The following is a 144,179-nucleotide window of genomic DNA, read 5'->3' as shown; positions in this document are numbered from 1 at the left end:
CACTTGATCATGGTGTATGATCCTTTTAATGTGCTGTTGGATTCTGTTTGCTAGTATTTTGTTGAGGAGTTTTGCATCTGTGTTCATCAGTGATATTGGCCTGTAGTTTTCTTTCTTTGTGACATCCTTGTCTGGTTTTGTTATCAAGGTGATGGTGGCCTCGTAGAATGAGTTTGGGAGTGCTCCACCCTCTGTTATATTTTGGAAGAGTTTGAGAAGGATAGGTGTTAGCTCTTCTCTAAATGCTTGATAGAATTCGCCTGGGAAGCCATCTGGTCCTGGGCTTTTGTTTGTTGGAAGATTTTTAATCACAGTTTCAATTTCAGTGCTTGTGATTGGTCTATTCATATTTTCTATTTCTTCCTGATTCAGCCTTGGCAGGTTGTGCATTTCTAAGAATTTGTCCATTTCTTCCAGGTTGTCCATTTTATTGGCATAGAGTTGCTTGTAGTAATCTCTCATGATCTTTTGTATTTCTGCAGTGTCAGTTGTTACTTCTCCTTTTTCATTTCTAATTCTATTGATTTGAATCTTCTCCCTTTTTTTTCTTGATGAGTCTGGCTAATGGTTTGTCAATTTTGTTTATCTTCTCAAAGAACCAGCTTTTAGTTTTATTGATCTTTGTTATCGTTTCCTTCATTTCTTTTTCATTTATTTCTGATCTGATCTTTATGATTTCTTTCCTTCTGCTAACTTTGGGGTTTTTTTGTTCTTCTTTCTCTAATTGCTTTAGGTGCAGGGTCAGGTTGTTTACTCGAGATGTTTCCTGTTTCTTAAGGTGGGCTTGTATTGCTATAAACTTCCCTCTTAGAACTGCTTTTGCTGCGTCCCTTAGGTTTTGGGTCGTCGTGTCTCCATTGTCATTTGTTTTTAGGTATTTTTTTATTTCCTCTTTGATTTCTTCAGTGATCACTTCGTTATTGAGTAGTGTATTGTTTAGCCTCCATGTGTTTGTATTTTTTACAGATCTTTTCCAGTAATAGATGTCTAGTCTCATAGCATTGTGCTCAGAAAAGATACTTGATACAATTTCAATTTTCTTAAATTTACCAAGGCTTGCTTTGTGACCCAAGATATGATTTATCCTGAAGACTGTTCCATGAGCACTTGAGAAAAATGTGTATTCTGTTGTTTTTGGATGGAATGTCCTATAAATATCAATTAAGTCCATCTTGTTTAATGTATCATTTAAAGCTTGTGTTTCCTTATTTATTTTCATTTTGGATGGTCTGTCCATTGTTGAAAGTGGGGTGTTAAAGTCGCCTACTATGAGTGTGTTACTGTCGATTTCCCATTTTATGGCTGTTAGTATTTGCCTTATGTATTGAGGTGCTCTTATGTTGGGTGCATAAATATTTACAATTTTTATATCTTCTTCTTGGATCAATCCCTTGATCATTATGTAGTGTCCTTCTTTGTCTCTTCTAATAGTCTTTATTTTAAAGTCTATTTTGTCTCATATAAGAATTGCTACTCCAGCTTTCTTTTGGTTTCCATTTGCATGGAATATCTTTTTCCATCCCCTTACTTTCAATCTGTATGTGTCTCTAGGTCTGAAGTGGGTCTCTTGTAGACAGCATATATATGGGTCTTGTTTTTGTATCCATTCAGCCAATCTGTGTCTTTTGGTGGGAGCATTTATACCATTTACATTTAAGGTAATTATTGATATGTATGTTCCTATTCCCATTTCCTTAATTGTTTTGGGTTTGTTATTGTAGGTATTTTCCTTCTGTTGTGTTTCTTGCCTAGAGAAGTTCCTTTAGCATTTGTTGTAAAGCTGGTTTGGTGGTGCTGAACTCTCTCAGCTTTTGCTTGTCTGTAAAGGTTTTAATTTCTCCATCAAATCTGAATGAGATCCTTGCTGGGTAGAGTAGTCTTGGTTGCAGGTTTTTCTCCTTCATCACTTTAATTATGTCCTGCCACTCCCTTCTGGCTTGTAGAGTTTCTGCTGAGAGATCAGCTGTTAACCTGATGGGGATTCCCTTGTGTGTTATTTGTTGTTTTTGCCTTGCTGCTTTTAATATGATTTCTTTGTGTTTAATTTTTGACAGTTTGATTAATATGTGTCTTGGCATATTTCTCCTTGGATTTATTCTGTATGGGAGTCTCTGTGCCTCCTGGACTTGATTAACTATTTCCTTTCCCGTATTAGGGAAGTTTTCAACTATAATCTCTTCAAATATTTTCTCAGTCCCTTTCTTTTTCTCTTCTTCTGGAACCCCTATAATTCGAATGTTGGTGCGTTTAATGTTTTCCCAGAGGTCTCTGAGACTGTCCTCTGTTCTTTTCATTCTTTTTTCTTTATTTTGCTCTGCATCAGTTATTTCCACTATTTTATCTTCCACCTCACTTATCCGTTCTTCTGCCTCAGTTATTCTGCTATTGATCCCACCTAGAGTATTTTTCATTTCATTTATTGTGTTTTTAATCGATGCTTGATTCATCTTTAGTTCTTCTAGGTCCTTGTTAACTGTTTCTTTCACTTTGTCTATTCTATTTCCAAGATTTTGGATCTTGGAAATAGACTCTTGGATCATCTTTACTATCATTATTCTGAATTCTTTTTCAGGTAGACTGCCTATTTCCTGTTCATTTGTTAGGTCTGCTGGGTTTTTATCTTGCTCCTTCTCCTGCTGTGTGTTTTTCTGTCTTCTCATTTTGCTTATTTTACTGTGTTTGGGGTCTCCTTTTTGCAGGCTGCAGGTTCGTAGTTCCTGTTGTTTTTGGTGTCTGTCCCCAGTGGCTAAGGTTGTTTCAGTGGGTTGTGTAGTCTTCCTGGTGGAGGGGACTAGTGCCTGTGTTCTGGTGGATGAGGCTGGATCTTGTCTGTCTGGTGGACAGGTCCACGTCTGGTGGTGTATTTTGGGGTGTCTGTGGACTTTTTATGGTTTTAGGCAGCCTCTCTGCTATTGGGTGGCGTTGTGTTCCTGTCTTGCTAGTTGTTTGGCATAGGGTGTCCAGCACTGTAGCTTGCTGGTTGTTGAGTGAAGCTGGGTGCTGGTGTTGATATGGAGATCTCTGGAAGATTTTCTCCATTTGATATTATGTGGAGCTGGGAGGTCCCTTGTGGACCAGTGTCCTGAAGTTGGCTCTCCCACCTCAGAGGCACAACACTGACTCCTGGCTCCTCAATTTGGGATATTCATTGTCTATTCATGTATTCCACAGATGCAGGGTACATCAAGTTGATTGTGGAGCTTTAATCCACTGCTTCTGAGGCTGCTGGGAGATATTTCTCTTTCTCTTCTTTGTTCTCACAGCTCCCGGGTCTCAGCTTTGGATTTGGCCCCACCTCTCCATGTAGGTCGCCGGAGGGCATCTGTTCTTCCCTCAGACAGGACAGGGTTAAAGGAGCAGCCGCTTCAGGGACTCTGGCTCACTTAGGCCGGGGGGCCGGGAGGCGCACGCAGTGCGGGTGGAGCCTGCAGTGGCAGAGGCTGGCGTGATGTTTCACCAGCCCGAGGCGTGCCATGCGTTCTCCCAGGGAAGTCCTCCCTGGATCCTGGGACCCCGGCAGTGACGGGCTGCACAGGCTCCCTGGAAGGGGGGCGTGGACAGTGATCTGCACTAGCATACAGGCCTCGCGGTGGTGGCAGCAGCCCCAGCATCCCACGCCTGTCTCTGGGGTCCACGCTTTCAGCCGTGGCTCGCGCCCGTCTCTGGAGTTCCTCCAAGCAGCGCTCAATCCCCTCTCCTCATGCACCAGGAAACAAAGAGGGAAGAAAAAGTCTCTTGCCTCTTCGGCAGGTCCAAACTTTTTCCCGGACTCCCTCCCGGCTAGCTGTGGTGCATTAGCCCCTTCAGGCTGTGTTCACGCCGCCAACCCCAGTCCTCTCCCTGCGCTCCGACTGAAGCACGAGCCTCAGCTCCCAGCGCCGCCTACCCCGGCGGGCGAGCAGACAAGCCTCTCGGGCTGGTGAGTGCCGGTTGGCACCGATCCTCTGTGTGGGAATCTCTCCGGTTTTCCCTACCCAGGTACGTGGGGAGTTTCTTGCCTTTTGGGAGGTCTGAGGTTTTCTGCCAGCCTACAGTAGGTGTTCTGTAGGAGTTGTCCCACATGTAGCTGTATTTCTGGTGTCCAGATAATTTCTAATAAGTTTTGAAAAGCAACCTCGACAGGACCGCTGCTGCTGCTCCGCCCGCCGCTCTCCTCAGCAGATGCAGTGCCATCTTGTCTGTATATATTTAATTTATATATAAAATACATTATGTATATTTCTGTATAATATTTACATTCATAAATATATTTATATATTTATATTTTATATTATTTGTATGTTTTTATATATTTATAAAAATAAAATATTATATAAATATATACATAAGAAAAATATATAATATATAATTATTATATATAATACATTATAAATAAAATAATATACACAATATAATTATATACTATATGATTATATAGTATATATAATGTAAAGGTACATACATATAATAAATATATTCATAAATATTTATAAACAATACTTAAATATTTATAATAATATTTATATATTTATAAATAATATATATTTATTTATGTATAAATTACATAATATATTATTATGTATAATAATGAATATATATAATATAAAATATATAATTATAATCTAATCTAATATTCTATTTCATATACATAATCATATATAATTATAATTCATTAATATATACAATTACATTCTATGATTTTTATATTATATATGATATATAATATATGTACTATAAATTATAGTATAAAAATCTATATAGTATACAGATTATATACAATAAATATAGAATATATAGAATATATAAAATAATATATATTTATATTGTATAATTATTATATAAATTAATTACATATTTTAATATATAATCTGTATAGTATATATAATATATAATTTATATATGATATAGGAATATAATTTATATTCATAAATATATTATTATATATTTAAATATATATTATAATGTAAATATATATTAATATATCATTAATAATTATATATTATATAATTAATATTAATTATATATCATATTACATTATATATCATACATATAAATTATAAAATCATATTATATATTCATATAAATTTCATATAATATATTAATTATATTAAAAATATAATTATTAATAATACAAGAATATAATATAATATTATAATATATTAGTTATATTAATTACATAATTACATATAATATACATAATTACATATAAAACATAATTACATATAATATAAATTTTACATATGATATATAATATATACTTAATATATTATATATTATATATATTATATGTTAATATATTATATATTAATTATATTTATATATGATATATTAATATATTATATATTCATACATAATATGTATTATTAATATATAATATATAATCAATTACATTAATTATAATATGATATACATTAATAACCTATATTATTATATATAATTTATATCATTATAATAATATAGAGTATTAATATCTAAATATAATGATATATTAATCTATATTATATGAATGTAATTTTAAAATTATATATTAAAATATTTACATAAATTATAATTATATAAATTAAAATATATATTATTTAATGATATATTAAAATTAGTATACTATTAATATATGTTAATAATATATAATGTAATATATAATAATATATAATTATATTATAACATATAACATAATATTATATAAATATAATAAATATACTCTTAAGTGTTTATAAATATATTTATATATTTATTATAATACTTTAAATTTTATAACATATCTCTTTATATCTATTATTTATAAATATATAATTTATAAATATATATTTATATTTATTTAATAAAATATAGATAAAAATATAAATAATTATGTATATAATTTTAAATATATATTTATAAATTATGCCTCAAATCTTTTTAAAAAATTTTTAATTTAATTTTATTTATTTTTTTATACAGCCGGTTCTTATTAGTCATCAATTTTATACACATCAGTGTATACATGTCAATCCCAGTTGCCTAATTCACACCACATGCACCCTCCCCCCGCTTTCCCCCCTTGGTGTCCATACGTTTGTTCTCTACATTTGTGTCTCAATTTCTGCCCTGCAAAGTGGTTCATCTGTACTATTTTTCTAGGTTCCACATATATGCATTAATATACGATATTTGTTTTTCTCTTTCTGACTTACTTCACTCTGTATGACAGTCTCTAGATCCATCCATGTCTCAACAAATGACTCAATTTCGTTCCTTTTTATGGCTGAGTAATATTCCATTGTATATAGGTACCACATCTTCTTTATCCATTCATCTGTCAATGGGCATTTAGGTTGCTTCCATGACCTAGCTATTGTAAATACTGCTGCAGTGAACATTGGGGTGTATGTGTCTTTTTGATTTATGGTTTTCTCTGGGTATATGCCCAGTAGTGGGATAGCTGGGTCATATGGTAATTCTATTTTTAGTTTTTTAAGGAACCTCCATACTGTTCTCCATAGTGGCTGTATCAATTTACATTCCCACCAACAGTGCAAGAGGGTTTCCTTTTTTCTGCACCCTCTCCAGCATTTGTTGTTTGTAGATTTTCTGATGATGCCCATTCTAACTGGTGTGAGGTGATACCACATCATAGTTTTGATTTGCATTTCTCTAATAATTAGTGATGTTAAGCAGCTTTTCATGTGCTTCTTGGCCATCTGTATGTCTTCTTTGGAGACATTTCTATTTAGGTCTTGTGCCCATTTTTTGATTGGGTTGTTTGTTTCTTTAATAATTAGCTGCATGAGCTGTTTTTATATTTTGGAGATTAATCCTTTGTCCATTGATTCATTTGCAAAATAATGTATTTTTATATATAAGTTATACATATGTATTTATATGTATAAATTATAAATAAGCACAAATAATTGTATATAAAATTTATAAATTATATTTAAATTTATTGTATATATTTATATATATATATTATTATAATATTTAAATATATATTATTGTAGAAATATATATTATATATACATATACATTCACATGCACAGAAACCATATCTTTTCTATCTATTCATCTATCAATGGGCACTGAGGTTGCTTTCATATCTTGGCTATTGTATATAGTGCTGCAATGGACGCCAGTCTGATTTAACTTCCAATTTATATTTTCATTATCTTGGGATAAAGACTCAGCAGTGGATAGTGGCATGATATGGCAGTTCTCTTTTTAATCTTTTGAGCATGTTCCATGCTATTTTCCATAGTGGCTACACCAAATTACCTTACCACCAATGGTGCATAAGTGTTCCCTTTTGCCACATTCTCACCAACACTTGTTACTTGTTATCTTTTTTATAATAGCCATTCTGACAGGTGTGAGAGGATATCTCATTGTGTTTTTGATTTGCATTTATCTGAAGAATATTGATGTTGAGCATCTTTTCATGTGCCTATTGGCCATCTGTATTCCTCCTTTGCAAAAATGTCTGTTAGATCCTTTGCCCATTTTTTAATCAGGTTATTTATTTTTCTGATGCCGAGTGGTAAGAGTTCTTTGTATATTTTGTATATCAACCCCTTACAGATATATTGTTTGTAAATATCTTCTCTCATTCAGTAGGTGGCCTTTTCGTTTTGTTGATAGTTTGCTTTGCTGTGAAAAACCTTTTTTGTTTGATGCATTTCCATTTGTTTATTTTAGTTTTTGCTTCCCTTGTCTGAGGAGACATATCCAAAAAAATAATACTAAGACTGATGTCAAAACTGTACTGCCTATGTTTTCTTCTAGAAGTTTCATAGTTTCAGGCCTTATATTCAAGTCTTATTTCATTCTGAATTTATTTTTGTGCATGGTGTGAGGGAGTAGTCCAGTTTGATTCTTTTGCATGTAGCTGTCCAGTTTTCCCAGCACCACTTATTGAAGAGACTTTTCCCCATTGCCTATTCTTGCCCACTTTGTCATATATAAATTGCCTGTAAAGTGTGGGTTCATTTCAGGGTTCTCAATTCTTTTCCATTGATCTATGTGCCTGTTTTTCTGCCAGTACCATATTGTTTTGATTTCTGTAACTTTGCAGTATAGTTTGAATTCATGGAGTGTTATCCTCCAGCTTTGTTCTTTCTCCAGATCGTTTTGGCTATTTTGATCCTTTGTGTTTCTATACAAAGTTTAGAATTACTTGTTTTAGTCCTGTGAAAAATGCTATGTCTATTTTGATAGGGATTGCATTGAATCTGTATCTCACCTTGGGTAGTATAGACGTTTTAACAATATTAAGTTTCCAATCGATGAACACAATATGTCTTTCCATCTGTTTGTGTCACCTTCAATTTTTTTCATCAATTTGCTTCATACCTTTCCAAGTACAGGTCTTTTACCTCCTTAGAGTTATTCCCAGGTGTTTATTCTTTTTGATATGATTGTGAATGGGATTGTGTTCTTAATTTCTTTCTGGTAGTTTGTTGCTAGTGTATAGAAATGCAGCATATTTCTGTATATAAATTGTGTAGCCTGAGAGATTACCAAATTTATTAAGGTCAAGTAGTTTTTTGGTAGCATCTTTAGGATTTTCTGTGTATAGTACCACATCATCTGAAAACAGTGACTGGTTTTCTTCTTCCTTTCCAATTTGGATTCCTTTTATTTCTTTTCCTTGTCTAATTGCTTTGGTTAGAACTTTCAATACTATGTTGAATGAAAGTGGCAAGAATGTGTGTCCTTGCCTTGTTCCTGAACTTAGAGGAAATACTTTCAGCTTTTCACTTTTGAGTATATTCACTGTAGGCTTGTCTTTTATAGCTCTTATTATGTTGTCATGTGCTTCCTCTATACCCACTTTGTGAGGAGTTTTTAATCATAAATGTATGCTGAATTTTGTCAAAAGCTTTTCCTGCATGTATCAACATGAGCATATGGCTCTTATTCTTTGATTTGTTAATGCAGTGTATCACATTAAATAATATGTGGACATTGAAACATTCTTGCATCCTTGGAGATAAATCTTACTCGATCAGAGTGTGTGATCCTTTCAATGTATTCTTGAATTCAGTTTGCTAATATTTTGTTGAGGATTTTTTTTTTTGCATCTATGTTCGTCAGTGATATTGACCTGTAATTTTCTTTTTTGTGATATCTTTGTCTGGTTTTTGTATCAGGGTGATGCTGGCTTTGTAAAATGAGTTTCGAAACATTCATCCCTCTGCAATTTTGTGGAGTAGTTTGGAAAAGGTAGGTATTGACTGTTTTCTGAATGTTTGCTAGAACTCAGTTGTGAATCTATCTGGTCATTGCCTTTAGTTTGTTGGGAGTTGTTTTATTAAGTGATTCAATTTTATCTACTGGTAATTGATCTGTTCACATTTTCTGTTTCTTCCTAGTTTAGTCTTGGGAGAGTGTACATTTCTAGGAATTTTTCCATATCCTCTATTTTGTCCATTTTATTGGAGTATAATTGTTCAGAGCAATCTCATGATCTCTTATGATCTTTTGTATCCGATGTGTTGGTTATAATATCTCCTTTTTTCAGTTATGATTTTATTCATTTGCCCCCCTTCTCTTTCTCTCTTGATGAGTCTGGCTAAAAGTTTATCAATTTTATTGATCTTTCAAAGAACCAGCTCTTAGTTTCATTGATCTTTTCTATTGTTTCTTTAGTACCTATTTCATATATTTCTTCTCCTTCTTATTCTAATTTATTTAGCTGTGAGGTTTGATTCTTTTTTGAGACTTCTCTTGCTTCCCGATGTAAGTTTGTATCAGTATAAAAATTCCCACTTAGAACTGCTTTTGTTGCTTCCCATAGATTCTGGGTAGTTATTTTTGTTTTCATTTGTCTCCAGGTATTTTTTAATTTCTTCTTTGCATTTTTCAGTAACCCACTGAGTGTTTAATGGCATATTGTTTAGCATCTATGGGCTTCGTTTTTTTGTGGTATTTGTTCTTTTTTTGTGTGTGGTTGATTTCTTTTTGTATTGTGGTGGGAAAAGATGCATGATATGATTACAATTTTCATAAATTTACTGAGACTTGTTTTGTGGCCTAGCATATGACTTATCCTGGACTTATCCTGGAGAATGTTCCATGTTTACTTGAAAAGAATGTGTATTCCTCTGTTTTTGGTGAAATATTTTGTATATATCTATTAAGTCCATTTGGTTTTTAAGGCCAGTGTTTCCTTATTGATTTTCTATCTGGATGATTTCTCCATTGATGTAAGTGAGGTGTTAAAGTCCCCTATTGCTATTGTGTTACTGCCAAGTTCTCCCTTTATATCTGTTAATATTTGTTTTGTGTATTTAGGTGCTCCTATGTTGGGTGCTTATATATTTACAATTGTTCTATATTTTTCTTGGATTTATCCCTTGATCTTTATGTTATGGTCTTCTTTGTTTCTTGTTACAGTCTGTATTTTAAAGGTTATTTTGTCTAAGTCTAACTTTCTTTTCATTTCCATTTGCATGAAATAACTTTTTTCATCCCCTCACTTTGTCTCTTGTGTGTCTTCAAGCCTGAAGTGAGTCTCCTGTAGGCAGCATATGCATGGGTCTTCTCTTTGTATCATTTCAGCCACTCTATGTCTTTTTTTTTTTTTTTTTTTTTTTTTTTTTTTTTTGCGGTAGACGGGCCTCTCACTGTTGTGGCCTCTCCCCTTGCGGAGCACAGGCTCCGGAGCACAGGCTCAGTGGCCATGGCTCACGGGCCCAGCCGCTCCGCGGCATGTGGGATCTTCCCAGACCGGGGCACGAACCCGTGTCCCCTGCATCGGCAGGCGGACTCTCAACCACTGCGCCACCAGGGAAGCCCCACTCTATGTCTTTTGATTGGAGCATTTTGTCCATTTACATTTAAAGTAATTATTAAGTAGATACTTATTGCCATTTTGTTAATTGTTTTTGGGTTGTTTTTTTTATTTCTTTTTCTTTCTTTCTTCTTCTTTTGCTCTCTTTACTTGTGATTTGATGACTGTTTTTAGTATTATGTTTGGATTCCTTTCTCATCTTTGTGTGTGTCCTATAATCTATTATAGATTTTTCATTTGTGGTTACCATGAGGTGTGTATGTATATATACCTCTTTAAGTTGTTGACCTCTTAACTCAAATGCATTTTAATAGTCCTGCATTTGTACTCCCCCCAACAGTCACTGTTTTTGACATCATATTTTATGTCTTTTGTTTTGTGTATCTCTCAACTACTTATTGTAGATATAGACAATCTTATTACTTTTGTCTTTTAACCTTCCTACTAGATTTATACATGTTTGATTTACTACCTTTAATGTATATTTGCCTTTACCAATGAGATTTTTCCTTTCATAATTTTCATATTTATAGTAGTGATTTTTATTTTTGGCTTAGAGAAGTCCCTTTAACATTTGTTGTAAAGCTGGTTTTGTGGTGCTGAACTCTTTTAGCTTTTGTTTGTCTGTAAAACTTTTGATCTCCCCATCAAATCTTTTTTTAAGGGCTTCAAATGCTTGGCTTTTAATTAATTAATTAATTAGTTTATTTATTTATTTTTGGCTGTGTTGGGTCTTCATTTCTGTGCGAGGGCTCTCTCCAGTTGCAGCAAGTGGGGACCACTCTTCATCGCGATGCGCGGGCCTCTCACTATCGCAGCCTCTCTTGTTGCGGAGCACAGGCTCCAGATGTGCAGGCTCAGTAGTTGTGGCTCACAGGCCCAGTTGCTCTGCAGCATGTGGGATCTTCCCAGACCAGTGCTTGAACCCATGTCACCTGCACTAGCAGGCAGACTCTCAACCACTGTGCCACCAGGGAAGCCCTCCCCATCAAATCTTAATGAAAGCCTTGCCATGTAGAATATTCTTGGCTGTACATTTTTCCCTTACAACATTTAAATGTATAATACAGTACATTAAATATATCATACAGTACAACTCTTCTGGTCTGCAGACTTCCTACTGAAAAGCCAGCTGATAGCCTTATGGGAGTTTCCTTTTAGGTAACTTGTTGTTTTTCCTTGGCTGCAGTTAAGATTCTCTCTGTATACTTAATTTTTTCCATTTTAATTACAGTGTATTTTTGTGTGCTCCTCTTTAGGTTTATCTTGTTTGGGACTCTCTGTGATTCCTGGACCTGGATTTCTGTTTTCTTTCCCAGTTCAGGAAAGTGTTCAGCTATTATTCATCTTCAACTATGTTCTCTGTCCCTTTCTCTCTGTTTTCTTTTTCTGGATCCCTATAATATGATTGTTAGTACACTTGATGTTGTCCCACAGGTCTCTTAAACTGTCCTCATTTCTTTTTATTCTTTTTTCTGTTCAGCTTGTGTGATTTCCACTATGTCTTCCAGCTCAGTGATCCATTCCTCTGTATCATCTAATGTACTTTGACTCCTTCTAGTATATTTTTTATTTCATTTATTTTATTCTTCAGCTCTGTTTGGTTCTTATTTATATTTTCTAACCCTTTGTTATAAACTTCTAACTTATCACTCTGTTCATCTAATCTTCTCCTGAGTTCTTTGAACATCTATGATTATTACCTTGAACACTTTATTGGGTAGATTGCTTATCTCCCCTTCACTTAGTTACTCTGGGGTTTTATTTTGTTCCTTCATTTGGAACCTACTTTTCTCTTTACTCAATTTGCCTAATTTGCTGTTTTTATTTCTATGCATTTAGTTGGTTAGTTGTGTTTCCTGACCTTGGAGAAGTGGCCTTTTTTAGGAGTATGAGACTTTCTATGTGTCCCAGCAACATATTCTCCTCTGGTCACCAGAGCTATATGTGTTAGAGGTGCCCTTCTGTAGGCTGCATGGGTCCTTCTGTTGTGGTGGGCTAACTACTTTTGGCCTTCTGGTAGGCGTTTCTTGCCTCCAGTCTGATTGATTGCCAGGCCCTGCTTTGTACTGAGGCTCCTGGCCACTGGTTGGCAAGGCTTGGTCATAAGGTGGCTTTCTGCAGAGCCCCAGAGTGTCCCAGGGCTAGCTTCGGCCCACTGGTGGCCAGAGACGTTCTGGGGTGGGTGACTGCAGGGCTGGGTGTCCTGGATCTAGTGTCAGCCTGCTTGTGAGTGAAACCAATTTCTGACCTGCTGGCTATAGGGTCTGCGGTATCGCAATGCTGGTTTTGGCTTGCTGGTGAGTGGGGCTGGATCCTCGGACACCTGCTGAATGGTCCAAGGTATTTCATAGCTGGTGTTGGCCTGCTGGTGGGTTGGGCCAAGGCTTGGATGGGTATTAGGGGTTAGAGTTGACCCACTGGTGGGCAGAGCCAGATCCTGAGGGAGCTGGCTGCAGGGCTCTGGGGGTCCAAGAGTGTCAGTATCAATGGTGCAAACTGTGGAGCCTGTGCCTAGTAGAGAAGGAGTAACCAGCTGTGAGAGGGCAGACAGGAGAAACAAGAAGAACTACAATCCTGCAGCCTGTGGAACAAAAACCACATTCACAGAAAGATAGTCAAGATGAAAAGGCAAAGGGCTATGTACCAGATGAAGGAACAAGATAAAACCCCCTAAAACCAACTAAATGGAGTAGAGATAAGCAACTTTCCAGAAAAAGAATTCAGAATAATGATAGTGAAGATGATCCAGTACCTCGGAAAAAGAATGGAGGCAAAGCTCAAGAAGATGCAAGAAACGTTTAACAAAGAACTAGAAGAATTAAACAACAAACAGAGGTGAACAATACAATAACTGAAATGAAAAATACACTAGAAAGAATCAATAGCAGAATAACTGAGGAAGAAGAACGGATAAGTCACCTGGAAGACACAATGGTGGAATTCACTGCTGTGGAATAGAATAAAGAAAAAAGAATGAAAAGAAATGAAGACAGCCTAAGAGACCTCTGGGACAACATTAAATGCAAGAACATTCACATTATAGGGATCCAAGAAGGAGAAGAGAGAGTGAAAGGACCCGAGAAAATATTTGCAGAGATTATAGTCAAAAACTTCCCTAACATGGGAAAGGAAATAGCCACCAAAGTCCAGGAAGCACAGAGAGTCCAATACAGGATAGATCCTAGGAGAAAAACAGTGAGACACATAGTAATCAAATGGGCAAAAATTACAGGCAAAGAAAAATTATTGAAAGCAGCAAGGGGAAAATGACAAATAACATACAGGGAACTCCCATAAGTTTAACAACTGATTTCTCAGCAGAAACTCTACAGCCAGAAGGGAGTGGCATGACATATTTAAAGTGATAAAAGGGAAGAACCTACACCCAAGATTACTCTACCCAGCAAGGAACGCATTCAAATTCAGTGGAGAAATCAAAAGCTTTACAGACAAGAAAAAGCTAATAGATTCAACACCACAAAAGCAGCTGTAAAACAAATGCTAAAGGAATTTCTCTAAGAGGGAAACACAAGAGAAGAAAAGAATCTACAAAACCAACCCAAAGCAATTAAGAAAGTGGTAATAGGAACTTACATATCAAGAATTAACTCAAACATGAATGGATTAAATGCTCCAACCAAAAGACACTGGCTCACTGAATGGATACAAAAGCAAGACGCATAAATATGCTGTCTACAAGAGACCCACTTCAGACCTAGGGACATGTACAGACTGAAAGTGAGGGGATGGAAAAAGATATTCCATGCAAAGGGAAATCAAAAGAAAGCTGGAGTAGCAATACTCATATGAGATAAAATAGACTTTAAAATAAACAATGTTACAAGAGACAAGGAAGGACACTACATAATGATCAAGGGATCAATCCAAGAAGAAGATATAACATATATAAATATATATATACACCCAACATGGGAGCAGTTCAATACATAAGGCTACTGCTAACAGCTATAAAAGAGGAAATTGACAGTAACACAATAATAGTGGGGGACTTTAGCACCTCCCTTACACCAATGGACAGATCATCCAAACAGAAAATTAATAAGGAAACAAAAACTTTAAATGACACAATAGACAAGATAGATTTAATTTATATTTATAGGACATTCCACCCAAAAACAGCAGATTACACTTTCTTCTCAAGTGCACATGGAACATTCTCCAGGATAGATCACATCTTGGGTCACAAATCAAAACCTCAGTAAATTTAAGAAAATTGAAATCATATCAAGCATTTTTCTGACCAAAACGCTATGAGACTAGAAATCAAATACAGGGGAAAAAAGTAAAAAACACAAACACATGGAGGCTAAACAATACGTTACTAAATAACCAAGAGATCACTGAAGAAATCAAAGAGGAAATCATAAAACACCTTGAGACAAATGACAATGAAAACACGATGATCCAAAACCTATGGGATGCAGATAAAATAGTTCTAAGAGCGAAGTATATAGCAATACAAGCCTACCTCAAGAAAGAAGAAAAATCTCAAAATACAATCTAACTTTACACCTAAAGGAAATAGAGAAAGAAGAACAAACAAAACCCAAAGTTAGCAGAAGGAAAGAAATCATAAAGATCAGAGCAGAAATCAATGAAATAGAAACAAAGAAAACCATAACAAAGATAAATCAATCTAAAAGTTTTTCTTGGAGAAGATAAACAAAATTGATAAATCATTAGATAGACTCATCAAGAAAAAGAGGGAGAGGACTCAAATCAATAAAATTAGAAATGAAAAAGGAGAAGTTACAACAGACACTGCAGAAATACAAAGCACCCTAAGAGACTACTACAAGCAACTCTATGCCAATAAAATGGACAACCTGGAAGAAATGGACAAATTCTTAGAAAGGTGTAACCTTCCAAGACTGAACCAGGAAGAAATAGAAAATATGTACAGAACAATCACAAGTAATGAAATTGAAACTGTGATTAAAAATCTTCCAACAAACAAAAGTCCAGGACCAGAAGGCTTCACAGGTGAGTTCTATCAAACATTTAGAGAAGAGCTAACATCCATCCGTCTCAAACTCTTCCAAAACACTGAAGAGGAAGGAACACTCCCAAACTCATTCTATGAGGCTAACATCATGCTGATACTAAAAATAGACAAAGATACTACAAAATAGGAAAATTACAGACCAATGTCACTGATGAATATAGATGCAAAAATCCTCAACAAAATACTAGCAAACAGAATTCAACAACACTTACAAGGATCATACACCATGATCAAGTGGGATTTATCCCAGGGGTGCAAGGATTCTTCAATATATGCAAATCAATCAATGTGATACACCATATTAACAACTTGAAGAAGAAAAACCATATGATCATCTCAATAGATGCAGAAAAATCTTTTGACAAAATTCAACACCAATTTATGATAAAAACTCTCCAGAAAGTGGGAATAGAAGGAAACTTCCTCAACATAATAAAAGCCATATATGACAAACCCACAGCAAACATCATTCTCAATGGTGAGAAACTGAAAACATTTCCTCAAAGATCAGGAAGAAAACAAGGATGTCCACTCTTACCACTATTATTCAACACAGTTTTGGAAGTCCTAGCCACGGCAATCAGAGAAGAAAAAGAAATAAAAGGAATACAAATTGGAAAAGAAGAAGTAAAACTGTCACTGTTTGCAGATGACATGATACTATACATACAGAATCCTAAAAATGCCACCAGAAAACTACTAGAGCTAATCAATGAATTTGGTAAAGTGTCAGGATACGAAATTAATACACACAAATCTCTTGCATTTCCATACACTAATGATGAAAAATCTGAAAGAGAAATTAAGGAAACACTCCCATTTACCATTGCAACAAAAAAGAATAAAATACCCAGGAATAACTCTACCTAGGGAGACAAAAGACCTGTATGCAGAAGACTGTAAGACACTGATGAAAGAAATTAAAGGTGATACAAACAGATGGAGAGATATACAATGTTCTTGGATTGGAAGAATCAATATTGTGAAAATGACTATACTACCCAAAGCAATCTAAAGATTCAATGAAATCCTTATCAAATTACCAGTGGCATTTTCTACAGAACTAGAACAAATATTCTTAAAATTTATATGGAGTCACAAAAGACCCAGAATACCCAAAGCAGGCTTGAGGGAAAAAAACGGAACTCAGGAATCAGACTCCCTGACTTCAGACTATACAAAGCTACAGTAATCAAGACAATATTGTAGTGGCACAAAAACAGAAATATAGATCAATGGAACAGGATAGAAAGTCCAGAGATAAACCCACACACCTATGGTCAAGTAATCTATGACAAAGGAGGCAAGGATATACCATGGAGAAAAGACAGTCTCTTCAATAAGTGGTGCTGGGAAAACTGGACAGCTACATGTAAAAGAATGAAATTAGAACATTGCCTAACACCATACAAAAAAATAAACTCAAAGTGGATTACAGACCTAAATATAAACCAGACACTATAAAACTCTTAAAGGAAAACATAGGGAGAACACACTTTGACATAAACCACTGCAAGATCTTTTTTGATCCACCTCCTAGAGTAATGGAAATGAAAACAAAAATAAACAAATGGGACCTAATGAAACTTAAAGAATTTTGCACAGCAAAGGAAACCATAAACAAGATGAAAAGACAGCCCTCAGAATGGGAGAAAATATTTGCAAATGAATCAATGGACAAAGGATTAATCTCCAAAATATATAAACTGCTCATGCAGCTCAATATCAAAAAAACAAACAACCCAATCCAAAAATGGGCAGGAGACCTAAATAAACATTTCTTCAAAAAAGACATCCAGATGGCCAAGGAGCACATGAAAAGCTGCTCAACAACACTAATTATTAGAGAAATGCAAATCAAAACTACAATGTGGTATCACCTCACACTGTTAGAATGGGCATCATCAGAAAATCTACAGACAACAAATACTGGAGAGGGTGTGGAAAAAAGGGAACCCTCTTGCACTGTTGGTGGGAATGTAAATTGATACAGTCACTTTGAAGAACAGTATGGAGGTTCCTTAAAAAGCTAAAAATAGAATTACCATATGACCCAGCAATCCCACTACTGGGCATATACCCAGAGAAAACCATAATTCAAAAAGACACGTGCACCCCAATATTCAATGCAGCACTATTTACAATAGGCACTTCTTGGAAGCAACCTAAATGCCCATCAACAAACGAATGGATAAAGAAGTAGTGGTACATATATACAATGGAATATTACTCAGCCATAAAAAGGAACAAAATTGGGTCATTTGTAGAAGTGGATAAATCTAGAGACTGTCATACAGAGTGAAGTAAGTCAGAAAAGTAAAAACAAATATCGTATATTAACGCATATATGTGTAACCTAGAAAAATGGTACAGATGAAACGGTTTGCTGGGCAGAAATTGAGACACAGATGTAGAGAACAAATGTATGGACACCAAGGGGGGAAAGCAGTGGGTGGGGGAGGTGGTAGTGGTGTGATGAATTGGGAGATTGAAATTGACATATATACACTAATATGTATAAAATGGATAACAAATAAGAACCTGCTGTATAAACAAATATTTTAAAAAAAGAGAAAGAAGTAACCAGTTGTGAAGGATGATTTTGGACATTGTTCCTGGTTATATAGCCTCCTAACCTCATTTTCTGGCCCCTCTGGATGTGTGCACATTACCTAATAACCTCTGGTAAATTTCTTTTTTGTTTGAACTAGCAGAGTAGGTTGCAGTTTTTTGCAGCTAAGAACCCCTATGTATAAACTTGATCAATGGCTAAGACAAAGGATGAAGATCTGTTGGAAACTGAGTTTCCACTCCCTGGAAGTGACACAAATGTCAGCAACAGAAAACGAATGAATATAGGTCATTTTCATTTTTCTGATATGTTCACTTTAAACATCTTCCTGAATTAAAGTAGCCTTATCTATTTCACATACCTGTGAGAGACTCACAGAAAAATCTCCAGAAGGGATCTAAGATTATAGGTTCTTCCATAATAAACATTTTTCTATCTCAAGATTTATTAATATGTTTTGACTATTTTCCTTAACCAAGGCATGCCAAGATCACTATCCTTTGCTAGGTGACTAGTTACTTGCATTGACAATAAATGCCTCTGCAATCCCTTGCTTAAAGCACCTTTATTTAGTATTGTTGCTTAGTTGCTATATTTGATATTCAGTTTTCCATAAGTAGGAAATCTTGTCCTTTTGTGTCCCAAATTAGCCAAAAGTTGTAGTTGGATTTCTCCTTGAGCCCATCATTTCTTCCTTAAGGAACTCACTTCATAGACCAGGAACACTGTTGTTTATTGGAACAAGTTCTGGTAGTCCCTGCAGAGATTAAATATAAGGTGGGGGGGGGGTGTCTAAGAAATGGCCAACTGCCCCATCACTGTATGAGCAATAATATCTTGGCAACTCTTTTGAATAATTAAAGACTCCCACCTTCAGATAGAAAAAGTGTAATATCTAAAAATTGTTGTGCATTGCATTTGGTACGGAATAATGGGCACATGAAAATCGTTTAGTTAGTCTCTCTTAGTGTTCTGAAATGTTTGTCTTATTACAATAAAAACAATTAAAGTACAGCCAACCTTAAAGAGTAGAAGTAGTCTCAAATTGGGCAGACTCTAAGATGCATACATATTACATTTTTCTTAAGTTGTAAATCAGGAGTTCATTCTACATTTGCATAGTCTATGTGATTCAGGGAAACCCTGAATTTTAAACCAGGGCTTTTCCTTTAGCATGTGTCAGTCAGAATCATCTGGGGAGATTGTTAAGGCACAGATTACCTGATCACACCCCCAGATTACTGGTTCAAAAAAATTACATTTCTAACAAGTTCAAAGGTGATATTGCGGGCTTCCCTGGTGGCGCAGTGGTTGAGAGTCCGCCTGCCGATGCAGGGGATACGGGTTCGTGCCCCGGTCTGGGAAGATCCCACATGCCGCGGAGCGGCTGGGCCCGTGAGCCATGGCCGCTGGGTCTGCGCGTCCGGAGCCTGTGCTCTGCAACGGGAGTGGCCACAACAGTGAGAGGCCCGCATACCGCAAAAAAAAAAAAAAAAAAAAAAAGGTGATATTGCTGCTGGTGAAGTGCACACTCTTTGAAAATCACTGGTCTAAGTTGATTCTATTCCCGTTTGCTCAGGAAACTGGTTTAGACCAATCAAAATCCGCAATCCCCTGGGGAAGACTATTAGTCTAACTAAGGACTCCTGATGTAGTTCCTGGGTCTGTTGAGGGGAAGGACTACTATACCATGACTGGAGAAGCTGACTGCACACTTCCTCTGCAGCAATTTAGTAAGCATGTAGCTCCAACTTCTACTGGAAGCCATCTATAAGCACAAAGGAATCCAGCTTTGGAATGATTACAGTGATATGAATGTCAGAGCAGGATGACTTCAGATCTACCCAAACCTGGGAGTCCCACTATGTGAGATGGTAAGTATTCTTATTGATAAAATATCTGAGCTGGGGTTTCTTTCCCAGCCCTTGAAAACATCCTATTGAAACAATGTTACCAGGAGAAATGTATCTATACATGCAGTTAAATAAGATGCAGTTTGAAGGAATTTGATTAGTGGGTTAAGGTGAAGTTTGAAGGAATTTGATGAGTGGGTTAAGTAGAAGCTTTCTTTAATTTGGTTAAAAGTCTTAGGCTGGATTTGATCTACCTTTATCTCAGGTAAAGAGAAAAATAAAGGTTGTTCTCGCTTTTTTTTCTCTGAGGGATGATGCTTGAGTTTCAATTGGCAGAGGTAGCAGTGAAGAATGAAAATACGAAGGAGAAGGCAAAAGTGAATCCCAGACAGAATAACGAGTTATAAATCAGGGGGAATAATGAGTTATAAATCAGGGGCCAGCTCATAGCAAACTTCATGTGCTGAATTAAGAAGTTTGAGCTTTGATGCACCATGGTGAAGCCAACAAAGGTTTCTAAGTACAGTAATGACAAATTGCTCTGGTGGTGCTATGGAAAATGGATTGAAGCAGATATTGTACACAGGAAAACTCCAGGGAGGCTATGGGAATAACCCAGGTGAGATGTTTCAAGGGCATGAAGTCGGGCATCAATCTTGAAAATGGAGAGAAAACTATAAGGGCCTCTTTAAAAGGATGATTGGGGGGCTTCCCTGGTGGCGCAGTGGTTGGGAGTCCGCCTGCCGATGCAGGGGACATGGGTTCGTAACCTGGTCTGGGGGGATCCCACATGCCACGGAGCGGCTGGGCCCGTGAGCCATGGCCACTGGGCCTGTGCGTCCGGAGCCTGTGCTCCGCAATGGGAGAGACCACAACAGTGAGAGGCCCACGTACTGCAAAAAAAAAAAAAAAAGGGGATGATTGGGATGTTGAAGTAAAGGAGATGAAGGAGCACAGGGATCTCTTGTGAGTTAGTTGGATGGATGTAGTGTCAGGATAGGAAGGAGACAGAAGCCAAAGCCTAGAAGTCATCTTTGACATCTTCTTCTCCCTCAGGTATTATGTGAGGTCTTGCACCAAATTCCTCACATCTCTCAACCTTCCTCCATCTCTACTGCCACTACACACCATCAGCTCTCTGACATGTGCTTCTGCTGTATTCACACTCTGGTTTCTTCTCCTCCATTCAGATCACTTCTCCAAACTGTTTTCCAAATGAAAATTTATTTCAGTCAACTTCTGCTTAGAACAGTTCAGAGGATTTCCATGGTTCTCTGGCCAAAGACCAAGGGCTTTGTGGCTCAGCTCTCTGTGACCAGGCCTCCATGCAGATCAGCTTTTGTTCAGCTACTCACTGAGTCTTTGCACGTGGTATGTCCTGCATTTAATAGATCAATTCCAGTCCATCCGTCAAATCTTATTTCAAGGTTGACTTCCTCAGGAAGTCATAATTTCTGAATGTAGAAAAAAATTCCTTTACAACAAAGAGCTATGTGCCTTTCTTCACATAACATGTCAATTTATAATTACTTATTGTGCTTATTTGATTTGTGTGTCTTCCCTACTTGACTGCCAACTTCTTGAGAGAAAGCTCTGTTTAATTTTGTTCACCCTCCACATTTAACACAGTGCCTGTCACATAAAAAGACCTCAATAAATATTTGTTGGATGAAAGATTGAATTTGTTTTGGGAGCAAGATCATGAGTTTCTTTTGGATATCAGAGACTGAGATGCTTGCAGGAAACCCAAGGGAGTTTCTAGCAGCTAGTTTTACAGAGGGCAGGTTCAAAATGTCCAAAATGAAGAAAAAGGTTGATAATACTCAATGTAATATATGAGACAGGGTTTAATAGCTTTGCTCACAAGTGAGAAGTTTCCAGTGTTAGCCTAAAGTGCCAATGATATTTTTTTATTATAGCACTGAAAATGTCAAAATTAATGGAATATTTTACAAATCAACATGCAGATAATATTGGCAGATATTTCATATTTCTGAAATTTAAAGGGAAAATTTAAACAGTGTACTCCTGTCATTGACATGTTTAAAAATATAAGGAAAAAATCATTTTGCCAAAGAATTACACAAATTATTTCAAAATGTGATAAGCCAACAATAAAGAAGAAAAAATTAACATTATCCTCTGTACTAGAAGTTATTAGTGCTATGATGGAAAGACCCTCAAATGAATTAATTTATTCTATTCCATTAAATTATAATATGGTTTTGAGAATAGTCAATGAGATGAAGAAGATATAAAGAATCAAAATAATGATCACCACAGGAGGATAAAAGGATCATAAGAGTATGTTTTCCTGTTCAATCATGTAATATTCATAAGAATTGAAAAAGCCTGGGAGGAAATGTTATTTTAATGTTACTGACAATGGATACAAAAAGGTTGTCAACACTGAGAGTTTTAAAAGTTATTTTATGAGAAAAAATATTTTCTTTGCCAAACCTATTGTTTGCACAAACACAGGGAGCACTGAGTGAGGCTGGCAATGGGATGAGGGCATACTAAATTTAGAAAAGTAGTACTGGATGCTTTATCCAGTGTCAACACTTAATCATCAAAGATCTTAGAGAAATTTCCCCAAATCAGTGAATGTCATTTTAGCAGTGCTATTAATAAGTTAATAATAATAAGAGTAACCCCTTGAATAATAGCTTATTTGTAAGCTTTACAATAACAATGAAGAGGAAATGATATTCCCACATATGTGCTGTGTGTTTATTAGTATCAAAATAATTTCCTATATTATAAAATAGAATGGGGTAAAGAAAGAGTATAGAAAACATAGCTATCATATGGAAGTCTTATCAAATGGAAGTATATATTCAGTATGAAGTTCTTAAAAACTTTTGGAGATCATATCTTTGCTAAACAATGGGGAATAGAAGATGGATTGGAAAAAAGAAATAAGACAATGCAGAGAAGATATGGTAGATCTCTAATAATGGAAAGATTAATAACTAATCAGTAACTAAAATTTTTCTTAAATCAATATGTAATTTTCACAAGACACAGTCATGTAATTCTACCTAAAAATGTACACACATACAAGATGTCAATTCTAAAAAGTGTTTGAAAGTGACATTTATCGGGCTTTCCTGGTGGCGCAGTGGTTAAGAATCTGCCTGACAATGCAAAGAACACGAGTTCGAGCCCTGGTCCTGGAAGATCCCACATGCTGCAGAGCAACTAAACTCATACACCACAACTACTGAGCCTGAGCTCTAGAGCCTTCAAGCCACAACTACTTAGCCCATGTGCCACAAGTCCTGAAGCCTGCGTGCCTAGAACCCATACTCTGCAACAAAAGAAGCCACGACAATGAGAAGCCCGCTCACCGCAACAGAGAGTAGCCCCCACTCACCACAACTAGAGAAAGCCTGTGCATAGCAACGAAGACACAACACAGACATAAATAAATAAATAAATAAATAAATAGGTGACATTTATCAATAAAATTCAACATTACTATGTTCCAAATGTCTTAGATAATTTAATAATACAGGAGGTTCTGCTATAATACCATAATATAATATTATAAAATTATAATATAATACCATAATATAATATATGGATTTTAATATATTTCGGCTATAATCCGGAATAAAATGTATGGATTTTTAAAATTTGTGTTAAAAAACACTTAATGTAGACTTTACCATCTTAACCATTTATAAGTATAGAGTACAGTAGTATTAAGTATACTCATGTGCAATATATTCAGGAAAAAACGCATACGCCCTTTTCGGCCAAGTGCATCATTGTCGAAGTTCTGCCGCTTTTCATGTGCTTTAAAGGCGATTCCAATCTTCCTCTTGAAATCTGTTTCCTGCAATTCTGCCTCGCTTTCAAGTCCTCCGCGTTGCCTTCCCTCAACAGATTTTTGGACGATAGCTGTCCTTTAAAACTCTGCAGGTTTCTGAATTGCTGTGCCGCTGAGCTCCATTTTTCAACTCGCTTTTTTGTGAGCTGGCCGCAAAACCGCAGGATTGCTTCAGGCCCTATTCTGTTTCCAGGGAGGCAGGCTGAGCCTTTGATTAATTCTTCTTCCTGATGGGAAATTAGAGTGACATGTGCCCGTCCAAATGCCTACAGCTAGTCTCTCATTGGTTCCCTCTCTTCCTTTTCATCCTCTGCACAAATTGCAAACTGCAAAACAGGAGGTTAAAGGCACTGACTCTCCAAGTGGGGAGATTGATAGTAAAGCGGCTGGAAAGGCGAACCCGAGCACCAGGAGAGGGAAAATGAGGTGCGTTTTAGAAACCTTTCCCGATCCCACGGTGTCCCATCCTCTGGGTTTCCCATGCATGTTTTATCTGTATTAAGATTCCCTTAAACCTGGAGAGTTGGGACCCATGGAATGGGTGGCATGCATTATTGCTTTAAAGGGTCTGCATTTGCTCACCCAACCTCACCAATCCTCTCAGCCCCAAGTGTCAAGCCTTATGTCTCATCCAGCTGTGGGTGTAGATGGGGTCAATCCAGGTTGCATCAGAGCCCCTGAACGAATTGTGTAAGAATTTCGCTGTTTTTGTGTTTTGTTTTTGAAATTTATTTCTATAATGAGGTTGAGCTGATTTTCACTGCCATGTTTATGCCACTCTACACACACTTGATTCACTGACACAGAGATATCAATACATAGGTTTTAATATTCTTACTAGTCAGTTATATTCCTCTGTGGTGAATAGGGGGTGTTGAGTCCAGTTCATTGAGCAAGGAGTAGGTCTCTCCTATTACAAATTTGGTTTATGGAACGGTATCTGTGCTAATTTCAAACTCTGGTTTTATGCATCACCCCACCTCAACTTTCCCCTTAAGCAGGCATACGTGTGTTTTCTAAATGTAAGACTGTGTTCTGCTTTGTAATTCAGCTCATGTGTAGCCATGTTTACATTCACTCTCTAAGTGATATCTTATGATAAGTTTTTTTTCTGTGTGACTTATTTCACTTAGAATCATCATACCTAAATCCACTCATTATGCTGCTACTGGCCTTATGACATTGATTTCATGCCTGAGTGATATTCCATTGTACAAAAGTACCACAACTTCTTTAACCATTTTTCTCTTTCCTGGGCTATTTAAGGTGTACAGACAGAGGTTCTTGTAAACAGAGCAACCCTAAATTTTGGGGTGGCAGTGTCTTGTTGATTTTTAGTTTTCCCAAGATATACATCCATGAGTGCAAGAGCCCTATGCTCTGTAGCTCTGTTTTTTAGATGTTTTAGGAAACACCACGCACTTTTCCAGAGTGGCTGTTGGCAATTTTCATCCCACCCATTAGCAAAAAAAGGCTCCCTGTTCTCCATGGCCTGTCCTGACTTTCTGGTTTTTACAGTTTTTTCGGATGGCCCTTTTGACCGGTGGGAAGTTAGACTTCTTTGTAGTGCAGATTTGCATTGCCCACTTGCTTGGTTGGCCAAAAAGGGCGTATGTGTTTTTTCCTGAATATATTCAGGAAAAAACGCATACGCCCTTTTTGGCCAACTGCATCATTGTCGAAGTTCTGCTGCTTTTCATGTGCTTTAAAGGCGACTCCAATCTGTCTCTTGAAATCTGTTTTCTGCAATTCTGCCTTGTTTTCAAATCCTCTTTGTTGCCTTACATTAGTATGTTTTTGGACGATAGTTGTCCTTTCTAACTCTGCATGTTTGTGAATTGCACTGCCCCTAGCTCCATTTTTCAACTCTCTTTTTTGTGAGCTTGTCGAAAAACCACAGGATTGCTTCAGGCCCTATTCTGGTTCCGCGGCGGCAGGCTGAGACTTTAGTTAATTCTTCTTCCCGATGGGAAATTAGACTGACATGTGCCTGTCGGAACACCTACAACTAGTCTCTCTGTGGTTCCCCCTCTTCCCGTTCATCCTCCGCACACATTGCAAACTGTGCGAAACAGGAGGTTAAAGGCCCTGAATCTCCAAGTGGGGATATTGTTAATAAAGTGTCTGGAATGGCGAACCCGAGCACCAGGAGATGAAAAATGAGGTGCATTTTAGACACCTTTCCCGTTTACATGGTGTACAGTCCTCTGGGTTTCCCATGCATGTTTTAGCTATAGGAAGATTCCCTTGAACCTGCAGATTTGGGACCCATGGAATGGGTACCAGGCAGTATTACTTTAAAGGGTCTGCATTTCCTCACCCAACCTCACTAGTTCTCTTAATGTGAACAGTTTCCAGCCTTATGTCTCATCCTGCTGTGTGTCTAGATGTGTTCAATCCATGTTGCATCACAGCCCCTGTGCAAAAGTTGTAAGAATTTTTGTGTCTCGTTGTCTTTTATTTTTTTAATTATTATTATATTGGTTGCAGCTGATTTTCAATGGTTTGTTTCTTGCTTCTGTACAACCACTTGATTCACGTACAGAGAGACATCAATAAATTCTTTTCCAGATTCTTACCAGTCGTATATATTCTTTTCCGGTGACTTGAGTGTGCTGAGTGCAGTCCTCTGAGGTACCGTGTAGCCCTTGTTGATAATCAATTTGGTATTTGGAACGGTATCTTTGCTAATTTCAACCTCCTGGATAATGCCTCACCCCTCCCCACCTTTCCTGTTTAGCAGCCTTATGTGTGTTTTCTACATATTTGACTATGTTTCTCTTTTGTAATTCATTTCATGTGTAGCCATTTTTGATTCCACCTTTAAGTGATATCTTATGATATGTGTCTTTTTCTTTTTGACTTATGTCACTTAGAATGATCGTACGTAACTCCTTTGGAGTTGTTGCAACTGGCCTTATTTCATTGATTTCCGGGCTGAGTAATATTACACTCTACATAAGTACCACATATCTTTTATCCATTTTTTCCTTCCAGGGACGTTTAGGTTATATCCAAGTTGAGGCTCTTTTAAACAGAGAGGCGGTAAACGTTGGGGTGCCTGTGTCCTGTCGATTTTTGTTTTTCCCAAGATATACGCCCATGAGTGCAAGTGCCCTATGCTCTGTAGCTCATTTTTTACATGTTTTAGTAAACACAATACACTTCTCCAGAGTGGCCGTTGGCAATTTACATTTCCACTATCAGCCTCACAGGGCTCCATTTTCTCCTCACCCTGTCCTGCATTTCTGGTGTTTACACTTTATGAGGATGGCTCTTCTGACTGATGTGAAGTGATACCTTTTGTACTATTGATTTCCAGTGCCCACCTTTTTGGTTGGCTAAAAAGGGTGTATGCCCTTTTCTTGAATATATTCAGAAAAAACGCATATGCCCTTTTTGGCCAACTGCATCGTTGGCGATGTTCAGCCCCTTTTCTTGTGCTTTAATGGTGAGTCCTTTCTACCTCTTCAAATCCCCTTCCTGCCATTCTCCCTTGCTTACAAGTCCTTTTTGGTGACTTACCTCAAGACATTCATTTTTCGATGATAGATATTTTCAACACTGCAGTTTCGTGAATTTTAGTGCCCCTGAGTTCCATTTTTCAACTTGTGTTTTGGGGAACTGGCCACAAAACAGCGGGATTTCCTCAAGCCCTATTCTGTTTCCGTGGGCAATCCTAGCCTTTGGTTAATTCATCTTCCTGATTGGAAATTAGAGTGACATGTGCGTGTCTGAACACCTAGGACTTGTCTCTCATTGTTTCTCATCCTTCTGCTTCATCCTCTGGACAAATTCCAAACTGTGAGCAACAGGATGTTGACGGTGCTGACATCCCCAAGTGGGGAGTTTGTTAGGAAAGACACTGGAGGGGTGAAGCCGAGCACCAAGAGATGTGGAGGTGAGATGCCTTTTCCAAACTCTTCCTGATCAAATGGTGTACCATCCTCTGGGTGTGGCAGGCATGTTTTAGCCGTAGGAGGGGTCCCGTGTATGTAAGGAGAACGCCATCGATTTTTCCAAATCAGTGTCTCCCTGAACCCCAAACTGGGTTATTTTTAAGCTATGGCTACACGTATGTTTATTAAGGGCCTTGGGAAGTAGGCAGAGTCCGAACTTTAGATGATTGAAGTCTTCAGCATCAGAAGCGCTCACCACCGGCTTCCCTTAGGTTACATTTTATCTGTCATTGATAGATGATGTCGATAAAAATATCTATTCTTTTTCAGATTATTTCCGCTTATAGGTTATTGCAAAATATTGAGTGTAGTTCCCTGTGCTATACAGTAGTTCCTTGTTGATGATCTATTTTATACATAGCAGTGTGTATGTGTTAATCCCAACCTGTTAATTTATCCCTCCTCCCACCTTTCCCCTTTGGTAATAATAAATTATAAGATTTTATACTCCTCAGAAGTGGGGGAGCTGAAAGAGAGGTATTATTTTCAATGGAAAAGCATTCAAACCAAGATTGAAGCTTCAGCCAAGATTATTAGATATACATCCTTGGAAAGAAATCACTTCATTTCTCTAATGTTGACCTGACAAATAAGACAAACCTCTTCACTGATCTTGCTTATAATAAAGTGATGGAAATATCAAATGGAAGTGTTAGAAACATCTTGTTTTACCCGAGCCTTATACACTGCTCTATGTTAATTACAGTTTGGCCCACACATCTGTTCATTGAAGTTACAATGTTCTCAATTTCTGTTACTGATCCTCCAGAGTGGGCCCCAACAAGGGTCCCCCTGCCCAGTGTCATTGGAGCCAACAGATCGAGACTGAGTTTGGTTCAGAAGCAAAGGAAACTTTATATTTTGATCAGAGAATGGAGAGGTGAGAGCGTGCGCTCCCCCATGGGCTGTGGGCGGGGCTGCTGTGTAGGGATCCCGGCAGCATCAGCGGGAGGGAGGGGGCGGAGCTCTTGAGGGCCAGGTTGGCTGCAGCTCAGGCTCTATGTCGCGGAGTCTGCATGGGGCCCTGCGAGCTGAGGTGTCGACCCAGCCACTCTGCACTAGGAAATCGGGTCTGAAGTGCCGGGTGTGGGACCTCTGCATGCGGAACCCTAGGAGCACGTGAAATTAGACAAAGCACAAAGGAAAAAAAGGTTAGATTTTATTTTATTGCCCAGATTCTATTTTTATCTCCCAGGAATTTTTCATGGGCTTTGCCGGTGACAAACCCCTCCTCCGCCTTTTGTCCCATTCCTCATTCTTGGGGTGCTGAGGGTGCAGACCCCTCTTTTGTAACTGCTTCGTGCTGAGTTGGGAGTCCTCATACCTGGGGTGGAGGGGCAGAACTTCTCCCCAGCAGCCTCCAGATGAGGTTGATTGTCCCCAGGCCTCCTGCCTCACTGCTCCTCAGCCTGAGCACCAGCATTGGAAGTGTTATAGATTCTAATGACCTTTAAGGGTCCACGAAAGAGATGCGAAGAGACGCTGGGGGCGGCCAGTTTTACCCCGCCCCACGTTTGTTTGGCCACCTTAGGCTGACCGTTTCTGCCACCCTAAATGCTCTGACCAGTAGTCTGTGCTTTCTTCAGTTAGGCCCCTGAATTAACGTACAAACAGCACCAGGTGTCAGAGCCCTGCCCGCTCAACTCCCAGACAGTCCAGGGTCGGTGGTGATCCAGGACCGTGACGGCCACTGAGTCAACGGCCTTTGGAAGTAGCCAGGAGTCCAGCCAGTCTCATTGGCCACCATCACGGCGGTGTCTGTAGGCTTTTCTATGGTGACAGCGTGATATACGGTTCCCCCGCCAAGCTTATTAGCTCCCCTCTGGGTGCAGTAAGTCCTGCAAGCAGTAGTCTGCTCTTTTGGGGAACACTTTTGTTGTTTTCTGAGAGAAACTCCAGGTCAAGTGATGGTCACACGAGTCATCATGGGAGCCCGTTGCCCCCGGTTGTCTCTCTGGAGGTTGGAGTTGGAGGGCCTCCTCTCTCGAGGTCTGTGTGCCCACGGAGTGACCCCTGCAACTTCAGGGCATGGTGGGTGGTTAGGATCACCACGTGGGGTCCTTTTCCCTTAGGAGGGAGCTGGCCTTGCAGGCTGCTGATTTCCAGGTTTTTAGATACTCCCAGTATTCTGTCCAGATGGGGCAGCGGGCCAAGCCCTTGGTGACCATAGTTTATCCTACCTGGAGGGCATTCTTGCATTGTTCCATTTCAAGTGGTCCCAGTTTTTGCACTAATACTCCAAGAGCGATTCACCTTTGACCAGGAATGTAAAGGTCAAAGGGTTTAGCTAAATTAGGGAGTTCAGGGCAAGGGTCTGAACTGACTGCTCTTTCCATTCTTGAAAGGCCGCTTCTGGATTCTATTCAAAAGTATCATCATCTTTTCCTTTCAGTGTTTCATATAGAGGCTGTAGTTAGGGATCCAGATGCAGCAAACCCCGGCCTCCCCAGGAACCCGTAAGCTGTCTCCTAGTTTTAGAAGGAGTAAGGCTGCAAATGGCTTCTTCCCTTTCCTGGGATGGGCTTCTCCGACCTTCTGTGAGAATGAAGCCCAGACAGGTCACCTTAGTCTGTGATATTTGAGCCTTTTTCTTGGACACCTTCTATCCTTTATTGGCTAGGTAGTTCAGAGGCCTCCTTAGTAGGGCTGGCAATCAGAATGTCATCTGCATATTGAAGGAGGGTTCCCTTTTCCAGAGGTAGAACTTTTAGGTCTTTAGCTAACGTTTCCCCAAAGATGGTGTGGGAATTTTTGCACCCTTGGGGCAGGACGGCCCAGCACTATTGTTTTTGTTGTATGTTGAGTCCTGCCACTCACAAGCCAAAATTTCTTGTGACTCTGTGACTAATGGAATACAGAAGAAAGCATCATTGAAGTCTAATACAGAATACCATGTCCTGGTGGATGGTAGAATGACCAACAGGGTGTAGGAATTAGGAACTACTGGATGTATATCCTCGGTGGCTTCACTGACTGTCCTGACATCCTTTACCAGGTCGCCAGCAGCCCACGGGGCTCTCATGATCAGGGAAATCCCAGGATATGGAGCTCACCTGGGCAGGTCCCCAGCAGCCAACGGGGCTTTCATGGTCAGGCCACTCCCAGGATATGGAGCTCACCTGGGCAGGTCCCCAGCAGCCAACGGGGCTTTCATGGTCAGGCCACTCCCAGGTTATGGAGCTCACCTGTGCAACTACCCAGCAGCCCATGGGGCTCTCGTGGTCAGGCCCCTCCCAGGATATGGGGCTCACCTGGGCAGGTCCCCAGCAGCCCATGGGGCTCTCGTGGTCAGGCCACTCCCAGGTTATGGAGCTCACCTGTGCAACTACCCAGCAGCCCATGGGGCTCTCGTGGTCAGGCCCCTCCCAGGATACGGAGCTCCCCTAGGCAAGTACCCCGGCAGGGCTGGGCACACAGGAACTGTGCACATAGCCCTCATTAGAGAGTACCCCAGATCACCTGTCACTCAGAGCTGACACAGAGCACCTCAGAGCAGGACTTGAACTAACAAACAGCAGCTCCCACAGGTCTGTGACCCTGGGCATCACTCTGTGCGGCCTCTCTATGCCTGGTCTTCCAGAGACTTCCACTGCAGCCGGGGCACCAGGCCTCTGTCTCCACCCATCACCCCTCCTCTCCTTGACTCCTGGGTTCCTCTCATTAGGAGGGGTCTTCTTGAAGTTGTCTCCCACTCATGGGCCAGATAAAATGATTAGAAAACAAGCCGGAGATGCAGCCCCTTGTCTATCCTGACTCTCAGGAGCCCACACCTGTTCCTTGGCCAGTTCAGCAAGGTCCATTTTCTGCAATGTGAGCCCCTGAGGGGTGAGGATTGGCTGACCTGGGCAGCCTGACTCTGCCGGCCAGCCCTCCCCAGGTGTGCCTGGGTTGAGGTCAATATAAACACCACTCCAGGCAGCAAGAGCACCTGCAGCTGTGCGTGACGCCATATTCTCTGCCCCGTCAGCAGTGTGGGGCTGTGCTGGTGGGAGGGAGTGAGGGGCCACGGCCTTCTGGGTGGCCTGGTGTGAGTGGGGCTCTGCTGGACTTCCTGCAGGAGTTGCCAGGCTGCCACCTGCTAAAGAAGAGGATGTGTCACCCATACCTTCCGCTGGAATTTCTCCCCAGGCAGAGGTGAGGAAGGAAAAAAGCAGTGGGGTCGGGGGCAGGAGGGCAGGGAAATGGAAAGCTTCCAGAAGCGCGCCCGGGGCCAGGACCATCCTGGCTGGCCTGCAGGCACCAAGTCGGCCTGCATGCTGTCGCGGTTCCACAGCCCTTCCTCTAGGCTTTCAAGTCCTTGTACATATTCAGGTGTTTTACCTGGGAAGGGTGGGAACAGTTCAGCAGCAGCTGGCCTGGGGCTCAGCTCACGTTTACTCACAGACGCCTCAGCACGGTCCTCCAGCTTTGCAATGAGGACGCTCCTTGTAGGGGGACTGCTGGCTGCATGGGAGATGATTCCCCACCTCTGACCAACTTCAGAATTATTTACCACTGGAGCAAGTGCCCTGATAGGGTTTTCCTCTGTACAACTAGTGGGTTCTGTTTTTTTTTTTCCTTTTTTGATTCAAGGTAGATTTTATTCCTCTTTTATGTATTTATAGATATAAACATGGAAATAATTCATTCATCTAAACACATCTGTGTGAAGGGAAGAACTTTTTTCTGTTTTATTTTTTTAATTTTATTTATTTTTAAAAATTTAAAAATTTAATTTTATTTATTTTTTTATACCGCGGGTTCTTATTAGTTATCTATTTTATACATATATATGTATACAGGTCAATCCCAATCTCCCAACTCATCCCACCACCACCAACCCATGACTTTCCCCCCTTGGTGTCCATACATTTGTTCTCTACCTCTGTGTCTCTATTTCTGCCCTACAAACTGGTTCACCTGTACCATTTTTCTAGGTTCCACATATATGCATTAATATACAATATTTGTTTTTCTCTTTCTGACTTACTTCACTCTGTATGACAGTCTCTAGATCCAGCGACATCTCTACAAATGACCCAACTTCATTCCTTTTTATGGCTGAGTAATATTCCATTTTATATATGTACCACATCTTTATCCATTCGTCTGTCTGTGGGCATTTAGGTTGCTTCCATTACATGGCTATTGTAAATAGTGCTGCAATGAACATTGTGGTGAATGTGTCTTTTTGATTTATGGTTTTCTCTGGGTATATGCCCAGAAGTGGGATTGCTGGATCATATGGTAATTCTATTTTTAGTTTTTAAGGAACCTCCATACTGTTCTCCATAGTGACTGTATCAATTTACATTCCCACCAATAGTGGAAGACGGTTCCTTTTGTCCACGACTGTATCAATTTACATTCCCACCAATAGTGGAAGACAGTTCCTTTTGTCCACACCCTCCCCAGCATTTGTTGTTTGTAGAGTTTCTGATGATGCCCATTCTAACAGGTGTGAGGTGATACCTCATTGTAGTTTTGATTTGCATTTCTCTAATAAATAGTGATGTTGAGCAGCTTTTCATGTGTGTCTTGGCCATCTCTGTGTCTTCTTTGAAGAAATGTCTATTTAGATCTTCTACACATTTTTGTATTGCGTTGTTTGTTTTTTGTTTGTTTTTTTTTTAATATTAAGCTGCATGAGTTGTTTATATATATTGGAGATTAAACCTTTGTCCATTGATTCGTTTGCAAATATTTTCTCCCATTCTGAGGGTTGTCTTTTCATCTTGTTTGTAGTTTCCTTTGCTTTGCAAAAGCTTTTACATTTCATTAGGTCCCATTTGTTTAGTTTTCTTTTTTATTGCATTAATCTAGGAGGTGGATCAAAAAAGATCTTGCTGTGATTTATGTCAGAGTATTCTTCCTATGTTTTCCTCTAAGAGTTTTATACTGTCCGGTCTTACATTAATGTCTCTAATCCATTTTGAATTTATTTTTGTGTATGGTGTTAGGGAGTGTTCTAATTTCATTCTTTTACATGTAGTTGTCCATTTTTCCCAGCACCACTGATTGAAGAGACTGACTTTTCTCCATTGTATAGTCTTGCCTCCTTTGTCATAGATTAGTTGACCATAGGTGTGTAGGTTTATCTCTGGGCTTTTTTTTCCTTTTACACCTTTATTGGAGTATAATTGCTTTACAATGGTATGTTAATTTCTGCTGTATAACAAAGTGAATCAGCTATACATATACATATATCACCATATCCCCTCCCTCTTGCATCTCCCTCCCACCCTCTGTATCCCACCCCTTTAAGTGGTCACAAAGAACCAAGCTTATCTCCCTGTGCAATGTGGCTGCTTCCCAGTAGCTATTGATGTTACATTTGGTAATGTATATATGTCCATGCCACTCTCTCACTTCGTCCCATCTAATGCTTCCCCCTCCCCGTGTCCTCAAGTGCTTTCTCTACGTCTGTGTCCTTAATCCTGTCCTACCCCTAGGTCCTTCATAAACTTTTTTTTTCCTGTAGATTCTATATATCAGTGTTAGCATACGGTATTTGTTTTTCTCTTTCTGACTTACTTCAGTGTGTAGGACTGACTCTAAGTCCATCCACCTCACTACAAATAACTCGGTTTTGTTTCTTTCTATGGCTGAGTAATATTCCATTTTATATATTTGCCAGATCTTCTTTATCCATTCATCTGTGGATGGACACTTAGGTTGCTTCCATGTCCTGGCTATTGTAAATAGAGCTGCAATGAACATTTTTGTACATAACTCTTTTTGAATTATGGTTTCCTTAGGGTAAATTCCCAGTAGTTGGATTGCTGGGTCATATGGTACTTGTATTTTTAGTTTTTTAAGGAACCTCCATACTGTTCTCCCTAGTTGCTATATCAATTTACATTCCCACCAATAGTGCAAGAGCGTTCCCTTTTCTGCAGTAAATGCCTCTCCAGCATTTATTCTTTGTAGATTTTTTGATGATTGCCATTCTGACTGCTGTGAGGTGATACCTCACTGTAGTTTTGATTTGCATCTCTCTAATGAATAGTGATGTTCAGCATCCTTTCATGTGTTTGTTGCCAATCTGTGTATCTTCTTTGGAGAAATGTCTATTTAGGTCTTCTGCCCATTTTTGGATTGGGTTGTTTGTTTTTGTGATATTGAACTACATGAGCTGCTTGTAAATTTTGGAGATTAATCCTTTGTCATTTGCTTCATTTGAAAATGTTTTCTCCCATTCTGAGGGTTGTCTTTTCGTCTTGTTTATGTTTTCCTTTGCTGTGCAAAAGCTTTTAAGTATCATTAGGTCCCATTTGTTTATTTTTGTTTTTATTTCCATTTCTCTAGGAGGTGGGTCAACAAGTATCTTGCTGTGATTTATGTCATAGAGTGTTCTGCCTATATTTTCCTCTAAGAGTTTTATAGTGTCTGGTCTTACATTTAGATCTCTAATCCATTTTGAGTCTATTTTTGTGTATGGTGTTATGGAGTGTTCTAATTTCATTATTTTACATGTAGCTGTCCAGTTTTCCCAGCACCACTTACTGAAGAGACTGTCTTTTCTCCATTGTATATCCTTGCCTCCTTTGTCATAGATGAGTTAGCCATAGGTATGTAGGTTTGTCTCTGGGATTTCTATCCTGTTCCATTGATCTATATTTCTGTTTTTGTGCCAGTACCATATAGTCTTGATTACTGTAGCTTTGTAGTGTAGTCTGGAGTCAGGAAGTCTGATTCCTCCAGCTCTTTTTTTTTTTTTTTTTTTTTGTGGTACGTGGGCCTCTCACTGTTGTGGCCTCTCCTGTTGCGGAGAACAGGCTCCGGACGTGCAGGCTCAGTGGCCATGGCTCACGGGCCCAGCCGCTCCGCGGCATGTGGGATCTTCCCAGACCGGGGCACGAACCCGCGTTCCCTGCATCAGCAGGTGGACTCTCAACCACTGCGCCACCAGGGAAGCCCCCTCCAGCTCTTTTAACTTCCCTCAAGACTGCTTTGGCTATTCGGGGTCTTTTGTGTCTCCATACAAATTTTAAGATTTTTTTGTTCTAGTTCTGTAGAAAATGCCACTGGTAATTTGATAGGGATTGCATTGAATCTGTAGATTGCTTTGGGTAGTATAGTCATTTTCACAATATTGATTCTTCTAATCCAAAAACATGGTTTATACCTCCATCTGTTTATATCATCTTTGATCTCTTTCAGCAGTGTCTTATAGTTTTCTGAGTACAGGTCTTTTACATCCTTAGGTAGGTTCATTCCTACGTATTTTATTCTTTTTGTTGCAATGGTGAATGCGATTGTTTCCTTAATTTCTCTTTCTGATCTTTCATTGTTAGTGTATAGGAATGCAAGCGATTTCTGTGCATTAATTTTGTATCCTGCAACTTTACCAAATTCATTGATTAGCTCTAGTAGTTTTCTGGTGACATCTTTAGGATTCACTATGTGTAGTATCGTGTCATTTGCAAACAGTGACAATTTTGCTTCTTCTTTTCCAATTTGTATTCCTTTTATTTCTTTTTCTTCTCTGATTGCTGTGTCTGGGACTTCCAAAACTATGTTGAATAATAGTGGTGAGAGTGGACATCCTTGTTTTGTTCCTGATCTTAGAGGAAATGCTTTTTGTTTTTCACCATTGAGAATGATATTTGCTGTGGGTTTATCATATACAGCATTTATTATGTTGAGTTAGATTCCCTCTATGCACACTTCTTGGAGTCTTTTTATCATAAATGGGTGTTGTATTTTGTCAAAAGCTTTCCTGCATCTATTGGGATGATCATATTTTTCTTCTACAATTTGTTAATATGGTGTATCACATTGATTGATTTGCATATATTGAAGAATCCTTGCATCCCTGGGATAAACCCCACCTGATCATGGTGTATGATCCTTTTAATGTGTTGTTCAATTCTGTTTCCTAGTATTTTGTTGAGGATTTTTACATCTATATTCATCAGTGATATTGGTCTCTAATTTTCTTTTTCTGTAGTATCTTTGCCTGGTTTTGATATCAGAGTGATGGTGGCCTCATAGAATGAGTTTGGGAGTGTTCCTTCCCCTGAAAATTTCTGAAGAGTTTGAGAAGGTTGGGTGTTAGCTCTTGTCTAAATGTTTCATAGAATTCACCTCTGATGACATTTGGTTCTGGATTTTTGTTTGTTGGAAGATTTTTAATCACAGTTTCAATTTCATTACTTGTGATTGGTCTGTTCATATTTTCTATTTCTTCCTGGTTCAGTCTTGGAAGGTTACACCTTTCTAAGAATTTATCCATTTCTTCAAGGTTGTCCATTTTATTGGCATAGAGTTGCTTGTAGTAGTCTGTTAGGATGCTTTGTATTTCTGTGGTGTCTGTTGCAACTTCTCCTTTTTCATTTCTAATCTTATTGATTTGAGTCCTCTCCCTCTTTTTCTTGAGTCTGGCTAAAGGTTTATCATTTTTGTTTATCTTTTCAAAGAACCAGCTTTTAGTTTTATTGATCTTTCTTATTGCTTTTATTTCATTTATTTTGGCTCTGATCTTTATGATTTTTTTCCTTTTACTAACTTTGGGTTTTGTTCTTCTTTCTCTAGTTCCTTTAGGTGTAAGGTTAGATTGTTTATTTGAGATTTTTCTGGTTTCTTGAGGTAGGCTTGTATTGCTATAAACTTCCCTCTTAGAACTGCTTTTGCTGCATCCCATAGGTTTTGGATCATCATGTTTTGTTGTCATTTGTCTCTAGGTAGTATTTGATTTCCTCTTTTACTTCTTCAGTGATCTCTTGGTTATTTAGTAACGTATTGTTTAGCCTCCATGTGTTTGTGTTTTTTACGTTTTTTCCCCTGTAATTGATTTCTAATCTCATAGCATTGTGGTCGGAACAGCTGCTTGATATGATTTCAGTTTTCTTAAATTTACTGAGGCTTTATTTTTGACCCAAGATGTGATCTATCCCGGAGAATGTTCCATGTGCCATTGAGAAGAACGTGTAATCTGCTGTTTTTGGATGGAATGTCCTATAAATATCCATTAAATCTATCTGGTCTATTGTGTCATTTAAAGCTTGTGTTTCCTTATTAATTTTCTGTCTGGATGATCTCCATTGGTGTAAGTGTGGTGTTAAAGTCCCCCGCTATTATTGTGTTACTGTTGATTTAGTCTTTTATAACTGTTAGCAATTGCCTTATATATTGAGGTGCTCCTATGTTGGGTACATATATATTTATAATTGTTATATCTTCTTGGATTGATCCCTTGATCATTATGTAGTATCCTTACTTGTCTCTTGTAACATTCTTTATTTTAAAATCTATTTTATCTGATATGAGTATTGCTACTCCAGCTTTCTTTTGATTTTAATTTGTATGGAGTATATTTTTCCATCCCCTGACTTTCAGTCTATATGTGTCCCTAGGTCTGAAATGGGTCTCTTGTAGACAGCATATATATGTGTCTTGTTTTTGTATCCATTCAGTGAGCCAGTGTCTTTTGGTTGGAGCATTTAATCCATTCATGTTTAAGGTAATTATCGATATGTATGTTCCTATTACTATTTTCTTAATTGTTATAGGTTTGTCTTGGTGGGTCCTTTTCTTCTCTTGTGTTTCCCACTTAGAGAAGTTCCTTTAGCATTTGTTGTAGAGCTGCTTTCGTGGTGATGAATTCTCTTAGATTTTGCTTGTCTGTAAAGCTTTTGATTTCTCCGTCAAATCTAAATGAGATCCTTGCTGGGTGGAGTACTCTTGGTGGTAGGTTCTTCCCTTTCATCAATTTAAATTTATCATGCCACTCCCTTCTGGCTTGTAGATTTTCTGCTGAGAAATCAGCTGTTAACCTTATGGGAGTTCTGTTGTATGTTATGTGTCATTTTTCCCTTGTTGCTTTCAATAATTTTTCTTTGTCTTTAATTTTTGTCAGTTTGATTACTGTGTGTCTTGGCATTTTTCTCCTTTGGTTTATCCTGCCTGGGACTCTCTGTGCTTCATGGACTTTGGTGGCTATTTCTTTTCCCATGCTAGGGAAGTTTTTGACTATAATCTCTTCAAATATTTTCTCAGGTCCTTTCTCTCTCTCTTCTCCATCTGGGACCCCTATAATGTGAATGTTCTTGCATTTAATGTTGTCCCAGAGGTCTCTTAGGGTGTCTTCATTATTTTTATTCTTTTTCTTTATTCTGTTCCATGGCAGTGATTTCCACCTTTCTGTCTTCCAGATCACTTATCCGTTCTTCTGCCACAGTTATTCTGTTACTGATTCCTTTTAGTGTATTTTTCATTTCAGTTATTGTATTGTTCATCTCTGTTTGTTTGTTCTTTAATTTTCCTAGGTGTTTGTTCCTTAGTTCTTCTAGGTCTTTGTTAAGCATTTCTTGCATCTTCTTGATCTTTGCCTCCATTCTTTTTCCAAGGTCTTGGATCATCTTCACCATCATTATTCTGCATTCTTTTACTGGAAGGTTGCCTATCCCCACCTCATTTTGTTGTTTTTCTGAGGATTTATCTTGTTCCTTGATTTGGTATAAAGTCCTCTGCCTTTTCATTTTCTCTGTCTTTCTGTGAATGTGGTTTTCCTTCCACAGGCTGCAGAATTGTAGTTCTTCTTGTTTCTGCTGTCTGCTCTCCGGTGATTGAGTCTGCTCTCCAGTGATTGAGTCTATCTTAGAGGCTTGTGCAAGCTTCCTTATGGGAGGGACTGTTGGTGGGTAGAGCTGGGTGTTGCACTGGTGGGCAGAGCTTTAATCTGCTTGTCTGTGGATTAAATAAAATTTTAATAAAAAGTTTAATCTGCTTGTCTGCTGAAGCATGGGGCTGGGTTCCCTCCCTGTTGGTTGTTTGGTCTGAGGCGACCCAGCACTGGAGCCTACCTTGCTCTTGGTGGGGCTAATGGCAGACTCTGGGAGGGCTCACGCCAAGGAGTATTTCCCAGAACTTCTGCTGCCAGTGTCGTATTCCCCATGGTGAGCCACAGTCACTCCCCACCTCTGCAGAAGACCCTCTAACACTAGCAGTTAGGTATGGCCGTTCGCCTATGGGGTGACTACACCTTCCCCTGGGTCCTGATGTGCACACTACTTTGTGTGTGCCCTCCAAGAGTGGAGTCTCTGTTGAGACTCTGAGTCTCTGAGTGCAGTTGAGACTTGGAGTAGAGTCGCACAGACTCTGGGTCCTGTGAAGCTTTGATGCTTTGTGGTTCTAGAAATCCTATAGGAGACGGTCCACAACAGGTGAAGCTAATGCTGTTAGTAGAGGTGGTGAAGCCAAAGATCTGCAGTTCCGATGAGAGGTGCCAATGTACATACAGGACAAAATCATCTCGTGTGAATGTAGTTCAGGCACGTTTAAGATGAATGCAGTCATGTTAATACCTAACATCTTCTATCTTGTGCCTCTCCTCAGGGACCCCCTCCTCATTTCTTGAGGCTCCTGTAAGTCATGTACAGGGGAATGGAGAGTGAGCTCTGTCCAGTCTGAGTCCTGAGTTACCCTGTGTGCATCTTAGGATACTTTGTATTTCTGTGGTGGCTGTTGTAACATCATCTCTTTCACTTCTGATTTATTTGGACCGTCTCTTTTTAACAAAACATACTACTGTTGTCTTTTATACTTTACAGAAGTTTAATAAGTGTTTGATCTACTACCCTTACTCTATGTATACTTTTTGCAGTGAGATTTTTACTTTTGTTTGTTTTCTTTTTACTATCAATAATTAGTGAGACTTCTTTTAAGCTACCTTCAACATTGCTTATAAAGCTGCTTTATTAGTGATGACAGAGCTTTAATGGAAGTCATGTTCTGGTTCTAAATTAGAATGGAAAAAGCCCCTTAAGTTTATGTCTCATTACTTCTTGTTCCTTTTATAATTATTTTTTATTTTTTATCAGAGCAAATTTGTTTAAAATGTTTTGTTTGTTCTAGGTGTGCAAGATGTGGTTCTTTTACACATATACATGTATCTATATTTCTTCAGATCGTTTTCTCATGTAGGTTATGACACAATGTTGAGTAGTCATCTCTTGGTATTCCGTAAGTCTCTGGTGATTATATATTTCACATGTGTTTCTATATCTATGTTAACCCCAATATCCTAATGTATCCAATCCTTACACCTTTCCATAAGGTGAACCATAACTTTGTTTAATGAATCTGTGACTGCCTTTCTCTGTGGAAATATCTTCATTGGTATCAATTTTTAGCTAACAGCTATAAGTGATATTATAGGATATGTGTCTTTAGCTGTCTGACTTAGTACAATTTGCCTGATTACCTCTAGAGTCATCTATGGTGCTGCAAATGGCATTGTTTCATTTTTTTCCCTAGCTAATATTCCATCTGTACATGTACCAGTTTTTCTTTGTCCACTCACTTCTGGATGGACTTTTTGGTTGCCTCCATGTCTTGGCTATTGTAATACTGCTGCAATGCACATTTGCCTGCCTGTGTCTTTCCAATTCTGTCTTCATATGTTATAGGCCCAGGAGTGGGCCTCCTGTATCATATGGTATCTCAGGGTTTACCTTTTAAATGCACCACAATTCTGTTCTCATTAGTGGCTCTTTCCAGGTTACATTCCACTTAAAGTTGAGGGTATGCATTTCTCCACAACACTTTCAGCATTTATTGTTTGTAGTTTTCTTGCTGACGGATATTCTGACTGGTGTGAGCTGATACATCTTTGTGGCTGAATTTGCATGTGACTCATAATCCGTTGAAATTGAGCTTTAAGGCATGTCCTTTTTATTTTTCAAACTGTGATTACAGCTTAGTCCTTCAAAGTGTTTTCTTAAAGTATGTGTCACATTTTGAATTTTATTGGCCATTACCTCCCTCAAGACATTTTGAGGGCAGGTTTCATTTACAGCCCTGCAGTACTTGTTCACATGCAGTGACCATTAGCACAGGCTTCAAAGCTGCTTTTGCAGATAACAGCCAGAGTGCAGCAGCCTTTCTTCTTTCCCCATGCTGGTACTAGGGAAACACACCTTCCGGCCAGTGATCTGCCTCGGTTATAAATTAGAGTGGAAGGTGCCCGTATGAACCCCCAAAAGCTGATGTCTCCTTACTTTTATTTGTTTTTTAAATTTAATTTATATTTTTATTGGAGTAATATTCCATTGGGTATATGGACAACTTCTTGGTGCATTCCTCTGTTGATGGACATTTTCTTTGCCTCCAATTGTTGGCTATATTAAATATTGCTGGAGTGCAAGATTGCCAGCCTGTGACTTTTTGATTCTCAGTTTCTCAGGTGATAGGCCCAGCAGGGGGTGTGACTGATTGACTAGTAGCTAAATGTTGACCTTTTCAAAGCACCTCCATTGTGTTTTCATTAGTGGCTCTTACCATGTCCCCCTTAGAACCGAGGGTACGAATTTCTCCACAATCCCTTCAGCAGTTATTGTTTGCAGCATTTTTGCTAATGGCCATTCTGACTGCTGTGACCTGAAAGGTTTTTGTAATTTGGGTTTGCATGTCTTTACAAATTCCTAAAATTCATGATTTTTCAATGCCTTTTTTTTCTGTCAAAAAAAAGTGAGTACAATATATCTCTTGAAATTGTCTTCTTGGAAGGTTGCCCTCTTTTGAATTTTCGGTCGATATTCGACCCCAGGATTTTTTTGGAGGGGAGGTGTCATTACAGAACTGCAATGAGTGTGAATATATAGTGACCATTAGCCCTGGGTTTAAAGCTGCTGTTTTGGGAAACGGCCACAAGGCGGCAGCATTTCTCCGTTCCCAAATCTGGTTACTAGGGCAGCAGAGCCTTTCTGGAAGTCGTGTTCCTAGGTTGTAAGTTAGAATGGAATGTGCCAGGAGAAACGCCCATAAGTATATGTCTGATTACTTCTTCTTGGTTTTTAAAATTTATTTAATCGCGGTAATGATTAGATATTGTTTGTCCAGGTGTACAAAATCTGGTTTATTTGTACAATATATATGTCTATTCATGTTCAGATCCTCTTCCCATGTAAAACATTACAGAGTGTTCTGTAGACCTCCCTTGCTATATGGTCAGTCTTTTTGATATATGTTTATAATATGTATTTGTATACATATGGTAACACTAATATTAATTTACCATTCCGCCCACCTATCCTTTTAGATAAGCATACTTCTAAGACTGTGAGTGTCTTACTCTGTGGAAATACGTTCATTTGTGTTAGATATTAGATAACGCCTATAAGTGATATCATACGATATAGGTCTTTTGCTTTCTGACTTACCTCATGTTCTGTGATTATCTCTAAGCTCATCTATGGTGCCTCAAATAGCAGTGTTTCATTTTTTTTCTATGGCTAATATTCTGTTGTGTACATGGGCCAATTCTTCTTTATCCATTCATCTGTTGATGGACATTTTGGTTGCTTCACTGTCTTGGCTATTGTGAATAAGGCTGCAGTGCAGCTTTTGCAGCCCAGGTCTTCTCAATTCTGGTCTCAGGTGAGAGGCCCAGTGGTGTGATTGCTGGATTGAATGGTACCCCAATTTTTATTTTAATTGCAGCTCCCTTCTGTTCTCATTATTGGCTGTTAACACTTTACATCTCACCAGCAGCTACAGGGTACAGAGTTCTCTAAAACCCCTTCAATATCTATTTTTTGTAGACTATTGTCTGATGGCCAGTCAACTGGAGTGAGTTGAAATCTCTTTGTAGATTAGATTTGCATGAGTCTAATAATTACTGAGGTTGAGCTTTTTTCCATTTTCCTTTTTTTTAAAGAGAGTGAGTCAAACTAACCTCTTCATAATATTTTCTTGAAAATTTTTCCAGTTTTGAATTTTTTCCGCCATTTCCTACCTCTGCACAATTGTTTAGGGCAGGTGTCCTTTACAGCCCTGAGTCCTTGTGAATGTTAAGTGACCATTAGTTGTGGGTTTAAAGCCGCTCTTGTGGGAAACGGCCACAAGGCAGCAACATTTCTACATTTCCAACTCTGGGTATTTGGGCAACCGAGCTTTCCTGGAAATGGTGTTAGTAAGGTGCAAATTAGAGTGGAATGTGCCAGCGCAAAACCCCAAGACCTTATATCTCCTAAAATGTTGTTTGTTTTTTAAATTCAATTTTTATTAACTATCAGAGCAAATTTGATAAAAATGTAGATTCTCCTAGGTGTACAGTTTCTGGTTCATCCTATCAATGTATCTGTCTATTCCTCTTTGGATCCTCTCTGTGTATGTTATTATAGAGTGTTGAGTAGACCTCTCTTCATATTCCATAGGTATATTGTGATTATATATTTCATATGTATTAGTACATGTCTGTTAACCCCCATGTCCTAATTCATACATTCCTTACACCTTTCCATTTGGTTAAACATAATTTGGTTTTCTGAATCTATGCATGTCCTTCTCTTGGAAATTATTTCACGTGTATCAAGTTTTAGGTAACAACTATAAGTGATGTCATAGGAGGTATGTCTTTCTGTTTCTTTCTTACTTCAAGTTGGGTGATTATCCCTAGATGCTTCTATGGTGGTGCCAACGGCACTGTTCCATGCTTTTTCATGGCTAATATTCCATTGTGTACATGGACAACTTCATATGGTGCATTTTTCTGTTGATGGACATTTTGGTTTCTTCCAGGTCTTGGCTATGGTTCCTGCAGTGCACGATTGCCAGGCTGTGTCTTTTTGATTCTGGTCTACTCAGGTGATAGGCCCATCAGTGGGCTTACCAGATCACATGGTAGCTCCATTTTTACCCTTAAGCGCACCTCCATTCTGTTCTCACTACTGGCTGTTACCAGGTTACTTCGCACCAGCAGCTAAAGGGTACACAGTTCTCTAAAATCCCTTCAGCAGTTATTCTTTGTAGACTTTTCTGCTGATGATCATTCTGACGGCCGTGAGGTGAACGTTTTTGTACACTGGATTTGCATGGCTTTATTAATTCCTAATGTTCAGCCTTTTTCCATTCCCATTTTTTTAACAAAAAAGAAAGAAAGAAAAAGAAACAGAAGACAAATGTGCGTAAAATATGCCTCTTGAAACTGTCATTTTGAAATATGGACGTCTTTTGAATTTTTTGGTCGATATTCGACCACAGGATTTGTTTTCAGGGCAGGTGTCATTTACAGTCCTGCAATTATTTTGAATATCAACTGACCATAATCGCTGAGATTAGAGCTGCTGTTGTGTGAAACGACCACAAGGTGGCAGCAGTTCTCGTTTACCAAATCTGGTTACTAGGGCATCAGAGCCTCAATGGAAGTCGTGTTCTACGTTGTAATTTAGAATGGAATGTGCCAGGAAAAAGGCCCTTATGTTTATGTCTCACTATTTCTTGTTCGTTTATTTAATTTAACTTTTATTTTTTATCACAGCAAGTTTGATTACAATGTTTGTCTTGTTCTGGGTGTGCAAGATGTGGCTCTTTTACACATATACATATGCCTATTCTTCCTGGGATACTTTTCCCATGTACGTTATGACAGAATGTTGAGTAGTCTTCTCTTGGTATTCCGTAGGTCTTTGGGGTTTATATATTTCACCTGTGTTTGTATATGTCTGTTAACCCCAATATCCTAATGTATCCCATCCTCACACCTTTCCATTGGTGAACCATAAGTTTCCTTAATGAATCTGTTATTGCCCTTCTCTGTGGAAATATCTTCACTGATTTCAATTTTTAGGTAACACCTATAAGTGATATCATACGATATGTGTCTTTCTCTTTCTGACTTACTACAAGTCGCGTGATAACTTCTAGACTCATCTACTCTGCTGCAAATGGCATTGTGTCCTTTTTTCCCTTGGCTAATATTCCGTCTTTACATGTACAAGTTTTTCGTTGTCCACTCATCTGTTGATGGACTTTTTCATTGCTTCCATGTCTTGGCAATTGTAATACTGTGGCAATGCGCATTTGCCTGCCTGTGTCTTTCCAATTATCTCTTCTTAGGTTATCAGCCCAGGAGTGGGCCTGCTGTATCATGTGGTAGCAAACTGTTTACCTTGTAAAAGCACCTCCATTCTGTTCTCATTAGTGGCTCTTACCAGGTTACGTCCCAGTTACAGTTGAGGGTATGCACTTCTCCACAACAACTTCAACATTTGTTGTTTGTAGGTTTTTTGCTGATGTTTATTCTGACTAGTGAGACCTGTTACCTCTTTGTGGTTGGATTTGCATGCATCTCATAATCCCTTGAAACTGAGCTTTCTGGCATGTCCTTTTTTTCTTCAAACTGTGAGTACAGCTTACCTCTTCAAATTGTTTTCATGAAGTATCTGTGACATTCAGAAATATTTTGGCCATGACTTCCCTCAAGACATTTTGAGGGCAAGTTTCATTTACAGCCCTCCAGTACTGGTGCATATGAAGTGACCCTTAGCAGAGGTTTTAAAGATGCTATTGCAGGTAACGGCCAGAGGGCGGCAGCATCTCTGCATTTCCAGATGTGGTAACTAGGGAAACAGACCTTCTCGACAGTGATGTTCCTCGGTTATAAATTAGAGTGGAATGTGCCCGGATAAACCCCCAAAATCTCTTTTCTCCTTACTTATGATTGTTTCATAAATTGAATTTATATTTTTTTTACTGGAGTCATATTCGATTGTGTACATAGACCACTTCTTGTTTGTGCATGCCTCTGTTGATGGACATTTTTGTAGCTTCCAAGAGTTGGCTATGGTAAATATTGCTGGAGTGCAGGATTGACAGCCTGTGTCTTTTATTTATTTTTTTTTTTTTTTGCGGTACGTGGGCGTCTCACTGCCGTGTCCCCTACCGTTGCAGAGCACAGGCTCCAGACGTGCAGGTCCAGCAGCCATAGCTCACAGGACCAGCCACTCCACGACATGTGGGATCTTCCCGAACATGGGCACGAACCCATGTCCCCTGCATCGGCAGGAGGACTCTCAACCACTGTGCCACCGTAGAAACCCAGCCTGTGTCTTTTTGATTCTCATCCTCTCAATCGATAGGCCCTGCACTGGGTATGCCTGATTGAATGGTAGCTCAGTATTTACCTTTTCAAGGAAACTTGTTTCTATTTTCCTTACTGGCCCTTACCTTCTCCCACATTGAACCAAGGGTAGGCATTTCTCCACAACCCCTTCAGCATTGATTGTTTGCAGAATTTTTGCTGATGACCATTCTGACTGGTGTGAGCTGATAGGTTTTTTAATTTGGATTTGCATGTCTTTAATTATTCCTAATGTTCAGCATTTTTCCATGCTTTTTAAAATTTCTGTTAAAGAAAAACTGAAAAAAACTGAGAGTACAATTAACCTCTTGAAATTGTGTTCTTGGAAGGTTGCCTTCTTTTGAATTTTTTGGTCAGTTTTCGACCCCAGGATTGTTTTTGAGGGCAGGTTTCATTTACAGGCCTGCAATGACAGTGAATATTTAGTTACCAGTAACACTGTGTTTAAAGCTGCTGTTGTGGGAAACGGTCACAAGGCGGCAGCATTTTTCCATTCCCAAATCTGATTATTAGGGCAGCAGAGCTTTTCTGGAAGTCCTGTTCCTAGGTTGTAACTTAAAATGGAATGTGCCAGGAGAAACCCCCATAAGTTTATGTCACATTACATTTTGTCCGATGTTTTAATTTTTTTAATCGGAGTAATGTTTAGAATATTCTTTGTCATAGGTGTACACAATCTGGTTCATTGTTACATTACATATATATATATATATATATTTATATATATATATATATATGTATATATACTCATGTACAGATCTACTTCCCATGTAAATTATTGCAGAGTGTTCCATAGACCTCCCTTGCTATATGGTCAGTCTTTTTGAAATATGTATTTAATAGGTATTTGTACACGTTTGGTAACCCTAATCTTCATTTTTCCATTCCCCCCGCCTTTCCTTTTAGATAAGCATAGTTTGTTTTCTAAGTCTGTGAGTGTCTTTCTCTGTGGAAATATGTTCATTTGTGTCCGTTGTTAGATAACGCCTATTAGTGATATCATAGGATATGTCTTTTGCTTTCCGACTTACCTCATGTTCTGTGATTATCTCTAGGCTCATCTATGGTGCCTCAAAGAGCAGTGTTTCATTGTTTTCCTTGGCTAATATTCCATTGTGTACATGGAACACTTCTTCTTTATCCATTCATCTGGTGATGGACATTTTGGCTGCTTCCGTGTCTTGGCTATTGTGAAAATTCCTGCAGTGCAGCTGTTGAAGCCTGTGCCTTCTCGACTCTGGACTTCTCAGGTGAGAGGCTCAGCGGTGGGCCTGCTGAATGGAATGGTGGCTCAATTTTTACTTTTAAACGCATCTCCTTTCTGTTCTCATTATTGGCTGTTACCACTTTACATCTCTCCAGGAGCTAGAGGGTACACAGTTCTCGAAATCACCTTCAGCATTTCGTGTTTGTAGACTTTTAGCTGATGGTAGTTGAGATGTGCGAATTGAAATCTTTTTGGAGGTTAGATGTGCATGAGTCTAATAATTCCTGATGTTGAGCTTTTATCCATTTTCCTCTTTTATCAAAATGAGTGAGTAAAACTTACCCCTCCATACTATCTCCTTGAAAAATTTGCCAGTATGAATTTTTTGGCCATTCCCTACCTCCACACAATTGTTTAGGGCAGGTGTCCTTTACAGCCCTGAGTCCTTGTGAATGTTAAGTGACCATTAGCTGTGGGTTTAAAGCTGCTCTTGTGGGAAACAGCCACAAGGCGGTAGCATTTCTACATTTCCTACTCTGGGTTTTTGGGCAACAGAACTTTCCTGGAAATGGTGTTAGTAAGCTGCAAATTAGAGTGGAATGTGCCAGCGCAAAACCCCAAGAGCTTATATCTCCTAAATTGTTGTATGTTTTTAAATTTTAATTTTTATTAATTATCAGCGCAAATTTGATAAAAATGTAGATTCTCCTAGGTGTACAGTTTCTGGTTCATCCTATCAATGTATCTGTCTATTCCTCTTTGGACCCTTTCCCTTGCATGTTATTATAGAGTGTTGAGTTGACCTCTCTTCGTATTCCATAGGTATTTTGTGATTATACATTTCATATGTATTAGTACATGTCTGTTAACCCCCATGTCCTAATTCATACATTCCTTACACCTTCCCATTTGGTTAAACATAATTTGGTTTTCTGAATCTATACGTGTCCTTCTCTTGGAAATTATTTCATGGGTATCCATTTTTAGGTAACGCCTATAAGTGATGTCATAGGATGTCTGTCTTTCGGTTTCTTTCTTACTTCAAGTAGGGTGATTATCTCTGTATCCTTCTATGGTGGTGCCAATGGCACTGTTCCATGCCTTTTCATGGCTACTATGCCATTGTGTACATGGACGACTTCTTCTTGGTGCATTTTTCTCTTGATGGACATTTTGGTTTCTTCCAGGTCTTGGCTATGGTACATGTTGCTGCAGTGCAGGATTGCCAGCCTATGTCTTTTGATTCTGGTCTACTCAGGTGATAGGCCCATCAGTGGGCCTACGAGATCACATGGTAGCTCCATTTTTACCCTTAAGCGCACCTCCATTCTGTTCTCACTACTGGCTGTTACCAGGTTACATCCCACCAGCAGCTAAAGGGTACACGGTTCTCTAAAACCCCTTCAGCATTTATTCTTTGTAGACATTTTTTGCTGATGATCCTTCTGACCCCTGTGAGGTGAACGTTTTTGTACACTGGATTTGCATGGCTTTATTAATTCCTGATGTTCAGTCTTTTTCCGTTCCCTTTCTTTTAACAAAGATAGAAAGAAAGAAAAAGAAACAGAAGACAAATGTGCATAAAATATGCCTCTTGAAACAGTCATTTTGAAATGTGGACGTCTTCTGAATATTTTGGTTGATGTACGACCCCAGGATTTGTTTTCAGGGCAGGTGTGATTTACAGTCCTGCAATTATTTTGAATATCAAGTGACCATTAGGGCTGAGATTAAAGCTGCTGTTGTGTGAAACGGCCACAAGGTGGCAGCAGTTCTCGTTTACCAAATCTGGTTACTAGGGCATCAGAGCCTCAATGGAAGTCGTGTTCTACGTTGTAATTTAGAATGGAATGTGCCAGGAAAAAGGCCCTTAAGTTTATGTCTCCCTACTTCTTGTTCGTTTTTTTAATTTAATTTTTATTTTTTATCACAGCAAGTTTGATAACAATGTTTGGCTTGTTCTAGGTGTGCAAGATGTGGCTCTTTTACACATATACATATGCCTATTCTTCCTGGGATACTTTTCCCATGTATGTTATGACAGAATATTGAGTAGTCTTCTCTTGGTATTCCTTAGGTCTTTCTTTGGTCATTCTATATTTCACCTGTGTTTGTATATGTCTGTTAACCCCAATATCCTAATGTATCCCATCCTCACACCTTTCCATTGGTGAACCATAAGTTTCCTTAATGAATCTGTGAATGCCCTTCTCTGTGGATATATCTTCACTGGTATCAATTTTTAGGTAACACCTATAAGTGATATCATACGATATGTGTCTTTCTCTTTCTGACTTACTACAAGTCACGTGATTACCTCTAGACCCATCTACGGTGCTGCAAATGGCATTGTGTCCTTTCTTTCCTTGGCTAATATTCCATCTGTACATGTACCAGTTCTTCTTTGTCCACTCACCTGTTGATGGACTTTTTGGTTGCTTCCATGCCTTGGCTATTGTAATACTGAGGCAATGCACATTTGCCTGCCTGTGTCTTTCCAATTCTGTCTTCTTAGGTTATAGGCCCAGGAGTGGGCCTGCTGGATCATATGGTAGCAAAATGTTTACCTTTAAAGGCACCTCCATTCTGTTCTCATTAGTGGCTCTTACCAGGTTACGTCCCACTTAAAGTTGAGGGTATGCACTTCTCCACAACACCTTCAGCATTTATTGTTTGTAGTTTCTTTGCTACTGTTTATTCTGACTAGTATGAGCTGATACCTCTTTGTGGTTGGATTTGCATGTGTCTCATAATCCCTTGAAACTGAGCTTTCTGGCATGTCCTTTCTTTCTTCAAACTGTGAATACAGCTTACGTCTTCAAATTGTTTTCTTGAATTTTGTGTGACCTTTAGAAATATTTTGGCCATTACCTCCCTCAAGACATTTTGAGGGCAGGTTTCATTTACAGCCCTCCAGTACTGGTGCATATGAAGTGACCCTTAGCGCAGGTTTTAAAGCTGCTGTTGCAGGTAATGCCCAGCGGGCGGCAACATTTCTGCTTTTCCCAATCTGGTAACTAGGGAAACAGACCTTCCTGGCAGTGGTGTTCCTCGGTCATATATTAGAGAGGAATGTGCCCGGACAAACCCCCAAATGCCGATGTCTCCTTACTTATGTTGGTTTTCTAAATAGAATTTATATATATGTATATATATGTTTTGGAGTCATATTCCATTGTGTACATGGACCACTTTTTCTTTGTGCATTCCTCTGTTGATGGATATTTTCGTAGCTTCCAAGTGTTGGCTATGGTCAATATTGCTGGAGTGCAGGATTGTCAGCCTGTGTCTTTTTTTCTTCTTTATCCCAGTACGTGGGCCTCTCACTGCCGTGGCCCCTCCCGTTGCAGGGCACAGGTTCTGGACGCGCAGGCCCGGAAGCCATAGCTCATGGGACCAGCTGCTCCGCTGCATGTGGGATCTTCCCGAACCGGGGCACAAACCCGTGTCCCCTGCATCGGCAGGCGGACTCTCAACCAGTGCGCCAGCAGTGAAGCCCAGCCTGTGTCTTTTTGATTCTCATCCTCTCAGGCGATAGGCCCAGCAGTGGGTATGCTTGATTGAATGGTAGCTCAGTATTTACCTTTTCAAGGCACCTCCTTTGTGTTTTCCTTACTGGCTCTTACCATGTCCCACATTGAACCAAGGGTAGGCATTTCTCCACAGCCCCTTCAGCATTGATTGTTTGCAGAATTTTTGCTGATAGCCATTCTGACTTGTGTGAATTGATAGGTTTTTTGTAAATTGGATTTGCATGTCTTTAATTATTCCTAATGTTCAGCATTTTTCCACACCTTTTAAAATTTCTGTTAAAGAGAAACAGAAAACAACGGAGAGTACAATTAACCTCTTGAAATTGTCTTCTTGGAAGGTTGCCCTCTTTTGAATTTTTTGGTCAATTTTCGACCCCAGGATTGTTTTTGAGGGCAGGTGTCATTTACAGGCCTGCAATGAGTGTGAATATTTAGTGACCATTAGCACTGGGTTTAAAACTGCTGTTTTGGGAAACGGCCACAAGGCGGCAGCATTTCTCCATTCCCAAATTTGGTTACTACGGCAGCAGAGCGTTTCTGAAAGTGCCGTTCCTAGGTTGTAAATTAAAATGGAATGTGCCAGGAGAAACCCCCATAAGTTTATGTCACATTATTTCTTGTTCGTTGTTTTAGGTTTTTTAATTGGGGTAATGATTAAAATATTGTTTGCCCTAGGTGTACACATTCTGGTTCATTTGTATATTACATTTATATATATATTCATGTACATATCCACTTCCCCTGTAAGTTATTGCAGAGTGTTCCATAGACCTCCCTTGCTATATGGTCGGTCTTTTTGATATATGTATTTAATAGGTATTTGTACACGTATGGTAACCCTAATCTTCATTTTTCCATTCCCCCCACCTTTCCTTTTAGATAAGCATAGTTTGTTTTCTAAGTCTGTGAGTGTCTTTCTCTGTGGAAATATGTTCATTTGTGTCAGTTGTTAGATAACGCCTATAAGTGATATCATAGGATATGTCTTTTGCTTTCCGACTTACCTCAAGTTCTGTGATTATCTCTGGGCACATCTATGGTGCCTCAAAGAGCAGTGTTTCATTGTTTTCCTTGGCTAATATTCCACTGTGTACATGGACCACTTTTTCTGTGTCCATTCATCTGGTGATGGACATTTTGGCTGCTCCCGTGTCTTGGATATTGTGAAAATTCCTGCAGTGCAGCTGTTGAAGCCTGTACCTTCTCGACTCTGGACTTCTCAGGTGAGAGGCTCAGCGGTGGGCCTGCTGAATGGAATGGTGGCTCAATTTTTACTTTTAAACGCAGCTCCTTTCTGTTCTCATTATTGGCTGTTACCACTCTACATCTCTCCAGGAGCTAGAGGGTATACATTTCTCTAAATCAACTTCAACATTTATTGTTTTTAGACTTTTACCTAATGGTAGTTGAGATGTGTGAATTGAAATCTTTTTGGAGGTTAGATGTGCATGAGTCTAATAATTCCTGATGTTGAGCTTTTATCCATTTTCCTCTTTTATCAAAATGAGTGAGTAAAACTTACCCCTCCATACTATCTCCTTGAAAAATTTGCCAGTATGAATTTTTTGGCCATTCCCTACCTCCACACAATTGTTTAGGGCAGGTGTCCTTTACAGCCCTGAGTCCTTGTGAATGTTAAGTGACCATTAGCTGTGGGTTTAAAGCTGCTCTTGTGGGAAACAGCCACAAGGCGGTAGCATTTCTACATTTCCTACTCTGGGTTTTTGGGCAACAGAACTTTCCTGGAAATGGTGTTAGTAAGCTGCAAATTAGAGTGGAATGTGCCAGCGCAAAACCCCAAGAGCTTATATCTCCTAAATTGTTGTATGTTTTTAAAATTTAATTTTTATTAATTATCAGCGCAAATTTGATAAAAATGTAGATTCTCCTAGGTGTACAGTTTCTGGTTCATCCTATCAATGTATCTGTCTATTCCTCTTTGGATCCTTTCCCTTGTATGTTATTATAGAGTGTTGAGTTGACCTCTCTTCGTATTCCATAGGTATTTTGTGATTATACATTTCATATGTATTAGTACATGTCTGTTAACCCCCATGTCCTAATTCATACATTCCTTACACCTTCCCATTTGGTTAAACATAATTTGGTTTTCTGAATCTATACGTGTCCTTCTCTTGGAAATTATTTCATGGGTATCCATTTTTAGGTAACGCCTATAAGTGATGTCATAGGATGTCTGTCTTTCGGTTTCTTTCTTACTTCAAGTAGGGTGATTATCTCTGTATCCTTCTATGGTGGTGCCAATGGCACTGTTCCATGCCTTTTCATGGCTACTATGCCATTGTGTACATGGACGACTTCTTCTTGGTGCATTTTTCTCTTGATGGACATTTTGGTTTCTTCCAGGTCTTGGCTATGGTACATGTTGCTGCAGTGCAGGATTGCCAGCCTATGTCTTTTGATTCTGGTCTACTCAGGTGATAGGCCCATCAGTGGGCCTACGAGATCACATGGTAGCTCCATTTTTACCCTTAAGCGCACCTCCATTCTGTTCTCACTACTGGCTGTTACCAGGTTACATCCCACCAGCAGCTAAAGGGTACACGGTTCTCTAAAACCCCTTCAGCATTTATTCTTTGTAGACATTTTTTGCTGATGATCCTTCTGACCCCTGTGAGGTGAACGTTTTTGTACACTGGATTTGCATGGCTTTATTAATTCCTGATGTTCAGTCTTTTTCCGTTCCCTTTCTTTTAACAAAGATAGAAAGAAAGAAAAAGAAACAGAAGACAAATGTGCATAAAATATGCCTCTTGAAACAGTCATTTTGAAATGTGGACGTCTTTTGAATATTTTGGTTGATGTACGACCCCAGGATTTGTTTTCAGGGCAGGTGTGATTTACAGTCCTGCAATTATTTTGAATATCAAGTGACCATTAGGGCTGAGATTAAAGCTGCTGTTGTGTGAAACGGCCACAAGGTGGCAGCAGTTCTCGTTTACCAAATCTGGTTACTAGGGCATCAGAGCCTCAATGGAAGTCGTGTTCTACGTTGTAATTTAGAATGGAATGTGCCAGGAAAAAGGCCCTTAAGTTTATGTCTCCCTACTTCTTGTTCGTTTTTTTAATTTAATTTTTATTTTTTATCACAGCAAGTTTGATAACAATGTTTGGCTTGTTCTAGGTGTGCAAGATGTGGCTCTTTTACACATATACATATGCCTATTCTTCCTGGGATACTTTTCCCATGTACGTTATGACAGAATATTGAGTAGTCTTCTCTTGGTATTCCTTAGGTCTTTCTTTGGTCATTCTATATTTCACCTGTGTTTGTATATGTCTGTTAACCCCAATATCCTAATGTATCCCATCCTCACACCTTTCCATTGGTGAACCATAAGTTTCCTTAATGAATCTGTGAATGCCCTTCTCTGTGGATATATCTTCACTGGTATCAATTTTTAGGTAACACCTATAAGTGATATCATACGATATGTGTCTTTCTCTTTCTGACTTACTACAAGTCACGTGATTACCTCTAGACCCATCTACGGTGCTGCAAATGGCATTGTGTCCTTTCTTTCCTTGGCTAATATTCCATCTGTACATGTACCAGTTCTTCTTTGTCCACTCACCTGTTGATGGACTTTTTGGTTGCTTCCATGCCTTGGCTATTGTAATACTGCGGCAATGCACATTTGCCTGCCTGTGTCTTTCCAATTCTGTCTTCTTAGGTTATAGGCCCAGGAGTGGGCCTGCTGGATCATATGGTAGCAAAATGTTTACCTTTAAAGGCACCTCCATTCTGTTCTCATTAGTGGCTCTTACCAGGTTACGTCCCACTTAAAGTTGAGGGTATGCACTTCTCCACAACACCTTCAGCATTTATTGTTTGTAGTTTCTTTGCTACTGTTTATTCTGACTAGTATGAGCTGATACCTCTTTGTGGTTGGATTTGCATGTGTCTCATAATCCCTTGAAACTGAGCTTTCTGGCATGTCCTTTCTTTCTTCAAACTGTGAATACAGCTTACATCTTCAAATTGTTTTCTTGAATTATGTGTGACCTTTAGAAATATTTTGGCCATTACCTCCCTCAAGACATTTTGAGGGCAGGTTTCATTTACAGCCCTCCAGTACTGGTGCATATGAAGTGACCCTTAGCGCAGGTTTTAAAGCTGCTGTTGCAGGTAATGCCCAGCGGGCGGCAACATTTCTGCTTTTCCCAATCTGGTAACTAGGGAAACAGACCTTCCTGGCAGTGGTGTTCCTCGGTCATATATTAGAGAGGAATGTGCCCGGACAAACCCCCAAATGCCGATGTCTCCTTACTTATGTTGGTTTTCTAAATAGAATTTATATATATGTATATATATGTTTTGGAGTCATATTCCATTGTGTACATGGACCACTTTTTCTTTGTGCATTCCTCTGTTGATGGATATTTTCGTAGCTTCCAAGTGTTGGCTATGGTCAATATTGCTGGAGTGCAGGATTGTCAGCCTGTGTCTTTTTTTCTTCTTTATCCCAGTACGTGGGCCTCTCACTGCCGTGGCCCCTCCCGTTGCAGGGCACAGGTTCTGGACGCGCAGGCCCGGAAGCCATAGCTCATGGGACCAGCTGCTCCGCTGCATGTGGGATCTTCCCGAACCGGGGCACAAACCCGTGTCCCCTGCATCGGCAGGCGGACTCTCAACCAGTGCGCCAGCAGTGAAGCCCAGCCTGTGTCTTTTTGATTCTCATCCTCTCAGGCGATAGGCCCAGCAGTGGGTATGCTTGATTGAATGGTAGCTCAGTATTTACCTTTTCAAGGCACCTCCTTTGTGTTTTCCTTACTGGCTCTTACCATGTCCCACATTGAACCAAGGGTAGGCATTTCTCCACAGCCCCTTCAGCATTGATTGTTTGCAGAATTTTTGCTGATAGCCATTCTGACTTGTGTGAATTGATAGGTTTTTTGTAAATTGGATTTGCATGTCTTTAATTATTCCTAATGTTCAGCATTTTTCCACACCTTTTAAAATTTCTGTTAAAGAGAAACAGAAAACAACGGAGAGTACAATTAACCTCTTGAAATTGTCTTCTTGGAAGGTTGCCCTCTTTTGAATTTTTTGGTCAATTTTCGACCCCAGGATTGTTTTTGAGGGCAGGTGTCATTTACAGGCCTGCAATGAGTGTGAATATTTAGTGACCATTAGCACTGGGTTTAAAACTGCTGTTTTGGGAAACGGCCACAAGGCGGCAGCATTTCTCCATTCCCAAATTTGGTTACTACGGCAGCAGAGCGTTTCTGAAAGTGCCGTTCCTAGGTTGTAAATTAAAATGGAATGTGCCAGGAGAAACCCCCATAAGTTTATGTCACATTATTTCTTGTTCGTTGTTTTAGGTTTTTTAATTGGGGTAATGATTAAAATATTGTTTGCCCTAGGTGTACACATTCTGGTTCATTTGTATATTACATTTATATATATATTCATGTACATATCCACTTCCCCTGTAAGTTATTGCAGAGTGTTCCATAGACCTCCCTTGCTATATGGTCGGTCTTTTTGATATATGTATTTAATAGGTATTTGTACACGTATGGTAACCCTAATCTTCATTTTTCCATTCCCCCCACCTTTCCTTTTAGATAAGCATAGTTTGTTTTCTAAGTCTGTGAGTGTCTTTCTCTGTGGAAATATGTTCATTTGTGTCAGTTGTTAGATAACGCCTATAAGTGATATCATAGGATATGTCTTTTGCTTTCCGACTTACCTCAAGTTCTGTGATTATCTCTGGGCACATCTATGGTGCCTCAAAGAGCAGTGTTTCATTGTTTTCCTTGGCTAATATTCCACTGTGTACATGGACCACTTTTTCTGTGTCCATTCATCTGGTGATGGACATTTTGGCTGCTCCCGTGTCTTGGATATTGTGAAAATTCCTGCAGTGCAGCTGTTGAAGCCTGTACCTTCTCGACTCTGGACTTCTCAGGTGAGAGGCTCAGCGGTGGGCCTGCTGAATGGAATGGTGGCTCAATTTTTACTTTTAAACGCAGCTCCTTTCTGTTCTCATTATTGGCTGTTACCACTCTACATCTCTCCAGGAGCTAGAGGGTATACATTTCTCTAAATCAACTTCAACATTTATTGTTTTTAGACTTTTACCTAATGGTAGTTGAGATGTGTGAATTGAAATCTTTTTGGAGGTTAGATGTGCATGAGTCTAATAATTCCTGATGTTGAGCTTTTATCCATTTTCCTCTTTTATCAAAATGAGTGAGTAAAACTTACCCCTCCATACTATCTCCTTGAAAAATTTGCCAGTATGAATTTTTTGGCCATTCCCTACCTCCACACAATTGTTTAGGGCAGGTGTCCTTTACAGCCCTGAGTCCTTGTGAATGTTAAGTGACCATTAGCTGTGGGTTTAAAGCTGCTCTTGTGGGAAACAGCCACAAGGCGGTAGCATTTCTACATTTCCTACTCTGGGTTTTTGGGCAACAGAACTTTCCTGGAAATGGTGTTAGTAAGCTGCAAATTAGAGTGGAATGTGCCAGCGCAAAACCCCAAGAGCTTATATCTCCTAAATTGTTGTATGTTTTTAAAATTTAATTTTTATTAATTATCAGCGCAAATTTGATAAAAATGTAGATTCTCCTAGGTGTACAGTTTCTGGTTCATCCTATCAATGTATCTGTCTATTCCTCTTTGGATCCTTTCCCTTGTATGTTATTATAGAGTGTTGAGTTGACCTCTCTTTGTATTCCATAGGTATTTTGTGATTATACATTTCATATGTATTAGTACATGTCTGTTAACCCCCATGTCCTAATTCATACATTCCTTACACCTTCCCATTTGGTTAAACATAATTTGGTTTTCTGAATCTATACGTGTCCTTCTCTTGGAAATTATTTCATGGGTATCCATTTTTAGGTAACGCCTATAAGTGATGTCATAGGATGTCTGTCTTTCGGTTTCTTTCTTACTTCAAGTAGGGTGATTATCTCTGTATCCTTCTATGGTGGTGCCAATGGCACTGTTCCATGCCTTTTCATGGCTACTATGCCATTGTGTACATGGACGACTTCTTCTTGGTGCATTTTTCTCTTGATGGACATTTTGGTTTCTTCCAGGTCTTGGCTATGGTACATGTTGCTGCAGTGCAGGATTGCCAGCCTATGTCTTTTGATTCTGGTCTACTCAGGTGATAGGCCCATCAGTGGGCCTACGAGATCACATGGTAGCTCCATTTTTACCCTTAAGCGCACCTCCATTCTGTTCTCACTACTGGCTGTTACCAGGTTACATCCCACCAGCAGCTAAAGGGTACACGGTTCTCTAAAACCCCTTCAGCATTTATTCTTTGTAGACATTTTTTGCTGATGATCCTTCTGACCCCTGTGAGGTGAACGTTTTTGTACACTGGATTTGCATGGCTTTATTAATTCCTGATGTTCAGTCTTTTTCCGTTCCCTTTCTTTTAACAAAGATAGAAAGAAAGAAAAAGAAACAGAAGACAAATGTGCATAAAATATGCCTCTTGAAACAGTCATTTTGAAATGTGGACGTCTTTTGAATATTTTGGTTGATGTACGACCCCAGGATTTGTTTTCAGGGCAGGTGTGATTTACAGTCCTGCAATTATTTTGAATATCAAGTGACCATTAGGGCTGAGATTAAAGCTGCTGTTGTGTGAAACGGCCACAAGGTGGCAGCAGTTCTCGTTTACCAAATCTGGTTACTAGGGCATCAGAGCCTCAATGGAAGTCGTGTTCTACGTTGTAATTTAGAATGGAATGTGCCAGGAAAAAGGCCCTTAAGTTTATGTCTCCCTACTTCTTGTTCGTTTTTTTAATTTAATTTTTATTTTTTATCACAGCAAGTTTGATAACAATGTTTGGCTTGTTCTAGGTGTGCAAGATGTGGCTCTTTTACACATATACATATGCCTATTCTTCCTGGGATACTTTTCCCATGTACGTTATGACAGAATATTGAGTAGTCTTCTCTTGGTATTCCTTAGGTCTTTCTTTGGTCATTCTATATTTCACCTGTGTTTGTATATGTCTGTTAACCCCAATATCCTAATGTATCCCATCCTCACACCTTTCCATTGGTGAACCATAAGTTTCCTTAATGAATCTGTGAATGCCCTTCTCTGTGGATATATCTTCACTGGTATCAATTTTTAGGTAACACCTATAAGTGATATCATACGATATGTGTCTTTCTCTTTCTGACTTACTACAAGTCACGTGATTACCTCTAGACCCATCTACGGTGCTGCAAATGGCATTGTGTCCTTTCTTTCCTTGGCTAATATTCCATCTGTACATGTACCAGTTCTTCTTTGTCCACTCACCTGTTGATGGACTTTTTGGTTGCTTCCATGCCTTGGCTATTGTAATACTGCGGCAATGCACATTTGCCTGCCTGTGTCTTTCCAATTCTGTCTTCTTAGGTTATAGGCCCAGGAGTGGGCCTGCTGGATCATATGGTAGCAAAATGTTTACCTTTAAAGGCACCTCCATTCTGTTCTCATTAGTGGCTCTTACCAGGTTACGTCCCACTTAAAGTTGAGGGTATGCACTTCTCCACAACACCTTCAGCATTTATTGTTTGTAGTTTCTTTGCTACTGTTTATTCTGACTAGTATGAGCTGATACCTCTTTGTGGTTGGATTTGCATGTGTCTCATAATCCCTTGAAACTGAGCTTTCTGGCATGTCCTTTCTTTCTTCAAACTGTGAATACAGCTTACATCTTCAAATTGTTTTCTTGAATTATGTGTGACCTTTAGAAATATTTTGGCCATTACCTCCCTCAAGACATTTTGAGGGCAGGTTTCATTTACAGCCCTCCAGTACTGGTGCATATGAAGTGACCCTTAGCGCAGGTTTTAAAGCTGCTGTTGCAGGTAATGCCCAGCGGGCGGCAACATTTCTGCTTTTCCCAATCTGGTAACTAGGGAAACAGACCTTCCTGGCAGTGGTGTTCCTCGGTCATATATTAGAGAGGAATGTGCCCGGACAAACCCCCAAATGCCGATGTCTCCTTACTTATGTTGGTTTTCTAAATAGAATTTATATATATGTATATATATGTTTTGGAGTCATATTCCATTGTGTACATGGACCACTTTTTCTTTGTGCATTCCTCTGTTGATGGATATTTTCGTAGCTTCCAAGTGTTGGCTATGGTCAATATTGCTGGAGTGCAGGATTGTCAGCCTGTGTCTTTTTTTCTTCTTTATCCCAGTACGTGGGCCTCTCACTGCCGTGGCCCCTCCCGTTGCAGGGCACAGGTTCTGGACGCGCAGGCCCGGAAGCCATAGCTCATGGGACCAGCTGCTCCGCTGCATGTGGGATCTTCCCGAACCGGGGCACAAACCCGTGTCCCCTGCATCGGCAGGCGGACTCTCAACCAGTGCGCCAGCAGTGAAGCCCAGCCTGTGTCTTTTTGATTCTCATCCTCTCAGGCGATAGGCCCAGCAGTGGGTATGCTTGATTGAATGGTAGCTCAGTATTTACCTTTTCAAGGCACCTCCTTTGTGTTTTCCTTACTGGCTCTTACCATGTCCCACATTGAACCAAGGGTAGGCATTTCTCCACAGCCCCTTCAGCATTGATTGTTTGCAGAATTTTTGCTGATAGCCATTCTGACTTGTGTGAATTGATAGGTTTTTTGTAAATTGGATTTGCATGTCTTTAATTATTCCTAATGTTCAGCATTTTTCCACACCTTTTAAAATTTCTGTTAAAGAGAAACAGAAAACAACGGAGAGTACAATTAACCTCTTGAAATTGTCTTCTTGGAAGGTTGCCCTCTTTTGAATTTTTTGGTCAATTTTCGACCCCAGGATTGTTTTTGAGGGCAGGTGTCATTTACAGGCCTGCAATGAGTGTGAATATTTAGTGACCATTAGCACTGGGTTTAAAACTGCTGTTTTGGGAAACGGCCACAAGGCGGCAGCATTTCTCCATTCCCAAATTTGGTTACTACGGCAGCAGAGCGTTTCTGAAAGTGCCGTTCCTAGGTTGTAAATTAAAATGGAATGTGCCAGGAGAAACCCCCATAAGTTTATGTCACATTATTTCTTGTTCGTTGTTTTAGGTTTTTTAATTGGGGTAATGATTAAAATATTGTTTGCCCTAGGTGTACACATTCTGGTTCATTTGTATATTACATTTATATATATATTCATGTACATATCCACTTCCCCTGTAAGTTATTGCAGAGTGTTCCATAGACCTCCCTTGCTATATGGTCGGTCTTTTTGATATATGTATTTAATAGGTATTTGTACACGTATGGTAACCCTAATCTTCATTTTTCCATTCCCCCCACCTTTCCTTTTAGATAAGCATAGTTTGTTTTCTAAGTCTGTGAGTGTCTTTCTCTGTGGAAATATGTTCATTTGTGTCAGTTGTTAGATAACGCCTATAAGTGATATCATAGGATATGTCTTTTGCTTTCCGACTTACCTCAAGTTCTGTGATTATCTCTGGGCACATCTATGGTGCCTCAAAGAGCAGTGTTTCATTGTTTTCCTTGGCTAATATTCCATTGTGTACATGGACCACTTTTTCTGTGTCCATTCATCTGGTGATGGACATTTTGGCTGCTCCCGTGTCTTGGATATTGTGAAAATTCCTGCAGTGCAGCTGTTGAAGCCTGTACCTTCTCGACTCTGGACTTCTCAGGTGAGAGGCTCAGCGGTGGGCCTGCTGAATGGAATGGTGGCTCAATTTTTACTTTTAAACGCAGCTCCTTTCTGTTCTCATTATTGGCTCTTACCACTCTACATCTCTCCAGGAGCTAGAGGGTATACATTTCTCTAAATCAACTTCAACATTTATTGTTTTTAGACTTTTACCTAATGGTAGTTGAGATGTGTGAATTGAAATCTTTTTGGAGGTTAGATGTGCATGAGTCTAATAATTCCTGATGTTGAGCTTTTATCCATTTTCCTCTTTTATCAAAATGAGTGAGTAAAACTTACCCCTCCATACTATCTCCTTGAAAAATTTGCCAGTATGAATTTTTTGGCCATTCCCTACCTCCACACAATTGTTTAGGGCAGGTGTCCTTTACAGCCCTGAGTCCTTGTGAATGTTAAGTGACCATTAGCTGTGGGTTTAAAGCTGCTCTTGTGGGAAACAGCCACAAGGCGGTAGCATTTCTACATTTCCTACTCTGGGTTTTTGGGCAACAGAACTTTCCTGGAAATGGTGTTAGTAAGCTGCAAATTAGAGTGGAATGTGCCAGCGCAAAACCCCAAGAGCTTATATCTCCTAAATTGTTGTATGTTTTTAAAATTTAATTTTTATTAATTATCAGCGCAAATTTGATAAAAATGTAGATTCTCCTAGGTGTACAGTTTCTGGTTCATCCTATCAATGTATCTGTCTATTCCTCTTTGGATCCTTTCCCTTGTATGTTATTATAGAGTGTTGAGTTGACCTCTCTTCGTATTCCATAGGTATTTTGTGATTATACATTTCATATGTATTAGTACATGTCTGTTAACCCCCATGTCCTAATTCATACATTCCTTACACCTTCCCATTTGGTTAAACATAATTTGGTTTTCTGAATCTATACGTGTCCTTCTCTTGGAAATTATTTCATGGGTATCCATTTTTAGGTAACGCCTATAAGTGATGTCATAGGATGTCTGTCTTTCGGTTTCTTTCTTACTTCAAGTAGGGTGATTATCTCTGTATCCTTCTATGGTGGTGCCAATGGCACTGTTCCATGCCTTTTCATGGCTACTATGCCATTGTGTACATGGACGACTTCTTCTTGGTGCATTTTTCTCTTGATGGACATTTTGGTTTCTTCCAGGTCTTGGCTATGGTACATGTTGCTGCAGTGCAGGATTGCCAGCCTATGTCTTTTGATTCTGGTCTACTCAGGTGATAGGCCCATCAGTGGGCCTACGAGATCACATGGTAGCTCCATTTTTACCCTTAAGCGCACCTCCATTCTGTTCTCACTACTGGCTGTTACCAGGTTACATCCCACCAGCAGCTAAAGGGTACACGGTTCTCTAAAACCCCTTCAGCATTTATTCTTTGTAGACATTTTTTGCTGATGATCCTTCTGACCCCTGTGAGGTGAACGTTTTTGTACACTGGATTTGCATGGCTTTATTAATTCCTGATGTTCAGTCTTTTTCCGTTCCCTTTCTTTTAACAAAGATAGAAAGAAAGAAAAAGAAACAGAAGACAAATGTGCATAAAATATGCCTCTTGAAACAGTCATTTTGAAATGTGGACGTCTTCTGAATATTTTGGTTGATGTACGACCCCAGGATTTGTTTTCAGGGCAGGTGTGATTTACAGTCCTGCAATTATTTTGAATATCAAGTGACCATTAGGGCTGAGATTAAAGCTGCTGTTGTGTGAAACGGCCACAAGGTGGCAGCAGTTCTCGTTTACCAAATCTGGTTACTAGGGCATCAGAGCCTCAATGGAAGTCGTGTTCTACGTTGTAATTTAGAATGGAATGTGCCAGGAAAAAGGCCCTTAAGTTTATGTCTCCCTACTTCTTGTTCGTTTTTTTAATTTAATTTTTATTTTTTATCACAGCAAGTTTGATAACAATGTTTGGCTTGTTCTAGGTGTGCAAGATGTGGCTCTTTTACACATATACATATGCCTATTCTTCCTGGGATACTTTTCCCATGTACGTTATGACAGAATATTGAGTAGTCTTCTCTTGGTATTCCTTAGGTCTTTCTTTGGTCATTCTATATTTCACCTGTGTTTGTATATGTCTGTTAACCCCAATATCCTAATGTATCCCATCCTCACACCTTTCCATTGGTGAACCATAAGTTTCCTTAATGAATCTGTGAATGCCCTTCTTTGTGGATATATCTTCACTGGTATCAATTTTTAGGTAACACCTATAAGTGATATCATACGATATGTGTCTTTCTCTTTCTGACTTACTACAAGTCACGTGATTACCTCTAGACCCATCTACGGTGCTGCAAATGGCATTGTGTCCTTTCTTTCCTTGGCTAATATTCCATCTGTACATGTACCAGTTCTTCTTTGTCCACTCACCTGTTGATGGACTTTTTGGTTGCTTCCATGCCTTGGCTATTGTAATACTGCGGCAATGCACATTTGCCTGCCTGTGTCTTTCCAATTCTGTCTTCTTAGGTTATAGGCCCAGGAGTGGGCCTGCTGGATCATATGGTAGCAAAATGTTTACCTTTAAAGGCACCTCCATTCTGTTCTCATTAGTGGCTCTTACCAGGTTACGTCCCACTTAAAGTTGAGGGTATGCACTTCTCCACAACACCTTCAGCATTTATTGTTTGTAGTTTCTTTGCTACTGTTTATTCTGACTAGTATGAGCTGATACCTCTTTGTGGTTGGATTTGCATGTGTCTCATAATCCCTTGAAACTGAGCTTTCTGGCATGTCCTTTCTTTCTTCAAACTGTGAATACAGCTTACATCTTCAAATTGTTTTCTTGAATTATGTGTGACCTTTAGAAATATTTTGGCCATTACCTCCCTCAAGACATTTTGAGGGCAGGTTTCATTTACAGCCCTCCAGTACTGGTGCATATGAAGTGACCCTTAGCGCAGGTTTTAAAGCTGCTGTTGCAGGTAATGCCCAGCGGGCGGCAACATTTCTGCTTTTCCCAATCTGGTAACTAGGGAAACAGACCTTCCTGGCAGTGGTGTTCCTCGGTCATATATTAGAGAGGAATGTGCCCGGACAAACCCCCAAATGCCGATGTCTCCTTACTTATGTTGGTTTTCTAAATAGAATTTATATATATGTATATATATGTTTTGGAGTCATATTCCATTGTGTACATGGACCACTTTTTCTTTGTGCATTCCTCTGTTGATGGATATTTTCGTAGCTTCCAAGTGTTGGCTATGGTCAATATTGCTGGAGTGCAGGATTGTCAGCCTGTGTCTTTTTTTCTTCTTTATCCCAGTACGTGGGCCTCTCACTGCCGTGGCCCCTCCCGTTGCAGGGCACAGGTTCTGGACGCGCAGGCCCGGAAGCCATAGCTCATGGGACCAGCTGCTCCGCTGCATGTGGGATCTTCCCGAACCGGGGCACAAACCCGTGTCCCCTGCATCAGCAGGCGGACTCTCAACCAGTGCGCCAGCAGTGAAGCCCAGCCTGTGTCTTTTTGATTCTCATCCTCTCAGGCGATAGGCCCAGCAGTGGGTATGCTTGATTGAATGGTAGCTCAGTATTTACCTTTTCAAGGCACCTCCTTTGTGTTTTCCTTACTGGCTCTTACCATGTCCCACATTGAACCAAGGGCAGGCATTTCTCCACAGCCCCTTCAGCATTGATTGTTTGCAGAATTTTTGCTGATAGCCATTCTGACTTGTGTGAATTGATAGGTTTTTTGTAAATTGGATTTGCATGTCTTTAATTATTCCTAATGTTCAGCATTTTTCCACACCTTTTAAAATTTCTGTTAAAGAGAAACAGAAAACAACGGAGAGTACAATTAACCTCTTGAAATTGTCTTCTTGGAAGGTTGCCCTCTTTTGAATTTTTTGGTCAATTTTCGACCCCAGGATTGTTTTTGAGGGCAGGTGTCATTTACAGGCCTGCAATGAGTGTGAATATTTAGTGACCATTAGCACTGGGTTTAAAACTGCTGTTTTGGGAAACGGCCACAAGGCGGCAGCATTTCTCCATTCCCAAATTTGGTTACTACGGCAGCAGAGCGTTTCTGAAAGTGCCGTTCCTAGGTTGTAAATTAAAATGGAATGTGCCAGGAGAAACCCCCATAAGTTTATGTCACATTATTTCTTGTTCGTTGTTTTAGGTTTTTTAATTGGGGTAATGATTAAAATATTGTTTGCCCTAGGTGTACACATTCTGGTTCATTTGTATATTACATTTATATATATATTCATGTACATATCCACTTCCCCTGTAAGTTATTGCAGAGTGTTCCATAGACCTCCCTTGCTATATGGTCGGTCTTTTTGATATATGTATTTAATAGGTATTTGTACACGTATGGTAACCCTAATCTTCATTTTTCCATTCCCCCCACCTTTCCTTTTAGATAAGCATAGTTTGTTTTCTAAGTCTGTGAGTGTCTTTCTCTGTGGAAATATGTTCATTTGTGTCAGTTGTTAGATAACGCCTATAAGTGATATCATAGGATATGTCTTTTGCTTTCCGACTTACCTCAAGTTCTGTGATTATCTCTGGGCACATCTATGGTGCCTCAAAGAGCAGTGTTTCATTGTTTTCCTTGGCTAATATTCCACTGTGTACATGGACCACTTTTTCTGTGTCCATTCATCTGGTGATGGACATTTTGGCTGCTCCCGTGTCTTGGATATTGTGAAAATTCCTGCAGTGCAGCTGTTGAAGCCTGTACCTTCTCGACTCTGGACTTCTCAGGTGAGAGGCTCAGCGGTGGGCCTGCTGAATGGAATGGTGGCTCAATTTTTACTTTTAAACGCAGCTCCTTTCTGTTCTCATTATTGGCTGTTACCACTCTACATCTCTCCAGGAGCTAGAGGGTATACATTTCTCTAAATCAACTTCAACATTTATTGTTTTTAGACTTTTACCTAATGGTAGTTGAGATGTGTGAATTGAAATCTTTTTGGAGGTTAGATGTGCATGAGTCTAATAATTCCTGATGTTGAGCTTTTATCCATTTTCCTCTTTTATCAAAATGAGTGAGTAAAACTTACCCCTCCATACTATCTCCTTGAAAAATTTGCCAGTATGAATTTTTTGGCCATTCCCTACCTCCACACAATTGTTTAGGGCAGGTGTCCTTTACAGCCCTGAGTCCTTGTGAATGTTAAGTGACCATTAGCTGTGGGTTTAAAGCTGCTCTTGTGGGAAACAGCCACAAGGCGGTAGCATTTCTACATTTCCTACTCTGGGTTTTTGGGCAACAGAACTTTCCTGGAAATGGTGTTAGTAAGCTGCAAATTAGAGTGGAATGTGCCAGCGCAAAACCCCAAGAGCTTATATCTCCTAAATTGTTGTATGTTTTTAAAATTTAATTTTTATTAATTATCAGCGCAAATTTGATAAAAATGTAGATTCTCCTAGGTGTACAGTTTCTGGTTCATCCTATCAATGTATCTGTCTATTCCTCTTTGGATCCTTTCCCTTGTATGTTATTATAGAGTGTTGAGTTGACCTCTCTTCGTATTCCATAGGTATTTTGTGATTATACATTTCATATGTATTAGTACATGTCTGTTAACCCCCATGTCCTAATTCATACATTCCTTACACCTTCCCATTTGGTTAAACATAATTTGGTTTTCTGAATCTATACGTGTCCTTCTCTTGGAAATTATTTCATGGGTATCCATTTTTAGGTAACGCCTATAAGTGATGTCATAGGATGTCTGTCTTTCGGTTTCTTTCTTACTTCAAGTAGGGTGATTATCTCTGTATCCTTCTATGGTGGTGCCAATGGCACTGTTCCATGCCTTTTCATGGCTACTATGCCATTGTGTACATGGACGACTTCTTCTTGGTGCATTTTTCTCTTGATGGACATTTTGGTTTCTTCCAGGTCTTGGCTATGGTACATGTTGCTGCAGTGCAGGATTGCCAGCCTATGTCTTTTGATTCTGGTCTACTCAGGTGATAGGCCCATCAGTGGGCCTACGAGATCACATGGTAGCTCCATTTTTACCCTTAAGCGCACCTCCATTCTGTTCTCACTACTGGCTGTTACCAGGTTACATCCCACCAGCAGCTAAAGGGTACACGGTTCTCTAAAACCCCTTCAGCATTTATTCTTTGTAGACATTTTTTGCTGATGATCCTTCTGACCCCTGTGAGGTGAACGTTTTTGTGCACTGGATTTGCATGGCTTTATTAATTCCTGATGTTCAGTCTTTTTCCGTTCCCTTTCTTTTAACAAAGATAGAAAGAAAGAAAAAGAAACAGAAGACAAATGTGCATAAAATATGCCTCTTGAAACAGTCATTTTGAAATGTGGACGTCTTCTGAATATTTTGGTTGATGTACGACCCCAGGATTTGTTTTCAGGGCAGGTGTGATTTACAGTCCTGCAATTATTTTGAATATCAAGTGACCATTAGGGCTGAGATTAAAGCTGCTGTTGTGTGAAACGGCCACAAGGTGGCAGCAGTTCTCGTTTACCAAATCTGGTTACTAGGGCATCAGAGCCTCAATGGAAGTCGTGTTCTACGTTGTAATTTAGAATGGAATGTGCCAGGAAAAAGGCCCTTAAGTTTATGTCTCCCTACTTCTTGTTCGTTTTTTTAATTTAATTTTTATTTTTTATCACAGCAAGTTTGATAACAATGTTTGGCTTGTTCTAGGTGTGCAAGATGTGGCTCTTTTACACATATACATATGCCTATTCTTCCTGGGATACTTTTCCCATGTACGTTATGACAGAATATTGAGTAGTCTTCTCTTGGTATTCCTTAGGTCTTTCTTTGGTCATTCTATATTTCACCTGTGTTTGTATATGTCTGTTAACCCCAATATCCTAATGTATCCCATCCTCACACCTTTCCATTGGTGAACCATAAGTTTCCTTAATGAATCTGTGAATGCCCTTCTCTGTGGATATATCTTCACTGGTATCAATTTTTAGGTAACACCTATAAGTGATATCATACGATATGTGTCTTTCTCTTTCTGACTTACTACAAGTCACGTGATTACCTCTAGACCCATCTACGGTGCTGCAAATGGCATTGTGTCCTTTCTTTCCTTGGCTAATATTCCATCTGTACATGTACCAGTTCTTCTTTGTCCACTCACCTGTTGATGGACTTTTTGGTTGCTTCCATGCCTTGGCTATTGTAATACTGCGGCAATGCACATTTGCCTGCCTGTGTCTTTCCAATTCTGTCTTCTTAGGTTATAGGCCCAGGAGTGGGCCTGCTGGATCATATGGTAGCAAAATGTTTACCTTTAAAGGCACCTCCATTCTGTTCTCATTAGTGGCTCTTACCAGGTTACGTCCCACTTAAAGTTGAGGGTATGCACTTCTCCACAACACCTTCAGCATTTATTGTTTGTAGTTTCTTTGCTACTGTTTATTCTGACTAGTATGAGCTGATACCTCTTTGTGGTTGGATTTGCATGTGTCTCATAATCCCTTGAAACTGAGCTTTCTGGCATGTCCTTTCTTTCTTCAAACTGTGAATACAGCTTACATCTTCAAATTGTTTTCTTGAATTATGTGTGACCTTTAGAAATATTTTGGCCATTACCTCCCTCAAGACATTTTGAGGGCAGGTTTCATTTACAGCCCTCCAGTACTGGTGCATATGAAGTGACCCTTAGCGCAGGTTTTAAAGCTGCTGTTGCAGGTAATGCCCAGCGGGCGGCAACATTTCTGCTTTTCCCAATCTGGTAACTAGGGAAACAGACCTTCCTGGCAGTGGTGTTCCTCGGTCATATATTAGAGAGGAATGTGCCCGGACAAACCCCCAAATGCCGATGTCTCCTTACTTATGTTGGTTTTCTAAATAGAATTTATATATATGTATATATATGTTTTGGAGTCATATTCCATTGTGTACATGGACCACTTTTTCTTTGTGCATTCCTCTGTTGATGGATATTTTCGTAGCTTCCAAGTGTTGGCTATGGTCAATATTGCTGGAGTGCAGGATTGTCAGCCTGTGTCTTTTTTTCTTCTTTATCCCAGTACGTGGGCCTCTCACTGCCGTGGCCCCTCCCGTTGCAGGGCACAGGTTCTGGACGCGCAGGCCCGGAAGCCATAGCTCATGGGACCAGCTGCTCCGCTGCATGTGGGATCTTCCCGAACCGGGGCACAAACCCGTGTCCCCTGCATCGGCAGGCGGACTCTCAACCAGTGCGCCAGCAGTGAAGCCCAGCCTGTGTCTTTTTGATTCTCATCCTCTCAGGCGATAGGCCCAGCAGTGGGTATGCTTGATTGAATGGTAGCTCAGTATTTACCTTTTCAAGGCACCTCCTTTGTGTTTTCCTTACTGGCTCTTACCATGTCCCACATTGAACCAAGGGTAGGCATTTCTCCACAGCCCCTTCAGCATTGATTGTTTGCAGAATTTTTGCTGATAGCCATTCTGACTTGTGTGAATTGATAGGTTTTTTGTAAATTGGATTTGCATGTCTTTAATTATTCCTAATGTTCAGCATTTTTCCACACCTTTTAAAATTTCTGTTAAAGAGAAACAGAAAACAACGGAGAGTACAATTAACCTCTTGAAATTGTCTTCTTGGAAGGTTGCCCTCTTTTGAATTTTTTGGTCAATTTTCGACCCCAGGATTGTTTTTGAGGGCAGGTGTCATTTACAGGCCTGCAATGAGTGTGAATATTTAGTGACCATTAGCACTGGTTTAAAACTGCTGTTTTGGGAAACGGCCACAAGGCGGCAGCATTTCTCCATTCCCAAATTTGGTTACTACGGCAGCAGAGCGTTTCTGAAAGTGCCGTTCCTAGGTTGTAAATTAAAATGGAATGTGCCAGGAGAAACCCCCATAAGTTTATGTCACATTATTTCTTGTTCGTTGTTTTAGGTTTTTTAATTGGGGTAATGATTAAAATATTGTTTGCCCTAGGTGTACACATTCTGGTTCATTTGTATATTACATTTATATATATATTCATGTACATATCCACTTCCCCTGTAAGTTATTGCAGAGTGTTCCATAGACCTCCCTTGCTATATGGTCGGTCTTTTTGATATATGTATTTAATAGGTATTTGTACACGTATGGTAACCCTAATCTTCATTTTTCCATTCCCCCCACCTTTCCTTTTAGATAAGCATAGTTTGTTTTCTAAGTCTGTGAGTGTCTTTCTCTGTGGAAATATGTTCATTTGTGTCAGTTGTTAGATAACGCCTATAAGTGATATCATAGGATATGTCTTTTGCTTTCCGACTTACCTCAAGTTCTGTGATTATCTCTGGGCACATCTATGGTGCCTCAAAGAGCAGTGTTTCATTGTTTTCCTTGGCTAATATTCCATTGTGTACATGGACCACTTTTTCTGTGTCCATTCATCTGGTGATGGACATTTTGGCTGCTCCCGTGTCTTGGATATTGTGAAAATTCCTGCAGTGCAGCTGTTGAAGCCTGTACCTTCTCGACTCTGGACTTCTCAGGTGAGAGGCTCAGCGGTGGGCCTGCTGAATGGAATGGTGGCTCAATTTTTACTTTTAAACGCAGCTCCTTTCTGTTCTCATTATTGGCTGTTACCACTCTACATCTCTCCAGGAGCTAGAGGGTATACATTTCTCTAAATCAACTTCAACATTTATTGTTTTTAGACTTTTACCTAATGGTAGTTGAGATGTGTGAATTGAAATCTTTTTGGAGGTTAGATGTGCATGAGTCTAATAATTCCTGATGTTGAGCTTTTATCCATTTTCCTCTTTTATCAAAATGAGTGAGTAAAACTTACCCCTCCATACTATCTCCTTGAAAAATTTGCCAGTATGAATTTTTTGGCCATTCCCTACCTCCACACAATTGTTTAGGGCAGGTGTCCTTTACAGCCCTGAGTCCTTGTGAATGTTAAGTGACCATTAGCTGTGGGTTTAAAGCTGCTCTTGTGGGAAACAGCCACAAGGCGGTAGCATTTCTACATTTCCTACTCTGGGTTTTTGGGCAACAGAACTTTCCTGGAAATGGTGTTAGTAAGCTGCAAATTAGAGTGGAATGTGCCAGCGCAAAACCCCAAGAGCTTATATCTCCTAAATTGTTGTATGTTTTTAAAATTTAATTTTTATTAATTATCAGCGCAAATTTGATAAAAATGTAGATTCTCCTAGGTGTACAGTTTCTGGTTCATCCTATCAATGTATCTGTCTATTCCTCTTTGGATCCTTTCCCTTGTATGTTATTATAGAGTGTTGAGTTGACCTCTCTTCGTATTCCATAGGTATTTTGTGATTATACATTTCATATGTATTAGTACATGTCTGTTAACCCCCATGTCCTAATTCATACATTCCTTACACCTTCCCATTTGGTTAAACATAATTTGGTTTTCTGAATCTATACGTGTCCTTCTCTTGGAAATTATTTCATGGGTATCCATTTTTAGGTAACGCCTATAAGTGATGTCATAGGATGTCTGTCTTTCGGTTTCTTTCTTACTTCAAGTAGGGTGATTATCTCTGTATCCTTCTATGGTGGTGCCAATGGCACTGTTCCATGCCTTTTCATGGCTACTATGCCATTGTGTACATGGACGACTTCTTCTTGGTGCATTTTTCTCTTGATGGACATTTTGGTTTCTTCCAGGTCTTGGCTATGGTACATGTTGCTGCAGTGCAGGATTGCCAGCCTATGTCTTTTGATTCTGGTCTACTCAGGTGATAGGCCCATCAGTGGGCCTACGAGATCACATGGTAGCTCCATTTTTACCCTTAAGCGCACCTCCATTCTGTTCTCACTACTGGCTGTTACCAGGTTACATCCCACCAGCAGCTAAAGGGTACACGGTTCTCTAAAACCCCTTCAGCATTTATTCTTTGTAGACATTTTTTGCTGATGATCCTTCTGACCCCTGTGAGGTGAACGTTTTTGTACACTGGATTTGCATGGCTTTATTAATTCCTGATGTTCAGTCTTTTTCCGTTCCCTTTCTTTTAACAAAGATAGAAAGAAAGAAAAAGAAACAGAAGACAAATGTGCATAAAATATGCCTCTTGAAACAGTCATTTTGAAATGTGGACGTCTTCTGAATATTTTGGTTGATGTACGACCCCAGGATTTGTTTTCAGGGCAGGTGTGATTTACAGTCCTGCAATTATTTTGAATATCAAGTGACCATTAGGGCTGAGATTAAAGCTGCTGTTGTGTGAAACGGCCACAAGGTGGCAGCAGTTCTCGTTTACCAAATCTGGTTACTAGGGCATCAGAGCCTCCATGGAAGTCGTGTTCTACGTTGTAATTTAGAATGGAATGTGCCAGGAAAAAGGCCCTTAAGTTTATGTCTCCCTACTTCTTGTTCGTTTTTTTAATTTAATTTTTATTTTTTATCACAGCAAGTTTGATAACAATGTTTGGCTTGTTCTAGGTGTGCAAGATGTGGCTCTTTTACACATATACATATGCCTATTCTTCCTGGGATACTTTTCCCATGTACGTTATGACAGAATATTGAGTAGTCTTCTCTTGGTATTCCTTAGGTCTTTCTTTGGTCATTCTATATTTCACCTGTGTTTGTATATGTCTGTTAACCCCAATATCCTAATGTATCCCATCCTCACACCTTTCCATTGGTGAACCATAAGTTTCCTTAATGAATCTGTGAATGCCCTTCTCTGTGGATATATCTTCACTGGTATCAATTTTTAGGTAACACCTATAAGTGATATCATACGATATGTGTCTTTCTCTTTCTGACTTACTACAAGTCACGTGATTACCTCTAGACCCATCTACGGTGCTGCAAATGGCATTGTGTCCTTTCTTTCCTTGGCTAATATTCCATCTGTACATGTACCAGTTCTTCTTTGTCCACTCACCTGTTGATGGACTTTTTGGTTGCTTCCATGCCTTGGCTATTGTAATACTGCGGCAATGCACATTTGCCTGCCTGTGTCTTTCCAATTCTGTCTTCTTAGGTTATAGGCCCAGGAGTGGGCCTGCTGGATCATATGGTAGCAAAATGTTTACCTTTAAAGGCACCTCCATTCTGTTCTCATTAGTGGCTCTTACCAGGTTACGTCCCACTTAAAGTTGAGGGTATGCACTTCTCCACAACACCTTCAGCATTTATTGTTTGTAGTTTCTTTGCTACTGTTTATTCTGACTAGTATGAGCTGATACCTCTTTGTGGTTGGATTTGCATGTGTCTCATAATCCCTTGAAACTGAGCTTTCTGGCATGTCCTTTCTTTCTTCAAACTGTGAATACAGCTTACGTCTTCAAATTGTTTTCTTGAATTATGTGTGACCTTTAGAAATATTTTGGCCATTACCTCCCTCAAGACATTTTGAGGGCAGGTTTCATTTACAGCCCTCCAGTACTGGTGCATATGAAGTGACCCTTAGCGCAGGTTTTAAAGCTGCTGTTGCAGGTAATGCCCAGTGGGCGGCAACATTTCTGCTTTTCCCAATCTGGTAACTAGGGAAACAGACCTTCCTGGCAGTGGTGTTCCTCAGTCATATATTAGAGCAGAATGTGCCCGGACAAACCCCCAAATGCCGATGTCTCCTTACTTATGTTGGTTTTCTAAATAGAATTTATATATATGTATATATATGTTTTGGAGTCATATTCCATTGTGTACATGGACCACTTTTTCTTTGTGCATTCCTCTGTTGATGGATATTTTCGTAGCTTCCAAGTGTTGGCTATGGTCAATATTGCTGGAGTGCAGGATTGTCAGCCTGTGTCTTTTTTTCTTCTTTATCCCAGTACGTGGGCCTCTCACTGCCGTGGCCCCTCCCGTTGCAGGGCACAGGTTCTGGACGCGCAGGCCCGGAAGCCATAGCTCATGGGACCAGCTGCTCCGCTGCATTTGGGATCTTCCCGAACCGGGACACAAACCCGTGTCCCCTGCATCGGCAGGCGGACTCTCAACCAGTGCGCCAGCAGTGAAGCCCAGCCTGTGTCTTTTTGATTCTCATCCTCTCAGGCGATAGGCCCAGCAGTGGGTATGCTTGATTGAATGGTAGCTCAGTATTTACCTTTTCAAGGCACCTCCTTTGTGTTTTCCTTACTGGCTCTTACCATGTCCCACATTGAACCAAGGGTAGGCATTTCTCCACAGCCCCTTCAGCATTGATTGTTTGCAGAATTTTTGCTGATAGCCATTCTGACTTGTGTGAATTGATAGGTTTTTTGTAAATTGGATTTGCATGTCTTTAATTATTCCTAATGTTCAGCATTTTTCCACGCCTTTTAAAATTTCTGTTAAAGAGAAACAGAAAACAACGGAGAGTACAATTAACCTCTTGAAATTGTCTTCTTGGAAGGTTGCCCTCTTTTGAATTTTTTGGTCAATTTTCGACCCCAGGATTGTTTTTGAGGGCAGGTGTCATTTACAGGCCTGCAATGAGTGTGAATATTTAGTGACCATTAGCACTGGTTTAAAACTGCTGTTTTGGGAAACGGCCACAAGGCGGCAGCATTTCTCCATTCCCAAATTTGGTTACTACGGCAGCAGAGCGTTTCTGAAAGTGCTGTTCCTAGGTTGTAAATTAAAATGGAATGTGCCAGGAGAAACCCCCATAAGTTTATGTCACATTATTTCTTGTTCGTTGTTTTAGGTTTTTTAATTGGGGTAATGATTAAAATATTGTTTGCCCTAGGTGTACACATTCTGGTTCATTTGTATATTACATTTATATATATATTCATGTACATATCCACTTCCCCTGTAAGTTATTGCAGAGTGTTCCATAGACCTCCCTTGCTATATGGTCGGTCTTTTTGATATATGTATTTAATAGGTATTTGTACACGTATGGTAACCCTAATCTTCATTTTTCCATTCCCCCCACCTTTCCTTTTAGATAAGCATAGTTTGTTTTCTAAGTCTGTGAGTGTCTTTCTCTGTGGAAATATGTTCATTTGTGTCAGTTGTTAGATAACGCCTATAAGTGATATCATAGGATATGTCTTTTGCTTTCCGACTTACCTCAAGTTCTGTGATTATCTCTGGGCACATCTATGGTGCCTCAAAGAGCAGTGTTTCATTGTTTTCCTTGGCTAATATTCCATTGTGTACATGGACCACTTTTTCTGTGTCCATTCATCTGGTGATGGACATTTTGGCTGCTCCCGTGTCTTGGATATTGTGAAAATTCCTGCAGTGCAGCTGTTGAAGCCTGTACCTTCTCGACTCTGGACTTCTCAGGTGAGAGGCTCAGCGGTGGGCCTGCTGAATGGAATGGTGGCTCAATTTTTACTTTTAAACGCAGCTCCTTTCTGTTCTCATTATTGGCTCTTACCACTCTACATCTCTCCAGGAGCTAGAGGGTATACATTTCTCTAAATCAACTTCAACATTTATTGTTTTTAGACTTTTACCTAATGGTAGTTGAGATGTGTGAATTGAAATCTTTTTGGAGGTTAGATGTGCATGAGTCTAATAATTCCTGATGTTGAGCTTTTATCCATTTTCCTCTTTTATCAAAATGAGTGAGTAAAACTTACCCCTCCATACTATCTCCTTGAAAAATTTGCCAGTATGAATTTTTTGGCCATTCCCTACCTCCACACAATTGTTTAGGGCAGGTGTCCTTTACAGCCCTGAGTCCTTGTGAATGTTAAGTGACCATTAGCTGTGGGTTTAAAGCTGCTCTTGTGGGAAACAGCCACAAGGCGGTAGCATTTCTACATTTCCTACTCTGGGTTTTTGGGCAACAGAACTTTCCTGGAAATGGCGTTAGTAAGCTGCAAATTAGCGTGGAATGTGCCAGCGCAAAACCCCAAGAGCTTATATCTCCTAAATTGTTGTTTGTTTTTAAATTTTATTAATTATCAGAGCAAATTTGATAAAAATGTAGATTCTCCTAGGTGTACAGTTTCTGGTTCATCCTATCAATGTATCTGTCTATTCCTCTTTGGATCCTTTCCCTTGTATGTTATTATAGAGTGTTGAGTTGACCTCTCTTCGTATTCCATAGGTATTTTGTGATTATACATTTCATATGTATTAGTACATGTCTGTTAACCCCCATGTCCTAATTCATACATTCCTTACACCTTTCCATTTGGTTAAACATAATTTGGTTTTCTGAATCTATACGTGTCCTTCTCTTGGAAATTATTTCATGGGTATCCATTTTTAGGTAACGCCTATAAGTGATGTCATAGGATGTCTGTCTTTCGGTTTCTTTCTTACTTCAAGTAGGGTGATTATCTCTGTATCCTTCTATGGTGGTGCCAATGGCACTGTTCCATGCCTTTTCATGGCTACTATGCCATTGTGTACATGGACGACTTCTTCTTGGTGCATTTTTCTCTTGATGGACATTTTGGTTTCTTCCAGGTCTTGGCTATGGTACATGTTGCTGCAGTGCAGGATTGCCAGCCTATGTCTTTTGATTCTGGTCTACTCAGGTGATAGGCCCATCAGTGGGCCTACGAGATCACATGGTAGCTCCATTTTTACCCTTAAGCGCACCTCCATTCTGTTCTCACTACTGGCTGTTACCAGGTTACATCCCACCAGCAGCTAAAGGGTACACGGTTCTCTAAAACCCCTTCAGCATTTATTCTTTGTAGACATTTTTTGCTGATGATCCTTCTGACCCCTGTGAGGTGAACGTTTTTGTACACTGGATTTGCATGGCTTTATTAATTCCTGATGTTCAGTCTTTTTCCGTTCCCTTTCTTTTAACAAAGATAGAAAGAAAGAAAAAGAAACAGAAGACAAATGTGCATAAAATATGCCTCTTGAAACAGTCATTTTGAAATGTGGACGTCTTTTGAATATTTTGGTTGATGTACGACCCCAGGATTTGTTTTCAGGGCAGGTGTGATTTACAGTCCTGCAATTATTTTGAATATCAAGTGACCATTAGGGCTGAGATTAAAGCTGCTGTTGTGTGAAACGGCCACAAGGTGGCAGCAGTTCTCGTTTACCAAATCTGGTTACTAGGGCATCAGAGCCTCAATGGAAGTCGTGTTCTACGTTGTAATTTAGAATGGAATGTGCCAGGAAAAAGGCCCTTAAGTTTATGTCTCCCTACTTCTTGTTCGTTTTTTTAATTTAATTTTTATTTTTTATCACAGCAAGTTTGATAACAATGTTTGGCTTGTTCTAGGTGTGCAAGATGTGGCTCTTTTACACATATACATATGCCTATTCTTCCTGGGATACTTTTCCCATGTACGTTATGACAGAATATTGAGTAGTCTTCTCTTGGTATTCCTTAGGTCTTTCTTTGGTCATTCTATATTTCACCTGTGTTTGTATATGTCTGTTAACCCCAATATCCTAATGTATCCCATCCTCACACCTTTCCATTGGTGAACCATAAGTTTCCTTAATGAATCTGTGAATGCCCTTCTCTGTGGATATATCTTCACTGGTATCAATTTTTAGGTAACACCTATAAGTGATATCACACAATATGTGTCTTTCTCTTTCTGACTTACTACAAGTCACGTGATTACCTCTAGACCCATCTACGGTGCTGCAAATGGCATTGTGTCCTTTCTTTCCTTGGCTAATATTCCATCTGTACATGTACCAGTTCTTCTTTGTCCACTCACCTGTTGATGGACTTTTTGGTTGCTTCCATGTCTTGGCTATTGTAATACTGCGGCAATGCACATTTGCCTGCCTGTGTCTTTCCAATTCTGTCTTCTTAGGTTATAGGCCCAGGAGTGGGCCTGCTGGATCATATGGTAGCAAAATGTTTACCTTTAAAGGCACCTCCATTCTGTTCTCATTAGTGGCTCTTACCAGGTTACGTCCCACTTAAAGTTGAGGGTATGCACTTCTCCACAACACCTTCAGCATTTATTGTTTGTAGTTTCTTTGCTACTGTTTATTCTGACTAGTATGAGCTGATACCTCTTTGTGGTTGGATTTGCATGTGTCTCATAATCCCTTGAAACTGAGCTTTCTGGCATGTCCTTTCTTTCTTCAAACTGTGAATACAGCTTACGTCTTCAAATTGTTTTCTTGAATTACGTGTGACCTTTAGAAATATTTTAGCCATTACCTCCCTCAAGACATTTTGAGGGCAGGTTTCATTTACAGCCCTCCAGTACTGGTGCATATGAAGTGACCCTTAGCGCATGTTTTAAAGCTGCTGTTGCAGGTAATGTCCAGAGGGCGGCAACATTTCTGCTTTTCCCAATCTGGTAACTAGGGAAACAGACCTTCCTGGCAGTGGTGTTCCTCGGTCATATATTAGAGCAGAATGTGCCCGGACAAACCCCCAAATGCCAATGTCTCCTTACTTATGTTGGTTTTCTAAATAGAATTTATATATATGTATATATATGTTTTGGAGTCATATTCCATTGTGTACATGGACCACTTTTTCTTTGTGCATTCCTCTGTTGATGGATATTTTCGTAGCTTCCAAGTGTTGGCTATGGTCAGTATTGCTGGAGTGCAGGATTGTCAGCCTGTGTCTTTTTTTCTTCTTTATCCCAGTACGTGGGCCTCTCACTGCCGTGGCCCCTCCCGTTGCAGGGCACAGGTTCTGGACGCGCAGGCCCGGAAGCCATAGCTCATGGGACCAGCTGCTCCGCTGCATTTGGGATCTTCCCGAACCGGGACACAAACCCGTGTCCCCTGCATCGGCAGGCGGACTCTCAACCAGTGCGCCAGCAGTGAAGCCCAGCCTGTGTCTTTTTGATTCTCATCCTCTCAGGCGATAGGCCCAGCAGTGGGTATGCTTGATTGAATGGTAGCTCAGTATTTACCTTTTCAAGGCACCTCCTTTGTGTTTTCCTTACTGGCTCTTACCATGTCCCACATTGAACCAAGGGTAGGCATTTCTCCACAGCCCCTTCAGCATTGATTGTTTGCAGAATTTTTGCTGATAGCCATTCTGACTTGTGTGAATTGATAGGTTTTTTGTAAATTGGATTTGCATGTCTTTAATTATTCCTAATGTTCAGCATTTTTCCACGCCTTTTAAAATTTCTGTTAAAGAGAAACAGAAAACAACGGAGAGTACAATTAACCTCTTGAAATTGTCTTCTTGGAAGGTTGCCCTCTTTTGAATTTTTTGGTCAATTTTCGACCCCAGGATTGTTTTTGAGGGCAGTTGTCATTTACAGGCCTGCAATGAGTGTGAATATTTAGTGACCATTAGCACTGGTTTAAAACTGCTGTTTTGGGAAACGGCCACAAGGCGGCAGCATTTCTCCATTCCCAAATTTGGTTACTACGGCAGCAGAGCGTTTCTGAAAGTGCCGTTCCTAGGTTGTAAATTAAAATGGAATGTGCCAGGAGAAACCCCCATAAGTTTATGTCACATTATTTCTTGTTCGTTGTTTTAGGTTTTTTAATTGGGGTAATGATTAAAATATTGTTTGCCCTAGGTGTACACATTCTGGTTCATTTGTATATTACATTTATATATATATTCATGTACATATCCACTTCCCCTGTAAGTTATTGCAGAGTGTTCCATAGACCTCCCTTGCTATATGGTCGGTCTTTTTGATATATGTATTTAATAGGTATTTGTACACGTATGGTAACCCTAATCTTCATTTTTCCATTCCCCCCACCTTTCCTTTTAGATAAGCATAGTTTGTTTTCTAAGTCTGTGAGTGTCTTTCTCTGTGGAAATATGTTCATTTGTGTCAGTTGTTAGATAACGCCTATAAGTGATATCATAGGATATGTCTTTTGCTTTCCGACTTACCTCAAGTTCTGTGATTATCTCTGGGCACATCTATGGTGCCTCAAAGAGCAGTGTTTCATTGTTTTCCTTGGCTAATATTCCATTGTGTACATGGACCACTTTTTCTGTGTCCATTCATCTGGTGATGGACATTTTGGCTGCTCCCGTGTCTTGGATATTGTGAAAATTCCTGCAGTGCAGCTGTTGAAGCCTGTACCTTCTCGACTCTGGACTTCTCAGGTGAGAGGCTCAGCGGTGGGCCTGCTGAATGGAATGGTGGCTCAATTTTTACTTTTAAACGCAGCTCCTTTCTGTTCTCATTATTGGCTGTTACCACTCTACATCTCTCCAGGAGCTAGAGGGTATACATTTCTCTAAATCAACTTCAACATTTATTGTTTTTAGACTTTTACCTAATGGTAGTTGAGATGTGTGAATTGAAATCTTTTTGGAGGTTAGATGTGCATGAGTCTAATAATTCCTGATGTTGAGCTTTTATCCATTTTCCTCTTTTATCAAAATGAGTGAGTAAAACTTACCCCTCCATACTATCTCCTTGAAAAATTTGCCAGTATGAATTTTTTGGCCATTCCCTACCTCCACACAATTGTTTAGGGCAGGTGTCCTTTACAGCCCTGAGTCCTTGTGAATGTTAAGTGACCATTAGCTGTGGGTTTAAAGCTGCTCTTGTGGGAAACAGCCACAAGGCGGTAGCATTTCTACATTTCCTACTCTGGGCTTTTGGGCAACAGAACTTTCCTGGAAATGGTGTTAGTAAGCTGCAAATTAGAGTGGAATGTGCCAGCGCAAAACCCCAAGAGCTTATATCTCCTAAATTGTTGTTTGTTTTTAAATTTTATTAATTATCAGAGCAAATTTGATAAAAATGTAGATTCTCCTAGGTGTACAGTTTCTGGTTCATCCTATCAATGTATCTGTCTATTCCTCTTTGGATCCTTTCCCTTGTATGTTATTATAGAGTGTTGAGTTGACCTCTCTTCGTATTCATAGGTATTTTGTGATTATACATTTCATATGTATTACTACATGTCTGTTAACCCCCATGTCCTAATTCATACATTCCTTACACCTTTCCATTTGGTTAAACATAATTTGGTTTTCTGAATCTATACGTGTCCATCTCTTGGAAATTATTTCATGGGTATCCATTTTTAGGTAACGCCTATAAGTGATGTCATAGGATGTCTGTCTTTCGGTTTCTTTCTTACTTCAAGTAGGGTGATTATCTCTGTATCCTTCTATGGTGGTGCCAATGGCACTGTTCCATGCCTTTTCATGGCTACTATGCCATTGTGTACATGGACGACTTCTTCTTGGTGCATTTTTCTCTTGATGGACATTTTGGTTTCTTCCAGGTCTTGGCTATGGTACATGTTGCTGCAGTGCAGGATTGCCAGCCTATGTCTTTTGATTCTGGTCTACTCAGGTGATAGGCCCATCAGTGGGCCTACGAGATCACATGGTAGCTCCATTTTTACCCTTAAGCGCACCTCCATTCTGTTCTCACTACTGGCTGTTACCAGGTTACATCCCACCAGCAGCTAAAGGGTACACGGTTCTCTAAAACCCCTTCAGCATTTATTCTTTGTAGACATTTTTTGCTGATGATCCTTCTGACCCCTGTGAGGTGAACGTTTTTGTGCACTGGATTTGCATGGCTTTATTAATTCCTGATGTTCAGTCTTTTTCCGTTCCCTTTCTTTTAACAAAGATAGAAAGAAAGAAAAAGAAACAGAAGACAAATGTGCATAAAATATGCCTCTTGAAACAGTCATTTTGAAATGTGGACGTCTTCTGAATATTTTGGTTGATGTACGACCCCAGGGTTTGTTTTCAGGGCAGGTGTGATTTACAGTCCTGCAATTATTTTGAATATCAAGTGACCATTAGGGCTGAGATTAAAGCTGCTGTTGTGTGAAACGGCCACAAGGTGGCAGCAGTTCTCGTTTACCAAATCTGGTTACTAGGGCATCAGAGCCTCAATGGAAGTCGTGTTCTACGTTGTAATTTAGAATGGAATGTGCCAGGAAAAAGGCCCTTAAGTTTATGTCTCCCTACTTCTTGTTCGTTTTTTTAATTTAATTTTTATTTTTTATCACAGCAAGTTTGATAACAATGTTTGGCTTGTTCTAGGTGTGCAAGATGTGGCTCTTTTACACATATACATATGCCTATTCTTCCTGGGATACTTTTCCCATGTACGTTATGACAGAATATTGAGTAGTCTTCTCTTGGTATTCCTTAGGTCTTTCTTTGGTCATTCTATATTTCACCTGTGTTTGTATATGTCTGTTAACCCCAATATCCTAATGTATCCCATCCTCACACCTTTCCATTGGTGAACCATAAGTTTCCTTAATGAATCTGTGAATGCCCTTCTCTGTGGATATATCTTCACTGGTATCAATTTTTAGGTAACACCTATAAGTGATATCACACAATATGTGTCTTTCTCTTTCTGACTTACCACAAGTCACGTGATTACCTCTAGACCCATCTACGGTGCTGCAAATGGCATTGTGTCCTTTCTTTCCTTGGCTAATATTCCATCTGTACATGTACCAGTTCTTCTTTGTCCACTCACCTGTTGATGGACTTTTTGGTTGCTTCCATGTCTTGGCTATTGTAATACTGCGGCAATGCACATTTGCCTGCCTGTGTCTTTCCAATTCTGTCTTCTTAGGTTATAGGCCCAGGAGTGGGCCTGCTGGATCATATGGTAGCAAAATGTTTACCTTTAAAGGCACCTCCATTCTGTTCTCATTAGTGGCTCTTACCAGGTTACGTCCCACTTAAAGTTGAGGGTATGCACTTCTCCACAACACCTTCAGCATTTATTGTTTGTAGTTTCTTTGCTACTGTTTATTCTGACTAGTATGAGCTGATACCTCTTTGTGGTTGGATTTGCATGTGTCTCATAATCCCTTGAAACTGAGCTTTCTGGCATGTCCTTTCTTTCTTCAAACTGTGAATACAGCTTACATCTTCAAATTGTTTTCTTGAATTATGTGTGACCTTTAGAAATATTTTAGCCATTACCTCCCTCAAGACATTTTGAGGGCAGGTTTCATTTACAGCCCTCCAGTACTGGTGCATATGAAGTGACCCTTAGCGCAGGTTTTAAAGCTGCTGTTGCAGGTAATGTCCAGAGGGCGGCAACATTTCTGCTTTTCCCAATCTGGTAACTAGGGAAACAGACCTTCCTGGCAGTGGTGTTCCTCGGTCATATATTAGAGCAGAATGTGCCCGGACAAACCCCCAAATGCCAATGTCTCCTTACTTATGTTGGTTTTCTAAATAGAATTTATATATATGTATATATATGTTTTGGAGTCATATTCCATTGTGTACATGGACCACTTTTTCTTTGTGCATTCCTCTGTTGATGGATATTTTCGTAGCTTCCAAGTGTTGGCTATGGTCAGTATTGCTGGAGTGCAGGATTGTCAGCCTGTGTCTTTTTTTCTTCTTTATCCCAGTACGTGGGCCTCTCACTGCCGTGGCCCCTCCCGTTGCAGGGCACAGGTTCTGGACGCGCAGGCCCGGAAGCCATAGCTCATGGGACCAGCTGCTCCGCTGCATTTGGGATCTTCCCGAACCGGGACACAAACCCGTGTCCCCTGCATCGGCAGGCGGACTCTCAACCAGTGCGCCAGCAGTGAAGCCCAGCCTGTGTCTTTTTGATTCTCATCCTCTCAGGCGATAGGCCCAGCAGTGGGTATGCTTGATTGAATGGTAGCTCAGTATTTACCTTTTCAAGGCACCTCCTTTGTGTTTTCCTTACTGGCTCTTACCATGTCCCACATTGAACCAAGGGTAGGCATTTCTCCACAGCCCCTTCAGCATTGATTGTTTGCAGAATTTTTGCTGATAGCCATTCTGACTTGTGTGAATTGATAGGTTTTTTGTAAATTGGATTTGCATGTCTTTAATTATTCCTAATGTTCAGCATTTTTCCACGCCTTTTAAAATTTCTGTTAAAGAGAAACAGAAAACAATGGAGAGTACAATTAACCTCTTGAAATTGTCTTCTTGGAAGGTTGCCCTCTTTTGAATTTTTTGGTCAATTTTCGACCCCAGGATTGTTTTTGAGGGCAGGTGTCATTTACAGGCCTGCAATGAGTGTGAATATTTAGTGACCATTAGCACTGGGTTTAAAACTGCTGTTTTGGGAAACGGCCACAAGGCGGCAGCATTTCTCCATTCCCAAATTTGGTTACTACGGCAGCAGAGCGTTTCTGAAAGTGCTGTTCCTAGGTTGTAAATTAAAATGGAATGTGCCAGGAGAAACCCCCATAAGTTTATGTCACATTATTTCTTGTTCGTTGTTTTAGGTTTTTTAATTGGGGTAATGATTAAAATATTGTTTGCCCTAGGTGTACACATTCTGGTTCATTTGTATATTACATTTATATATATATTCATGTACATATCCACTTCCCCTGTAAGTTATTGCAGAGTGTTCCATAGACCTCCCTTGCTATATGGTCGGTCTTTTTGATATATGTATTTAATAGGTATTTGTACACGTATGGTAACCCTAATCTTCATTTTTCCATTCCCCCCACCTTTCCTTTTAGATAAGCATAGTTTGTTTTCTAAGTCTGTGAGTGTATTTCTCTGTGGAAATATGTTCATTTGTGTCAGTTGTTAGATAACGCCTATAAGTGATATCATAGGATATGTCTTTTGCTTTCCGACTTACCTCAAGTTCTGTGATTATCTCTGGGCACATCTATGGTGCCTCAAAGAGCAGTGTTTCATTGTTTTCCTTGGCTAATATTCCATTGTGTACATGGACCACTTTTTCTGTGTCCATTCATCTGGTGATGGACATTTTGGCTGCTCCCGTGTCTTGGATATTGTGAAAATTCCTGCAGTGCAGCTGTTGAAGCCTGTACCTTCTCGACTCTGGACTTCTCAGGTGAGAGGCTCAGCAGTGGGCCTGCTGAATGGAATGGTGGCTCAATTTTTACTTTTAAACGCAGCTCCTTTCTGTTCTCATTATTGGCTCTTACCACTCTACATCTCTCCAGGAGCTAGAGGGTATACATTTCTCTAAATCAACTTCAACATTTATTGTTTTTAGACTTTTACCTAATGGTAGTTGAGATGTGTGAATTGAAATCTTTTTGGAGGTTAGATGTGCATGAGTCTAATAATTCCTGATGTTGAGCTTTTATCCATTTTCCTCTTTTATCAAAATGAGTGAGTAAAACTTACCCCTCCATACTATCTCCTTGAAAAATTTGCCAGTATGAATTTTTTGGCCATTCCCTACCTCCACACAATTGTTTAGGGCAGGTGTCCTTTACAGCCCTGAGTCCTTGTGAATGTTAAGTGACCATTAGCTGTGGGTTTAAAGCTGCTCTCGTGGGAAACAGCCACAAGGCGGTAGCATTTCTACATTTCCTACTCTGGGTTTTTGGGCAACAGAACTTTCCTGGAAATGGCGTTAGTAAGCTGCAAATTAGCGTGGAATGTGCCAGCGCAAAACCCCAAGAGCTTATATCTCCTAAATTGTTGTTTGTTTTTAAATTTTATTAATTATCAGAGCAAATTTGATAAAAATGTAGATTCTCCTAGGTGTACAGTTTCTGGTTCATCCTATCAATGTATCTGTCTATTCCTCTTTGGATCCTTTCCCTTGTATGTTATTATAGAGTGTTGAGTTGACCTCTCTTCGTATTCCATAGGTATTTTGTGATTATACATTTCATATGTATTAGTACATGTCTGTTAACCCCCATGTCCTAATTCATACATTCCTTACACCTTTCCATTTGGTTAAACATAATTTGGTTTTCTGAATCTATACGTGTCCTTCTCTTGGAAATTATTTCATGGGTATCCATTTTTAGGTAACGCCTATAAGTGATGTCATAGGATGTCTGTCTTTCGGTTTCTTTCTTACTTCAAGTAGGGTGATTATCTCTGTATCCTTCTATGGTGGTGCCAATGGCACTGTTCCATGCCTTTTCATGGCTACTATGCCATTGTGTACATGGACGACTTCTTCTTGGTGCATTTTTCTCTTGATGGACATTTTGGTTTCTTCCAGGTCTTGGCTATGGTACATGTTGCTGCAGTGCAGGATTGCCAGCCTATGTCTTTTGATTCTGGTCTACTCAGGTGATAGGCCCATCAGTGGGCCTACGAGATCACATGGTAGCTCCATTTTTACCCTTAAGCGCACCTCCATTCTGTTCTCACTACTGGCTGTTACCAGGTTACATCCCACCAGCAGCTAAAGGGTACACGGTTCTCTAAAACCCCTTCAGCATTTATTCTTTGTAGACATTTTTTGCTGATGATCCTTCTGACCCCTGTGAGGTGAACGTTTTTGTACACTGGATTTGCATGGCTTTATTAATTCCTGATGTTCAGTCTTTTTCCGTTCCCTTTCTTTTAACAAAGATAGAAAGAAAGAAAAAGAAACAGAAGACAAATGTGCATAAAATATGCCTCTTGAAACAGTCATTTTGAAATGTGGACGTCTTCTGAATATTTTGGTTGATGTACGACCCCAGGATTTGTTTTCAGGGCAGGTGTGATTTACAGTCCTGCAATTATTTTGAATATCAAGTGACCATTAGGGCTGAGATTAAAGCTGCTGTTGTGTGAAACGGCCACAAGGTGGCAGCAGTTCTCGTTTACCAAATCTGGTTACTAGGGCATCAGAGCCTCAATGGAAGTCGTGTTCTACGTTGTAATTTAGAATGGAATGTGCCAGGAAAAAGGCCCTTAAGTTTATGTCTCCCTACTTCTTGTTCGTTTTTTTAATTTAATTTTTATTTTTTATCACAGCAAGTTTGATAACAATGTTTGGCTTGTTCTAGGTGTGCAAGATGTGGCTCTTTTACACATATACATATGCCTATTCTTCCTGGGATACTTTTCCCATGTACGTTATGACAGAATATTGAGTAGTCTTCTCTTGGTATTCCTTAGGTCTTTCTTTGGTCATTCTATATTTCACCTGTGTTTGTATATGTCTGTTAACCCCAATATCCTAATGTATCCCATCCTCACACCTTTCCATTGGTGAACCATAAGTTTCCTTAATGAATCTGTGAATGCCCTTCTCTGTGGATATATCTTCACTGGTATCAATTTTTAGGTAACACCTATAAGTGATATCACACAATATGTGTCTTTCTCTTTCTGACTTACTACAAGTCACATGATTACCTCTAGACCCATCTACGGTGCTGCAAATGGCATTGTGTCCTTTCTTTCCTTGGCTAATATTCCATCTGTACATGTACCAGTTCTTCTTTGTCCACTCACCTGTTGATGGACTTTTTGGTTGCTTCCATGTCTTGGCTATTGTAATACTGCGGCAATGCACATTTGCCTGCCTGTGTCTTTCCAATTCTGTCTTCTTAGGTTATAGGCCCAGGAGTGGGCCTGCTGGATCATATGGTAGCAAAATGTTTACCTTTAAAGGCACCTCCATTCTGTTCTCATTAGTGGCTCTTACCAGGTTACGTCCCACTTAAAGTTGAGGGTATGCACTTCTCCACAACACCTTCAGCATTTATTGTTTGTAGTTTCTTTGCTACTGTTTATTCTGACTAGTGTGAGCTGATACCTCTTTGTGGTTGGATTTGCATGTGTCTCATAATCCCTTGAAACTGAGCTTTCTGGCATGTCCTTTCTTTCTTCAAACTGTGAATACAGCTTACATCTTCAAATTGTTTTCTTGAATTATGTGTGACCTTTAGAAATATTTTGGCCATTACCTCCCTCAAGACATTTTGAGGGCAGGTTTCATTTACAGCCCTCCAGTACTGGTGCATATGAAGTGACCCTTAGCGCAGGTTTTAAAGCTGCTGTTGCAGGTAATGCCCAGCGGGCGGCAACATTTCTGCTTTTCCCAATCTGGTAACTAGGGAAACAGACCTTCCTGGCAGTGGTGTTCCTCGGTCATATATTAGAGCGGAATGTGCCCGGACAAACCCCCAAATGCCGATGTCTCCTTACTTATGTTGGTTTTCTAAATAGAATTTATATATATGTATATATATGTTTTGGAGTCATATTCCATTGTGTACATGGACCACTTTTTCTTTGTGCATTCCTCTGTTGATGGATATTTTCGTAGCTTCCAAGTGTTGGCTATGGTCAATATTGCTGGAGTGCAGGATTGTCAGCCTGTGTCTTTTTTTCTTCTTTATCCCAGTACGTGGGCCTCTCACTGCCGTGGCCCCTCCCGTTGCAGGGCACAGGTTCTGGACGCGCAGGCCCGGAAGCCATAGCTCATGGGACCAGCTGCTCCGCTGCATGTGGGATCTTCCCGAACCGGGGCACAAACCCGTGTCCCCTGCATCGGCAGGCGGACTCTCAACCAGTGCGCCAGCAGTGAAGCCCAGCCTGTGTCTTTTTGATTCTCATCCTCTCAGGCGATAGGCCCAGCAGTGGGTATGCTTGATTGAATGGTAGCTCAGTATTTACCTTTTCAAGGCACCTCCTTTGTGTTTTCCTTACTGGCTCTTACCATGTCCCACATTGAACCAAGGGTAGGCATTTCTCCACAGCCCCTTCAGCATTGATTGTTTGCAGAATTTTTGCTGATAGCCATTCTGACTTGTGTGAATTGATAGCTTTTTTGTAAATTGGATTTGCATGTCTTTAATTATTCCTAATGTTCAGCATTTTTCCACGCCTTTTAAAATTTCTGTTAAAGAGAAACAGAAAACAACGGAGAGTACAATTAACCTCTTGAAATTGTCTTCTTGGAAGGTTGCCCTCTTTTGAATTTTTTGGTCAATTTTCAACCCCAGGATTGTTTTTGAGGGCAGGTGTCATTTACAGGCCTGCAATGAGTGTGAATATTTAGTGACCATTAGCACTGGTTTAAAACTGCTGTTTTGGGAAACGGCCACAAGGCGGCAGCATTTCTCCATTCCCAAATTTGGTTACTACGGCAGCAGAGCGTTTCTGAAAATGCCGTTCCTAGGTTGTAAATTAAAATGGAATGTGCCAGGAGAAACCCCCATAAGTTTATGTCACATTATTTCTTGTTCGTTGTTTTAGGTTTTTTAATTGGGGTAATGATTAAAATATTGTTTGCCCTAGGTGTACACATTCTGGTTCATTTGTATATTACATTTATATATATATTCATGTACATATCCACTTCCCCTGTAAGTTATTGCAGAGTGTTCCATAGACCTCCCTTGCTATATGGTCGGTCTTTTTGATATATGTATTTAATAGGTATTTGTACACGTATGGTAACCCTAATCTTCATTTTTCCATTCCCCCCACCTTTCCTTTTAGATAAGCATAGTTTGTTTTCTAAGTCTGTGAGTGTCTTTCTCTGTGGAAATATGTTCATTTGTGTCAGTTGTTAGATAACGCCTATAAGTGATATCATAGGATATGTCTTTTGCTTTCCGACTTACCTCAAGTTCTGTGATTATCTCTGGGCACATCTATGGTGCCTCAAAGAGCAGTGTTTCATTGTTTTCCTTGGCTAATATTCCATTGTGTACATGGACCACTTTTTCTGTGTCCATTCATCTGGTGATGGACATTTTGGCTGCTCCCGTGTCTTGGATATTGTGAAAATTCCTGCAGTGCAGCTGTTGAAGCCTGTACCTTCTCGACTCTGGACTTCTCAGGTGAGAGGCTCAGCGGTGGGCCTGCTGAATGGAATGGTGGCTCAATTTTTACTTTTAAACGCAGCTCCTTTCTGTTCTCATTATTGGCTCTTACCACTCTACATCTCTCCAGGAGCTAGAGGGTATACATTTCTCTAAATCAACTTCAACATTTATTGTTTTTAGACTTTTACCTAATGGTAGTTGAGATGTGTGAATTGAAATCTTTTTGGAGGTTAGATGTGCATGAGTCTAATAATTCCTGATGTTGAGCTTTTATCCATTTTCCTCTTTTATCAAAATGAGTGAGTAAAACTTACCCCTCCATACTATCTCCTTGAAAAATTTGCCAGTATGAATTTTTTGGCCATTCCCTACCTCCACACAATTGTTTAGGGCAGGTGTCCTTTACAGCCCTGAGTCCTTGTGAATGTTAAGTGACCATTAGCTGTGGGTTTAAAGCTGCTCTTGTGGGAAACAGCCACAAGGCGGTAGCATTTCTACATTTCCTACTCTGGGTTTTTGGGCAAGAGAACTTTCCTGGAAATGGTGTTAGTAAGCTGCAAATTAGAGTGGAATGTGCCAGCGCAAAACCCCAAGAGCTTATATCTCCTAAATTGTTGTTTGTTTTTAAATTTTATTAATTATCAGAGCAAATTTGATAAAAATGTAGATTCTCCTAGGTGTACAGTTTCTGGTTCATCCTATCAATGTATCTGTCTATTCCTCTTTGGATCCTTTCCCTTGTATGTTATTATAGAGTGTTGAGTTGACCTCTCTTCGTATTCCATAGGTATTTTGTGATTATACATTTCATATGTATTAGTACATGTCTGTTAACCCCCATGTCCTAATTCATACATTCCTTACACCTTTCCATTTGGTTAAACATAATTTGGTTTTCTGAATCTATACGTGTCCTTCTCTTGGAAATTATTTCATGGGTATCCATTTTTAGGTAACGCCTATAAGTGATGTCATAGGATGTCTGTCTTTCGGTTTCTTTCTTACTTCAAGTAGGGTGATTATCTCTGTATCCTTCTATGGTGGTGCCAATGGCACTGTTCCATGCCTTTTCATGGCTACTATGCCATTGTGTACATGGACGACTTCTTCTTGGTGCATTTTTCTCTTGATGGACATTTTGGTTTCTTCCAGGTCTTGGCTATGGTACATGTTGCTGCAGTGCAGGATTGCCAGCCTATGTCTTTTGATTCTGGTCTACTCAGGTGATAGGCCCATCAGTGGGCCTACGAGATCACATGGTAGCTCCATTTTTACCCTTAAGCGCACCTCCATTCTGTTCTCACTACTGGCTGTTACCAGGTTACATCCCACCAGCAGCTAAAGGGTACACGGTTCTCTAAAACCCCTTCAGCATTTATTCTTTGTAGACATTTTTTGCTGATGATCCTTCTGACCCCTGTGAGGTGAACGTTTTTGTACACTGGATTTGCATGGCTTTATTAATTCCTGATGTTCAGTCTTTTTCCGTTCCCTTTCTTTTAACAAAGATAGAAAGAAAGAAAAAGAAACAGAAGACAAATGTGCATAAAATATGCCTCTTGAAACAGTCATTTTGAAATGTGGACGTCTTTTGAATATTTTGTTTGATGTACGACCCCAGGATTTGTTTTCAGGGCAGGTGTGATTTACAGTCCTGCAATTATTTTGAATATCAAGTGACCATTAGGGCTGAGATTAAAGCTGCTGTTGTGTGAAACGGCCACAAGGTGGCAGCAGTTCTCGTTTACCAAATCTGGTTACTAGGGCATCAGAGCCTCAATGGAAGTCGTGTTCTACATTGTAATTTAGAATGGAATGTGCCAGGAAAAAGGCCCTTAAGTTTATGTCTCCCTACTTCTTGTTCGTTTTTTTAATTTAATTTTTATTTTTTATCACAGCAAGTTTGATAACAATGTTTGGCTTGTTCTAGGTGTGCAAGATGTGGCTCTTTTACACATATACATATGCCTATTCTTCCTGGGATACTTTTCCCATGTACGTTATGACAGAATATTGAGTAGTCTTCTCTTGGTATTCCTTAGGTCTTTCTTTGGTCATTCTATATTTCACCTGTGTTTGTATATGTCTGTTAACCCCAATATCCTAATGTATCCCATCCTCACACCTTTCCATTGGTGAACCATAAGTTTCCTTAATGAATCTGTGAATGCCCTTCTCTGTGGATATATCTTCACTGGTATCAATTTTTAGGTACACCTATAAGTGATATCATACGATATGTGTCTTTCTCTTTCTGACTTACTACAAGTCACGTGATTACCTCTAGACCCATCTACGGTGCTGCAAATGGCATTGTGTCCTTTCTTTCCTTGGCTAATATTCCATCTGTACATGTACCAGTTCTTCTTTGTCCACTCACCTGTTGATGGACTTTTTGGTTGCTTCCATGCCTTGGCTATTGTAATACTGCGGCAATGCACATTTGCCTGCCTGTGTCTTTCCAATTCTGTCTTCTTAGGTTATAGGCCCAGGAGTGGGCCTGCTGGATCATATGGTAGCAAAATGTTTACCTTTAAAGGCACCTCCATTCTGTTCTCATTAGTGGCTCTTACCAGGTTACGTCCCACTTAAAGTTGAGGGTATGCACTTCTCCACAACACCTTCAGCATTTATTGTTTGTAGTTTCTTTGCTACTGTTTATTCTGACTAGTATGAGCTGATACCTCTTTGTGATTGGATTTGCATGTGTCTCATAATCCCTTGAAACTGAGCTTTCTGGCATGTCCTTTCTTTCTTCAAACTGTGAATACAGCTTACATCTTCAAATTGTTTTCTTGAATTATGTGTGACCTTTAGAAATATTTTGGCCATTACCTCCCTCAAGACATTTTGAGGGCAGGTTTCATTTACAGCCCTCCAGTACTGGTGCATATGAAGTGACCCTTAGCGCAGGTTTTAAAGCTGCTGTTGCAGGTAATGCCCAGCGGGCGGCAACATTTCTGCTTTTCCCAATCTGGTAACTAGGGAAACAGACCTTCCTGGCAGTGGTGTTCCTCGGTCATATATTAGAGCGGAATGTGCCCGGACAAACCCCCAAATGCCGATGTCTCCTTACTTATGTTGGTTTTCTAAATAGAATTTATATATATGTATATATATGTTTTGGAGTCATATTCCATTGTGTACATGGACCACTTCTTCTTTGTGCATTCCTCTGTTTTTTTTTTTGTTTTTTTTGTTTTTTAATTTTTTTTATTACTTTCTGCTTTATAACAAAGTGAATCAGTCATACATATACATCTGTTCCCACATCCCCTCCCTCATGCATCTCCCTCCCTCCCACCCTCCCCATCTCACCCCTCCAGGCGGTCACAAAGCACCGAGCTGATCTCCCTGTGCTCTGCGGCTGCTTCCCACTATCTATCTACCTTACGTTTGGTAGTGTATATATGTCCATGCCTCTCTTTCCCTTTGTCACAGCTTCCCCTTCCCCTTCCCCATATCCTCAAGTTCATTCTCAAGTAGGTCTGTGTCTTTATTCCCGTTTTACCCCTAGGTTCTTCATGACATTTTTTTTAATTCCATATATATGTGTTAGCATACGGTATTTGTCTTTCTCTTTCTGACTTACTTCACTCTGTATGACAGACTCTAGGTCTATCCACCTCATCACAAATAGCTCAGTTTCGTTTCTTTTTATGGCTGAGTAATATTCCATTGTATATATGTGCCACATCTTCTTTATCCATTCATCCGATGATGGACACTTAGGTTGTTTCCAGCTCCGGGCTATTGTGAATAGAGCTGCAATGAACATTTTGGTACATGTCTCTTTTTGAATTATGGTTTTCTCAGGGTATATGCCTAGTAGTGGGATTGCTGGGTCATATGGTAGTTCTATTTTTAGTTTTTTAAGGAACCTCCATACTGTTCTCCATAGTGGCTGTACCAATTCACATTCCCACCAGCAGTGCAAGAGTGTTCCCTTTTCTCCACACCCTCTCCAGCATTTATTGTTTCTAGATTTCTTGATGATGGCCATTCTGACTGGTGTGAGATGATATCTCATTGTAGTTTTGATTTGCATTTCTCTAATGATTAATGATGTTGAGCATTCTTTCATGTGTTTGTTGGCAGTCTGTATATCTTCTTTGGAGAAATGCCTATTTAAGTCTTCTGCCCATTTTTGGATTGGGTTGTTTGTTTTTTTGCTATTGAGCTGCATGAGCTGTTTATAAATTTTGGAGATTAATCCTTTGTCAGTTGCTTCATTTGCAAATATTTTCTCCCATTCTGAGGGTTGTCTTTTGGTCTTGCTTATGGTTTCCTTTGCTGTGCAAAAGCTTTGAAGTTTCATTAGGTCCCATTTGTTTATCTTTGTTTTTAGTTCCATTTCTCTAGGAGGTGGGTCCAAAAGGATCTTGCTGTGATTTATGTCATAGAGTGTTCTACAGATGTTTTCCTCTAAGAGTTTGATAGTTTCTGGCCTTACATTTAGGTCTTTAATCCATTTTGAGCTTATTTTTGTGTATGGTGTTAGGGAATGATCTAATCTCATACTTTTACATGTCCCTGTCCAGTTTTCCCAGCACCACTTATTGAAGAGGCTGTCCTTTCTCCACTGTACATTCCTGCCTCCTTTATCAAAGATAAGTTGGCCATATGTGCGTGGGTTTATCTCTGGGCTTTCTATCCTGATCCACTGATCTATCTTTCTGTTTTTATGCCAGTACCACACTGTCTTAATTACTGTAGCTTTGTAGTATAGTCTGAAGTCAGGCAGCCTGATTCCTCCAGCTCCGTTTTTCGTTCTCAAGATTGCTTTGGCTATTCGGGGTCTTTTGTTTTTCCAAACAAATTTTGAAATTTTTTGTTCTAGTTCTGTGAAAAATGCCAGTGGTAGTTTGATAGGGATTGCATTGAATCTGTAGATTGCTTTGGGTAGTAGAGTCATTTTCACAATATTGATTCTTCCAATCCAGGAGCATGGTATATCTCTCCATCTATTTATATCATCTTTAATTTCTTTCATCAGTGTCTTATAATTTTCTGCATACAGGTCTTTTGTCTCCTTAGGTAGGTTTATTCCTAGATATTTTATTCTTTTTGTTGCAATGGTAAATGGGAGTGTTTTCTTGATTTCATTTTCAGATTTTTCATCATTAGTGTACAGGAATGTGCATTCCTCTGTTGATGGATATTTTCGTAGCTTCCAAGTGTTGGCTATGGTCAATATTGCTGGAGTGCAGGATTGTCAGCCTGTGTCTTTTTTTCTTCTTTATCCCAGTACGTGGGCCTCTCACTGCCGTGGCCCCTCCCGTTGCAGGGCACAGGTTCTGGACGCGCAGGCCCGGAAGCCATAGCACATGGGACCAGCTGCTCCGCTGCATTTGGGATCTTCCCGAACCGGGACACAAACCCGTGTCCCCTGCATCGGCAGGCGGACTCTCAACCAGTGCGCCAGCAGTGAAGCCCAGCCTGTGTCTTTTTGATTCTCATCCTCTCAGGCGATAGGCCCAGCAGTGGGTATGCTTGATTGAATGGTAGCTCAGTATTTACCTTTTCAAGGCACCTCCTTTGTGTTTTCCTTACTGGCTCTTACCATGTCCCACATTGAACCAAGGGTAGGCATTTCTCCACAGCCCCTTCAGCATTGATTGTTTGCAGAATTTTTGCTGATAGCCATTCTGACTTGTGTGAATTGATAGGTTTTTTGTAAATTGGATTTGCATGTCTTTAATTATTCCTAATGTTCAGCATTTTTCCACGCCTTTTAAAATTTCTGTTAAAGAGAAACAGAAAACAATGGAGAGTACAATTAACCTCTTGAAATTGTCTTCTTGGAAGGTTGCCCTCTTTTGAATTTTTTGGTCAATTTTCGACCCCAGGATTGTTTTTGAGGGCAGGTGTCATTTACAGGCCTGCAATGAGTGTGAATATTTAGTGACCATTAGCACTGGGTTTAAAACTGCTGTTTTGGGAAACGGCCACAAGGCGGCAGCATTTCTCCATTCCCAAATTTGGTTACTACGGCAGCAGAGCGTTTCTGAAAGTGCTGTTCCTAGGTTGTAAATTAAAATGGAATGTGCCAGGAGAAACCCCCATAAGTTTATGTCACATTATTTCTTGTTCGTTGTTTTAGGTTTTTTAATTGGGGTAATGATTAAAATATTGTTTGCCCTAGGTGTACACATTCTGGTTCATTTGTATATTACATTTATATATATATTCATGTACATATCCACTTCCCCTGTAAGTTATTGCAGAGTGTTCCATAGACCTCCCTTGCTATATGGTCGGTCTTTTTGATATATGTATTTAATAGGTATTTGTACACGTATGGTAACCCTAATCTTCATTTTTCCATTCCCCCCACCTTTCCTTTTAGATAAGCATAGTTTGTTTTCTAAGTCTGTGAGTGTCTTTCTCTGTGGAAATATGTTCATTTGTGTCAGTTGTTAGATAACGCCTATAAGTGATATCATAGGATATGTCTTTTGCTTTCCGACTTACCTCAAGTTCTGTGATTATCTCTGGGCACATCTATGGTGCCTCAAAGAGCAGTGTTTCATTGTTTTCCTTGGCTAATATTCCATTGTGTACATGGACCACTTTTTCTGTGTCCATTCATCTGGTGATGGACATTTTGGCTGCTCCCGTGTCTTGGATATTGTGAAAATTCCTGCAGTGCAGCTGTTGAAGCCTGTACCTTCTCGACTCTGGACTTCTCAGGTGAGAGGCTCAGCGGTGGGCCTGCTGAATGGAATGGTGGCTCAATTTTTACTTTTAAACGCAGCTCCTTTCTGTTCTCATTATTGGCTCTTACCACTCTACATCTCTCCAGGAGCTAGAGGGTATACATTTCTCTAAATCAACTTCAACATTTATTGTTTTTAGACTTTTACCTAATGGTAGTTGAGATGTGTGAATTGAAATCTTTTTGGAGGTTAGATGTGCATGAGTCTAATAATTCCTGATGTTGAGCTTTTATCCATTTTCCTCTTTTATCAAAATGAGTGAGTAAAACTTACCCCTCCATACTATCTCCTTGAAAAATTTGCCAGTATGAATTTTTTGGCCATTCCCTACCTCCACACAATTGTTTAGGGCAGGTGTCCTTTACAGCCCTGAGTCCTTGTGAATGTTAAGTGACCATTAGCTGTGGGTTTAAAGCTGCTCTTGTGGGAAACAGCCACAAGGCGGTAGCATTTCTACATTTCCTACTCTGGGTTTTTGGGCAAGAGAACTTTCCTGGAAATGGTGTTAGTAAGCTGCAAATTAGAGTGGAATGTGCCAGCGCAAAACCCCAAGAGCTTATATCTCCTAAATTGTTGTTTGTTTTTAAATTTTATTAATTATCAGAGCAAATTTGATAAAAATGTAGATTCTCCTAGGTGTACAGTTTCTGGTTCATCCTATCAATGTATCTGTCTATTCCTCTTTGGATCCTTTCCCTTGTATGTTATTATAGAGTGTTGAGTTGACCTCTCTTCGTATTCCATAGGTATTTTGTGATTATACATTTCATATGTATTAGTACATGTCTGTTAACCCCCATGTCCTAATTCATACATTCCTTACACCTTTCCATTTGGTTAAACATAATTTGGTTTTCTGAATCTATACGTGTCCTTCTCTTGGAAATTATTTCATGGGTATCCATTTTTAGGTAACGCCTATAAGTGATGTCATAGGATGTCTGTCTTTCGGTTTCTTTCTTACTTCAAGTAGGGTGATTATCTCTGTATCCTTCTATGGTGGTGCCAATGGCACTGTTCCATGCCTTTTCATGGCTACTATGCCATTGTGTACATGGACGACTTCTTCTTGGTGCATTTTTCTCTTGATGGACATTTTGGTTTCTTCCAGGTCTTGGCTATGGTACATGTTGCTGCAGTGCAGGATTGCCAGCCTATGTCTTTTGATTCTGGTCTACTCAGGTGATAGGCCCATCAGTGGGCCTACGAGATCACATGGTAGCTCCATTTTTACCCTTAAGCGCACCTCCATTCTGTTCTCACTACTGGCTGTTACCAGGTTACATCCCACCAGCAGCTAAAGGGTACACGGTTCTCTAAAACCCCTTCAGCATTTATTCTTTGTAGACATTTTTTGCTGATGATCCTTCTGACCCCTGTGAGGTGAACGTTTTTGTGCACTGGATTTGCATGGCTTTATTAATTCCTGATGTTCAGTCTTTTTCCGTTCCCTTTCTTTTAACAAAGATAGAAAGAAAGAAAAAGAAACAGAAGACAAATGTGCATAAAATATGCCTCTTGAAACAGTCATTTTGAAATGTGGACGTCTTCTGAATATTTTGGTTGATGTACGACCCCAGGGTTTGTTTTCAGGGCAGGTGTGATTTACAGTCCTGCAATTATTTTGAATATCAAGTGACCATTAGGGCTGAGATTAAAGCTGCTGTTGTGTGAAACGGCCACAAGGTGGCAGCAGTTCTCGTTTACCAAATCTGGTTACTAGGGCATCAGAGCCTCAATGGAAGTCGTGTTCTACGTTGTAATTTAGAATGGAATGTGCCAGGAAAAAGGCCCTTAAGTTTATGTCTCCCTACTTCTTGTTCGTTTTTTTAATTTAATTTTTATTTTTTATCACAGCAAGTTTGATAACAATGTTTGGCTTGTTCTAGGTGTGCAAGATGTGGCTCTTTTACACATATACATATGCCTATTCTTCCTGGGATACTTTTCCCATGTACGTTATGACAGAATATTGAGTAGTCTTCTCTTGGTATTCCTTAGGTCTTTCTTTGGTCATTCTATATTTCACCTGTGTTTGTATATGTCTGTTAACCCCAATATCCTAATGTATCCCATCCTCACACCTTTCCATTGGTGAACCATAAGTTTCCTTAATGAATCTGTGAATGCCCTTCTCTGTGGATATATCTTCACTGGTATCAATTTTTAGGTAACACCTATAAGTGATATCACACAATATGTGTCTTTCTCTTTCTGACTTACTACAAGTCACGTGATTACCTCTAGACCCATCTACGGTGCTGCAAATGGCATTGTGTCCTTTCTTTCCTTGGCTAATATTCCATCTGTACATGTACCAGTTCTTCTTTGTCCACTCACCTGTTGATGGACTTTTTGGTTGCTTCCATGTCTTGGCTATTGTAATACTGCGGCAATGCACATTTGCCTGCCTGTGTCTTTCCAATTCTGTCTTCTTAGGTTATAGGCCCAGGAGTGGGCCTGCTGGATCATATGGTAGCAAAATGTTTACCTTTAAAGGCACCTCCATTCTGTTCTCATTAGTGGCTCTTACCAGGTTACGTCCCACTTAAAGTTGAGGGTATGCACTTCTCCACAACACCTTCAGCATTTATTGTTTGTAGTTTCTTTGCTACTGTTTATTCTGACTAGTATGAGCTGATACCTCTTTGTGGTTGGATTTGCATGTGTCTCATAATCCCTTGAAACTGAGCTTTCTGGCATGTCCTTTCTTTCTTCAAACTGTGAATACAGCTTACATCTTCAAATTGTTTTCTTGAATTACGTGTGACCTTTAGAAATATTTTAGCCATTACCTCCCTCAAGACATTTTGAGGGCAGGTTTCATTTACAGCCCTCCAGTACTGGTGCATATGAAGTGACCCTTAGCGCAGGTTTTAAAGCTGCTGTTGCAGGTAATGTCCAGAGGGCGGCAACATTTCTGCTTTTCCCAATCTGGTAACTAGGGAAACAGACCTTCCTGGCAGTGGTGTTCCTCGGTCATATATTAGAGCAGAATGTGCCCGGACAAACCCCCAAATGCCAATGTCTCCTTACTTATGTTGGTTTTCTAAATAGAATTTATATATATGTATATATATGTTTTGGAGTCATATTCCATTGTGTACATGGACCACTTTTTCTTTGTGCATTCCTCTGTTGATGGATATTTTCGTAGCTTCCAAGTGTTGGCTATGGTCAGTATTGCTGGAGTGCAGGATTGTCAGCCTGTGTCTTTTTTTCTTCTTTATCCCAGTACGTGGGCCTCTCACTGCCGTGGCCCCTCCCGTTGCAGGGCACAGGTTCTGGACGCGCAGGCCCGGAAGCCATAGCTCATGGGACCAGCTGCTCCGCTGCATTTGGGATCTTCCCGAACCGGGACACAAACCCGTGTCCCCTGCATCGGCAGGCGGACTCTCAACCAGTGCGCCAGCAGTGAAGCCCAGCCTGTGTCTTTTTGATTCTCATCCTCTCAGGCGATAGGCCCAGCAGTGGGTATGCTTGATTGAATGGTAGCTCAGTATTTACCTTTTCAAGGCACCTCCTTTGTGTTTTCCTTACTGGCTCTTACCATGTCCCACATTGAACCAAGGGTAGGCATTTCTCCACAGCCCCTTCAGCATTGATTGTTTGCAGAATTTTTGCTGATAGCCATTCTGACTTGTGTGAATTGATAGCTTTTTTGTAAATTGGATTTGCATGTCTTTAATTATTCCTAATGTTCAGCATTTTTCCACGCCTTTTAAAATTTCTGTTAAAGAGAAACAGAAAACAACGGAGAGTACAATTAACCTCTTGAAATTGTCTTCTTGGAAGGTTGCCCTCTTTTGAATTTTTTGGTCAATTTTCGACCCCAGGATTGTTTTTGAGGGCAGGTGTCATTTACAGGCCTGCAATGAGTGTGAATATTTAGTGACCATTAGCACTGGTTTAAAACTGCTGTTTTGGGAAACGGCCACAAGGCGGCAGCATTTCTCCATTCCCAAATTTGGTTACTACGGCAGCAGAGCGTTTCTGAAAGTGCCGTTCCTAGGTTGTAAATTAAAATGGAATGTGCCAGGAGAAACCCCCATAAGTTTATGTCACATTATTTCTTGTTCGTTGTTTTAGGTTTTTTAATTGGGGTAATGATTAAAATATTGTTTGCCCTAGGTGTACACATTCTGGTTCATTTGTATATTACATTTATATATATATTCATGTACATATCCACTTCCCCTGTAAGTTATTGCAGAGTGTTCCATAGACCTCCCTTGCTATATGGTCGGTCTTTTTGATATATGTATTTAATAGGTATTTGTACACGTATGGTAACCCTAATCTTCATTTTTCCATTCCCCCCACCTTTCCTTTTAGATAAGCATAGTTTGTTTTCTAAGTCTGTGAGTGTCTTTCTCTGTGGAAATATGTTCATTTGTGTCAGTTGTTAGATAACGCCTATAAGTGATATCATAGGATATGTCTTTTGCTTTCCGACTTACCTCAAGTTCTGTGATTATCTCTGGGCACATCTATGGTGCCTCAAAGAGCAGTGTTTCATTGTTTTCCTTGGCTAATATTCCATTGTGTACATGGACCACTTTTTCTGTGTCCATTCATCTGGTGATGGACATTTTGGCTGCTCCCGTGTCTTGGATATTGTGAAAATTCCTGCAGTGCAGCTGTTGAAGCCTGTACCTTCTCGACTCTGGACTTCTCAGGTGAGAGGCTCAGCGGTGGGCCTGCTGAATGGAATGGTGGCTCAATTTTTACTTTTAAACGCAGCTCCTTTCTGTTCTCATTATTGGCTGTTACCACTCTACATCTCTCCAGGAGCTAGAGGGTATACATTTCTCTAAATCAACTTCAACATTTATTGTTTTTAGACTTTTACCTAATGGTAGTTGAGATGTGTGAATTGAAATCTTTTTGGAGGTTAGATGTGCATGAGTCTAATAATTCCTGATGTTGAGCTTTTATCCATTTTCCTCTTTTATCAAAATGAGTGAGTAAAACTTACCCCTCCATACTATCTCCTTGAAAAATTTGCCAGTATGAATTTTTTGGCCATTCCCTACCTCCACACAATTGTTTAGGGCAGGTGTCCTTTACAGCCCTGAGTCCTTGTGAATGTTAAGTGACCATTAGCTGTGGGTTTAAAGCTGCTCTTGTGGGAAACAGCCACAAGGCGGTAGCATTTCTACATTTCCTACTCTGGGCTTTTGGGCAACAGAACTTTCCTGGAAATGGTGTTAGTAAGCTGCAAATTAGAGTGGAATGTGCCAGCGCAAAACCCCAAGAGCTTATATCTCCTAAATTGTTGTTTGTTTTTAAATTTTATTAATTATCAGAGCAAATTTGATAAAAATGTAGATTCTCCTAGGTGTACAGTTTCTGGTTCATCCTATCAATGTATCTGTCTATTCCTCTTTGGATCCTTTCCCTTGTATGTTATTATAGAGTGTTGAGTTGACCTCTCTTCGTATTCATAGGTATTTTGTGATTATACATTTCATATGTATTACTACATGTCTGTTAACCCCCATGTCCTAATTCATACATTCCTTACACCTTTCCATTTGGTTAAACATAATTTGGTTTTCTGAATCTATACGTGTCCATCTCTTGGAAATTATTTCATGGGTATCCATTTTTAGGTAACGCCTATAAGTGATGTCATAGGATGTCTGTCTTTCGGTTTCTTTCTTACTTCAAGTAGGGTGATTATCTCTGTATCCTTCTATGGTGGTGCCAATGGCACTGTTCCATGCCTTTTCATGGCTACTATGCCATTGTGTACATGGACGACTTCTTCTTGGTGCATTTTTCTCTTGATGGACATTTTGGTTTCTTCCAGGTCTTGGCTATGGTACATGTTGCTGCAGTGCAGGATTGCCAGCCTATGTCTTTTGATTCTGGTCTACTCAGGTGATAGGCCCATCAGTGGGCCTACGAGATCACATGGTAGCTCCATTTTTACCCTTAAGCGCACCTCCATTCTGTTCTCACTACTGGCTGTTACCAGGTTACATCCCACCAGCAGCTAAAGGGTACACGGTTCTCTAAAACCCCTTCAGCATTTATTCTTTGTAGACATTTTTTGCTGATGATCCTTCTGACCCCTGTGAGGTGAACGTTTTTGTGCACTGGATTTGCATGGCTTTATTAATTCCTGATGTTCAGTCTTTTTCCGTTCCCTTTCTTTTAACAAAGATAGAAAGAAAGAAAAAGAAACAGAAGACAAATGTGCATAAAATATGCCTCTTGAAACAGTCATTTTGAAATGTGGACGTCTTCTGAATATTTTGGTTGATGTACGACCCCAGGGTTTGTTTTCAGGGCAGGTGTGATTTACAGTCCTGCAATTATTTTGAATATCAAGTGACCATTAGGGCTGAGATTAAAGCTGCTGTTGTGTGAAACGGCCACAAGGTGGCAGCAGTTCTCGTTTACCAAATCTGGTTACTAGGGCATCAGAGCCTCAATGGAAGTCGTGTTCTACATTGTAATTTAGAATGGAATGTGCCAGGAAAAAGGCCCTTAAGTTTATGTCTCCCTACTTCTTGTTCGTTTTTTTAATTTAATTTTTATTTTTTATCACAGCAAGTTTGATAACAATGTTTGGCTTGTTCTAGGTGTGCAAGATGTGGCTCTTTTACACATATACATATGCCTATTCTTCCTGGGATACTTTTCCCATGTACGTTATGACAGAATATTGAGTAGTCTTCTCTTGGTATTCCTTAGGTCTTTCTTTGGTCATTCTATATTTCACCTGTGTTTGTATATGTCTGTTAACCCCAATATCCTAATGTATCCCATCCTCACACCTTTCCATTGGTGAACCATAAGTTTCCTTAATGAATCTGTGAATGCCCTTCTCTGTGGATATATCTTCACTGGTATCAATTTTTAGGTAACACCTATAAGTGATATCACACAATATGTGTCTTTCTCTTTCTGACTTACCACAAGTCACGTGATTACCTCTAGACCCATCTACGGTGCTGCAAATGGCATTGTGTCCTTTCTTTCCTTGGCTAATATTCCATCTGTACATGTACCAGTTCTTCTTTGTCCACTCACCTGTTGATGGACTTTTTGGTTGCTTCCATGTCTTGGCTATTGTAATACTGCGGCAATGCACATTTGCCTGCCTGTGTCTTTCCAATTCTGTCTTCTTAGGTTATAGGCCCAGGAGTGGGCCTGCTGGATCATATGGTAGCAAAATGTTTACCTTTAAAGGCACCTCCATTCTGTTCTCATTAGTGGCTCTTACCAGGTTACGTCCCACTTAAAGTTGAGGGTATGCACTTCTCCACAACACCTTCAGCATTTATTGTTTGTAGTTTCTTTGCTACTGTTTATTCTGACTAGTATGAGCTGATACCTCTTTGTGGTTGGATTTGCATGTGTCTCATAATCCCTTGAAACTGAGCTTTCTGGCATGTCCTTTCTTTCTTCAAACTGTGAATACAGCTTACATCTTCAAATTGTTTTCTTGAATTATGTGTGACCTTTAGAAATATTTTAGCCATTACCTCCCTCAAGACATTTTGAGGGCAGGTTTCATTTACAGCCCTCCAGTACTGGTGCATATGAAGTGACCCTTAGCGCAGGTTTTAAAGCTGCTGTTGCAGGTAATGTCCAGAGGGCGGCAACATTTCTGCTTTTCCCAATCTGGTAACTAGGGAAACAGACCTTCCTGGCAGTGGTGTTCCTCGGTCATATATTAGAGCAGAATGTGCCCGGACAAACCCCCAAATGCCAATGTCTCCTTACTTATGTTGGTTTTCTAAATAGAATTTATATATATGTATATATATGTTTTGGAGTCATATTCCATTGTGTACATGGACCACTTTTTCTTTGTGCATTCCTCTGTTGATGGATATTTTCGTAGCTTCCAAGTGTTGGCTATGGTCAGTATTGCTGGAGTGCAGGATTGTCAGCCTGTGTCTTTTTTTCTTCTTTATCCCAGTACGTGGGCCTCTCACTGCCGTGGCCCCTCCCGTTGCAGGGCACAGGTTCTGGACGCGCAGGCCCGGAAGCCATAGCTCATGGGACCAGCTGCTCCGCTGCATTTGGGATCTTCCCGAACCGGGACACAAACCCGTGTCCCCTGCATCGGCAGGCGGACTCTCAACCAGTGCGCCAGCAGTGAAGCCCAGCCTGTGTCTTTTTGATTCTCATCCTCTCAGGCGATAGGCCCAGCAGTGGGTATGCTTGATTGAATGGTAGCTCAGTATTTACCTTTTCAAGGCACCTCCTTTGTGTTTTCCTTACTGGCTCTTACCATGTCCCACATTGAACCAAGGGTAGGCATTTCTCCACAGCCCCTTCAGCATTGATTGTTTGCAGAATTTTTGCTGATAGCCATTCTGACTTGTGTGAATTGATAGGTTTTTTGTAAATTGGATTTGCATGTCTTTAATTATTCCTAATGTTCAGCATTTTTCCACGCCTTTTAAAATTTCTGTTAAAGAGAAACAGAAAACAATGGAGAGTACAATTAACCTCTTGAAATTGTCTTCTTGGAAGGTTGCCCTCTTTTGAATTTTTTGGTCAATTTTCGACCCCAGGATTGTTTTTGAGGGCAGGTGTCATTTACAGGCCTGCAATGAGTGTGAATATTTAGTGACCATTAGCACTGGGTTTAAAACTGCTGTTTTGGGAAACGGCCACAAGGCGGCAGCATTTCTCCATTCCCAAATTTGGTTACTACGGCAGCAGAGCGTTTCTGAAAGTGCTGTTCCTAGGTTGTAAATTAAAATGGAATGTGCCAGGAGAAACCCCCATAAGTTTATGTCACATTATTTCTTGTTCGTTGTTTTAGGTTTTTTAATTGGGGTAATGATTAAAATATTGTTTGCCCTAGGTGTACACATTCTGGTTCATTTGTATATTACATTTATATATATATTCATGTACATATCCACTTCCCCTGTAAGTTATTGCAGAGTGTTCCATAGACCTCCCTTGCTATATGGTCGGTCTTTTTGATATATGTATTTAATAGGTATTTGTACACGTATGGTAACCCTAATCTTCATTTTTCCATTCCCCCCACCTTTCCTTTTAGATAAGCATAGTTTGTTTTCTAAGTCTGTGAGTGTATTTCTCTGTGGAAATATGTTCATTTGTGTCAGTTGTTAGATAACGCCTATAAGTGATATCATAGGATATGTCTTTTGCTTTCCGACTTACCTCAAGTTCTGTGATTATCTCTGGGCACATCTATGGTGCCTCAAAGAGCAGTGTTTCATTGTTTTCCTTGGCTAATATTCCATTGTGTACATGGACCACTTTTTCTGTGTCCATTCATCTGGTGATGGACATTTTGGCTGCTCCCGTGTCTTGGATATTGTGAAAATTCCTGCAGTGCAGCTGTTGAAGCCTGTACCTTCTCGACTCTGGACTTCTCAGGTGAGAGGCTCAGCAGTGGGCCTGCTGAATGGAATGGTGGCTCAATTTTTACTTTTAAACGCAGCTCCTTTCTGTTCTCATTATTGGCTCTTACCACTCTACATCTCTCCAGGAGCTAGAGGGTATACATTTCTCTAAATCAACTTCAACATTTATTGTTTTTAGACTTTTACCTAATGGTAGTTGAGATGTGTGAATTGAAATCTTTTTGGAGGTTAGATGTGCATGAGTCTAATAATTCCTGATGTTGAGCTTTTATCCATTTTCCTCTTTTATCAAAATGAGTGAGTAAAACTTACCCCTCCATACTATCTCCTTGAAAAATTTGCCAGTATGAATTTTTTGGCCATTCCCTACCTCCACACAATTGTTTAGGGCAGGTGTCCTTTACAGCCCTGAGTCCTTGTGAATGTTAAGTGACCATTAGCTGTGGGTTTAAAGCTGCTCTCGTGGGAAACAGCCACAAGGCGGTAGCATTTCTACATTTCCTACTCTGGGTTTTTGGGCAACAGAACTTTCCTGGAAATGGCGTTAGTAAGCTGCAAATTAGCGTGGAATGTGCCAGCGCAAAACCCCAAGAGCTTATATCTCCTAAATTGTTGTTTGTTTTTAAATTTTATTAATTATCAGAGCAAATTTGATAAAAATGTAGATTCTCCTAGGTGTACAGTTTCTGGTTCATCCTATCAATGTATCTGTCTATTCCTCTTTGGATCCTTTCCCTTGTATGTTATTATAGAGTGTTGAGTTGACCTCTCTTCGTATTCCATAGGTATTTTGTGATTATACATTTCATATGTATTAGTACATGTCTGTTAACCCCCATGTCCTAATTCATACATTCCTTACACCTTTCCATTTGGTTAAACATAATTTGGTTTTCTGAATCTATACGTGTCCTTCTCTTGGAAATTATTTCATGGGTATCCATTTTTAGGTAACGCCTATAAGTGATGTCATAGGATGTCTGTCTTTCGGTTTCTTTCTTACTTCAAGTAGGGTGATTATCTCTGTATCCTTCTATGGTGGTGCCAATGGCACTGTTCCATGCCTTTTCATGGCTACTATGCCATTGTGTACATGGACGACTTCTTCTTGGTGCATTTTTCTCTTGATGGACATTTTGGTTTCTTCCAGGTCTTGGCTATGGTACATGTTGCTGCAGTGCAGGATTGCCAGCCTATGTCTTTTGATTCTGGTCTACTCAGGTGATAGGCCCATCAGTGGGCCTACGAGATCACATGGTAGCTCCATTTTTACCCTTAAGCGCACCTCCATTCTGTTCTCACTACTGGCTGTTACCAGGTTACATCCCACCAGCAGCTAAAGGGTACACGGTTCTCTAAAACCCCTTCAGCATTTATTCTTTGTAGACATTTTTTGCTGATGATCCTTCTGACCCCTGTGAGGTGAACGTTTTTGTACACTGGATTTGCATGGCTTTATTAATTCCTGATGTTCAGTCTTTTTCCGTTCCCTTTCTTTTAACAAAGATAGAAAGAAAGAAAAAGAAACAGAAGACAAATGTGCATAAAATATGCCTCTTGAAACAGTCATTTTGAAATGTGGACGTCTTCTGAATATTTTGGTTGATGTACGACCCCAGGATTTGTTTTCAGGGCAGGTGTGATTTACAGTCCTGCAATTATTTTGAATATCAAGTGACCATTAGGGCTGAGATTAAAGCTGCTGTTGTGTGAAACGGCCACAAGGTGGCAGCAGTTCTCGTTTACCAAATCTGGTTACTAGGGCATCAGAGCCTCAATGGAAGTCGTGTTCTACGTTGTAATTTAGAATGGAATGTGCCAGGAAAAAGGCCCTTAAGTTTATGTCTCCCTACTTCTTGTTCATTTTTTTAATTTAATTTTTATTTTTTATCACAGCAAGTTTGATAACAATGTTTGGCTTGTTCTAGGTGTGCAAGATGTGGCTCTTTTACACATATACATATGCCTATTCTTCCTGGGATACTTTTCCCATGTACGTTATGACAGAATATTGAGTAGTCTTCTCTTGGTATTCCTTAGGTCTTTCTTTGGTCATTCTATATTTCACCTGTGTTTGTATATGTCTGTTAACCCCAATATCCTAATGTATCCCATCCTCACACCTTTCCATTGGTGAACCATAAGTTTCCTTAATGAATCTGTGAATGCCCGTCTCTGTGGATATATCTTCACTGGTATCAATTTTTAGGTAACACCTATAAGTGATATCACACGATATGTGTCTTTCTCTTTCTGACTTACTACAAGTCACGTGATTACCTCTAGACCCATCTACGGTGCTGCAAATGGCATTGTGTCCTTTCTTTCCTTGGCTAATATTCCATCTGTACATGTACCAGTTCTTCTTTGTCCACTCACCTGTTGATGGACTTTTTGGTTGCTTCCATGTCTTGGCTATTGTAATACTGCGGCAATGCACATTTGCCTGCCTGTGTCTTTCCAATTCTGTCTTCTTAGGTTATAGGCCCAGGAGTGGGCCTGCTGGATCATATGGTAGCAAAATGTTTACCTTTAAAGGCACCTCCATTCTGTTCTCATTAGTGGCTCTTACCAGGTTACGTCCCACTTAAAGTTGAGGGTATGCACTTCTCCACAACACCTTCAGCATTTATTGTTTGTAGTTTCTTTGCTACTGTTTATTCTGACTAGTGTGAGCTGATACCTCTTTGTGGTTGGATTTGCATGTGTCTCATAATCCCTTGAAACTGAGCTTTCTGGCATGTCCTTTCTTTCTTCAAACTGTGAATACAGCTTACATCTTCAAATTGTTTTCTTGAATTATGTGTGGCCTTTAGAAATATTTTGGCCATTACCTCCCTCAAGACATTTTGAGGGCAGGTTTCATTTACAGCCCTCCAGTACTGGTGCATATGAAGTGACCCTTAGCGCAGGTTTTAAAGCTGCTGTTGCAGGTAATGCCCAGCGGGCGGCAACATTTCTGCTTTTCCCAATCTGGTAACTAGGGAAACAGACCTTCCTGGCAGTGGTGTTCCTCGGTCATATATTAGAGCGGAATGTGCCCGGACAAACCCCCAAATGCCGATGTCTCCTTACTTATGTTGGTTTTCTAAATAGAATTTATATATATGTATATATATGTTTTGGAGTCATATTCCATTGTGTACATGGACCACTTTTTCTTTGTGCATTCCTCTGTTGATGGATATTTTCGTAGCTTCCAAGTGTTGGCTATGGTCAATATTGCTGGAGTGCAGGATTGTCAGCCTGTGTCTTTTTTTCTTCTTTATCCCAGTACGTGGGCCTCTCACTGCCGTGGCCCCTCCCGTTGCAGGGCACAGGTTCTGGACGCGCAGGCCCGGAAGCCATAGCTCATGGGACCAGCTGCTCCGCTGCATGTGGGATCTTCCCGAACCGGGGCACAAACCCGTGTCCCCTGCATCGGCAGGCGGACTCTCAACCAGTGCGCCAGCAGTGAAGCCCAGCCTGTGTCTTTTTGATTCTCATCCTCTCAGGCGATAGGCCCAGCAGTGGGTATGCTTGATTGAATGGTAGCTCAGTATTTACCTTTTCAAGGCACCTCCTTTGTGTTTTCCTTACTGGCTCTTACCATGTCCCACATTGAACCAAGGGTAGGCATTTCTCCACAGCCCCTTCAGCATTGATTGTTTGCAGAATTTTTGCTGATAGCCATTCTGACTTGTGTGAATTGATAGCTTTTTTGTAAATTGGATTTGCATGTCTTTAATTATTCCTAATGTTCAGCATTTTTCCACGCCTTTTAAAATTTCTGTTAAAGAGAAACAGAAAACAACGGAGAGTACAATTAACCTCTTGAAATTGTCTTCTTGGAAGGTTGCCCTCTTTTGAATTTTTTGGTCAATTTTCGACCCCAGGATTGTTTTTGAGGGCAGGTGTCATTTACAGGCCTGCAATGAGTGTGAATATTTAGTGACCATTAGCACTGGTTTAAAACTGCTGTTTTGGGAAACGGCCACAAGGCGGCAGCATTTCTCCATTCCCAAATTTGGTTACTACGGCAGCAGAGCGTTTCTGAAAATGCCGTTCCTAGGTTGTAAATTAAAATGGAATGTGCCAGGAGAAACCCCCATAAGTTTATGTCACATTATTTCTTGTTCGTTGTTTTAGGTTTTTTAATTGGGGTAATGATTAAAATATTGTTTGCCCTAGGTGTACACATTCTGGTTCATTTGTATATTACATTTATATATATATTCATGTACATATCCACTTCCCCTGTAAGTTATTGCAGAGTGTTCCATAGACCTCCCTTGCTATATGGTCGGTCTTTTTGATATATGTATTTAATAGGTATTTGTACACGTATGGTAACCCTAATCTTCATTTTTCCATTCCCCCCACCTTTCCTTTTAGATAAGCATAGTTTGTTTTCTAAGTCTGTGAGTGTCTTTCTCTGTGGAAATATGTTCATTTGTGTCAGTTGTTAGATAACGCCTATAAGTGATATCATAGGATATGTCTTTTGCTTTCCGACTTACCTCAAGTTCTGTGATTATCTCTGGGCACATCTATGGTGCCTCAAAGAGCAGTGTTTCATTGTTTTCCTTGGCTAATATTCCATTGTGTACATGGACCACTTTTTCTGTGTCCATTCATCTGGTGATGGACATTTTGGCTGCTCCCGTGTCTTGGATATTGTGAAAATTCCTGCAGTGCAGCTGTTGAAGCCTGTACCTTCTCGACTCTGGACTTCTCAGGTGAGAGGCTCAGCGGTGGGCCTGCTGAATGGAATGGTGGCTCAATTTTTACTTTTAAATGCAGCTCCTTTCTGTTCTCATTATTGGCTGTTACCACTCTACATCTCTCCAGGAGCTAGAGGGTATACATTTCTCTAAATCAACTTCAACATTTATTGTTTTTAGACTTTTACCTAATGGTAGTTGAGATGTGTGAATTGAAATCTTTTTGGAGGTTAGATGTGCATGAGTCTAATAATTCCTGATGTTGAGCTTTTATCCATTTTCCTCTTTTATCAAAATGAGTGAGTAAAACTTACCCCTCCATACTATCTCCTTGAAAAATTTGCCAGTATGAATTTTTTGGCCATTCCCTACCTCCACACAATTGTTTAGGGCAGGTGTCCTTTACAGCCCTGAGTCCTTGTGAATGTTAAGTGACCATTAGCTGTGGGTTTAAAGCTGCTCTTGTGGGAAACAGCCACAAGGCGGTAGCATTTCTACATTTCCTACTCTGGGTTTTTGGGCAACAGAACTTTCCTGGAAATGGTGTTAGTAAGCTGCAAATTAGAGTGGAATGTGCCAGCGCAAAACCCCAAGAGCTTATATCTCCTAAATTGTTGTATGTTTTTAAAATTTAATTTTTATTAATTATCAGCGCAAATTTGATAAAAATGTAGATTCTCCTAGGTGTACAGTTTCTGGTTCATCCTATCAATGTATCTGTCTATTCCTCTTTGGATCCTTTCCCTTGTATGTTATTATAGAGTGTTGAGTTGACCTCTCTTCGTATTCCATAGGTATTTTGTGATTATACATTTCATATGTATTAGTACATGTCTGTTAACCCCCATGTCCTAATTCATACATTCCTTACACCTTCCCATTTGGTTAAACATAATTTGGTTTTCTGAATCTATACGTGTCCTTCTCTTGGAAATTATTTCATGGGTATCCATTTTTAGGTAACGCCTATAAGTGATGTCATAGGATGTCTGTCTTTCGGTTTCTTTCTTACTTCAAGTAGGGTGATTATCTCTGTATCCTTCTATGGTGGTGCCAATGGCACTGTTCCATGCCTTTTCATGGCTACTATGCCATTGTGTACATGGACGACTTCTTCTTGGTGCATTTTTCTCTTGATGGACATTTTGGTTTCTTCCAGGTCTTGGCTATGGTACATGTTGCTGCAGTGCAGGATTGCCAGCCTATGTCTTTTGATTCTGGTCTACTCAGGTGATAGGCCCATCAGTGGGCCTACGAGATCACATGGTAGCTCCATTTTTACCCTTAAGCGCACCTCCATTCTGTTCTCACTACTGGCTGTTACCAGGTTACATCCCACCAGCAGCTAAAGGGTACACGGTTCTCTAAAACCCCTTCAGCATTTATTCTTTGTAGACATTTTTTGCTGATGATCCTTCTGACCCCTGTGAGGTGAACGTTTTTGTACACTGGATTTGCATGGCTTTATTAATTCCTGATGTTCAGTCTTTTTCCGTTCCCTTTCTTTTAACAAAGATAGAAAGAAAGAAAAAGAAACAGAAGACAAATGTGCATAAAATATGCCTCTTGAAACAGTCATTTTGAAATGTGGACGTCTTCTGAATATTTTGGTTGATGTACGACCCCAGGATTTGTTTTCAGGGCAGGTGTGATTTACAGTCCTGCAATTATTTTGAATATCAAGTGACCATTAGGGCTGAGATTAAAGCTGCTGTTGTGTGAAACGGCCACAAGGTGGCAGCAGTTCTCGTTTACCAAATCTGGTTACTAGGGCATCAGAGCCTCAATGGAAGTCGTGTTCTACGTTGTAATTTAGAATGGAATGTGCCAGGAAAAAGGCCCTTAAGTTTATGTCTCCCTACTTCTTGTTCGTTTTTTTAATTTAATTTTTATTTTTTATCACAGCAAGTTTGATAACAATGTTTGGCTTGTTCTAGGTGTGCAAGATGTGGCTCTTTTACACATATACATATGCCTATTCTTCCTGGGATACTTTTCCCATGTACGTTATGACAGAATATTGAGTAGTCTTCTCTTGGTATTCCTTAGGTCTTTCTTTGGTCATTCTATATTTCACCTGTGTTTGTATATGTCTGTTAACCCCAATATCCTAATGTATCCCATCCTCACACCTTTCCATTGGTGAACCATAAGTTTCCTTAATGAATCTGTGAATGCCCTTCTCTGTGGATATATCTTCACTGGTATCAATTTTTAGGTAACACCTATAAGTGATATCACACAATATGTGTCTTTCTCTTTCTGACTTACTACAAGTCACGTGATTACCTCTAGACCCATCTACGGTGCTGCAAATGGCATTGTGTCCTTTCTTTCCTTGGCTAATATTCCATCTGTACATGTACCAGTTCTTCTTTGTCCACTCACCTGTTGATGGACTTTTTGGTTGCTTCCATGCCTTGGCTATTGTAATACTGCGGCAATGCACATTTGCCTGCCTGTGTCTTTCCAATTCTGTCTTCTTAGGTTATAGGCCCAGGAGTGGGCCTGCTGGATCATATGGTAGCAAAATGTTTACCTTTAAAGGCACCTCCATTCTGTTCTCATTAGTGGCTCTTACCAGGTTACGTCCCACTTAAAGTTGAGGGTATGCACTTCTCCACAACACCTTCAGCATTTATTGTTTGTAGTTTCTTTGCTACTGTTTATTCTGACTAGTATGAGCTGATACCTCTTTGTGGTTGGATTTGCATGTGTCTCATAATCCCTTGAAACTGAGCTTTCTGGCATGTCCTTTCTTTCTTCAAACTGTGAATACAGCTTACGTCTTCAAATTGTTTTCTTGAATTATGTGTGACCTTTAGAAATATTTTGGCCATTACCTCCCTCAAGACATTTTGAGGGCAGGTTTCATTTACAGCCCTCCAGTACTGGTGCATATGAAGTGACCCTTAGCGCAGGTTTTAAAGCTGCTATTGCAGGTAATGCCCAGTGGGCGGCAACATTTCTGCTTTTCCCAATCTGGTAACTAGGGAAACAGACCTTCCTGGCAGTGGTGTTCCTCAGTCATATATTAGAGCAGAATGTGCCCGGACAAACCCCCAAATGCCGATGTCTCCTTACTTATGTTGGTTTTCTAAATAGAATTTATATATATGTATATATATGTTTTGGAGTCATATTCCATTGTGTACATGGACCACTTTTTCTTTGTGCATTCCTCTGTTGATGGATATTTTCGTAGCTTCCAAGTGTTGGCTATGGTCAATATTGCTGGAGTGCAGGATTGTCAGCCTGTGTCTTTTTTTCTTCTTTATCCCAGTACGTGGGCCTCTCACTGCCGTGGCCCCTCCCGTTGCAGGGCACAGGTTCTGGACGCGCAGGCCCGGAAGCCATAGCTCATGGGACCAGCTGCTCCGCTGCATTTGGGATCTTCCCGAACCGGGACACAAACCCGTGTCCCCTGCATCGGCAGGCGGACTCTCAACCAGTGCGCCAGCAGTGAAGCCCAGCCTGTGTCTTTTTGATTCTCATCCTCTCAGGCGATAGGCCCAGCAGTGGGTATGCTTGATTGAATGGTAGCTCAGTATTTACCTTTTCAAGGCACCTCCTTTGTGTTTTCCTTACTGGCTCTTACCATGTCCCACATTGAACCAAGGGTAGGCATTTCTCCACAGCCCCTTCAGCATTGATTGTTTGCAGAATTTTTGCTGATAGCCATTCTGACTTGTGTGAATTGATAGCTTTTTTGTAAATTGGATTTGCATGTCTTTAATTATTCCTAATGTTCAGCATTTTTCCACGCCTTTTAAAATTTCTGTTAAAGAGAAACAGAAAACAACGGAGAGTACAATTAACCTCTTGAAATTGTCTTCTTGGAAGGTTGCCCTCTTTTGAATTTTTTGGTCAATTTTCGACCCCAGGATTGTTTTTGAGGGCAGGTGTCATTTACAGGCCTGCAATGAGTGTGAATATTTAGTGACCATTAGCACTGGTTTAAAACTGCTGTTTTGGGAAACGGCCACAAGGCGGCAGCATTTCTCCATTCCCAAATTTGGTTACTACGGCAGCAGAGCGTTTCTGAAAGTGCCGTTCCTAGGTTGTAAATTAAAATGGAATGTGCCAGGAGAAACCCCCATAAGTTTATGTCACATTATTTCTTGTTCGTTGTTTTAGGTTTTTTAATTGGGGTAATGATTAAAATATTGTTTGCCCTAGGTGTACACATTCTGGTTCATTTGTATATTACATTTATATATATATTCATGTACATATCCACTTCCCCTGTAAGTTATTGCAGAGTGTTCCATAGACCTCCCTTGCTATATGGTCGGTCTTTTTGATATATGTATTTAATAGGTATTTGTACACGTATGGTAACCCTAATCTTCATTTTTCCATTCCCCCCACCTTTCCTTTTAGATAAGCATAGTTTGTTTTCTAAGTCTGTGAGTGTCTTTCTCTGTGGAAATATGTTCATTTGTGTCAGTTGTTAGATAACGCCTATAAGTGATATCATAGGATATGTCTTTTGCTTTCCGACTTACCTCAAGTTCTGTGATTATCTCTGGGCACATCTATGGTGCCTCAAAGAGCAGTGTTTCATTGTTTTCCTTGGCTAATATTCCATTGTGTACATGGACCACTTTTTCTGTGTCCATTCATCTGGTGATGGACATTTTGGCTGCTCCCGTGTCTTGGATATTGTGAAAATTCCTGCAGTGCAGCTGTTGAAGCCTGTACCTTCTCGACTCTGGACTTCTCAGGTGAGAGGCTCAGCGGTGGGCCTGCTGAATGGAATGGTGGCTCAATTTTTACTTTTAAACGCAGCTCCTTTCTGTTCTCATTATTGGCTCTTACCACTCTACATCTCTCCAGGAGCTAGAGGGTATACATTTCTCTAAATCAACTTCAACATTTATTGTTTTTAGACTTTTACCTAATGGTAGTTGAGATGTGTGAATTGAAATCTTTTTGGAGGTTAGATGTGCATGAGTCTAATAATTCCTGATGTTGAGCTTTTATCCATTTTCCTCTTTTATCAAAATGAGTGAGTAAAACTTACCCCTCCATACTATCTCCTTGAAAAATTTGCCAGTATGAATTTTTTGGCCATTCCCTACCTCCACACAATTGTTTAGGGCAGGTGTCCTTTACAGCCCTGAGTCCTTGTGAATGTTAAGTGACCATTAGCTGTGGGTTTAAAGCTGCTCTCGTGGGAAACAGCCACAAGGCGGTAGCATTTCTACATTTCCTACTCTGGGTTTTTGGGCAACAGAACTTTCCTGGAAATGGCGTTAGTAAGCTGCAAATTAGCGTGGAATGTGCCAGCGCAAAACCCCAAGAGCTTATATCTCCTAAATTGTTGTTTGTTTTTAAATTTTATTAATTATCAGAGCAAATTTGATAAAAATGTAGATTCTCCTAGGTGTACAGTTTCTGGTTCATCCTATCAATGTATCTGTCTATTCCTCTTTGGATCCTTTCCCTTGTATGTTATTATAGAGTGTTGAGTTGACCTCTCTTCGTATTCCATAGGTATTTTGTGATTATACATTTCATATGTATTAGTACATGTCTGTTAACCCCCATGTCCTAATTCATACATTCCTTACACCTTTCCATTTGGTTAAACATAATTTGGTTTTCTGAATCTATACGTGTCCTTCTCTTGGAAATTATTTCATGGGTATCCATTTTTAGGTAACGCCTATAAGTGATGTCATAGGATGTCTGTCTTTCGGTTTCTTTCTTACTTCAAGTAGGGTGATTATCTCTGTATCCTTCTATGGTGGTGCCAATGGCACTGTTCCATGCCTTTTCATGGCTACTATGCCATTGTGTACATGGACGACTTCTTCTTGGTGCATTTTTCTCTTGATGGACATTTTGGTTTCTTCCAGGTCTTGGCTATGGTACATGTTGCTGCAGTGCAGGATTGCCAGCCTATGTCTTTTGATTCTGGTCTACTCAGGTGATAGGCCCATCAGTGGGCCTACGAGATCACATGGTAGCTCCATTTTTACCCTTAAGCGCACCTCCATTCTGTTCTCACTACTGGCTGTTACCAGGTTACATCCCACCAGCAGCTAAAGGGTACACGGTTCTCTAAAACCCCTTCAGCATTTATTCTTTGTAGACATTTTTTGCTGATGATCCTTCTGACCCCTGTGAGGTGAACGTTTTTGTACACTGGATTTGCATGGCTTTATTAATTCCTGATGTTCAGTCTTTTTCCGTTCCCTTTCTTTTAACAAAGATAGAAAGAAAGAAAAAGAAACAGAAGACAAATGTGCATAAAATATGCCTCTTGAAACAGTCATTTTGAAATGTGGACGTCTTCTGAATATTTTGGTTGATGTACGACCCCAGGATTTGTTTTCAGGGCAGGTGTGATTTACAGTCCTGCAATTATTTTGAATATCAAGTGACCATTAGGGCTGAGATTAAAGCTGCTGTTGTGTGAAACGGCCACAAGGTGGCAGCAGTTCTCGTTTACCAAATCTGGTTACTAGGGCATCAGAGCCTCAATGGAAGTCGTGTTCTACGTTGTAATTTAGAATGGAATGTGCCAGGAAAAAGGCCCTTAAGTTTATGTCTCCCTACTTCTTGTTCGTTTTTTTAATTTAATTTTTATTTTTTATCACAGCAAGTTTGATAACAATGTTTGGCTTGTTCTAGGTGTGCAAGATGTGGCTCTTTTACACATATACATATGCCTATTCTTCCTGGGATACTTTTCCCATGTACGTTATGACAGAATATTGAGTAGTCTTCTCTTGGTATTCCTTAGGTCTTTCTTTGGTCATTCTATATTTCACCTGTGTTTGTATATGTCTGTTAACCCCAATATCCTAATGTATCCCATCCTCACACCTTTCCATTGGTGAACCATAAGTTTCCTTAATGAATCTGTGAATGCCCTTCTCTGTGGATATATCTTCACTGGTATCAATTTTTAGGTAACACCTATAAGTGATATCATACGATATGTGTCTTTCTCTTTCTGACTTACTACAAGTCACGTGATTACCTCTAGACCCATCTACGGTGCTGCAAATGGCATTGTGTCCTTTCTTTCCTTGGCTAATATTCCATCTGTACATGTACCAGTTCTTCTTTGTCCACTCACCTGTTGATGGACTTTTTGGTTGCTTCCATGCCTTGGCTATTGTAATACTGCGGCAATGCACATTTGCCTGCCTGTGTCTTTCCAATTCTGTCTTCTTAGGTTATAGGCCCAGGAGTGGGCCTGCTGGATCATATGGTAGCAAAATGTTTACCTTTAAAGGCACCTCCATTCTGTTCTCATTAGTGGCTCTTACCAGGTTACGTCCCACTTAAAGTTGAGGGTATGCACTTCTCCACAACACCTTCAGCATTTATTGTTTGTAGTTTCTTTGCTACTGTTTATTCTGACTAGTATGAGCTGATACCTCTTTGTGGTTGGATTTGCATGTGTCTCATAATCCCTTGAAACTGAGCTTTCTGGCATGTCCTTTCTTTCTTCAAACTGTGAATACAGCTTACATCTTCAAATTGTTTTCTTGAATTATGTGTGACCTTTAGAAATATTTTGGCCATTACCTCCCTCAAGACATTTTGAGGGCAGGTTTCATTTACAGCCCTCCAGTACTGGTGCATATGAAGTGACCCTTAGCGCAGGTTTTAAAGCTGCTGTTGCAGGTAATGCCCAGCGGGCGGCAACATTTCTGCTTTTCCCAATCTGGTAACTAGGGAAACAGACCTTCCTGGCAGTGGTGTTCCTCGGTCATATATTAGAGAGGAATGTGCCCGGACAAACCCCCAAATGCCGATGTCTCCTTACTTATGTTGGTTTTCTAAATAGAATTTATATATATGTATATATATGTTTTGGAGTCATATTCCATTGTGTACATGGACCACTTTTTCTTTGTGCATTCCTCTGTTGATGGATATTTTCGTAGCTTCCAAGTGTTGGCTATGGTCAATATTGCTGGAGTGCAGGATTGTCAGCCTGTGTCTTTTTTTCTTCTTTATCCCAGTACGTGGGCCTCTCACTGCCGTGGCCCCTCCCGTTGCAGGGCACAGGTTCTGGACGCGCAGGCCCGGAAGCCATAGCTCATGGGACCAGCTGCTCCGCTGCATGTGGGATCTTCCCGAACCGGGGCACAAACCCGTGTCCCCTGCATCGGCAGGCGGACTCTCAACCAGTGCGCCAGCAGTGAAGCCCAGCCTGTGTCTTTTTGATTCTCATCCTCTCAGGCGATAGGCCCAGCAGTGGGTATGCTTGATTGAATGGTAGCTCAGTATTTACCTTTTCAAGGCACCTCCTTTGTGTTTTCCTTACTGGCTCTTACCATGTCCCACATTGAACCAAGGGTAGGCATTTCTCCACAGCCCCTTCAGCATTGATTGTTTGCAGAATTTTTGCTGATAGCCATTCTGACTTGTGTGAATTGATAGCTTTTTTGTAAATTGGATTTGCATGTCTTTAATTATTCCTAATGTTCAGCATTTTTCCACACCTTTTAAAATTTCTGTTAAAGAGAAACAGAAAACAACGGAGAGTACAATTAACCTCTTGAAATTGTCTTCTTGGAAGGTTGCCCTCTTTTGAATTTTTTGGTCAATTTTCGACCCCAGGATTGTTTTTGAGGGCAGGTGTCATTTACAGGCCTGCAATGAGTGTGAATATTTAGTGACCATTAGCACTGGTTTAAAACTGCTGTTTTGGGAAACGGCCACAAGGCGGCAGCATTTCTCCATTCCCAAATTTGGTTACTACGGCAGCAGAGCGTTTCTGAAAGTGCCGTTCCTAGGTTGTAAATTAAAATGGAATGTGCCAGGAGAAACCCCCATAAGTTTATGTCACATTATTTCTTGTTCGTTGTTTTAGGTTTTTTAATTGGGGTAATGATTAAAATATTGTTTGCCCTAGGTGTACACATTCTGGTTCATTTGTATATTACATTTATATATATATTCATGTACATATCCACTTCCCCTGTAAGTTATTGCAGAGTGTTCCATAGACCTCCCTTGCTATATGGTCGGTCTTTTTGATATATGTATTTAATAGGTATTTGTACACGTATGGTAACCCTAATCTTCATTTTTCCATTCCCCCCACCTTTCCTTTTAGATAAGCATAGTTTGTTTTCTAAGTCTGTGAGTGTCTTTCTCTGTGGAAATATGTTCATTTGTGTCAGTTGTTAGATAACGCCTATAAGTGATATCATAGGATATGTCTTTTGCTTTCCGACTTACCTCAAGTTCTGTGATTATCTCTGGGCACATCTATGGTGCCTCAAAGAGCAGTGTTTCATTGTTTTCCTTGGCTAATATTCCATTGTGTACATGGACCACTTTTTCTGTGTCCATTCATCTGGTGATGGACATTTTGGCTGCTCCCGTGTCTTGGATATTGTGAAAATTCCTGCAGTGCAGCTGTTGAAGCCTGTACCTTCTCGACTCTGGACTTCTCAGGTGAGAGGCTCAGCGGTGGGCCTGCTGAATGGAATGGTGGCTCAATTTTTACTTTTAAACGCAGCTCCTTTCTGTTCTCATTATTGGCTGTTACCACTCTACATCTCTCCAGGAGCTAGAGGGTATACATTTCTCTAAATCAACTTCAACATTTATTGTTTTTAGACTTTTACCTAATGGTAGTTGAGATGTGTGAATTGAAATCTTTTTGGAGGTTAGATGTGCATGAGTCTAATAATTCCTGATGTTGAGCTTTTATCCATTTTCCTCTTTTATCAAAATGAGTGAGTAAAACTTACCCCTCCATACTATCTCCTTGAAAAATTTGCCAGTATGAATTTTTTGGCCATTCCCTACCTCCACACAATTGTTTAGGGCAGGTGTCCTTTACAGCCCTGAGTCCTTGTGAATGTTAAGTGACCATTAGCTGTGGGTTTAAAGCTGCTCTTGTGGGAAACAGCCACAAGGCGGTAGCATTTCTACATTTCCTACTCTGGGTTTTTGGGCAACAGAACTTTCCTGGAAATGGTGTTAGTAAGCTGCAAATTAGAGTGGAATGTGCCAGCGCAAAACCCCAAGAGCTTATATCTCCTAAATTGTTGTATGTTTTTAAAATTTAATTTTTATTAATTATCAGCGCAAATTTGATAAAAATGTAGATTCTCCTAGGTGTACAGTTTCTGGTTCATCCTATCAATGTATCTGTCTATTCCTCTTTGGATCCTTTCCCTTGTATGTTATTATAGAGTGTTGAGTTGACCTCTCTTCGTATTCCATAGGTATTTTGTGATTATACATTTCATATGTATTAGTACATGTCTGTTAACCCCCATGTCCTAATTCATACATTCCTTACACCTTCCCATTTGGTTAAACATAATTTGGTTTTCTGAATCTATACGTGTCCTTCTCTTGGAAATTATTTCATGGGTATCCATTTTTAGGTAACGCCTATAAGTGATGTCATAGGATGTCTGTCTTTCGGTTTCTTTCTTACTTCAAGTAGGGTGATTATCTCTGTATCCTTCTATGGTGGTGCCAATGGCACTGTTCCATGCCTTTTCATGGCTACTATGCCATTGTGTACATGGACGACTTCTTCTTGGTGCATTTTTCTCTTGATGGACATTTTGGTTTCTTCCAGGTCTTGGCTATGGTACATGTTGCTGCAGTGCAGGATTGCCAGCCTATGTCTTTTGATTCTGGTCTACTCAGGTGATAGGCCCATCAGTGGGCCTACGAGATCACATGGTAGCTCCATTTTTACCCTTAAGCGCACCTCCATTCTGTTCTCACTACTGGCTGTTACCAGGTTACATCCCACCAGCAGCTAAAGGGTACACGGTTCTCTAAAACCCCTTCAGCATTTATTCTTTGTAGACATTTTTTGCTGATGATCCTTCTGACCCCTGTGAGGTGAACGTTTTTGTACACTGGATTTGCATGGCTTTATTAATTCCTGATGTTCAGTCTTTTTCCGTTCCCTTTCTTTTAACAAAGATAGAAAGAAAGAAAAAGAAACAGAAGACAAATGTGCATAAAATATGCCTCTTGAAACAGTCATTTTGAAATGTGGACGTCTTCTGAATATTTTGGTTGATGTACGACCCCAGGATTTGTTTTCAGGGCAGGTGTGATTTACAGTCCTGCAATTATTTTGAATATCAAGTGACCATTAGGGCTGAGATTAAAGCTGCTGTTGTGTGAAACGGCCACAAGGTGGCAGCAGTTCTCGTTTACCAAATCTGGTTACTAGGGCATCAGAGCCTCAATGGAAGTCGTGTTCTACGTTGTAATTTAGAATGGAATGTGCCAGGAAAAAGGCCCTTAAGTTTATGTCTCCCTACTTCTTGTTCGTTTTTTTAATTTAATTTTTATTTTTTATCACAGCAAGTTTGATAACAATGTTTGGCTTGTTCTAGGTGTGCAAGATGTGGCTCTTTTACACATATACATATGCCTATTCTTCCTGGGATACTTTTCCCATGTACGTTATGACAGAATATTGAGTAGTCTTCTCTTGGTATTCCTTAGGTCTTTCTTTGGTCATTCTATATTTCACCTGTGTTTGTATATGTCTGTTAACCCCAATATCCTAATGTATCCCATCCTCACACCTTTCCATTGGTGAACCATAAGTTTCCTTAATGAATCTGTGAATGCCCTTCTCTGTGGATATATCTTCACTGGTATCAATTTTTAGGTAACACCTATAAGTGATATCATACGATATGTGTCTTTCTCTTTCTGACTTACTACAAGTCACGTGATTACCTCTAGACCCATCTACGGTGCTGCAAATGGCATTGTGTCCTTTCTTTCCTTGGCTAATATTCCATCTGTACATGTACCAGTTCTTCTTTGTCCACTCACCTGTTGATGGACTTTTTGGTTGCTTCCATGCCTTGGCTATTGTAATACTGCGGCAATGCACATTTGCCTGCCTGTGTCTTTCCAATTCTGTCTTCTTAGGTTATAGGCCCAGGAGTGGGCCTGCTGGATCATATGGTAGCAAAATGTTTACCTTTAAAGGCACCTCCATTCTGTTCTCATTAGTGGCTCTTACCAGGTTACGTCCCACTTAAAGTTGAGGGTATGCACTTCTCCACAACACCTTCAGCATTTATTGTTTGTAGTTTCTTTGCTACTGTTTATTCTGACTAGTATGAGCTGATACCTCTTTGTGGTTGGATTTGCATGTGTCTCATAATCCCTTGAAACTGAGCTTTCTGGCATGTCCTTTCTTTCTTCAAACTGTGAATACAGCTTACGTCTTCAAATTGTTTTCTTGAATTATGTGTGACCTTTAGAAATATTTTGGCCATTACCTCCCTCAAGACATTTTGAGGGCAGGTTTCATTTACAGCCCTCCAGTACTGGTGCATATGAAGTGACCCTTAGCGCAGGTTTTAAAGCTGCTGTTGCAGGTAATGCCCAGTGGGCGGCAACATTTCTGCTTTTCCCAATCTGGTAACTAGGGAAACAGACCTTCCTGGCAGTGGTGTTCCTCAGTCATATATTAGAGCAGAATGTGCCCGGACAAACCCCCAAATGCCGATGTCTCCTTACTTATGTTGGTTTTCTAAATAGAATTTATATATATGTATATATATGTTTGGAGTCATATTCCATTGTGTATATGGACCACTTTTTCTTTGTGCATTCCTCTGTTGATGGATATTTTCGTAGCTTCCAAGTGTTGGCTATGGTCAATATTGCTGGAGTGCAGGATTGTCAGCCTGTGTCTTTTTTTCTTCTTTATCCCAGTACGTGGGCCTCTCACTGCCGTGGCCCCTCCCGTTGCAGGGCACAGGTTCTGGACGCGCAGGCCCGGAAGCCATAGCTCATGGGACCAGCTGCTCCGCTGCATTTGGGATCTTCCCGAACCGGGACACAAACCCGTGTCCCCTGCATCGGCAGGCGGACTCTCAACCAGTGCGCCAGCAGTGAAGCCCAGCCTGTGTCTTTTTGATTCTCATCCTCTCAGGCGATAGGCCCAGCAGTGGGTATGCTTGATTGAATGGTAGCTCAGTATTTACCTTTTCAAGGCACCTCCTTTGTGTTTTCCTTACTGGCTCTTACCATGTCCCACATTGAACCAAGGGTAGGCATTTCTCCACAGCCCCTTCAGCATTGATTGTTTGCAGAATTTTTGCTGATAGCCATTCTGACTTGTGTGAATTGATAGGTTTTTTGTAAATTGGATTTGCATGTCTTTAATTATTCCTAATGTTCAGCATTTTTCCACGCCTTTTAAAATTTCTGTTAAAGAGAAACAGAAAACAACGGAGAGTACAATTAACCTCTTGAAATTGTCTTCTTGGAAGGTTGCCCTCTTTTGAATTTTTTGGTCAATTTTCGACCCCAGGATTGTTTTTGAGGGCAGGTGTCATTTACAGGCCTGCAATGAGTGTGAATATTTAGTGACCATTAGCACTGGTTTAAAACTGCTGTTTTGGGAAACGGCCACAAGGCGGCAGCATTTCTCCATTCCCAAATTTGGTTACTACGGCAGCAGAGCGTTTCTGAAAGTGCTGTTCCTAGGTTGTAAATTAAAATGGAATGTGCCAGGAGAAACCCCCATAAGTTTATGTCACATTATTTCTTGTTCGTTGTTTTAGGTTTTTTAATTGGGGTAATGATTAAAATATTGTTTGCCCTAGGTGTACACATTCTGGTTCATTTGTATATTACATTTATATATATATTCATGTACATATCCACTTCCCCTGTAAGTTATTGCAGAGTGTTCCATAGACCTCCCTTGCTATATGGTCGGTCTTTTTGATATATGTATTTAATAGGTATTTGTACACGTATGGTAACCCTAATCTTCATTTTTCCATTCCCCCCACCTTTCCTTTTAGATAAGCATAGTTTGTTTTCTAAGTCTGTGAGTGTCTTTCTCTGTGGAAATATGTTCATTTGTGTCAGTTGTTAGATAACGCCTATAAGTGATATCATAGGATATGTCTTTTGCTTTCCGACTTACCTCAAGTTCTGTGATTATCTCTGGGCACATCTATGGTGCCTCAAAGAGCAGTGTTTCATTGTTTTCCTTGGCTAATATTCCATTGTGTACATGGACCACTTTTTCTGTGTCCATTCATCTGGTGATGGACATTTTGGCTGCTCCCGTGTCTTGGATATTGTGAAAATTCCTGCAGTGCAGCTGTTGAAGCCTGTACCTTCTCGACTCTGGACTTCTCAGGTGAGAGGCTCAGCGGTGGGCCTGCTGAATGGAATGGTGGCTCAATTTTTACTTTTAAACGCAGCTCCTTTCTGTTCTCATTATTGGCTCTTACCACTCTACATCTCTCCAGGAGCTAGAGGGTATACATTTCTCTAAATCAACTTCAACATTTATTGTTTTTAGACTTTTACCTAATGGTAGTTGAGATGTGTGAATTGAAATCTTTTTGGAGGTTAGATGTGCATGAGTCTAATAATTCCTGATGTTGAGCTTTTATCCATTTTCCTCTTTTATCAAAATGAGTGAGTAAAACTTACCCCTCCATACTATCTCCTTGAAAAATTTGCCAGTATGAATTTTTTGGCCATTCCCTACCTCCACACAATTGTTTAGGGCAGGTGTCCTTTACAGCCCTGAGTCCTTGTGAATGTTAAGTGACCATTAGCTGTGGGTTTAAAGCTGCTCTTGTGGGAAACAGCCACAAGGCGGTAGCATTTCTACATTTCCTACTCTGGGTTTTTGGGCAACAGAACTTTCCTGGAAATGGCGTTAGTAAGCTGCAAATTAGCGTGGAATGTGCCAGCGCAAAACCCCAAGAGCTTATATCTCCTAAATTGTTGTTTGTTTTTAAATTTTATTAATTATCAGAGCAAATTTGATAAAAATGTAGATTCTCCTAGGTGTACAGTTTCTGGTTCATCCTATCAATGTATCTGTCTATTCCTCTTTGGATCCTTTCCCTTGTATGTTATTATAGAGTGTTGAGTTGACCTCTCTTCGTATTCCATAGGTATTTTGTGATTATACATTTCATATGTATTAGTACATGTCTGTTAACCCCCATGTCCTAATTCATACATTCCTTACACCTTTCCATTTGGTTAAACATAATTTGGTTTTCTGAATCGATACGTGTCCTTCTCTTGGAAATTATTTCATGGGTATCCATTTTTAGGTAACGCCTATAAGTGATGTCATAGGATGTCTGTCTTTCGGTTTCTTTCTTACTTCAAGTAGGGTGATTATCTCTGTATCCTTCTATGGTGGTGCCAATGGCACTGTTCCATGCCTTTTCATGGCTACTATGCCATTGTGTACATGGACGACTTCTTCTTGGTGCATTTTTCTCTTGATGGACATTTTGGTTTCTTCCAGGTCTTGGCTATGGTACATGTTGCTGCAGTGCAGGATTGCCAGCCTATGTCTTTTGATTCTGGTCTACTCAGGTGATAGGCCCATCAGTGGGCCTACGAGATCACATGGTAGCTCCATTTTTACCCTTAAGCGCACCTCCATTCTGTTCTCACTACTGGCTGTTACCAGGTTACATCCCACCAGCAGCTAAAGGGTACACGGTTCTCTAAAACCCCTTCAGCATTTATTCTTTGTAGACATTTTTTGCTGATGATCCTTCTGACCCCTGTGAGGTGAACGTTTTTGTACACTGGATTTGCATGGCTTTATTAATTCCTGATGTTCAGTCTTTTTCCGTTCCCTTTCTTTTAACAAAGATAGAAAGAAAGAAAAAGAAACAGAAGACAAATGTGCATAAAATATGCCTCTTGAAACAGTCATTTTGAAATGTGGACGTCTTCTGAATATTTTGGTTGATGTACGACCCCAGGGTTTGTTTTCAGGGCAGGTGTGATTTACAGTCCTGCAATTATTTTGAATATCAAGTGACCATTAGGGCTGAGATTAAAGCTGCTGTTGTGTGAAACGGCCACAAGGTGGCAGCAGTTCTCGTTTACCAAATCTGGTTACTAGGGCATCAGAGCCTCAATGGAAGTCGTGTTCTACGTTGTAATTTAGAATGGAATGTGCCAGGAAAAAGGCCCTTAAGTTTATGTCTCCCTACTTCTTGTTCGTTTTTTTAATTTAATTTTTATTTTTTATCACAGCAAGTTTGATAACAATGTTTGGCTTGTTCTAGGTGTGCAAGATGTGGCTCTTTTACACATATACATATGCCTATTCTTCCTGGGATACTTTTCCCATGTACGTTATGACAGAATATTGAGTAGTCTTCTCTTGGTATTCCTTAGGTCTTTCTTTGGTCATTCTATATTTCACCTGTGTTTGTATATGTCTGTTAACCCCAATATCCTAATGTATCCCATCCTCACACCTTTCCATTGGTGAACCATAAGTTTCCTTAATGAATCTGTGAATGCCCTTCTCTGTGGATATATCTTCACTGGTATCAATTTTTAGGTAACACCTATAAGTGATATCACACAATATGTGTCTTTCTCTTTCTGACTTACTACAAGTCACGTGATTACCTCTAGACCCATCTACGGTGCTGCAAATGGCATTGTGTCCTTTCTTTCCTTGGCTAATATTCCATCTGTACATGTACCAGTTCTTCTTTGTCCACTCACCTGTTGATGGACTTTTTGGTTGCTTCCATGTCTTGGCTATTGTAATACTGCGGCAATGCACATTTGCCTGCCTGTGTCTTTCCAATTCTGTCTTCTTAGGTTATAGGCCCAGGAGTGGGCCTGCTGGATCATATGGTAGCAAAATGTTTACCTTTAAAGGCACCTCCATTCTGTTCTCATTAGTGGCTCTTACCAGGTTACGTCCCACTTAAAGTTGAGGGTATGCACTTCTCCACAACACCTTCAGCATTTATTGTTTGTAGTTTCTTTGCTACTGTTTATTCTGACTAGTATGAGCTGATACCTCTTTGTGGTTGGATTTGCATGTGTCTCATAATCCCTTGAAACTGAGCTTTCTGGCATGTCCTTTCTTTCTTCAAACTGTGAATACAGCTTACGTCTTCAAATTGTTTTCTTGAATTACGTGTGACCTTTAGAAATATTTTAGCCATTACCTCCCTCAAGACATTTTGAGGGCAGGTTTCATTTACAGCCCTCCAGTACTGGTGCATATGAAGTGACCCTTAGCGCATGTTTTAAAGCTGCTGTTGCAGGTAATGTCCAGAGGGCGGCAACATTTCTGCTTTTCCCAATCTGGTAACTAGGGAAACAGACCTTCCTGGCAGTGGTGTTCCTCGGTCATATATTAGAGCAGAATGTGCCCGGACAAACCCCCAAATGCCAATGTCTCCTTACTTATGTTGGTTTTCTAAATAGAATTTATATATATGTATATATATGTTTTGGAGTCATATTCCATTGTGTACATGGACCACTTTTTCTTTGTGCATTCCTCTGTTGATGGATATTTTCGTAGCTTCCAAGTGTTGGCTATGGTCAGTATTGCTGGAGTGCAGGATTGTCAGCCTGTGTCTTTTTTTCTTCTTTATCCCAGTACGTGGGCCTCTCACTGCCGTGGCCCCTCCCGTTGCAGGGCACAGGTTCTGGACGCGCAGGCCCGGAAGCCATAGCTCATGGGACCAGCTGCTCCGCTGCATTTGGGATCTTCCCGAACCGGGACACAAACCCGTGTCCCCTGCATCGGCAGGCGGACTCTCAACCAGTGCGCCAGCAGTGAAGCCCAGCCTGTGTCTTTTTGATTCTCATCCTCTCAGGCGATAGGCCCAGCAGTGGGTATGCTTGATTGAATGGTAGCTCAGTATTTACCTTTTCAAGGCACCTCCTTTGTGTTTTCCTTACTGGCTCTTACCATGTCCCACATTGAACCAAGGGTAGGCATTTCTCCACAGCCCCTTCAGCATTGATTGTTTGCAGAATTTTTGCTGATAGCCATTCTGACTTGTGTGAATTGATAGGTTTTTTGTAAATTGGATTTGCATGTCTTTAATTATTCCTAATGTTCAGCATTTTTCCACGCCTTTTAAAATTTCTGTTAAAGAGAAACAGAAAACAACGGAGAGTACAATTAACCTCTTGAAATTGTCTTCTTGGAAGGTTGCCCTCTTTTGAATTTTTTGGTCAATTTTCGACCCCAGGATTGTTTTTGAGGGCAGTTGTCATTTACAGGCCTGCAATGAGTGTGAATATTTAGTGACCATTAGCACTGGTTTAAAACTGCTGTTTTGGGAAACGGCCACAAGGCGGCAGCATTTCTCCATTCCCAAATTTGGTTACTACGGCAGCAGAGCGTTTCTGAAAGTGCCGTTCCTAGGTTGTAAATTAAAATGGAATGTGCCAGGAGAAACCCCCATAAGTTTATGTCACATTATTTCTTGTTCGTTGTTTTAGGTTTTTTAATTGGGGTAATGATTAAAATATTGTTTGCCCTAGGTGTACACATTCTGGTTCATTTGTATATTACATTTATATATATATTCATGTACATATCCACTTCCCCTGTAAGTTATTGCAGAGTGTTCCATAGACCTCCCTTGCTATATGGTCGGTCTTTTTGATATATGTATTTAATAGGTATTTGTACACGTATGGTAACCCTAATCTTCATTTTTCCATTCCCCCCACCTTTCCTTTTAGATAAGCATAGTTTGTTTTCTAAGTCTGTGAGTGTCTTTCTCTGTGGAAATATGTTCATTTGTGTCAGTTGTTAGATAACGCCTATAAGTGATATCATAGGATATGTCTTTTGCTTTCCGACTTACCTCAAGTTCTGTGATTATCTCTGGGCACATCTATGGTGCCTCAAAGAGCAGTGTTTCATTGTTTTCCTTGGCTAATATTCCATTGTGTACATGGACCACTTTTTCTGTGTCCATTCATCTGGTGATGGACATTTTGGCTGCTCCCGTGTCTTGGATATTGTGAAAATTCCTGCAGTGCAGCTGTTGAAGCCTGTACCTTCTCGACTCTGGACTTCTCAGGTGAGAGGCTCAGCGGTGGGCCTGCTGAATGGAATGGTGGCTCAATTTTTACTTTTAAACGCAGCTCCTTTCTGTTCTCATTATTGGCTCTTACCACTCTACATCTCTCCAGGAGCTAGAGGGTATACATTTCTCTAAATCAACTTCAACATTTATTGTTTTTAGACTTTTACCTAATGGTAGTTGAGATGTGTGAATTGAAATCTTTTTGGAGGTTAGATGTGCATGAGTCTAATAATTCCTGATGTTGAGCTTTTATCCATTTTCCTCTTTTATCAAAATGAGTGAGTAAAACTTACCCCTCCATACTATCTCCTTGAAAAATTTGCCAGTATGAATTTTTTGGCCATTCCCTACCTCCACACAATTGTTTAGGGCAGGTGTCCTTTACAGCCCTGAGTCCTTGTGAATGTTAAGTGACCATTAGCTGTGGGTTTAAAGCTGCTCTTGTGGGAAACAGCCACAAGGCGGTAGCATTTCTACATTTCCTACTCTGGGCTTTTGGGCAACAGAACTTTCCTGGAAATGGTGTTAGTAAGCTGCAAATTAGAGTGGAATGTGCCAGCGCAAAACCCCAAGAGCTTATATCTCCTAAATTGTTGTTTGTTTTTAAATTTTATTAATTATCAGAGCAAATTTGATAAAAATGTAGATTCTCCTAGGTGTACAGTTTCTGGTTCATCCTATCAATGTATCTGTCTATTCCTCTTTGGATCCTTTCCCTTGTATGTTATTATAGAGTGTTGAGTTGACCTCTCTTCGTATTCATAGGTATTTTGTGATTATACATTTCATATGTATTACTACATGTCTGTTAACCCCCATGTCCTAATTCATACATTCCTTACACCTTTCCATTTGGTTAAACATAATTTGGTTTTCTGAATCTATACGTGTCCATCTCTTGGAAATTATTTCATGGGTATCCATTTTTAGGTAACGCCTATAAGTGATGTCATAGGATGTCTGTCTTTCGGTTTCTTTCTTACTTCAAGTAGGGTGATTATCTCTGTATCCTTCTATGGTGGTGCCAATGGCACTGTTCCATGCCTTTTCATGGCTACTATGCCATTGTGTACATGGACGACTTCTTCTTGGTGCATTTTTCTCTTGATGGACATTTTGGTTTCTTCCAGGTCTTGGCTATGGTACATGTTGCTGCAGTGCAGGATTGCCAGCCTATGTCTTTTGATTCTGGTCTACTCAGGTGATAGGCCCATCAGTGGGCCTACGAGATCACATGGTAGCTCCATTTTTACCCTTAAGCGCACCTCCATTCTGTTCTCACTACTGGCTGTTACCAGGTTACATCCCACCAGCAGCTAAAGGGTACACGGTTCTCTAAAACCCCTTCAGCATTTATTCTTTGTAGACATTTTTTGCTGATGATCCTTCTGACCCCTGTGAGGTGAACGTTTTTGTGCACTGGATTTGCATGGCTTTATTAATTCCTGATGTTCAGTCTTTTTCCGTTCCCTTTCTTTTAACAAAGATAGAAAGAAAGAAAAAGAAACAGAAGACAAATGTGCATAAAATATGCCTCTTGAAACAGTCATTTTGAAATGTGGACGTCTTCTGAATATTTTGGTTGATGTACGACCCCAGGGTTTGTTTTCAGGGCAGGTGTGATTTACAGTCCTGCAATTATTTTGAATATCAAGTGACCATTAGGGCTGAGATTAAAGCTGCTGTTGTGTGAAACGGCCACAAGGTGGCAGCAGTTCTCGTTTACCAAATCTGGTTACTAGGGCATCAGAGCCTCAATGGAAGTCGTGTTCTACGTTGTAATTTAGAATGGAATGTGCCAGGAAAAAGGCCCTTAAGTTTATGTCTCCCTACTTCTTGTTCGTTTTTTTAATTTAATTTTTATTTTTTATCACAGCAAGTTTGATAACAATGTTTGGCTTGTTCTAGGTGTGCAAGATGTGGCTCTTTTACACATATACATATGCCTATTCTTCCTGGGATACTTTTCCCATGTACGTTATGACAGAATATTGAGTAGTCTTCTCTTGGTATTCCTTAGGTCTTTCTTTGGTCATTCTATATTTCACCTGTGTTTGTATATGTCTGTTAACCCCAATATCCTAATGTATCCCATCCTCACACCTTTCCATTGGTGAACCATAAGTTTCCTTAATGAATCTGTGAATGCCCTTCTCTGTGGATATATCTTCACTGGTATCAATTTTTAGGTAACACCTATAAGTGATATCACACAATATGTGTCTTTCTCTTTCTGACTTACCACAAGTCACGTGATTACCTCTAGACCCATCTACGGTGCTGCAAATGGCATTGTGTCCTTTCTTTCCTTGGCTAATATTCCATCTGTACATGTACCAGTTCTTCTTTGTCCACTCACCTGTTGATGGACTTTTTGGTTGCTTCCATGTCTTGGCTATTGTAATACTGCGGCAATGCACATTTGCCTGCCTGTGTCTTTCCAATTCTGTCTTCTTAGGTTATAGGCCCAGGAGTGGGCCTGCTGGATCATATGGTAGCAAAATGTTTACCTTTAAAGGCACCTCCATTCTGTTCTCATTAGTGGCTCTTACCAGGTTACGTCCCACTTAAAGTTGAGGGTATGCACTTCTCCACAACACCTTCAGCATTTATTGTTTGTAGTTTCTTTGCTACTGTTTATTCTGACTAGTATGAGCTGATACCTCTTTGTGGTTGGATTTGCATGTGTCTCATAATCCCTTGAAACTGAGCTTTCTGGCATGTCCTTTCTTTCTTCAAACTGTGAATACAGCTTACATCTTCAAATTGTTTTCTTGAATTATGTGTGACCTTTAGAAATATTTTAGCCATTACCTCCCTCAAGACATTTTGAGGGCAGGTTTCATTTACAGCCCTCCAGTACTGGTGCATATGAAGTGACCCTTAGCGCAGGTTTTAAAGCTGCTGTTGCAGGTAATGTCCAGAGGGCGGCAACATTTCTGCTTTTCCCAATCTGGTAACTAGGGAAACAGACCTTCCTGGCAGTGGTGTTCCTCGGTCATATATTAGAGCAGAATGTGCCCGGACAAACCCCCAAATGCCAATGTCTCCTTACTTATGTTGGTTTTCTAAATAGAATTTATATATATGTATATATATGTTTTGGAGTCATATTCCATTGTGTACATGGACCACTTTTTCTTTGTGCATTCCTCTGTTGATGGATATTTTCGTAGCTTCCAAGTGTTGGCTATGGTCAGTATTGCTGGAGTGCAGGATTGTCAGCCTGTGTCTTTTTTTCTTCTTTATCCCAGTACGTGGGCCTCTCACTGCCGTGGCCCCTCCCGTTGCAGGGCACAGGTTCTGGACGCGCAGGCCCGGAAGCCATAGCTCATGGGACCAGCTGCTCCGCTGCATTTGGGATCTTCCCGAACCGGGACACAAACCCGTGTCCCCTGCATCGGCAGGCGGACTCTCAACCAGTGCGCCAGCAGTGAAGCCCAGCCTGTGTCTTTTTGATTCTCATCCTCTCAGGCGATAGGCCCAGCAGTGGGTATGCTTGATTGAATGGTAGCTCAGTATTTACCTTTTCAAGGCACCTCCTTTGTGTTTTCCTTACTGGCTCTTACCATGTCCCACATTGAACCAAGGGTAGGCATTTCTCCACAGCCCCTTCAGCATTGATTGTTTGCAGAATTTTTGCTGATAGCCATTCTGACTTGTGTGAATTGATAGGTTTTTTGTAAATTGGATTTGCATGTCTTTAATTATTCCTAATGTTCAGCATTTTTCCACGCCTTTTAAAATTTCTGTTAAAGAGAAACAGAAAACAACGGAGAGTACAATTAACCTCTTGAAATTGTCTTCTTGGAAGGTTGCCCTCTTTTGAATTTTTTGGTCAATTTTCGACCCCAGGATTGTTTTTGAGGGCAGGTGTCATTTACAGGCCTGCAATGAGTGTGAATATTTAGTGACCATTAGCACTGGTTTAAAACTGCTGTTTTGGGAAACGGCCACAAGGCGGCAGCATTTCTCCATTCCCAAATTTGGTTACTACGGCAGCAGAGCGTTTCTGAAAGTGCTGTTCCTAGGTTGTAAATTAAAATGGAATGTGCCAGGAGAAACCCCCATAAGTTTATGTCACATTATTTCTTGTTCGTTGTTTTAGGTTTTTTAATTGGGGTAATGATTAAAATATTGTTTGCCCTAGGTGTACACATTCTGGTTCATTTGTATATTACATTTATATATATATTCATGTACATATCCACTTCCCCTGTAAGTTATTGCAGAGTGTTCCATAGACCTCCCTTGCTATATGGTCGGTCTTTTTGATATATGTATTTAATAGGTATTTGTACACGTATGGTAACCCTAATCTTCATTTTTCCATTCCCCCCACCTTTCCTTTTAGATAAGCATAGTTTGTTTTCTAAGTCTGTGAGTGTCTTTCTCTGTGGAAATATGTTCATTTGTGTCAGTTGTTAGATAACGCCTATAAGTGATATCATAGGATATGTCTTTTGCTTTCCGACTTACCTCAAGTTCTGTGATTATCTCTGGGCACATCTATGGTGCCTCAAAGAGCAGTGTTTCATTGTTTTCCTTGGCTAATATTCCATTGTGTACATGGACCACTTTTTCTGTGTCCATTCATCTGGTGATGGACATTTTGGCTGCTCCCGTGTCTTGGATATTGTGAAAATTCCTGCAGTGCAGCTGTTGAAGCCTGTACCTTCTCGACTCTGGACTTCTCAGGTGAGAGGCTCAGCGGTGGGCCTGCTGAATGGAATGGTGGCTCAATTTTTACTTTTAAACGCAGCTCCTTTCTGTTCTCATTATTGGCTCTTACCACTCTACATCTCTCCAGGAGCTAGAGGGTATACATTTCTCTAAATCAACTTCAACATTTATTGTTTTTAGACTTTTACCTAATGGTAGTTGAGATGTGTGAATTGAAATCTTTTTGGAGGTTAGATGTGCATGAGTCTAATAATTCCTGATGTTGAGCTTTTATCCATTTTCCTCTTTTATCAAAATGAGTGAGTAAAACTTACCCCTCCATACTATCTCCTTGAAAAATTTGCCAGTATGAATTTTTTGGCCATTCCCTACCTCCACACAATTGTTTAGGGCAGGTGTCCTTTACAGCCCTGAGTCCTTGTGAATGTTAAGTGACCATTAGCTGTGGGTTTAAAGCTGCTCTTGTGGGAAACAGCCACAAGGCGGTAGCATTTCTACATTTCCTACTCTGGGTTTTTGGGCAACAGAACTTTCCTGGAAATGGCGTTAGTAAGCTGCAAATTAGCGTGGAATGTGCCAGCGCAAAACCCCAAGAGCTTATATCTCCTAAATTGTTGTTTGTTTTTAAATTTTATTAATTATCAGAGCAAATTTGATAAAAATGTAGATTCTCCTAGGTGTACAGTTTCTGGTTCATCCTATCAATGTATCTGTCTATTCCTCTTTGGATCCTTTCCCTTGTATGTTATTATAGAGTGTTGAGTTGACCTCTCTTCGTATTCCATAGGTATTTTGTGATTATACATTTCATATGTATTAGTACATGTCTGTTAACCCCCATGTCCTAATTCATACATTCCTTACACCTTTCCATTTGGTTAAACATAATTTGGTTTTCTGAATCGATACGTGTCCTTCTCTTGGAAATTATTTCATGGGTATCCATTTTTAGGTAACGCCTATAAGTGATGTCATAGGATGTCTGTCTTTCGGTTTCTTTCTTACTTCAAGTAGGGTGATTATCTCTGTATCCTTCTATGGTGGTGCCAATGGCACTGTTCCATGCCTTTTCATGGCTACTATGCCATTGTGTACATGGACGACTTCTTCTTGGTGCATTTTTCTCTTGATGGACATTTTGGTTTCTTCCAGGTCTTGGCTATGGTACATGTTGCTGCAGTGCAGGATTGCCAGCCTATGTCTTTTGATTCTGGTCTACTCAGGTGATAGGCCCATCAGTGGGCCTACGAGATCACATGGTAGCTCCATTTTTACCCTTAAGCGCACCTCCATTCTGTTCTCACTACTGGCTGTTACCAGGTTACATCCCACCAGCAGCTAAAGGGTACACGGTTCTCTAAAACCCCTTCAGCATTTATTCTTTGTAGACATTTTTTGCTGATGATCCTTCTGACCCCTGTGAGGTGAACGTTTTTGTACACTGGATTTGCATGGCTTTATTAATTCCTGATGTTCAGTCTTTTTCCGTTCCCTTTCTTTTAACAAAGATAGAAAGAAAGAAAAAGAAACAGAAGACAAATGTGCATAAAATATGCCTCTTGAAACAGTCATTTTGAAATGTGGACGTCTTCTGAATATTTTGGTTGATGTACGACCCCAGGGTTTGTTTTCAGGGCAGGTGTGATTTACAGTCCTGCAATTATTTTGAATATCAAGTGACCATTAGGGCTGAGATTAAAGCTGCTGTTGTGTGAAACGGCCACAAGGTGGCAGCAGTTCTCGTTTACCAAATCTGGTTACTAGGGCATCAGAGCCTCAATGGAAGTCGTGTTCTACGTTGTAATTTAGAATGGAATGTGCCAGGAAAAAGGCCCTTAAGTTTATGTCTCCCTACTTCTTGTTCGTTTTTTTAATTTAATTTTTATTTTTTATCACAGCAAGTTTGATAACAATGTTTGGCTTGTTCTAGGTGTGCAAGATGTGGCTCTTTTACACATATACATATGCCTATTCTTCCTGGGATACTTTTCCCATGTACGTTATGACAGAATATTGAGTAGTCTTCTCTTGGTATTCCTTAGGTCTTTCTTTGGTCATTCTATATTTCACCTGTGTTTGTATATGTCTGTTAACCCCAATATCCTAATGTATCCCATCCTCACACCTTTCCATTGGTGAACCATAAGTTTCCTTAATGAATCTGTGAATGCCCTTCTCTGTGGATATATCTTCACTGGTATCAATTTTTAGGTAACACCTATAAGTGATATCACACAATATGTGTCTTTCTCTTTCTGACTTACCACAAGTCACGTGATTACCTCTAGACCCATCTACGGTGCTGCAAATGGCATTGTGTCCTTTCTTTCCTTGGCTAATATTCCATCTGTACATGTACCAGTTCTTCTTTGTCCACTCACCTGTTGATGGACTTTTTGGTTGCTTCCATGTCTTGGCTATTGTAATACTGCGGCAATGCACATTTGCCTGCCTGTGTCTTTCCAATTCTGTCTTCTTAGGTTATAGGCCCAGGAGTGGGCCTGCTGGATCATATGGTAGCAAAATGTTTACCTTTAAAGGCACCTCCATTCTGTTCTCATTAGTGGCTCTTACCAGGTTACGTCCCACTTAAAGTTGAGGGTATGCACTTCTCCACAACACCTTCAGCATTTATTGTTTGTAGTTTCTTTGCTACTGTTTATTCTGACTAGTATGAGCTGATACCTCTTTGTGGTTGGATTTGCATGTGTCTCATAATCCCTTGAAACTGAGCTTTCTGGCATGTCCTTTCTTTCTTCAAACTGTGAATACAGCTTACGTCTTCAAATTGTTTTCTTGAATTACGTGTGACCTTTAGAAATATTTTAGCCATTACCTCCCTCAAGACATTTTGAGGGCAGGTTTCATTTACAGCCCTCCAGTACTGGTGCATATGAAGTGACCCTTAGCGCATGTTTTAAAGCTGCTGTTGCAGGTAATGTCCAGAGGGCGGCAACATTTCTGCTTTTCCCAATCTGGTAACTAGGGAAACAGACCTTCCTGGCAGTGGTGTTCCTCGGTCATATATTAGAGCAGAATGTGCCCGGACAAACCCCCAAATGCCAATGTCTCCTTACTTATGTTGGTTTTCTAAATAGAATTTATATATATGTATATATATGTTTTGGAGTCATATTCCATTGTGTACATGGACCACTTTTTCTTTGTGCATTCCTCTGTTGATGGATATTTTCGTAGCTTCCAAGTGTTGGCTATGGTCAGTATTGCTGGAGTGCAGGATTGTCAGCCTGTGTCTTTTTTTCTTCTTTATCCCAGTACGTGGGCCTCTCACTGCCGTGGCCCCTCCCGTTGCAGGGCACAGGTTCTGGACGCGCAGGCCCGGAAGCCATAGCTCATGGGACCAGCTGCTCCGCTGCATTTGGGATCTTCCCGAACCGGGACACAAACCCGTGTCCCCTGCATCGGCAGGCGGACTCTCAACCAGTGCGCCAGCAGTGAAGCCCAGCCTGTGTCTTTTTGATTCTCATCCTCTCAGGCGATAGGCCCAGCAGTGGGTATGCTTGATTGAATGGTAGCTCAGTATTTACCTTTTCAAGGCACCTCCTTTGTGTTTTCCTTACTGGCTCTTACCATGTCCCACATTGAACCAAGGGTAGGCATTTCTCCACAGCCCCTTCAGCATTGATTGTTTGCAGAATTTTTGCTGATAGCCATTCTGACTTGTGTGAATTGATAGGTTTTTTGTAAATTGGATTTGCATGTCTTTAATTATTCCTAATGTTCAGCATTTTTCCACGCCTTTTAAAATTTCTGTTAAAGAGAAACAGAAAACAACGGAGAGTACAATTAACCTCTTGAAATTGTCTTCTTGGAAGGTTGCCCTCTTTTGAATTTTTTGGTCAATTTTCGACCCCAGGATTGTTTTTGAGGGCAGTTGTCATTTACAGGCCTGCAATGAGTGTGAATATTTAGTGACCATTAGCACTGGTTTAAAACTGCTGTTTTGGGAAACGGCCACAAGGCGGCAGCATTTCTCCATTCCCAAATTTGGTTACTACGGCAGCAGAGCGTTTCTGAAAGTGCCGTTCCTAGGTTGTAAATTAAAATGGAATGTGCCAGGAGAAACCCCCATAAGTTTATGTCACATTATTTCTTGTTCGTTGTTTTAGGTTTTTTAATTGGGGTAATGATTAAAATATTGTTTGCCCTAGGTGTACACATTCTGGTTCATTTGTATATTACATTTATATATATATTCATGTACATATCCACTTCCCCTGTAAGTTATTGCAGAGTGTTCCATAGACCTCCCTTGCTATATGGTCGGTCTTTTTGATATATGTATTTAATAGGTATTTGTACACGTATGGTAACCCTAATCTTCATTTTTCCATTCCCCCCACCTTTCCTTTTAGATAAGCATAGTTTGTTTTCTAAGTCTGTGAGTGTCTTTCTCTGTGGAAATATGTTCATTTGTGTCAGTTGTTAGATAACGCCTATAAGTGATATCATAGGATATGTCTTTTGCTTTCCGACTTACCTCAAGTTCTGTGATTATCTCTGGGCACATCTATGGTGCCTCAAAGAGCAGTGTTTCATTGTTTTCCTTGGCTAATATTCCATTGTGTACATGGACCACTTTTTCTGTGTCCATTCATCTGGTGATGGACATTTTGGCTGCTCCCGTGTCTTGGATATTGTGAAAATTCCTGCAGTGCAGCTGTTGAAGCCTGTACCTTCTCGACTCTGGACTTCTCAGGTGAGAGGCTCAGCGGTGGGCCTGCTGAATGGAATGGTGGCTCAATTTTTACTTTTAAACGCAGCTCCTTTCTGTTCTCATTATTGGCTCTTACCACTCTACATCTCTCCAGGAGCTAGAGGGTATACATTTCTCTAAATCAACTTCAACATTTATTGTTTTTAGACTTTTACCTAATGGTAGTTGAGATGTGTGAATTGAAATCTTTTTGGAGGTTAGATGTGCATGAGTCTAATAATTCCTGATGTTGAGCTTTTATCCATTTTCCTCTTTTATCAAAATGAGTGAGTAAAACTTACCCCTCCATACTATCTCCTTGAAAAATTTGCCAGTATGAATTTTTTGGCCATTCCCTACCTCCACACAATTGTTTAGGGCAGGTGTCCTTTACAGCCCTGAGTCCTTGTGAATGTTAAGTGACCATTAGCTGTGGGTTTAAAGCTGCTCTTGTGGGAAACAGCCACAAGGCGGTAGCATTTCTACATTTCCTACTCTGGGCTTTTGGGCAACAGAACTTTCCTGGAAATGGTGTTAGTAAGCTGCAAATTAGAGTGGAATGTGCCAGCGCAAAACCCCAAGAGCTTATATCTCCTAAATTGTTGTTTGTTTTTAAATTTTATTAATTATCAGAGCAAATTTGATAAAAATGTAGATTCTCCTAGGTGTACAGTTTCTGGTTCATCCTATCAATGTATCTGTCTATTCCTCTTTGGATCCTTTCCCTTGTATGTTATTATAGAGTGTTGAGTTGACCTCTCTTCGTATTCATAGGTATTTTGTGATTATACATTTCATATGTATTACTACATGTCTGTTAACCCCCATGTCCTAATTCATACATTCCTTACACCTTTCCATTTGGTTAAACATAATTTGGTTTTCTGAATCTATACGTGTCCATCTCTTGGAAATTATTTCATGGGTATCCATTTTTAGGTAACGCCTATAAGTGATGTCATAGGATGTCTGTCTTTCGGTTTCTTTCTTACTTCAAGTAGGGTGATTATCTCTGTATCCTTCTATGGTGGTGCCAATGGCACTGTTCCATGCCTTTTCATGGCTACTATGCCATTGTGTACATGGACGACTTCTTCTTGGTGCATTTTTCTCTTGATGGACATTTTGGTTTCTTCCAGGTCTTGGCTATGGTACATGTTGCTGCAGTGCAGGATTGCCAGCCTATGTCTTTTGATTCTGGTCTACTCAGGTGATAGGCCCATCAGTGGGCCTACGAGATCACATGGTAGCTCCATTTTTACCCTTAAGCGCACCTCCATTCTGTTCTCACTACTGGCTGTTACCAGGTTACATCCCACCAGCAGCTAAAGGGTACACGGTTCTCTAAAACCCCTTCAGCATTTATTCTTTGTAGACATTTTTTGCTGATGATCCTTCTGACCCCTGTGAGGTGAACGTTTTTGTGCACTGGATTTGCATGGCTTTATTAATTCCTGATGTTCAGTCTTTTTCCGTTCCCTTTCTTTTAACAAAGATAGAAAGAAAGAAAAAGAAACAGAAGACAAATGTGCATAAAATATGCCTCTTGAAACAGTCATTTTGAAATGTGGACGTCTTCTGAATATTTTGGTTGATGTACGACCCCAGGGTTTGTTTTCAGGGCAGGTGTGATTTACAGTCCTGCAATTATTTTGAATATCAAGTGACCATTAGGGCTGAGATTAAAGCTGCTGTTGTGTGAAACGGCCACAAGGTGGCAGCAGTTCTCGTTTACCAAATCTGGTTACTAGGGCATCAGAGCCTCAATGGAAGTCGTGTTCTACGTTGTAATTTAGAATGGAATGTGCCAGGAAAAAGGCCCTTAAGTTTATGTCTCCCTACTTCTTGTTCGTTTTTTTAATTTAATTTTTATTTTTTATCACAGCAAGTTTGATAACAATGTTTGGCTTGTTCTAGGTGTGCAAGATGTGGCTCTTTTACACATATACATATGCCTATTCTTCCTGGGATACTTTTCCCATGTACGTTATGACAGAATATTGAGTAGTCTTCTCTTGGTATTCCTTAGGTCTTTCTTTGGTCATTCTATATTTCACCTGTGTTTGTATATGTCTGTTAACCCCAATATCCTAATGTATCCCATCCTCACACCTTTCCATTGGTGAACCATAAGTTTCCTTAATGAATCTGTGAATGCCCTTCTCTGTGGATATATCTTCACTGGTATCAATTTTTAGGTAACACCTATAAGTGATATCACACAATATGTGTCTTTCTCTTTCTGACTTACCACAAGTCACGTGATTACCTCTAGACCCATCTACGGTGCTGCAAATGGCATTGTGTCCTTTCTTTCCTTGGCTAATATTCCATCTGTACATGTACCAGTTCTTCTTTGTCCACTCACCTGTTGATGGACTTTTTGGTTGCTTCCATGTCTTGGCTATTGTAATACTGCGGCAATGCACATTTGCCTGCCTGTGTCTTTCCAATTCTGTCTTCTTAGGTTATAGGCCCAGGAGTGGGCCTGCTGGATCATATGGTAGCAAAATGTTTACCTTTAAAGGCACCTCCATTCTGTTCTCATTAGTGGCTCTTACCAGGTTACGTCCCACTTAAAGTTGAGGGTATGCACTTCTCCACAACACCTTCAGCATTTATTGTTTGTAGTTTCTTTGCTACTGTTTATTCTGACTAGTATGAGCTGATACCTCTTTGTGGTTGGATTTGCATGTGTCTCATAATCCCTTGAAACTGAGCTTTCTGGCATGTCCTTTCTTTCTTCAAACTGTGAATACAGCTTACATCTTCAAATTGTTTTCTTGAATTATGTGTGACCTTTAGAAATATTTTAGCCATTACCTCCCTCAAGACATTTTGAGGGCAGGTTTCATTTACAGCCCTCCAGTACTGGTGCATATGAAGTGACCCTTAGCGCAGGTTTTAAAGCTGCTGTTGCAGGTAATGTCCAGAGGGCGGCAACATTTCTGCTTTTCCCAATCTGGTAACTAGGGAAACAGACCTTCCTGGCAGTGGTGTTCCTCGGTCATATATTAGAGCAGAATGTGCCCGGACAAACCCCCAAATGCCAATGTCTCCTTACTTATGTTGGTTTTCTAAATAGAATTTATATATATGTATATATATGTTTTGGAGTCATATTCCATTGTGTACATGGACCACTTTTTCTTTGTGCATTCCTCTGTTGATGGATATTTTCGTAGCTTCCAAGTGTTGGCTATGGTCAGTATTGCTGGAGTGCAGGATTGTCAGCCTGTGTCTTTTTTTCTTCTTTATCCCAGTACGTGGGCCTCTCACTGCCGTGGCCCCTCCCGTTGCAGGGCACAGGTTCTGGACGCGCAGGCCCGGAAGCCATAGCTCATGGGACCAGCTGCTCCGCTGCATTTGGGATCTTCCCGAACCGGGACACAAACCCGTGTCCCCTGCATCGGCAGGCGGACTCTCAACCAGTGCGCCAGCAGTGAAGCCCAGCCTGTGTCTTTTTGATTCTCATCCTCTCAGGCGATAGGCCCAGCAGTGGGTATGCTTGATTGAATGGTAGCTCAGTATTTACCTTTTCAAGGCACCTCCTTTGTGTTTTCCTTACTGGCTCTTACCATGTCCCACATTGAACCAAGGGTAGGCATTTCTCCACAGCCCCTTCAGCATTGATTGTTTGCAGAATTTTTGCTGATAGCCATTCTGACTTGTGTGAATTGATAGGTTTTTTGTAAATTGGATTTGCATGTCTTTAATTATTCCTAATGTTCAGCATTTTTCCACGCCTTTTAAAATTTCTGTTAAAGAGAAACAGAAAACAATGGAGAGTACAATTAACCTCTTGAAATTGTCTTCTTGGAAGGTTGCCCTCTTTTGAATTTTTTGGTCAATTTTCGACCCCAGGATTGTTTTTGAGGGCAGGTGTCATTTACAGGCCTGCAATGAGTGTGAATATTTAGTGACCATTAGCACTGGGTTTAAAACTGCTGTTTTGGGAAACGGCCACAAGGCGGCAGCATTTCTCCATTCCCAAATTTGGTTACTACGGCAGCAGAGCGTTTCTGAAAGTGCTGTTCCTAGGTTGTAAATTAAAATGGAATGTGCCAGGAGAAACCCCCATAAGTTTATGTCACATTATTTCTTGTTCGTTGTTTTAGGTTTTTTAATTGGGGTAATGATTAAAATATTGTTTGCCCTAGGTGTACACATTCTGGTTCATTTGTATATTACATTTATATATATATTCATGTACATATCCACTTCCCCTGTAAGTTATTGCAGAGTGTTCCATAGACCTCCCTTGCTATATGGTCGGTCTTTTTGATATATGTATTTAATAGGTATTTGTACACGTATGGTAACCCTAATCTTCATTTTTCCATTCCCCCCACCTTTCCTTTTAGATAAGCATAGTTTGTTTTCTAAGTCTGTGAGTGTATTTCTCTGTGGAAATATGTTCATTTGTGTCAGTTGTTAGATAACGCCTATAAGTGATATCATAGGATATGTCTTTTGCTTTCCGACTTACCTCAAGTTCTGTGATTATCTCTGGGCACATCTATGGTGCCTCAAAGAGCAGTGTTTCATTGTTTTCCTTGGCTAATATTCCATTGTGTACATGGACCACTTTTTCTGTGTCCATTCATCTGGTGATGGACATTTTGGCTGCTCCCGTGTCTTGGATATTGTGAAAATTCCTGCAGTGC

The sequence above is a fragment of the Hyperoodon ampullatus genome, assembly GCF_949752795.1.
Source record: "Hyperoodon ampullatus genome assembly, chromosome: 11".
Lineage (NCBI taxonomy): Eukaryota > Metazoa > Chordata > Mammalia > Artiodactyla > Ziphiidae > Hyperoodon > Hyperoodon ampullatus.
Note: the sequence above shows the minus strand (reverse complement) of the source record.